Genomic DNA, 139,456 nt, shown 5'->3' on the forward strand with positions numbered 1-139,456 from the left:
ATCGTGAGATAGGAGCGCATGAACCAAAAAACGATGGGGACAGCTGTTAAAAGGTAAATGACCATCATTATTATTCTTTCTTTGTTTTTTGCGTTATGCACAACTATCATTTATTGTGTAATAATAATAATCGTAACATGTATTTGTCACATGTTTTGATGCATTTTTATGCTTTATAAAACATTTATGTCGGAATTTTGGGGGGCTTGGAACGGATTAGGGCATTTGCATGGAAAACGCGTCTCTACTTAAGTAATTTTCTATTAATTAGCCTCCTGCTAATTTTCACTTGCACTTTTTATTTTTATTTATGTTATTTTATTTTATTTTATACTGCTTATATTTTAGTTATAATTTAGTATGTCCTGTTAATGCTACGTGTGTCTGTTAGTGTAGTGAATGTCTTGTGGTATGTCCTTTGGTGTCAGTGTTTCTTTTCCTCCTGATGTTTATCCAGTATTTATTCGTTATGTAATGCCTGGGCAGTGAATATGTGCAATTTCCTCCGGGAATAATAAAGTATCTATATATCTATCTATCTATCTATCTATCTATCTATCTATCTATCTATCTATCTATCTATCTATCTATCTATCTATCTATCTATCTATCTAAAACTCCCATAGACAGTGATATTGACTGCTCGAAAAATATTTGTATATAATTTGGATTATCATTGAAAATATCTAAGAATAAATTGGTGAATTAAAACTATAATGATTGAATGTTTTATTTATTTAATTGACACAACAGAACTTCTCTGCAATTACACATCCAAACTCAAACTGCGAAATAAAAACGAATGCATCTGTGAAATTAAAACAATTGCATCCCGCTTCAAAATAGATAGGTGTCATCATGAGATCTTAACAATAAAAATTATTAGCTATTAAGAACATTCAATAATGCTGTGATGGCTGCAAGCCAGGTGGAGACACTGCTGTTACAATGCCAAGTTTTGCTTATTCCTCACAAACAGTCAACACAGGTAATTTGTGCTGAGGGGGGGAAATATTACCACTGATAACTTCTTTACTTCTCTTGAACTTTCCAAGGCACTAAAGGCCCAAAAAAACAGCCTGGTTATCCTAGTAAATAAGAGTAGACAGGAGCTTTCTCGATCTGTAGAGGAGCAATGGGTCCTGCACACTAAAGAGGTGCTGAAATGTGACAGTGCAACCCTAACAGTCTATCAATGCTAACCAAGGAAAACTATCCCCCTCAGTCACATCATCACAAAGAGTGGCTACGGATCCCGATTCCAAAGTGGGACAACAATCAGCCATCTCCTCTATATGGATGACATCAAGCTGTATTCCAGGAATGAGCGAGAAATTGAGTCACTGATTCACACCACCAGGATCTACAGCGACGACATAGGGATGTCATTCGGATTAGACAAATGTGGCCAGATGGTGTCAAGAAGAGTCAATATGATCAGAACTGAAGGGGTTGACCTACCAGGGGGCAGGATAGAAGACATCAAGGACAGATACAAATACCTTGGAATCCCACCGGCTAATGGCAACCATGAGGAGGCAGCAAGGAAGTCATCCACAGCCAAATACCTCCAGAGAGTAAGGCAAGTCCTGAGAAGCCAACTGAATTGCAAGATTAAGGTCCGAGCCATCAACATGTATACACTGCCGGTCATCAGATACCCCGCTGGGATCATAAGCTGGCCAAAGAAGGAGATAGAAGCCACAGACATCAAGACGAGAAAGCTCCTCACCATGCATGGAGGGTTTCACCCAAAGTCAGGCATCCTGAGGCTGTACACTAAGCGGAAAGAGGGAGGCCGAGGACTAGTGAGCATCAGGGCCACTGTCCAGGATGAGACATCAAAAATCCAAGAGTACATCAGGAAGATGGCCCCAACAGATGAACTGCTCAGTGAATGCCTTAGACAGCAGAAACCTGAGGAGGAAGAGGAGGAGGAGGAGACAACATGGAAGGACAAGCCCCTACACGGCATGTACCACCGTCAGATAGAGGAAGTGGCTGATATCAAGAAGACCTACCAATGGCTGAATAAAGCTGGACTGACAGACAGCACAGAGCACTGATCATGGCAGCACAAGAACAGGGCCCTAAGTACAAGAGCAATAGAGGCCAATATCTACCACAGTAGATCTGACCCAAGGTGCAGGCTATGTAAAGATGCCCCAGTCCAGCACGTGGTAGCAGGGTGCAAGATGCTTGCCAGGTCAGCATACATGGAAAGGCACAAACCAAGTAGCTGTGATAGTGTACAGGAACATCTGTACCCAGTATAGACTAAAAGTACCCAAATCCCAATGGGACATACCACCGAAGGTGGTTGAGAACGACAAGGCTAAGATCCTGTGGGACTTCAGCTTCCAGACCGACAAACAGCTTCTGGCTAACAAACCGGACATAGTGGTGATGGACAAAGAGCAGAAGAGAGCAGTGATGATAGATGTGGCGATTCCAGCTGACGCCAACATCAGGAAGAAGGAACACGAAAAGATTGAGAAGTACCAAGGGTTGAAAGAACAGCTGGAACAGATGTGGAAGGTCAATGTTAATGTGGTCCCTGTGGTAGTAGGAGCACTTGGGGCAGTGACCCCAAACTGGAAGAGTGGCTCCAGCAGATTCCTGGAACAACATCTGAAGCCTCAGTCCAGAAGAACGCAGTCCTAGGAACAGCTAAGATACTGTGCAGAACCCTCAGACTCCCAGGCCTCTGTTAGAGGACCCGAGCCTGAGGATGACACACAGATACCACCCCGCAAGGGTGAGAGGGACATTATATATACAGGTAGCCGTCGACTTACGACCGCGATTGGTCCCGACAGATCGGTCGTAATTCGACTTGCTCGTAAATCGACTCTTAAGTAAAAATTCAGTCCAGCAGTGCTGGTGCTTGGCTGTGGGTCGTCTGGATCGTCAGCTGGGGCAGCGTGTGGTTTGGTGGGAGCGGGAGACGATCTTTTCATAATCATTGTGAGCTTTGTCTGAATTGTTCGTTTCTTTTTCTCCTCATAAATTTCACGATATGGACGGAAAGCGTCGTTTGCCATCCGTTCAATCCTTGCAAATGTTTCTATGTTCTATGTCCATTTCTTTAAAGTGTGCACAGAGTTTATTTAACAGGGAAAAGCCTTCTGACAAGCCTTTGGTGGTGAACATTTTTTCTGTTTCCTCCTCTTCTTTCTCTGCTTCTCTTCTCTCTTCATCTTCCACTCTTTCTTCTTCCAGCGCGATCAGTTCTTCATACAGTGCGATCATTCGTAAGTTCTCCAAGGAGAGGTTTTTTGCCAGTTTCACTATTTCTCCCGAATCTGATCAAGTTCTTCGTCACTTTCAAATCCAGCAGAAGAGTTCACGTAACGCTTGACGGTTTTTCCATACGCCATTCATACATTTCTCCGTCACAGCCTCCTAAGCAGCCCAGCCCATCAGTAGTGGGCTGGGCTATTGATCTCACAGTGTGACTGAACAGCATGTGTGCGCTGTGGTGACTGAAGAGAGCGCGGGAGCCTCAGAGCGTGAGTACTGTGGCTGGAGGGAATGCCCGCGTTGCCCGGACATTGTGGTCGTAAAGTCGGTCGGTCGTAAGTTGCATAGGTCGTAAGTCGACGACTACCTATATATATATATATATATATATATATATATATATATATATATATATATATATATATATATATATATATATATATATATATATATATATTACAGTATATATAGCATTATGGTGGGGGAGTTTGAGTGTACAAATAATCCCAGGAGCTATATTGACAGGGGCTTTGGCATTCAGGTCCTGGGTGACGGGCCAGATGAGAGCAGTAAGGAAATCCCTATAGCGAGAAAAATACCAAGGACCATGATGACGTGGAATGTCACCTCGTTGGAAAGGAGTCAGAGCTTGTAAGGGGGGTTGAGAGGTACTGACTAGATATAGTCAAGCTCACCTCCACCCACAGCTTGGGCTCTTTAAACCAAACCTTTGAGAGGGGCTGGACTCTCCATTTTCCTGGTGTTGCCCAAGACAAGACACAGTGGGCTGAAATGGGTGGTGTTCTGTTATTGGACTTCTGTGCTAGTCACAGTGTGTCCATAATAAACACCTTGTTCAACCACACCAGGACACCCCAGGCCAGAGGTCAATGATCAACTTTGTTGTTGTATCATCAGATCTTTGATTGCATGTGCTGGACACTCAGGTGAAGAGAAGGGCAGAGCTGTCAACTGATCACCACCTGGCGGTGAGCAGGATCCGCTAGCAGAGCAAGGAGCTGGACAGACTTAGCAGGCCCAAACGTGTTTTGAGAGTCCGTCGGGAATGTCTACCCTCTGTCAGTGAGGTCTTCAACTTCCACCTCCGGGAGAGATTCTCTCAGATCCTGTAGCAGGCTGGGGACATGGAGTCAGAATGAACCTTGGTCTCCACCTCCATTTTCAAAGCGGCTGCTCGGAGCTTTGGTACATACAAATATTTACATACATACAAATATTTACTAATATATATATATATACCGTATATACATACATACATACATCCTCAACCGCTTATCCGGGGCCGGGTTGCCAGGGCCACAGTCTCAGGAGGGATGCCCATGCACTGTTGGAAAAAAGCCCGTTTTTTACTCAACAGCGGTGATGCAGCATCTAGTAGTGTGTTATTATTTTTCTGTATTTCGTTTCTCTAGCTGTGGTGTCATAATTGATGGTCATTTTTTGTTCTGTGACGTAGTTGTGTGACATAAGGTGTGGCCGGAGCTCTTCTGTGCGAGTGAAAATAAAAGGAGTAGAACTGATGCCTCTTCAGAAGTGATCGTTTTTGTCCCATTTGAGAGAAGCTATAAACGCCTCAATCCTCAAACGCTACATTTTTGGCAGTGGCGGGAGCATTAACAGTACATATACTAAAAAAATTAAAATATAAACAGTATAAAATTAAAATATAAATAAAATTAAATTAAATCCAAATCCATTTAACCGCGTGCTGACCTCGCCACCTCCCCCCTGCTCCTCCTGAGAGAGTCATTGTACCCCCTGATGGCATGGGGCACAAAGGAGGACCTCAGCCTCTCTGTGGAGGTGCTGTGTGACAGCAGTCGGTCGCTGAAGGTGCTCCTCTGCTGGGAGAAGGTGGTGTGTAGGGGGTGGCTGGTGTTGTTCATGATGGCCCTGAATTTAGACATGGTCCTGCTCCCTAGAACTGTCTCCATAGAGTCCAGGCTCAGCCCGGCCACTGAGCCCGCTCTGTGGATGAGTCTGTTAAGACGGTCCATATCTCTTTTCCTGGCCCCACCACCCCAACACACAATGGCGTATGACAGCACACTGGAGACTACGGACTGATAGAACATGAGAAGGAGCTTAGGACAGATGTCAGGCCAGCCTCCTCAAGAAGTACATCCTGCTCTGCCCCTTCTTGTACACACAGTCCGAGTTGAGTGACCAGTCCAGTCTGCTGTCTAGCTGCAGTTCCAGGTAATTATAGTTTCCTACCAGTTGCTCTTATATAACCATCAATACTTTTCAGCTTTAAGTGTTCAAGGCATGTGCTAACTAAAAATAAAGACAATTAAGATGATAGTTCATCAAACCTTTAATGAAATATGCTTGTAGCAACAAAAAATTGTTTAACTGCGTAGCATAAAGTGCAAACAGCTGAGTAAAATAAGGAAAAGGCACTTGCCTAAACAACACAAAAATAAATACTTCAGGTTTATTTTTTCTTTTTTTTCTTTCCTTAATTTGTCTTTGGCATCAAACATAGCAACAATGAGGTAGGCACCTGTAACTAAGGAATTATTACAGTTTTGGTCTCACTGACTCAAATATAACAAAAGTGCATTTTGTGCTCAGTGCTCACAACAGTATTCAACTTCACTACACTCTGACTCTATGCAATCCCAAACTGCACAAGGGTCTTGTTCATAGCCAGGAAAGTTAGCATTTCTCCAAGTCTTGGAAAAAGGCTTGCTTTCTTTGGACAGCAGATGTTCCCTGCTGCAGAGAAAATCCGCTCCGATGCTGTCCATCACCAGCATGTTCAGTATGGACTCAGTCAGGACGTTTGCTTGCTGAGGTGTGCATGTAGCTGACTTTGTAACAACGCCGTCCATTGAAGTAGAACATACTTTTTTAGCACTGAAACATAACGTTAGAAAACATTTGCGTTACCACATTTCCTATTCAAACACATCACTGCGGTAGCGTTACAGAAAACACATGAAATATGTGTGCTAAGGGCGGCTAATGAATCAAATCGTCATCGCTAATGTTAACGTCTAAAGCTATATGAGTAAGTAGTAAGTTAGCTCACTGTTTACGCTAATATTAGTTGCTAACTGCCCAGTTAGCTTACCGAGACGTTGCCACAACCTGCTTCCTTTTCAGGTGCTCGGACATTGCAGTTGTGCTGCCGTGGAAGGCAACTTCTGTCTTGCAGATATTGCATTGCACACTTTTCTCTTTTGTTTTTGTAAAATGCTCCCACACTTTTGAGGGCCGGTGCCACCGGGTAGCCATGACACCAGAGTCCCTCTGGTATAACTTCCAGTGACATCACGGCTGGCCCTGATTACCTCTACTGCGCATGTGTGTCAAGGACAGAAAGGCAGGCGCGGCCGTGGAGGTGCAGCAGCAGTTTTGACAGAAAAACAAATATTAAAAAAAACAGAATGACGCGTCGACTATTAAATTAGTTGTCAACGATTTTAATAGTCGACATCATCGTGACTAGTCGACTAATTGTGGCAGCCCTAGAAGAGAGTGAAGAGAATGGGGGAGAGCACGGTCCCCTGTGGTGCCCCCGTGCTGCTGGTCACCGTAGCAGAAAAACAGTCCCCCATACGGACATACTGGGGTCTTGGCCTGATAGGCGAACTGGAGAGGGTCCATTGCACGCTGCACCTGTGGACGCATGAGCTCCAGGACCAGTCGCTCTAGGGTTTTCATTACGTGGGAGGTAAGAGCGACCGGTCGGTGGCCGTTGAGCTCAGTAGGGCTTTTCTTGGGTACCGGGACGATGCAGGAGGTCTTCCACAGTGATGGGACCCTCCCCAGCCGTAGACTGAGGTTGAACAATCGTTGCAGGGGGTCCCCTAGTTCCGAAGCACAGGCTCGGAGGAGTCTTGGGGAGATCTTATCCGGTCCAGCCGCGTTATAGGGACGGAGCCTCCGCAGCATTGTCGTCACCAGGTCTGCAATGATGAGCTTCGCAGCTCTTGGAGTGGGCTCGGGAGAAGTGGCAGGGGCAGGGGTGGAAGGAGAGGAAGCACAGGAGGAGGGAGCATCAGTGGAGTAGTTTGCAGGGTCGGGAGTGGTGGGGGAGCTGAACTGATTGAAAAAGCTGCTTAGTTCATTCGCTTGTTCAATATTCCCCTCCATGATGATGATGTTGGAGTAAAGTGTCCACCCTCATCGAAAGCCAGTAGAAGAATGCTTTATTGTGTTTCATTGAATGAAGCAGTATGCATTTTTTTCAAAGGTACTATTTAAAAAAGGTTGTTGTTGCCTCTGCAGCAATAACTACAGCACTGCAGAACAGAAAGATGACACCTCTGAAGATGATCAGTCATCTTGTCTTAAAGGAAATGGATGGATGAAGGGATCAAAATCCTTTATTAGTCCCCCAAAGGGGAAATTGCTGTTTGTTAGTCACTCTGCAGTAGAATATTTAAACTTTATGACTCATAAAAAAAGAAACAGATGAACAAATATTCAACTGTCGAGCATGTTTATCGACATGGAGTGGTTACATTTCAGAAAATTGATGACCTTGGTCTGTACTCAAAGTGCAGCAGCAGCATTATGGGCTTGAAACATGGCTGAAAACACCTGTAGTATAGTTGCCACCAACATTGTTTTGACTCCGTCCATACTATTTGTATATGTAGGGACGGGTCACACACACATGACGTCACATGACGTTTCATTGCAAGGAGACATAACCGGACCGAAAAACCTTTGGTTACAGCATCCACATGACAACGCATATGCGGTATATTAAAAAAAACTTCACTTTCAAAAACCTCAGTTTTTGTCCTGGTTATATGTGTTGTAGTGTCGACGAAAGGCCTAACCATAGTTTAAAAGATGCCTTTTCAAAAATACCTGGCTACGTGTAGATGGGGCCTCAGACTCATGTTGAGGAGATGCTGAAGTATCCAACACAGCTGATAGGAACAACCTTTAAGCACCTGGGACTCACCCCGTTTGGACCAGCAGCCTTCACAAAATAGAAACCTTTCAGTTCTCTTCTCACCTCCTCTGCTTTGATGTTGATAGTCACTGCAGAGTGGGTAGTCCTGGCTTGAGCAGGAGGCACACAAGTACCGATTATAGGCAGGTCAGGATCAGCACGGAGTGAGAATATAACAGTGTCATTTAAGCTCATTGGCCCAGTTAGCTGAGCCTTCAACTCCTTTGTCGACACTTGATGTGTAACCTGTGATTGTCCTCATGTTGTTCCACACCTCTCGTGTTGTTTTGCTTGAGCTTCCTCTCCAGCTTCCTCCCGTACACCACCTTGGCCTCTCTGATTTTGTGTTGAGGTATGACTGGATAGTTTCCTCCCAGTTCCAGCTCTAAAAACCCCTTTTCTTATCATTAAAGATGGCTTTAATGTCCTTTGTCACCCAGGGCTTGTTGTTTGGATAACAATGAACAGTCTGGAGTTGACACAGAAGTTGATATAGTCAATGATGCATTCTTTGAGTCCATCCTCCCCATGTAGCTCACAGAGTGTCTGCCTGTCCATCACCTCAAAACAGTCCTTGAGTGTCTTGTACGCTTCATGTGTCCATCTCCTGAAGGTGGTCATGTTAGCCAGCTGTCTCTTAATATTCAGTCATTCACAAGAAAGGAAACAAAGATAGTTTCGAAAACTATAGGCCACACATTATGTTCAGCAATTAATACAAAATATTGGCACCATGGTGCTAGAAGACAAGATAAAGAGAGTGATAGGATGGGTATTGGGGGACACACAGTCCTATGGCATACCAGGAATAGCCACAGACACAATCAGCAGCATCAATGACACAATAAAGCACATGAAAAGACACAGAGGAGATATACTATAAACAGACAAACATACAAACAAACAAACACCATAGACATTTCACTGTACCCATACTTAACTAGGCCTGTTTATTTATTTATTTAATTTCTATACCTATTTATGATTTTCTATTTGTATATTCTTGATGGGTTATTTATTAATCTTTCAATTTGGTGTTGTACTACTTTCTATGTGCTGGTGCTTTCTGTGTGCTTTTTCTGTGTTTTGTGTACTTACTGTGCTATGTGTGACAGAGAAATTAATTTCCCTGACGGAACCTCCTTAAGGGGTAAATAAAGTTATACTCTACTGTATACTCTACTGTAGTTCTTGGCTTACATTTAAAATGGCATTTGAACAAGTGGATTCACAGTGCTGGAGGGATTTATCTTTGGACATATCCTTGTTGCGTGGATAAAATACATGTATGAGAAATCTATGCAAGTTTGCATTTATCAAGGTCATGGTTACTAAAAGATTAAAAATCCAAAGTTGTTTAAATCAATGCACTGGACTTTAAGAAGGTTCCTTGAAAGCGACTTCTTAACTCTATGAGGTGTGTTCAGTGCTAATTCATAATCCAACGACCTTTGTCAAACCCTCATGAAGTTGTTCGACAACCCCATTAACATTTCGACAACACTCCAGGGCACTCCCAACAACAACTGATGAGGAGCCAGATGGGTGGAGGTGTCCCATGTTAGCTTTGCAATACTCACTGTCAGAACAGCCGCTAGTGGTGTAAATTTTATAGAATGATTTTTTTTTTTAATTAATGTGATAGAACTGCCAAGAGGGAAAGCTGATTTATTTTATTAGTATTTGGATGTAACCACAGTCACAGACAGTGACAGGGTATAGAGGCTGATAGGAAGTATGAAACGGCATGAGAAGTTAGATGAAATACAAAACAGTCATGTACAAAGGGCTAGGAAGGTCAGGTAGAACAGACATTGGGCTGAGAGAGAAGATAAACTATTTTAGGGTATTAGGAGTTAATATAGGGATTGAAGACAGGGATGAACAATATGAAGGGATCATAAATATTAGGGATGAGCGAGTACACCACTATCTGTATCTGTATCTGGTCAACTGTCTAAATTATCTGTATCTGTACTAGGAATGGGCGGTGATTAGACCGGAAGTAGGTGTGGTTTGACCAGAAATGGGTGGGGCTTAAAACACTACTTTATTTTAAGCCTGAAATTTATATGGATTGATCAGAATAGAATAGAATAGAATAGAATAGAATAGAAAGCCTTTATTGTCACTATACATGGTATAATGAGATTTGGGCAACTCCTCACAGTGTAATAATATAACAGTAGAAAGAGTAAGAATAAATACAATACAAATACAAGTATATACAATCGTTACTCTGAATACCGACTATAGTCGGTATATCGCTATATTCATTGTTTATTTTAAAACTACTTACATAACAGCCTCAAAATTGAGATTCAAATCAATGTTTTTGATCACAAAAGTGGGAGAACTATTTACAGAACTAGTTTTTTTAATATAGGGATTGCAACATAACGTGCATTAAAGAATATAACGTATGCAATAGGAAATTATTAACTACAAAGTAAACATGAACAAGAATTGTCATACTCAACACAACTTTTTTTATTTTTTTATTTTTTTTATGATCACACTGTTGTTTTGTTTTAATTTTGTGTTTATTTTTAGCACCTAATATTCTTGCCATTTTTTTTCACACGAAGTTAAATAATGTTGATTGACACTAGAACTCCCAAGGCGGTCATTTTGACTGCTTTCAAAATTTGCAATGTTTTAAAAAAAACGTATCTACCAATAGAAGCTTGAATTTTTCTGAATGTTTGTATATTTTATTCTGACATTGTATGATCATTAAAATCTAAAAAACACAAAAGAGATCTGAGTAGTGACTGTGTTACACCCTTCAATGAGGGGGCGAAATAATCACAAATTTGACGAGAGATATTTCCAGTCGGTAGTGTCTTTACTGCCGTGTGGGAAAAAATGCCGCGAATCTCCGGAATACACTTCAAGACTTAAGCAATCGATCTCAGACGATCGAATCAAGACAGCACTGATGAACAACGATAACATTGATACGTCTTGACTTTTAACAATAACAAACAAAATAAACAATGAATTAATTTGACTTTTTAGCATTTTAACTTTTTAACCCTTCTCAAACATATCTGTGAGTTTTTAATGTTTTTAGCCCATTTTCAAAACACATTATATTTCATTTCTCTTAACTAAATGTTCAACTTCTTGTAAATCTTCAAATACGTCTTTTAAACTTACCATTTTATAATTATTATCATTTCTAACTTGTCACACACTCCCCTACAAAATAAATGTCGTCCCTACATTAATCAAATGAAACAATTTCTTATTCTATTCTATAATGAACTTGACACATAGATCTTATGAGTTACACTCAAGCAAAGGTCAAAGGTCACAGGACAATGACTTAACAGTTCATAAGCACAAGACAAGGGTCTTAGGACTAACTAAAGTGATTGCAAACAATCTATAAGAATTTTCAACAACTTTTCCATGGCTATGTTCCGTATGAATTATCCATGAACATAGTCCACATGAACAGTAGGTCCATACATGAATGGGAACTGGAGGTAATATGGCTGTAGAGGTGGAAGCCACGGGACCAGTCCAGATGTGGGGTAGATGGGTGGCATCTGGGGTGTTGGCTGGACATTATAGCAGGAGGGAGTGCCAAGCTGATCATAATTTATACGCTTTGGTGGGTGTCTCCCTTTTTGGCAGCTGATACGACTCTTCAGGTACAGCAGCAGCAGCAGCAGCACCTGATGGGGCAGGAGCTGGGGGTGGATGTACACTAGGCAAATTTAATTCAGGTAAGTTTACATATTCACCTCGTAGATTCTCAGCAGGTACACTGGACTCCTCCGGCTGACTTCCTCCAAGAAGTGATGCTGGTAGTGCAACAGGAGCAGATGTTTCAGTTCTCTCGGCTGGTAGGTACCTGTGTTCAAGCTGCATTTCCAGGTTATCCGTTGTCTCATGTTTCTCCGCTGACACTGTGGGGCCCTGAAGTGGCTCATAATGCAGTTCATATTCATCCTCACTATCCTCATCAGATTCCTGAGTTTGAGTCGCAGGCTGAGGCCTTCCTTTCTGTTTCCTTTGATCAATTTTAACTAACTCTGATTCTGTCCCAAAAGGTAAGTGGTCACAGGGCAGAATCAGGTTCCTGTGCAAAACTCTCAAGCGTCTCTTACCCTGTTCTGGCTTCACTTCATAAACTGGCAGTTCAGAACCCATTTGTCTCACTACAGTGTGAACTGTGTCCTCCCAATAGTTCCTGAGTTTACCTGGTCCTCCTCTGGGTGTCACGTTTTTAATCAAAACACGCTCACCAGGTTGTAACACTGAACTGCTCACTTTTGTGTCATAATACTTCTTCTTTCAGCAGCTTTTTGAGCATTTTGGTTGGCAATGGCATATGCTTCCTCCTTACCTTGTTTCCATTTCTCCACATAATCTCGCTTGTCACTTGAACCTGACTCTGTATGAAATCCAAAAAGCATATCGACTGGAAGTCTTGGTGATCTCCCATAAAGCAGATAGAATGGCGAATAACCTGTCACTTCACAACGTGTGCAGTTATAAGCATACATTAGCTTGTTCAATGACTCTTTCCAATTCAATTTCTGTGTCTCAGTTAATCTTGTAAGCATTTGCAACAAAGTTCGGTTCATTCTTTCCATCTGACCATTCCCCATCAGGTGATAAGGTGTTGTTCTGGATCCAGCCACTCCACTGAGTTTCTTTAACTGACTAAACAACTGGTTTTCAAACTCTTTCCCTTGGTGATGGTGGATGTGAGAGGGGAAACCAAAGTTCAGAGAAAAATCATTGAAGATGAGGTTTGCAGCTGTCTTGCCTGATTTTAAATTGGTGGCATATGCTTGGGCAAAACGGGTGAAATTATCAACAATGACAAGAATGTACTCGTATCCTCCCTTGCATCGGTCAAGATGGAGAAAATAGATGCTTATCAATTCAAGTGGCTGTGTCGTCACAATATTTGTCAACGGGGCTCTTGTTTCATGGCAGGGCTTTTTCTATTTTAGACACTTGCACGCTTTAGTCACATAATGTTCTGTATCTGTTTGCATATATGGCCAAAAGAAGCGATCTCGTACTAGGGAAACTGTGCGATCAGTGCCTTGGTGGCCCATGTTATTGTGCAACTCTTCCAGTACCTTTCCTTTGTATCTCTCTGGCAAGACTAGTTGTTTGCGGGTAGTGGTATTTCTGTACAGAATGTCATCATCGTCTATTGTCAATTTGTCCCACTCCCTAAACAGACATTTTGTTTTATAACTGAATTATCTCAACTCTTTGACCGTTGGCTTACAACCAGACAGTTTACATTCTATCACAGGATGGATAACTGCGTCTGATCTCTGTGCATCTTTTAACTGTTCCTTGGGTATGGGGCTCATTGATGCGGCGGCCAATTCACTGTTGACTGAGACTGACTTAGCTATAGCTGAGAATGACCATGTTGCAGGGGATTCTTTCTGTACCTCAATAGCTTGAATAGCAGCACTAATGGTGTTTGATGACAATTCCTCCGAACACTCTCTCATTAGTGACTCTGCATCCAGTGGCATCCTAGACAAAGCATCTGCATCATTGTTTTCTCTTCCAGGCTTATACTTAACTGTAAAGTGGAAATCAGCCAATTCTGCAACCCACCTAGAAGTGGTCGCATTCAATTTTGGTGTGGACAAGATGTATGTGAGTGGGTTATTATCGCTATAAACAGTAAAACTTGGAGCACAGTACAAATAGTCACGGAACTTGTCAGTGATTGCCCATTTTACAGCCAAGAATTCCAACTTTCCTGCATGAAGATGGTAGTTCTTTTCAGCTGTCGTTAGGGTGCGAGAGCCATAAGCAATGACCCTAAGTTTGCCATTTTGATTCTGGTAGAGTACTGCTCCTAATCCCTGGTGTGATGCATCAGTGTGTACAACAAATGGCTGACTGAAATCAGGGCAGCCTAGTACTGGGGGATGTAACAGACAGTCAATCAACAGTTCAAGTGCCTGTTGGTGCTGATCTTCCCACAGTATTGGTTTGTTCGACGGCACAACATGGTTCATTTTCTTTAACCTGTTCTTTGTTTTTCTGTAATTAGGGGCTTCACACAAATCTGTTTTTAAGAGATCATACAGACAACTGGCTTTCTGCGAGAAGTCTTTTACATACAGTCTGTAGTAGGTGAGTAGACCAAGCATTTTTCTGAGTTGGCCCACAGTCTGAGGTCTAATGTATTTTAGTGCTCTTACAGCTTCAAAATCAGCAGGATCTACTCTACTTCCCTCTTCTGAGACTATTCTGCCCAGATAACGGACCTCACGTTTGAAGAGATCACATTTGCTCAGTTTGAGTTTAATGCCGTATTCTCTCAAACTTTGCAGCACTTTACGTACATCATTTACATGGTTGACAAAGGTTTTACTGAAAACCAGTGTGTCATCCAGATAAGGAACACAAATATCATCCCGGAGCCTTTCCAAACATTTCTCCATACAACACTGAAAGGCTGCAGGAGCATTCATGAGGCCAAAGGGGATGCAAATCCACTCATAAAGTCCCCATGGTGTAACAAACGCCGTTAGTGGCCTGCTTTTCTCTGTCATGAAACCCTGGTGGTAAGCTTTCCCTTGATCTAAAAGAGAAAACCAGGACTTACCACCCAAACTATCTAAAATGTCTTGTACCCGAGGGATAGGCTGACGGTCAGGATGAGTTGTCCTATTCAAGTCTGTTATGACCCCATGGGTCATGTACATTGTTATGTATGTGTTTTGTTGCAGTGTCTCCTCTCTCCTTGGTTTGTGTTTGTGTGGGGGTTTTTTCAATGAGTGAATTAGGAGCAGGTGGTGTCCGCTCATTGGCTCAGCTCGCCTGACTGCTGCCGCACGATTGGTCAGGGGGCGGGCCCCTGACCTATTTGAACAGCCCGCCGACTGCACTCTGTCTCCTCTCCAGCCTTCCCACCGCCAGGAAATGCCAGCTTGCTGAAACTGTGGTTATAGTTGTAACGTAGCAATCCGTTAGTTTGTGCCCTGTGGCAATTCCATGTTAGTAAGTTTTTGTGTATGATAAAGCTGACCTTGTAAAGTTGTAAATAACTGATGGACAATTTGAGCAGTTGGTAGGAGGGAGAAGCTGTTTTCTTTCAACCCTTTTCTCCTGTTTTAAGTTAGTAGGTAGGCTAGTAACTTGTTTATTTTCCTTTTCTTTTGTTAGGAAGGTAGGGTTGATTTAGGATATTTTTGTTTGTTATGTTGGCACCTGTTCTCCATCTGAGAAAAAATAAAACTGCTCTCTTTTTGTTGAACTTGGTTTACTGTTGTCGCTGGCCTTTTCCTGTGGTGAGAAGACGGGGGGAGCGCACAAGCATGTTGTGTCCAAGGTTCCCCTAGGCCGGGGGCCTAACAAGTCTCTGTAATCTATGCACAACCTCAGGGTACCATCTTTTTTCCGAACACACACAACAGGTGAAGAATACAAAGAGTTTGACTTCCTAACCCATCCCTGTGCTATCAAGTCGTGGAGGTAACTTTTCATTTCCTGGTACAGGGGGCTTGGTACAGAAATGTATGTGCGTTTGACTGGTTCAGTGTCTTAGAGAAATCGTCATCTGCAACTGGTCAATGCAGCCAATATCATTATCTGACCTAGAGAAAGAATGACATTCTTCTCGAAGCATCTGCTTCACTACTTGTCCCTGATCTTCACTAAGGTGACTTAAATCTACAGGGGGATCCCATCTTTCACTGGTAGTACTTTCAGAGTTTGCTCTAGTGTGACTCACTGTGACTGGTCTGGCAACTTTCTCAAAGACCTGGGCTGGCAGAACCGACATTATGGTTTGCACTGTGCCAATTAAGGTGCACCCTGGTAAAACAATATCATGATCAGTTGGGTTAGAAACGTCTATTGGGATAACTGGAAATACACTTTTCCGAACTCTGACTCTTGGGATGCGAAAAGTACTTTTTGTCTTAAATACAAAACTCGCATGAGGAAACTTTGCAGGGTCTCTTTGCTGTTCTGTACTTCAGAAGCTAGCTGCTTGTAGAGCTCTGTGGCACTCCTCTCTTGGAAATGAGAAGCAGGATGCTCCTGAGCATGGGGAGCGTAAGGTGAGGTTTCCCTCCCAAGTAGCTGCATAACTGGGAGCCTGGAGAAATAGCTCTAATTACAGCATCTATAACTTCCACTTCAGGATAACCTCTGTTCAATCCATTCTCAATTTGGTGAGCAAGGCTGGAAAATGTCAATTTATCTTTCTGGCCTGGTTCGCCTATTTGTCCTGAAATTTTGAAGTCTTTGCGCCAGCATAAGCTTGGCTGCTGTGGTGGAGCACTAACTGAGGGCTGCATGTTTGTTTTAGGATTTATGGCCTGTAGGAACCAGGGCTGAGACTCATTACCGGTAGTGTTATCAGGTAAAAGCTGCTGAATTTCCAAATCTTGCCGCTGTTTTACAGTTATTGGTCCCTCCATGTTTCCCTGCGTTTCTGTGCTTTCCATATTTTTTTTCAGTTTGTGCGGCTCTGTTATCTGTGTCAGTAGCAATAATGCAGACATGCCACCATCTTCTAACTCTGTCACTCCTTCTCTTTCCAGATATTCCAGTACATGGGTCACAAGTGATATGCGGGATTTTCCTTTTACATCTGTTCTTTGTCCTCCTGATATGCCAAGAAAATCACAGACTTCGAGCAAATCATCTTTAGTTAGCTGATACAAGTTATCTGCTACTTCTTCCTGAAGTTCTTCCAAAGCCGTCATCGTGTTGGCAGGACAGGAGAAATCTTACTGTACAAAGGCTGACTCCGGACTGGACAGATTTTAATGTGCCTGATGATCTCTGATGGCCTCAGGTAGCGTACTCAATCTCCAGCCTCCAGATCCCCTTAAACAGCATTTTCCTCGCCGTCACCTGCCCGAGTTAATTAGGGGGATTTAGCCGCTCCAGACTTCAGTTGCCAGGCTGTGGATACCGGACATCTGAATAGCAATCCCAGTGGTGCCTCCAAAACATTACACCCTTCAATGAGGGGGCAAAATAATTACAAATGTGACGAGAGATATTTCCAGTCGGTAGTGTCTTTACTGCCGTGTGGGAAAAATGCCGCGAATCTCCGGAATACACATCAAGACTTAAGCAATCGATCCCAGACAATCGGATCAAGACAGCACTGATGAAGAATGATAACATTGATACGTCTTGACTTTTAACAATAACAAACAAAATAAACAATGAATTAATTTGACTTTTTAGCATTTTAACTTTTTAACCCTTCTCAAACATATCTGTGAGTTTTGAATGTTTTTAGCCCATTTTCAAAACACATTTCATTTCTCTTAACTAAATGTTCAACTTCTTGTAAATCTTCAAATAAGTCTTTTAAACTTAACATTTTATAATTATTATAATCATTTCTAACTTGTCACAACTGCTCGGATATTATTTTTATGTCAGTCAGTCATCTTCAGATTATCACAGCTATATCCGCCGCAGCGGGTCACGGGGAGCTGGAGCCTATCTCAGCGGCATAGGGCGTGAGGCAGGGGACAGTCCGAGCATGACACCAGTGCACCACGGAGCCACACACAAAGACATACAGCCATGCACACACTCATTCCTACGGGCAATTTGGAACGGCCAATCAAGCTGAAGCGCATGCTTTTGGAGGTGGGAGGAAGCCAGAGAACCCGGAGAGAACCCACGCAGACATGGTGAGAGCATGCAAACTCCGCAAAGAGCGGGACTTGAACCCGGGTCCACCATGTTGTGAGGCGGCAGCACTAACCAGTGCGCCACCGTGCCGCCCTTATTTGTATGTAATTTGGATTATCAGTAAAATATCCAAGGAAAAAATGGTAGAATAGGTAAAAACACATCTGGACACTAAATCAAAACTATAATGATTGAGTATATTATTTATTTAATCGACATAACATAGCTTCTCTGCAAATACACATCCAAATTCGAACTTTGAAATAAAAACAAATGTAACTGTGAAAGAAAAGCAATTCTATCCTGCTTCAAAATACGTTGGTGTCATCATCAGACCTTAACAATGAAAATTAATAAACTATTATATACAATCCAAAATGCTGTGGTGGCTGCCAGCCAGCTTGAGACACTGATGTTACGATGCAAAGATATTTTGCTTGTGGCTCCCAATCACTCACAGTCAACATAGGTAACCTGTACCTTCCTTGTGCAGCTCCCACTACCTTGACATTTGACACAATTATCCTTTGCTTTATTTTCTTACACATTTGCTTTATTTTTGCTACACATTCTTCTCTTGACACCGCCTTCTCCTCTCCATCTTCTGCTGCTCCAAATGGGACTCTTGCATAATCAATGGTCAGGCTTTTGCCTTCATGTGTCCTGAGCAAAGTTCATTTGCGAGTCGCATTATGAGGTTCCTCAGTGACATCATTTTATTGATGCACTTCTTGAACAGGACCGAAGCATTAATGGCAGCCAGGTTAAGAATAAGAGTGGAAACATCACCAATGGGCAAGATCATGTAGAAGCTTGCACTGAATATTTCCTCCCCATTTGATCAAGCACATCTACTCCAGCCTTGGTTCTGTTGTGGTACTGGATGTAACAGTAGATGCCCGCGTGCGTTATTGATGCACCTGCCCGCACCTGTTTGTGTTCTGTTCGACAGCATATAATAAAGGCCTGTTCTGAAATGTCTAGTTTCCACTCGTCATTCTACATGGTGTCAGAAGATACCCGGATCGGATCGTCGCTGTGAAAGTCAAACGGAGCACTATGGCTAAGTTTAATCCACCCACGAACTTTCCCTTTGATAAGCCAGCAGACTGGCCGGACTGGCAGCAGCGCTTTGAGAGCGCTTTGAGAGATACCCCATCACCACAAAACTAGACAGAGATGAGGGGACAGTACAGGTGAGCTGCCTTATCTACACTATGGGTGCTGAAGCCGAGAACATTTTCAAGTCATTCACGTTCGCCGAAGACGAAGACCGGGATGACATTAAGATTGTTCTGGCGATGTTCGATGACTACTTTTTCCCGCGGAGGAACGTAATACACGAGAGAGCGTGTTTTCATCAGCGTGTCCAGCGCCCGGGAGAGAAAGTGGAGAGTTTCATCTGAACCCTCTATGAACTGTCTGAGCACTGCGAGTTTGGAGCGGCGAGAGAGGAGCACATCCACGACAGGATAGTGGTCAGGATCCAGGATAAAGAGCTCTCACAGAGACTACAGTTAATGCCGAATCTCACGTTGGCTCTCACAACTCACAGTGAGGCAGTCGGAGGAGGTCGCAGGACAAATGAGTCTGCAAGGAGACACAGAAGCAAAAGAACTGGACTTGACCTTTGTGAGTACAATAAACATAATTATCTGGTAGTATCAGACTACTATTCACGGTTCTTGGAGATACTACTCCTGCCTTCAACCACTAGCTTTCAGGTCATTCAAAGACTGAAGGCAATGATGGCTCGTTTTGGGATCCCTAGGGACGTGGTGAGTGATGATGGACCTCAGTTTTCCTGTGCAGAATTCAGGGAGTTTGCAAAAGAAATTGACTTCAGACACATCACGTCCAGTCCTCACCATCCTCAAGGAAACGGTCACGCAGAGAGAGCGTTACACCTGTTTGTGTTCTGTTCGACAGCCAATAATAAAGGCCTGTTCTGAAATGTCTAGTTTCCACTACAAGCATGTGTGCGTGTGTGTGCATGCGCTATGTAACAGTTTAAATACTGTATCTGTAGCCAAACAGCATAGGATGGTGGTGTGTAGGATGACTCTGGTGGTGAGGAAGATGAAGAGGGCAAAGGCAGAGCAGAAGACAAAATGGTGGAAGCTGAAAAAGGAAGAGTATTGCATGACTTTTAAGAAGGAGTTAAGATAGGCTCTGGGTGGCCAGGAGGTGCTTCCAGATGACTGGACAACTAAACCTAATGTGATCAGGGAGAGAGGTAGGAGAGTACTTGGTGTGTGATCTGGAAGGAAAGTAGATAAGGAGACTTGGTGGAATGAGGAGGTACAGGAGTGTATACAGAGAAATAGGTTAGCTAAGAAGAAGTGGGACACTGAGAGGACTGAGGAGAGTAGACAGGAGTACAGGGAGATGCAGCATAAGGTGAAGGTAGAGGTAGCAAAGGCCAAACAAGGGGCTTATGATGACTTGTATGCTAGGTTGGACAGTAAGGAGGGAGAGACTGATCTATACAGGTTGGCAAGACAGAGAGACAGAGATGGGAAGGACGTGCAGCAGGTTAGGGTGATTGGTGGAAAGATGGAAAGAGTACTTTGAAGAGTTGATAAACGAGGAAAATGAGAGAGAACAAAGACTAGAACAGGTGACTGCTGTGGACCAGGAAGTAACAAAGATTAGTCAGGATGAAGTGAGGAGGGTATTGAAGAGGATGAAGAGTGGAAAGGCAGTCAGTCCTGATGATATACCTGTAGAGGTTTGGAAGTGTCTACGAGAGGTGGCAGTGGAGAAACTGACTGGGTTGTTCAACAGGATCTTAGATAGTGAGAAGATGCCCGAGGAATGGGGGAGAAGTGTGCTGGTGCCCATTTTGAAGAACAAGGGGGGATGTGCAGAGTTGTGGCAACTACAGAGGAATAAAGCTGATGAGCCATACAATGAAGTTATGGGAAAGAGAAGTGAAAGCTAGAGTAAGGGCAGAAGTGAGCATTTGTGAGCAGCAGTATGGTTTCATGCCAAAATAGAGTACCACAGATGCAGTATTTGCTTTGAGGATGTTGATAGAGAAGTACAGAGAAGGCCAGAGGGAGCTGCATTGTGTTTTTGTAGATCTGGAGAAAGCTTATGACAGGGTGCCCAGAGAGGAACTGTGGTATTATATGAGGAAGTGTGGAGTGGCAGAGAAATATGTTAGAGCGGTGCAGGACATGTATGAAGACTGTAAGACAGTGGTGAGGTGTGCTGTATGTAACCCCTCTATTCTGGCCCACTCCCAGCAGACTGATGAAAGCACAACTTATCCCTGGTTGATAGCATTTATTGCCAACTCTGTTGATCAACAACAACAACACATGAACAATTCTGTTACATGTAGGTGTGACAGAGGAGTTCAAGGTGTAGGTGGGACTGCATCAGGGATCAGCTTTGAGCCCCCTCTTGTTCGCTATGGTGATGGACAGGCTGGCAGACGAGGTTAGACGGGAATCTCCATATGATCTGCAGTGAGAGCAGGGAACAGGTCGAGCAGAAGCTAGAGAGGTGGAGTTTTTTCTTGGAAAGGAGAAGAATGAAAGTTAGCCGCAGTAAGACAGAGTACATGTGTGTGAATGAGAGGGACCCAAGTGGAAGAGTGAGGTTACAGGGAGAAGAGATTAAGAAGGTGGAAGATATTAAGTACTGAGGGTCAACAGTCCAGAGCAATGGAGAGTGTGAAAAAGATCGAAGAAGCATGTACAGGCAGGATGGAACGGGTGGAGGAAAGTGTCAGGTGTGATGTGTGATACAAGAGTTTCAGCTAAAATGATAGGTGTACAAAACTGTTCTGAGACCAGCGATGTTGTTTGGTCCGAAGAAAACCTAAGTATAGCAGCATGAGCTACAACTAAACCACGAACAGAGAGATCAGTCAATCAGTCTCTGTAGGGAGGAGTGGGCGCTATGTGTAACTGGCTAATCACTGAAGGTGACAACAGTCAGTTCTGAGGATTTTACGAGCTCGAGTTTTGAAGAGTTTTACTCGTATCATACTTGTACTAGTCAAAAATGCATTATCCGTTCCGGATACTTGTCTGAAACAAGTACTCTACTCAACCCTAATAACTAGCATACAAAAGACATTAAGATTTTCATAGAATGAGGGGACTGAAAATGAGAGGGATAACGTCAGTAATTGACCAGCAAGCTGGTACATGTACTAAACATAATTTATAAAAGAAAAAGAAGGTATTGAGAATTCATTCATTCCTTCATCTTCATACTGCTCTATCCGCTGTAGCTGGAGCCTATCCCAGCTTACTAAATACAGTCATCCCTCACTTATTCGCACTTCAAGATGCAGGGCTTCACTACATCGCGGATGTTTAGTAGGTAGTCATGTGATACCATACGCGCAACCAGAGGTGCGCTGTGTTCCGAGACTTACGGAACGCAATGCATGTGTATTAAAGAAACAGTTTTCTTTAATACAAAGGTTTTTAGAACAGAGTGGGAAAAGGTAATACAGGTATAAGGTGGTTTAATATCACTATGGGGAGGGTTCATAAATGTTTAAATTAAGGTAAATAACTACCCGCGGAATTTCATTTTTATCAGGTAGTCCTGGAACGCATTAACCACGAGTATAGAGGGATTACTGTAATGGTCAGATATTTAAAAACCAATGAGGAATACTGAAAAATATTCTTAAATAAGGTCATCAGTAGGACTACTGGTGTGGACAAAGTGGAGTGTACATGACATGAATAAAACGGATGATGAGTGATGTGTTCTTTGAAGTGGTGCAGAAAATGGAGAGAATTGTAGAAAAGTATGCAATATGAATATAAGAATGTAAAGCGTGGTTGGTTGGTTGGTTGGTTGGTTGGTTGGTAGGTAGGTAGGTAGGTAGGTAGGTAGGTAGGTAGGTAGGTAGGTAGGTAGGTAGGTAGGTAGGTAGGTAGGTAGGTACTGTATTGATCCCGGAGGAAATTGCACATATCCACTGCTCAGGCATTACATAATGAATAAATACTGGATAAACACCAGGAGAAAAAGAAACACTGACACCACAGGACATACCACAAGACATACACTACACTAACAGACACATACAGCACTAACAGGACATATACTAAACTAAAGCTAAAATATAAACAGTTGTGGTGGGGTTTGTTTTTCTTAAGGACAGGAGACAGTGTAAATTACAGGATAGTTATTTGTCAATTCAAATCATGTATAGGTTGAGTAGCAGTACAATAATATCATCAATAGGTTGAGTATGAGTCCAATAACATCACCGATGATTATGACAGACAGACAGGTTCAACAAACAGACAAGTTCAACAAATTCTTATCTAAGCATGATGAGAGCTCTGGGGACGATGAAAAATCCTCCGGTGTGTTGTTGCAGAGTACTCTGGGTACTAAAAAAACTTCAAGTAGAAACTAAAACATGGATCACATCTCTTTTTATACTCTAAAGGCGTAACTATGGGAGGTGTGAATCAGTTGTTTAACTTCATTCCCTCTGCTCTCCACTAATCTTTCCCCCAGTTTCAGTAGGTACATCATGACCTCAAGAAGTTAGCAGAGACATCTAGTCAACAGGTTCACATGGCTGATGACATAACCTAATCAGTCACACAGACATTTAGTGCAGACAAAATTATTAACAGATACTGACATTTACGCAAACACTTCTAAAAACAGATTAGATTCTTGCAGAATCTTTCATGACCTCGAGACTTCCTGGGGCCGTTTCTCCCAAGTGCTGAAAGATTTGACACACACACTCTAGATTTTTGGGTCAAGAAATGATATTATTTTATTATATTATTATATTATTTTATTGTATTATTTTATTGTATTAAAATCTTTCCACCACATACCCCCCTTCCATGGCTTTTAAGCCATGGACCAGAACTTGGAATAAAATGCAACAATCCAATTTTTAACAAAGATGGCTCAGATCTATGGCTACTGTCTCACTATTCTTCACTACAGACGGAGGCGAAAACCCCAATGATTACATTCTTGGGGAAAAATTCCTCCGTGACCCTCACTGAGCGATCGCTTTCTTAGCCTGCAGAGAAGACAATCCAAAATTAGTAGCCTCCAAAACATTTGAACATGACCCTTTCATCTATAGATGTATCATTGCTAAATTTTTAAAATAATTCATGATTAATTTTATTTCATTATTAAAAAAAGATTTTTAAAAGGTTTTAAACAACTTATCAATCATGTAAACACACTTCTAATATGAATTATGACATTCTGATTAATAAAAAAAAACAAAGATTACTGAAAAACTGAATATGTAGTAGTGAGTTTATGAATTACTACTGAAAACTTCTTGGTGACACAAAGTTATCAGTCCTTCACAGTGTTCTCGTCCCGTACTTGGCTGCATGGCAATAAGGACATTCCCCCAGAGCTCAACCCCTAATGGTGTGAGGATCTCCCTGCTTCACTGACATCGAGACGAGTGGAATCTATACATCCACCCCCCTTTGTAGTCAGACTTCCCCTCACACCGGTGGGTGAGTTCTGGCAGGAGTCCCACCGCCACTGTGGGCGTTGTAGAGGGACGCCTCACTCATCTTTTCCTCTGGGATGAGTTGTCTGGATCTTTTCCTCTGGGATGAGTTGTCTGGATCTTTTCCTCTGGGATGAGTTGTCTGGATCTTTTCCTCTCACACCAAAACAACCGACGTCCTCAACGACTCAACACACGATGTTCTCAGTTGAGGCCATTGCCTTTTTTGGTTCCTCAGCCGAGGAACTCTCTGGGGTTGCAAGAGCTGCAAACTTTGTTTCCAGATCATGGTCTGGAGTGGCACCTTCACCAGCCGGTCGAGGGAGAGCAAATCCTTGGTCAGACCTGGCTGGTCTGGTAGATGAAGTGTGGCAACACATGTCCCCCTTTCCCAGCAAACGGACTGCAGTTCCCGTTTGCTCAGTCACTTGGAGGGGACCTGTCCACCTAGGCTCAGAGCATTTTTGTTTTGTTACTTTCAGCCACACACACTTTCACACACATCCATTTCTCTGGAGACATCCGCCTGTTTTTCTGCGAAATGGGAGAAAGTGGTAGTTAGTTGTCTCAGGCCTGGTGGGCCTTCAGCACCTTTGACTGTCAATGGAGCTGTAGGAGCTAGAAAAGGTCTGTTAGTGTGAATCCAGCCTGAGGAAGAGTTCAGTGACATCCAGGACCACTCCTTATCTCCCTTCTAATTCTGCTCTGAAGATTATTAACATCATTATTGGTATCACTTCTCTTTGGGGAATTGAATAACTGGAAACTGTGCTGTATCATCATCCCCATCATAGCCAGGAGAAGAAGAAGGAGCATTCCCCCCTTCCAGGGAATCCTTCCCCTGGCCTTCATCTTTGTCACTGAGAATGTCAATGGGTGCTTTTAAGCAATGCTTTAAATGACACCACGTAGGGGATCCTTTGACCTGCACTGCAGTGGAAGTGGCTCTTACCACCTCGTACGGACCCTCCCGTCGGGGGATGTTCCACTTCCGTCTGAACACCTTTATGTACACAAAGTCTCCTGGTGTCACTGAAGGTGGAGTCTCCTCACTGTCAGCTTTTGTCTGTAATGAGATAACACGAGCCTGGGGCCATTTCTCCCAAGTGCTGAAAGATTTGACACACACACTCTAGATTTTTGGGTCAAGAAATTATATTATTATATTATTATATTATTTTATTGTATTATTTTATTGTATTAAAAACTTTCCACCACACAGTATAAAATAGAATAACATAAATAAAAGTAAAAGTGAAATTAGCAGGAGGCCCACATGGTGGGTAAGGTACACCATTCTTACATTGTAATGTGGTGGAAAGTTTTTAATACAATAAAATAATATAGTAAAACAATATCATCTAAGTGAACCAAAGATCTGGATTGTTGTGTGTGTCATATTATTCAGCTCTTGTGAAGGTGGCCCCAGGATGTCTCGAGGTCATGAAGACGCTGCATGAAAATAATTCCTGTTAGACCATATTTGGAAATGCTTGCATGACTGTGGGTATCCTTGAAGAAGTTAGACACTGACAGAAGCAGCTAGCCAGATCATTTCATACACTGTACCTGAAATTAGAATGTATGTTTCTGCACAGGGTCATCCAAAGAATGTCTGCAGCAGATCCTCACAGGGTTCGCATGACTAATTATATTATGTCATCAAATAGTTTTGTGAAACTGTCGACTTTATATTTTTGGTAACGTCTGGAGGTCATGACGTACCAACTGAGAGCCCACAAAGAACTGGTTGAAAGCAGATGGGCCGAGGTTAATACCTCCCCCTAGTCACACCTTTAGGGTATAAAAAGATATGTGATCCATTTCCTAGTTGGTATTTGAAGTTTTCATCTACCCAGAGTACTCTGCAACAACACACCGGAGGACTTTTTCATCGTCCCCAGAGCTCTCATCATGCTTAGATAAGTATTTGCTGAACTTGTCTGTTTGTTGAACCTGTCTGTCTGTCAATATCATCGATGATGTTATTGGACTCATACTCAACCTATTGATGATATTATTGTACTGCTGCTCAACCTAAACATGATTTGAATTGACAAATAAATATCTTGTATTTTACACTGTCTCCTGTCCTTAAGAAAAACGAAACCCCCACCACAGTAAGGCATGTCACTATCTACTGTCACAACATCACAACTCCTTGGCCCCACTACACTGCAGCACAGGCTGACATCCCATCTCTTTCCCTCCATTCAACTGCGTGCTGACCTCGCCGCCTCCCCCCCTCTCCTCCTGAGAGATTCATTGTACCCCCTGATGGCACGGGGCACGAAGGAGGACCTCAGCCTCTCTGTGGAGGCACTGTGTGACAGCAGTCTGCCGCTGAAGGTGCTTCTCTTCTGGGAGAAATTGGTGTGCAGGGGGTGGCTGGTGTTATTCATGATAGCCCTGACTTTGGACAGGGTCCTGCTCTCCAGAAGCATGTCTACCGAGTCCAGGCTCAGCCTGACCATTGAGTCTGCTCTGCGGATGAGTCTGTTAAGACGGTCCATGTCTCTTTTCCTGGCCCCACCACCCCAACACACAAGTACATCCTGCTCTGCTCGTTCTTGTACACACAGTCCAAGTTGAGTGACCAGTCCAGTTTGCGGTCTAACTGCAGTCCCAGGTAACTTTTAGTTTCCTACCATCTCCATCTCACTCCCCTCGATGATTACTGGCTGTGGAGTGGGGGGTGCCTACCGGGAATCCAGCACCATCTGCTTCGTCTTGGAGACATTGAGCTTAAGCTGGTTCTGTTGGCACCACTCCATGATGTCAGCTACTGATGCCATGTACTCCCCCTCATCACAGTCCTGGATACATGCCACAATCGCAGTGTCATCGGAGTCCTTCTGTGTGTGGCATGTATCCAAGTTGTGCTTAAAGTCCGATGTGTAGAGAGTGAAGAGAATGGGGGAGAGCACGGTCCTCTGTGGCGCCCCCGTGCTGCTGGTCACCATAGAAGACGAACCATCCCCCATACGGACGTACTGGGGTCTGTCTGTCAGGTAGTCCATGATCCAGCTCACAAAATATTTGATCAACAGGGTGGTCTGGAGAGCAGGGCTTGGGAAGGTAAAGGATGTGGTCTAAAAAAGGATACAAGAAAGGATAAAGGAAGGAATGCCTGTGGAGTGAGTGGGGATAATTGAGGTAGACAATGGCCAGAGATCCATTTTACAAAGCAGGTTTTGTGAAAACTTGGTATACAATAACCCTTGAAGCAAAGTCTTTTCAAAGCTTCTTTATTCTGTGGGTTCTTGTTATTGAGGTAAAGTAGGAGACTTAACCGATCATTGCAAGTTTAAAAAGTTTATTCCTGACAAGTCTTAAACAGATATCCGTGCTCTCTCTGTCTCCCTGACTGCCAGTACTACACGGGTCTCACATCAGACACAGCTGAAGAAGAGCAAATTCTATCTTGGCCCAGTCAAATTTAAACAATTCAGATTAAGAATATGCATGAGGGAATGTGGTGTCTTCTGGCCCAATCCAATCGTGACAGGTTTTCGGCTTCTTCTTGATCTATTTTCTGTTTCCGGTCTCATCCTGTAAACAAACCGGCCTACATCCTGATCACAGTGTGAAAACTTCCATAAATGGAACAGTTACCTTGGATGTGTGTGTGTGTGTGTGTGTGTGTGTGTGTGTGTGTGTGTGTGTGTGTGTGTGTGTGTGTGTGTGAGCGTGCGTGCATGTGTGCGTGTGTGTTCAAATGTGAAATAGGGGTTAGTGCAGTTCCTAAAAATTGCAACACATCTCCTACTGCTAAAGTTTGACCTGATTAACTGACTAACATGCGTCCAATCCATTGGCCCGCTCCTTGAAACAGGGGCGGTAACTTTTTAGCCATACCTTCAACATCATTGAATGAAAATGGTTTATATTCTCCCAAATTAACTTGTTGGTCGATTCTCAGGGGCATCTGTCTTACCACTGCGCTTGTACCGGGATACCTTCTTCCTCCCCTTCATCACGAGGGTGCGCTTCTGACTCAACGTGACATTCATTCTCACCTGCTGCCGCGGTGGGGATCGGAGGTCTAGCCGCATTGTCTGCATTATGTGTTTTTTCTTCGACTACTTTATCAATCAACGCCTTGTTATGGAGGACCTGTTTTGCTCTATCTTCATCGAATCTGTCCTGTAATCTATTATACTCCCTTGTCTCGAGTTCTCGAGCAGGTGTTTGCTCGGAGGTTCGGCTGATTATGTGAACCCTTGGCCGGTGGGTTCCTCATAATGTCGCGGAGTGCCTCTCTTTGTGCATCATTCCACCGTTCTGACTGGTCGATATCTGTACCAATGTTTAGTTCACCAGCTACTCTAAGCATAGGGGATTGTCCGTTCATCGGGCATTTTACATTAAAGAGGGGCAGTGCGTTGGGCGTCACTGCCGGATGAATGGTGACATATTCATATTTTTTTCTCTGGTCTGTCTTTGTCTGATTGTCTGGTTCCGTCTTTTTCTGAGTCACTGGTGTAGTCGATGTCTGAGTCAAAGCTACTGCACTCAAAATTAATTTATGCACCTCTCTTCCGTCTTCTTCCGCTTCCTTCAATTGCCTTCAACTTCCTTTTCTCTCCCGTCCTAACTGCTGAACCCTCTCCTGTAAATCTGTAACCCTTTTGTGTGCCTCTCTCCTTCTCACTTTACTTCCCACTCACATCCTTCATCACATTTACTGTTCCTTTGCTTATTTTTAACTTTGTCCACACCCTCTGAAGCTTTTGTTTTTCTTTGTCATGATTTTTCTTATCAATACCACTCAATATTGGTCTTTGAATCCTTTCAAAAATCACTCTGTCCCTGACCATTCATTCCATTCATGTCATTCATTCCACACAATCCCCATTCATCACATTCACAGTCAAATTCACCTTCCATTGCGTCAAAAACTGTAGCAAAGTCTTTTTGAAGCTTCTTTATTCCATGGGTTCTTGTTATTGAGGTAAAGTAGGAGATTTAGCCGATTGTCATAAGTTTAAAAAGTTATTCCTGACAACAAGTCTAAAATAAATGGAACTGTTACACACACACACACACACACATCCAAGGTGTGTGTGTGTGTGTGTGTGTGTGTGTGTGTGTGTGTGTGTGTGTGTGTGTGTGTGTGTGTGTGTGTGTGTGTGTGTGTGTGTGTGTGTGTGTGTGTGTGTGTGTGAGTTTTCAAATGTGTACAGACTTCAAGAGTATGGAGAGATTAGATGAGTTATGTGAGCTCTGTGTGTCCTGGGACAGGGTTCAAATGTCTGCAAGATTAAATGAGTGTGTGATTAAAGTTGACTACTGTGAAGCTAGCCAAAATAGAATTAGCAAATAGCATGTGTGTAATACCTAAGTCTCTTCACCCTGAAGTGAGGGAATCCCAGTTTCCTGGTTCACAAACCCTAGCCCATTTCATAAGCAAGGTATCTCTGAACCTTTGAGTTTGTTACTGCAGTAACAAACTGGAACAAACCAAACGTCTGTTTCTAAAATCAGATTTACCCCGGGATGTTACCCGTGAAATGAGGGAAACCCAGAGTTTCCAGTTTCAGAAAGGGAGTTAACCCAGAGTAAGAGAAGTAAATCTATCTTGTAATCTAGCTTGTTTCGCAGAGCGGGGACACTGAGCCTCCGTGTTTGTTACTGCAATAACGGACTTTCTCAAACTTACCTGGTCGGGTGCAGGTTTTACTCCATAAACTCAGGGTTTCCCTCTAACTCAACCCTCTTTCAAAGCCAATCAGGTTTCATTTCCCCAGTCTTTGGGAGGGCGAGTTTTGCCGTAGTTCTTTTTGATCATTACTCGGTCCATATTTTACAGATATTTCAGCGGCAATCATGTCTGTCTGTTTTCAAACCACTGTTGTAAATATTTGGCACAGTAAAATTTCTATAATAGATGATAAATGTATTTCTTTTTGATCACTTCTCTGCATTTAATTTCATTCATTCTTACCTGAAGACTTCTATGCAGCAGAAGCATAGAAGTCTGCATTAGCCTCAGGAGAACGTCAAGGTGCAGCCAGACATTAACTATTGGTCTTGCAATCTGTAGATGCAATTGCAATCCCCCCCCCCCCCCCACACACACACACACAGACCTGCGACAGCTTCACCTCTCTGCTGATTCATCTAAATGATTTGTTTGCACGTTTTGAGGTGGAAAACAGCATCCCGGCATGTTCACATGTCCCCACCTGTCTCTAAGCTCACACCATCATCCCAGTCCCAAAGAAGTCGCCCCCATCCTGCTTCACGACTGAACATGGGGGTCCCCCAAGAATGCTTACTGGCATCCCTCCTCTTCACTCTGCTGACCCACAACTACACACCAACTTCCAGCTCCAACGTCTTCATAAAGATTGCAGATGACACCACTGTGGTGGGTCTCATCAACAACAAGACAGCCTACAGAAATGAGGTGAGCCACCTGGCTATATGGTGCAAGAACAACAATCTCTATCTGAATGTGGAGAAGACAAAGGAGATTGTTATGGACTTCAGAAGAGCATGCCTGTTGTACTGCCTGTGTTGTACTGAATGTTGCACTGTGGGCCTGAGAGAACTGTAATTTCATTGTGCTGTATGTCGTGCATATATGGTACATTTGACAATAAAGCTAACATGACTTTTTTTGACTTTGAATAATTGACAATGTACTTCATTTAAAGGAATTTAAAGGTAATTTATTTATGTTAAATTTCTCAATGCAATATTTGCATTTGTTACTGATATATTAAAATGTAATTAATTTACAAAAATATATTGAAAAATGATTAATAAAAACGCTGAAAGATCACTTTGGCAATGTTCACATCACCAGGCTGAAGTAATTTTTCCTTAAATGTGACACAAGTCTGATTTTTGAAGTACATTCCATGATGGCGGCGCACAGGGTTGCAGTGGCTTCTGGAGCTCCCGCTGTAATGCCCATTTCTAGCGTTTTAAGAAATAATGTGAACAGCAGCTTAACAACAAATGTGTACAGCCCAGCCGAACTGTACTTCATCAGAAATAACCAAACGGCATTAATTTCACCAGCGGTGAAAGCTACTCTTGGCAGACTCGGGATACTCAGAAAGCAAGAGGAGCGGCGCGGGGGGGCCCCGAGGACGGACCGGCAAGAGGAAGCAATGTGCCCAGAGGCAGAAAAGAGGAAAGAGGGCTGGCTGGCTAACCCAGCTAAAATCCAGCAGACCATCAATCCCCTCACTCTTTCTGGCCAATGTCCGTTCTTTGGACAATAAAATGGACATGCTACGCCTCCGGCTGCGGGTCTGGGAGGAGATGAGGAGCTGCTGTGTGGCTAAACAACAGCATGCCGGACTCTGCTTTCCAGATCAATGGATTACAGCTGTTTCGAGCGGACCGGGACGATCGATCCGGGAAAACACGTGGGGGAGGACTGTGTGCATACGTGAACAGGGGTTGGTGCACAAATAGTGAGCTGGTCAAACGCTACTGCTCAGAGGCGATAGAACATGTGACTTAAATGCCGGCCGTACTTTCTGCCTTGTGAGTTCACGGCAGTGTTCGTCACCATTGTTTACATCCCGTGCTAATGCTAACGCTAACGGTAACGAAGCGTTACTTGAGCTGCACGACACCATCAGCTCACTGCAGACCAGGCCCCCGGAGGCATTTTACATGGTAGCAGAAGACTTCAACCACGTTAAACTGACGGACACACTGCCCAGTTTTAACCAGCACATCACCGTACCCACACGTTGGGACAACACGCTGGACTGTGTATACACCAATCTACGCGGCGCATACAGGTCCCTCCCCCGACCACACCTTGACCTATCAGACTACATCTCTATCCTGATGGCCCCAGCATATTGTCCCCGGGTGAAATCCCTCAAACCCACGAGGAGAACTGTCACTGTGTGGCCCCAGGACACGACCCCGTGCTCCAGGACTGCTTCCAACACACAGACTGGCAGATGTTCAGGGTGGCAGCCACACAGTGGGGAGAGGTGAACCTGGAGGAATGCACTTCCTCTGTCCTCGGGTTCATCTCCAAGTGTGCGGACGATGTGACCAACACCAAAACGATCACCGTCTACCCGAACCAGAAGCCCTGGCTGAATGCAGAAGTGAGAGCTCTGCTGAAGGCCGGGGATGCTGCTTTCAGGGCGGGGGAGACAGGGGCACTAAGGGCAGCGAGGAGGGCTCTGGATAAGAGCATAAAGGAGGCCAAATCCACTTATGCTCAAAAGGTCCATGGTCACCTGATGTCAGGGGACCCACGGAGCATGTGGAAGGGCATCAGGTGCATCACTAACTTTAACACCAGGAATGCACAGGGCCCGACAGACCCCTCCCTAGCAGATGCCCTCAATAAATTTTATGCCCGCTTTGAGGACCCCAACACCCCCCCAAACACCAAACTAACCCCCCCCCCCCCGACGACATGCCCCTCAGTGTGACCACAGAGGATGTGAGGAGGACCTTGCAAAAGAGCAATCCTCGCAAGGCTGCAGACCCCGACGGCGTCCCAGGGAGAGTACTGAAGGACTGTTCCCACCAGCTAGCAGAGGTGTTAACAGATATCTTTAACACCTCACTGCAGCTAGCATTGGTCCCCAGCTCCCTGAAGTCCGCCACCATCGTCCCGGTCCCCAAAGGCCACTCGGTGAAGGAGCTGAATGACTATCGGCCGGTGGCCCTCACCCCGATAGTCATGAAGTGCTTTGAGAAGCTGGTCATGGCACACATAAAGTACTCCATAGACATTACGGTGGACCCCACCAATATGCCTACAGGAGGAACCGCTCCACCGACGACGCCATCTCCTCTGTGGTCCACACTTCCCTCACCCACCTGGAGAGGAAGGACTCCTACATCCGCCTGCTCTTCCTGGATTTCACCTCCACGTTCAACACCATTATCCCCTAGACCCTGGTGCAGAAACTGTTAGAGCTGGGACTGTCTGCCACCACAGGGAACTGGGTCCTGGACTTCCTGGCAGACAGATCAGACTGTCAGAATCAACAACACGGTCTCCTCCCCCATCACCCTCAGCACGGGCTCCCCACAGGGTTGCGTGCTCAGCCCCCTCCTGTTCACCCTACTGACGTATGACTGTTCAGCAAAACACCTGAGCTGTCATATCATAAAGTTCGCAGACGACATAGTAGTGGTGGGACGCATCCACAACAATGATGAGTCCAAATACAGAGAGGAGGTGGAGTACCTGGTGCACTGGTGCAGACACAACAACCTCTGCATCAACGTGGGGAAGACCAAGGAGATGGTGGTGGACTTCAGGAGGAAAAGTCACTCCCCTCCCCCCCTGCACATCAGAGGAGCAGCTACAAGTACCTGTAGCTGGTCTCCAGCTACAGGTACTTGGGGGTTCAACTCACTGAGGACCTCACCTGGAGCTGTAACACCTCCTACCTGCTCAGGAAGGCCCACCAGCGGCTCTACTTCCTCAGGAAGCTGAGGCGTGCTGGACTGGGGAGTGCTGTCCTGAAGGCCTTCTACAGGGGAGCGGTGGAGAGCATCCTCACCACTAGCATCACTGTGTGGCATGGCAGCTGCTCTGCGGCAGACAGGAAAGCTCTGCAGATGGTGGTGAAGGCTGCACAGAGGACTGTAGGGGGTGGCCTACCTACCACCACAGAAATCTACACAAGTAGGTGTAGAAGGAGGGCCACCCACATCATGAGAGACCCCACCCACCCAGCACAATGTCTGTTCCAAACCCTCCCCTCAAGCAGGAGACTACGTAGCATCCGGAGCAGGACCACCAGGCTGAGGAACAGCTTCTTCCCAGAGGCTGTTAGACAGCTGAACTCCTGTGGTGCTCTGTAGTCACCCTCACAACGCCCCGTATGTCACCACAGACACACTGGGATTTGCTGCAATATGGTGCTTCATCAGGTGCAATAGATGGAGCACCCAGATACTTAAGCTGCTACACTGTAAATGGATTTTGCTGTTCAGACACTTTTCAATTTACACTTTACACTCTATCTAGTATTCTTAACTTTTCTCTGTTCTCTTATTTATCTTACATTTTAACCTATCTTTACTCATCCAATTTATCTTATTTTATCTTATTTATCTTATTTATCAACCAGGCTTACTGGGACATTCAGAGACATATTTCGTACTGTCATATGTAAATGTGTGTCAGCATGACAAATAAAGACTCTGATTCTCTGATTCTCTGATTCTGATTTTCAGGACTGTTTAAAAGCAACTAAAGAATATTGTGAGATCTAACTTGGGTATTATGATGTCTACAATTACATCTGGCATTAGACATTTATTGCAATCGATAAATTGGAAATCATAAGAAACATTTGTATATGCTCAAACTACACATGCTCTTATCAGACTATGGAGGGAATGCAAATAATTATTGTGATTAAAGAGTCAATCTCTCTGGTTTTGTAGATGTAATTGCAAGTCCATGTATGCAATGTTTTAGACAACATTGTTGTCAAGCCACCATCGGATCTCATCCTCATTTCTCTTTATCCAGTCGATGTTGTTCCTCACTCTCTCCAATGCCTGCTGCCGGGGCATCTCCCCAGCACCAGCATGTGGTTTTTGATTGAAGAAATGCTCCATCTACAAGATCAGAGTGAAGAGTTACGCTCTGTTTGACTTTGCTTCACAAAACGGCTACCTTTCCAAAGTGGTCGTTAGGTGATACATATTTTAGCTTATTGAATTAAATAATAATATTTTTTGAACAGGACCAATATTTTTCACACCCCTGTGCAAGGAAACTGCATATATAATTATTTAATAAATAAATTGTGTAAGTTGCCCAGACACTAATGCTAACCCTCCAAAGTTGGACCTCTGTGTTGTAGGTGGTAGTGATTTGGCTCAGGAGGCGACCGAGGTTCCTGTCATTGATAGTGTACCTGTTAAGAAATAAAATTATAATGAACATATAGGTTTTCTTAAACTGTATTATTTATCTTTTTTACAAATTAAACATGTGACATTTAACCTCTATGAAGACATAATGATACAGCACAATGCCAATGACAAAACAAAACAAACAAACAAAATAAAACCCAACATGCTAACATAACAGGACAAAACAAGAAGAATGATCTAATGAACAAAGAAAAAATTACTTCGTCCACGGTAGATTTCCATATATTCACCTCTTTCGTGAGAAGTGAAACAACTACAAAATTTTCTTACAAGATCAGATGACTTTATTCAACACAGAAATCCAAAACCAAACATTGACGCTGTGAAGAAAAGGTATTAATCTTGACCCTGTCAAAGGCTTACCTTAAATTTAAATTTTTGTGCGAAAGTCAGTCATTCATCTTCTTGAAAACAAGACCATCGTAGACATCTTCAGCTGCTTATCCAAACTATGGATCACGGGTTATGCTGTAGCTTATCTCACTCTACGTAAAATGTCAAAAAGCTGAGATGACTAAGCAGAAATAACCAGATTGGTACATTATAAATGATCATTTTCTAGATTCTCTTTTCCAGTTTCTCTCTCTTTTTGAGATCATCTTCTTTATTTTGCCTACATTAATAGTGCATTGCTTTACTCACCTCCCTCCATCCTCTCCTGTCTCCTCCCATCTTTTCCTCCTCCAAATGCTGTATGTTTACATTCTAAACCCTGTCAATGTTGTAGATCGTTGATTGAATTAAGTGTAATTTTCTTGTGTTTTCAAACTATAAAACTTTGTGTATCCTGAGCAATTAGTTCCTTTTAATTAACTGCGAAACTTATGTTTTTGTAACCTGTACAAATCTAGGGTTTGCGTCAGATTGCATCATTACATAGTTGCTCAAGGGGCGGAGTTTAGACCTCTGAAACCATTTGTGTAATGGCAGCCATGCCTCGCAGTTGGAGCGGATCAAGCATGGACTTTTATTTTCTTTAAAGATGGTTCTTATCAGCTCTCCAATGGCTTCAAGATCACACAACTGTGAGTACATCTAACATGTATTCAGGAGATGTGTTACGGTCACCAAAAGAACCAGTCAAGAGAGTGTCATAAAATCAGAAGCCTTTAATTAGTCCATATCAAAACCAGAAAATCATAGGAATTGCAGCACCAGAGGGATAACCAAAGCTTGCAGTGAGAAACCAGGCAGATGTCAAAACCAGAGTATCAGAATCCGGACGGTCAATCAATCAATCAATCAAGTTTTATTTATATAGTGCTTAATCATGGCAACAGACATTTCAAAGCACTTTAACAGACAGGGAAGCTCAACTGAACCCTCCAGAGCAAGCATAAGCGACAGTGGCGGGGAAAAACGCCCTCGATAAGGAAGAAACCCCGGGCAGGACCCAGACTCTTTTGGGTGGCCATCCGCCTTGACCGGTTGGGTGGGAAAAGAAATCAAAGGAAGATAAGAACAGGGTCAGAGAGAGAGACGGAGAGAGAGTGGCAGATAGGCCAGATAGAGACAGTGTCAATATGGTTAAGGTTATGTTTCCCACTGCTAAAGTCAAGGGGCAATTACAGTTGAGTGGATGACTGTATGGCGGCACGGAGGAAGAAAGGAAGCAGGACCCCAGCCGATGGATAAATAAAGGGTGGTACTGGTGGGCTTGGAGGAGAAGGTCCACAGCACATGGAGAGATGGGGGTGATACTGGTGGGCTTGGAGGTGCAGGTCCACACAGGAAGGTCCACAGCGGATGGGCGGATGAGGGGTGGAGCAGTATGATGACACGAAGGAAGAGAGGCAGCAGGACCCCAGCCGATGGTTAGGTGAGGGGTGATACTGTTGGATGGGAGGTGCAGGTACACAGCAGATGGTCCACAGCGGCTGGGTGGATGAGGGGTGGAACAGTATGGTGGAGCGGAGGAAAAAGGAATCCGGACCCCAGCCGATGATTAGGTTAGGGGTGGTACTGGTGGGTAAACAAGAGCCATGCAAAACCGTAATCCAAAAAAACAGGCTGGGTTTATACACAGGGGAAACAAGGCAAAATTGTGGTCAGAACAGGCAAGGGTCAAACTCCAGGAAAAGACAGACTAGGCAGGGCAAACTTGTGGTCGACAGGCACAGTCAAGGAAACAAGTGATGTAACGCTCCTTATCGAGGCTTCGAAGCGTGTGTTGAGTAGGGGAGAGGGCTTTCCCGCGAAGCACGTACCAAGGCTTCCTTCATCAAGGGGAGGAGCTCAAAATGATAATTTCCGAAGCCTCGCTGCCACATGATTGATTCAGGTAGTGGTTCGGTTTGTGCCGTGAGTGTTGACAGCGATATGAGGCGTGTGTTTCTAAAGCAGGGGAAATATTGTGATATTCCCTGTGTCTTGTTGTGTGTGTGTGTGTGTGTGTGTGTTCAGGTGTGTGTGTTCTGCATGTTGCGAGACTTGAAGGGGGTGAAAGGTGTGAAAGTTGAGTGTTGAGTGGGAGTTGAGTTAGTTTGGGATAGTTAATGGTTCAGACTGGACGTGTTCATTAAAAGTTTGCAAAAGAAGTCTGGAGTTGTTATCCTTGTCTGCATTCACAACACTGAGGGATTGTTATATATGTGTGTCCCTCTCACCCTTGTGGGGTGGTATCTGTGTCATCCTCAAGCTCGGGTCCTCTACCAGAGGCCTGGGAGTCTGAGGGTTCTGCTCAGTATCTTAGCTGTTCCTAGGACTGCGCTCTTCTGGACTGAGGCTTCAGATGTTGTTCTAGGAATCTGCTGGAGCCACTCTTCCAGTTTGGGGGTCACTGCCCCAAGTGCTCCTACTACCACGGGGACCACATTAACCTTGACCTTCCACATCTGTTCCAGCTGTTCTTTCAACCCTTGATACTTCTCAATCTTTTTGTGTTTCTTCTTCCTGATGTTGGCGTCAGCTGGGATCGCCACATCTATCACCACTGCTCTCTTCTGCTCTTTGTCCATCACCACTATGTCCGGTTGAGCCAGCAGGATCTTAGCCTTGTCGTTCTCAACCACCTTCGGTGGTATGTCCCATTGGGATTTGGGTACTTCTAGTCCATACTGGGTACAGATGTTCCTGTACACTATCACAGCTACTTGGTTGTGCCTTTCCATGTATGCTGAGCTGGCGAGCATCTTACACCCTGCTACTACATGCTGGACTGACTCTGGGGCTTCTTTACATAGCCTGCACCTTGGGTCAGATCTACTGTGGTAAATATTGGCCTCTATTGCTCCTGTACTTAGGGCCTGTTCTTGTGCTGCCATGATCCGTGCCTCTGTGCTTTCTGTCCGTCCATCTTTATTCAGCCATTGGTAGGTCTTCTTGATATCAGCCACTTCCTCTATCTGACGGTGGTACATGCCGTGTAGGGGCTTGTCCTTCCATGTTGTCTCCTCCTCCTCCTCTTCCTCCTCAGGTTTCTGCTGTCTAAGGCATTCACTGAGCAGTTCATCTGTTGGGGCCATCTTCCTGATGTACTCTTGGATTTTTGATGTCTCATCCTGGACAGTGGCCCTGATGCTCACTAGTCCTCGGCCTCCCTCTTTCCGCTTAGTGTACAGCCTCAGGATTTTGGACTTGGGGTGAAACCCTCCATGCATGATGAGGAGCTTTCTCGTCTTGATGTCTGTGGCTTCTATCTCCTCCTTTGGCCAGCTTATGATCCCAGCGGGATATCTGATGAAAGGCAGTGCATACATGTTGATGGCTCAGACCTTGTTCTTGCCATTCAGCTTACTTCTCAGGACTTGCCTTACTCTCTGGAGGTATTTGGCTGTGGATGACTTTCTTGCGGCCTCCTCATGGTTGCCATTAGCCTGTGGGATTCCAAGGTATTTGTATCTGTCCTTGATGTCTTCTATCCTGCCCCTGGTAGGTCAACCCCTTCAGTTCTCAACATCTTGCCTCTTCTTGATACCATCCGGCCACATTTGTCTAATCCGAAGTCATCCCTATGTCATCGCTGTAGATCCTGGTGGTGTGGATAAGTGAGTCAATTTCTCGCTCATTCCTGGCATACAGCTTGATGTCATCCATGTAGAGGAGATGGCTGATTGTTGTCCCACTTCGGAATCGGTATCCGTAGCCACTCTTTGTGATGATGTGACTGAGGGGGTTCAGGCCTATGCAGAACAGCAGTGGTGATAGGGCATCCCCTTGGTATATGCCACACTTGATGTTAACTTGGGCAATTGGCTTGGAGTTAGTCTCCAGGGTTGTCTTCCACTTCCCCATTCAGTTCTTGATGAAGGTTCTTGTGTCCTGTTGATCTTATACAGTTCCAGACATTCCAGTATCCATGTGTGTGGCATTGAGTCGTAGGCTTTCTGGTAGTCAATCCAGGCGGTGCACAAGTTTGCCTATTCTTACAGTCTCTGTGTAGTGCTCTGTCCACCAGTAGCTGGTGCTTGGCTCCCCTGGTGTTACTACCAACTCCTTTCTGTGCCCCGCTCATATATTGATCCATGTGCCTACTCATCTTAGCCGCCATGATGCCTGACAGGAGCTTCCATGTTGTACTGAGACAGCTTATTGGCCGGTAGTTGGATGGGGTAGATTCCTTCTGTGGGTCATTCATGATCAGGACTGTCCTGCCTTCAGTCAACCATTCTGGGTGTGTCCCATCCCTTTGCAGCTGGTTCATCTGTGCTGCTAGACGCTCATGGAGTGCTGTCAGCTTCTTTAGCCAGTATGTATGGATCATATCCGGGCCCGGTGCTGACCAATTCTTCATCTTTGACACTCTTTCATGGATGTCTGCCATTGAGATGGTTACTGGTTCTTGTTCTGGGAGGCAGCTGTGGTCAGTCCTCAGGTCCACTAGCCACTGGGCCTCGGTGTTGTGTGATGCTTCTCTTTTCCATATTCCCTTCCAGTATTTCTCCACCTCAGGTGGAGAAATACGGCCAGACCCACCAAGGTGGGTCTGGCCGGATGCTATTTCCCTGCTACTGAGAGTACACCTTTGCTGGTTGAGTGGAGAAGGTCTTGTTTATTCTCCTGGCCTCAATCTCCTTGGTGTATCTCTTCAGTCGGGTAGCCAGGGCCGTTAGTCTCTGTTTGGCAGTTTCGAGTGCTTCAGGTATGGAGAGCTTGCTTTATTTCCTCGGTACCCCTTTATTCACTATGTTACCCTTCTGTAGCTCGGCTAGCTGGCTGACTTCTCTCCGTATCGCCTTTATCTTGGCCTCTAACCGTCTCTTCCGTGGAGGGTATTGCTTGTTATGCCCTGTGTTGATCTTATATCCCAGCATCTCAAGGATTACTGTTGCTGTACTGTGGATCAGCTTGTTGGTCTCAGTTATGTTCCCTGTTGGGATGGTTCTTATTGCAGCATTCACATCTTCTAGCAGATCTTCTGAAGGTACCTCACAACTTAGCTTAGGTATTTGTCGGAGGCTCCAGGTTTCCATTTAGGTCACGATCTTCCTTCTCAGGTCAGCAGCTCTTGTATTGAGGCTGTGTATGTCTCTTGGGGCTTGGTACCCAATCTCGGATTGTGGGGGGGGTGCTATCCCCCCGCTGACCTGGCGTCCTGGCTGCCCCTTGCCGTAGCATTGTTGTAGTATTTCATCGATCTCTAGTTGTGACAGCAGTTTTCGGTTATGGATGTTGGAACATTGGGGTAACAGCTGTTTCTTTGGTAGCCTTGATTGTGGGTTTCGAAGCATCCATTGGTCCCACATCCGCCCCATATATGTATATTTACTGCTCACAAAAACACTTTAATTGGGCCTGGCATGAAATCAATTAAACCTGTCTGATAATTTTCTGGTTGGTTAAGCATTTGAGGGCATTGTTAATCACTTTAAGCTGTATTGGTGTTCATGGAATTAACAACAGGTGCACTGCAGTGGCAACAATTAGAAAACCCTCAAAACAGGACTGGTTTCACATGTGGAGGTCATCTCAAGTTTCTCCCTCTTGATCTTTTTTGGCTGTTTTTCCACTCGTGCTGGTTTTGGCTTGAGTAATCATCTCTACTGGCAGTATGAGGTGATTCCTTAACCCTACAGAAGTTGCACAGGTTGTCCAACTTCTCCAGGATGGCACATCCATACATGCTGCAGCAACAAGGTTTAATGTGTCTCTCAGCACAATCTCCAGAGCATGGAGGAGATTTCAGGAGACTGGTGGTTATTCTCAGAGAGCTGGACAGGGCCGTAGAAGTTCTTCAACCCACCAGCAGGACCGATACCTGCTCCTTTGTGCAAGGCGGAACAGGCTGAGCACTGCTTGTGCCCTACAGAATGACCTCCAGAGGGCCCCTGGTGTGAATGTCTCTACCCAAACAATCAGGAACAGACTTCATGAAGGTGGCCTGAGGGCCCGACGTCTAGTAGTGGGCCCTGTGCTCACTGCCCAGCACCATGGAGCTCGACTGGCATTTGCTCAAGAACACCAGAATTGGCAAGTTTGCCACTGGCACCCTGTACTTTTCACAGACGAGAGCAGGTTCACCCTGAGCACCTGTGATAGATGTGAGTCTGGAGAAGACAAGGGGAACGTTATGCTGCCTGCAATGTCGTTCAACATGACAGGTTTGGTGGTGGGTCAGTGATGGTCTGGGGAGGCATATCCATGGAGGGACGCACAGACCTCTACTGCCGAGGAAATGGTGCTCTGACGGCCATAAGGTATCGAGATGACATCCTTGAACCCATTGTCAGACCCTCCTTGTTTCCTTCTAATACAAGGCAATGCGCAGCCTAATGTGGCAAGAGTATGCAGGCAGTATTTGGACGATGAAGGAATTGAAACAATGAAATGGCCTTCACGATCCCCTCACTTAAACCCAATAGAACATCTGTGGGACATTATATTTAAGTCCATTAGGTGCCGCCAGGTTGTTCCTCGGAATGTACAACAGCTCAGGGATGCCCACAAACAGATCTGGGAAGAAATTCCACAAGACACCATCCGTCGTCTCATTAGGAGCATGCTGCAATGTTGCCAAGCATGCATACAAGCTTGTGGGGGCCACACAAGATACTGAAAAGCATTTTGAGTTGCAGAAATTAAGTTTTTGAAAAATGTACTAGCCTGCCACATCCTCATTTCACTCTGATTTTTGGGTGTCTACACAAATAGGCCCTCTGTAGGCTGAAAACCTTTATTTCCATGAAAGGACTTGGCATCCTTTTGTTCCTAAGACATTGCCCTGTCGTTATTTGTATATAAATCCAACTTCATAATGAGATCTGATGGATCTAATGTGTTTCTTTTTAGTGTTCCTTTAATATTTGTGAACAGTGTATAATATATACAGTATATATACAGTATATATATATATATTATATATATATATATATATGCTCCTCAACTTACGTTTTAATTACGTTCCTAACGGCAGAATGTAATGTGAAAATGAAGGTAAGTTGTTACTGTACGTTCCAGTAATGTGTGACCATTCATACTGTATGTACATCCATAAATTCTATTACCGTATCTCATAAAACACCCCTAAATCATTAATTATAAACATAACATTGTAAAATGATAACATTTATTTCAAATAAATTAAATTATAGCAAAAATTTCAATTAAAAATTAGACTCATTCAAATTTACTTGACTTTGGCAGTGGTGCTTGAAGTGAGATGGTGGGGAAGAGGAGGAGGAGGAGGAGAAGTCACATAAGGGCTTGCGGATCATCAACGTCACTTTCACGGTCACCGAAAGTTGAGGTTGAGGTTTGAGGGTCAGCTCTTGTAGAGGTTGAAGGTTGAGGTTCATCGTCTTTGGAGGTCAAGAGTTTAGGCCGAAAAAACGTATCCAAGGATGATTGGATGGTCTTCTTTTTTTTTCATCATAAATTATATGGTAGCATTTATTTACATCATATATTCTATTGGTGACCTTTGTGTGACGCTCAACGTTTGGGTCCTGTCTCCCAAAAAGTGCAAGGGCTTGGTCTATGAGAGAAAACCCTCCCACCAACAATTTGGAGTCAAATTACTTCATCGGAATGGGCTCGTCCTCTTCTTCTTCTTCTCCAACTCCATTAGGTCTTCTTTTGTTAACTCCTCACCATGGGAGTCAAGCAGATTTTCAAAGTACTCCTCCAACTCGAGGTTGAGCTGCTCACATATGTCGACGAGACTGGTTAGAAGGTTTCTGTCAGTTTCCTGCTGGTCAAAGCCCCAAAAACCATTGACAAATTGCGGGCAAAGATTCTTCCACATCGCATTGAGGTTGACCTTGGAAACCTCCTGCCATGCAGCATCAATGTTTTTGATGCATTTGAGGAGGTCAAATGACTTCCAGTAGTTCCTCAAAGTCATTTCAGAGTTGCTATCTACAGCCTTTAGAGCCATTGTGTAGGTCCATCGGGTGTAATATTTTTTGAAGTTGGCAATTACACCTCGGGCCATTGGTTACAAAAGTGAAGTTGTATTAGGCGGGAGGTATACGACTTGAATGTTGGGATGAAAGTCATCCAAGTGGGGCGGATATCCAGGGGCGTTACCCAAAACGAGAAGAATTTTTAAGGAAGGTTATTCTCCCTGAAATAGAACTTCACTTCTGGGATTAAATGATGATAAAACCAATCTTCGAAGATGGCCAACGTCACCCATGCCTTGACATTCCACATCCAGGTCACTGGCAGAGAACTCTTGCTAACATTTTTGAGGGCTCGAGGATTAGCTGCCTTTTTTTTCCAGAAAAGGCCAGTTTCGTCGACATTGAAAATTTGCTTCGGTGAATAACCTTCCTTCTCATTATTTCCTGAAGCAATTCTGGGAAACGTTCGGCAGCTTCCTTATCTGCAGATGCAGCTTCTCCACTTATGGCAACATGAGGCAAATTGGCCCTCTTCTTGAATTGGGCAAACCAGCCGTGACTGGCACTAAAGTTTTGTCGGCACCGCTTTCTCCTGCCTTGGCCTTAAGGTCTTGAAAAAAGGAAATTGCCTTCTCTTGAATAAGATAAGGCTCAAAGGCATACGCTTCTGACGCTGATTTTTAAGCCATATGATTAGCAGTTTCTCCATTTCTTCAATCAGCTTTCCATGTTTCTTGCTAATTGACTGCATCACCACTGAACCTTTTACAGGCGATCTTTCTGATTATAAATGGTATTGACGGTCGATGGAGGCATTTGGAAGAAACGTGCAAAGTCCACGTTTTTCACCAGTATCAATTTTCCTGATAATAGGCACCTTCATTTCAAATGAGATGGCTTGCCGCTTCTCTCGACTACTACTATCACTTGTACACTTACGCTTTTGACCAACCATATTTGCTTAAGGCTACAAATACGCAAAACAATGTATATGTAAACACAGAGATCACAGATACGACGTCTTAACACAAGGGTAACGCGATCAACTGGGAAGAGCAAAGGCTCATTTAGTCTGTCTTTTGTGCCATGTAAACAATGAATGCAGTGTCAAATGTAAGATCGTTTGAACGTCTCGTACTACGGAGTGCGTGCTAAACTCAAAAATTCACTCACAAATTTTTTTTTTTGCAAAATTATTTTACAGTCAGTTCAAACGTAAAATGGAAAAAACGTAAAACCAATGAACGTAAGTAGAGGAGCCTCTGTATAATCATAAACTTTGTCAATTAATTATTTGGTCATAGATTTTTTTTTGTAGTACATAGACATTTCCAGGAGTCAAAACAGATGTCGGAAGGGATCACACATGAAGACACAACAGCTGCCTGTAACTGTATCTAAGGCCAGCAGGTGGTTTTGTGTGCACATGAAGCATCAAGAAATGAATCATTACTTTAACCCGTTACCTGAAATCTGAAGTGGTTTGAAGCCTCATGAGGATTCATCTCACTATCAATAGTCGTACTAGAGCAAATGAAGCCTCAAGAAGCTTCGAACCTGAAGGAACCAATTGGATGAAAAGCTTCAATGCTTCATGGGGCTTCATCTGCCCATCACTAAAAACAACAATAGAAAATGTCATACACGACTCCGCACAATCGAAATCTGAATTACAATGCAACAGAGCTGAATTTAAGGCCCTTAAGTAGGCAGATCAGGGTGCTAAATTAGATTCAGGTGAAAGTAATCATCAGCACATTTTGTGGGAGTGGAACAATGGGTCATACTAAAACCACATTGTTTGAAAACTAAACGAGGTAATCTGGGAAAACAAGAACAGATGCAACAAATCCAGATGATGGTAGTAACAGAAAACCAGAAAAATGCACAAAGTGAAAATGAATAAGTAAAAGACAAAGGCCAGACTGATACAAATCATCACAAAGTGTTTATGTAATTTGTTTCTTTTTTTCCATGTCAAAAAAACTGCCCACGTAGCTTCCCAAGTGTGTGTGCGTGACTCCCTTGCAAGTTGCTTAAAAATATGACACCTGCATATTAAGTAAGAATTTGGTAGTGGCTAGAGTAGATTTTATTATTTGGAGACTAGTTTAAGAGCACGATCAAAATGGAAAAGGAAATTGACTTTATATGCTCGGTGTGTGTTAAAGGCTTGCGGATTTTTTTGTGTGCGCACACATGCTGTATTGAGTGTTTCATTAAACTGGCAGTTGATTTACTTTGTTGAAATGAGCCCTTAAAGTGCACACTGTATTTGAAGTGTAGATGGAAAATTAACTAATATAACTGTAATTACATCTAAAGTGTACAAAAGGCCTAATTAAAGTGTACACCTTAAACAGGAAAGACAGGAAGGGGGTCATGGGTGGTGAAGAAGATTTGGATGTTTGCCTGAAAATCCAATGTTTCCTGTATTCCAAAGAACAGGCACACACACCTAGTCACGTACACAACAATAAGGACAAGCAGGTTTAAAAGGGTCATGAGAGATGAGTCCAGTGACTGTTTCCTGATTGATCTGCAGTGATGATCTGAGAATCATTAAAAGAATTCCCGTTTTGGCTGTAAACCATCCTCTTTGTACTTTGGTTTTATTTTGGTATTTTGCTGGATAAAACACTCTCACCACATAACTGGTGTCACAAACAGGATTCAGGCTTTACTAGAGGATCTCTGAAGGGAAGGAGAATGGTCGGTGCGGCTCCGTGGGGCATCCCCCTGCGTGGTGTGACAGGCTAGCTAAAGGTAAGGTCATTTAAAATTCCTTCCACAAATTTTGAATTGGCAAAGTTAAAAATGCTCCAAATAGTTGTTGGATATCCTTCAGTAGACAGATAACGTGTAAGAATTGTTGCAGCAGAAGGGTTATGTCAGCTAAAACTCCAGGTGCACATGGACGGCTGCTGCAAAGAGTTTTACTTAGAGACTGTGGACTATGATTGGCATTACGACTAAAAGGGAAACACAGAAATTAAGACAGCAGCTGGGGAGGAGAAGTTTTGGGAAGCTTTGGGAAGCTTCGATGTCCAAGAGTGGACTTATTTTGTCCATGTCTTGGGAGACCTATGAGCTTTGGGAAGCTGTGATGTCCTAGTGTGGACTTATTTTTTTCTGGTCTCGGGAGACCAGAGGCCTGTACCATAAAGCTAAAATATATAATCTAAAAATATACCTAGATGCAGAAGCTGCAACCAAACCCCCTCTCTCCCTCTCACAACTCCTCCTTTCGGCCGCACAGTCGGAAGTTGGAGATTTTTTTTCTGTTTTTCTTAAAGAGCCGCTCATTAGAACACGTTATTTTAAATAACCACACTACAATCTAAGACAATGAATCCAACACCAGTAGCTCTGGTGGGAACCAAAAACCCTGACATTTTAAAAGGATATTTACAAAATTTCAGAAAAATGGGAAACAAGAACCAAGGGTTTAGAATACCCTTGGCTAAAGAGAGGTATGTTTGATGTGGCAGTGTGTGAGAGTATGAAGATCAGAATAAGCGACTACAAGCCCAAACACCAATCAAAGAAATGTTTAAAGAAGAAAGAATTGGGGTTGAAAATTTAAAGTCGTTCAAGGATGTAGGCGAATTCTACAGGGCAAAGGTGAGACAAGGACTAAGGAGACAGCAAAACTACGTAGGGAGAGAGAAGGGACAGGACGACAACCAACTTAATGCGACAGAATTTGCAGGTCTGTACCCAAATTTGGAGGGTTAGTTGCATTTCAACGGTCATGTTTATGAACCACAAACAGAAGAAATATCCCAGATCATTGCTAATCACGAGGCTAGGGATGAGATTTAAAAATACAACACCTTCGGCTACTGTACGGGTAATGAGTCCAAAATATTGTAGCACTGCTAGGATGGCTAGACACAGCAGGCCAGGCATACTGGATCACTAGGGGAGAAAAAGCGCAGGAGGAGAACAATTCTGTAGCTTCTGGCTTGATCTGCCAAATAAAGGAATAGACTTAAGAAGGGAGCTTAATTGAGCTTGATGAGAATAAATCTCTACATGTCCCTGAGTTAGTTCAATTATGATGGGGAACCAATTGGGGTAATCCTCTCACAGGCCCTGCTAGGAAAAATGGGCTAAAAGCATGGTTATAAATGTTTCACTTTGACACCATATCACAAAGGGGGTTTACATTAATGGGTGCATTGAACATGAATTGTTTAGAAAGTTTTGGCCATGTTGATAAGAGAAAGAGAAGAGCGCAAGAGAGAAGAGATCGACTGCAAAGAATGAAGAGAATGCTAATTTCCAAGAGGAGGGATTATGTTATTTCTAAGGGGTTTGCAGTTTAATGAAGAAATGACGGAAAAAGTATGTTTGATGAGAAGGAGAAACAGTCATGAAGGGGAAGCTATGGAATAGGGCTCTTTATCTGTCCTCACTGTCTTCAAATCCTGTCTGCAAAAATTTTTCTGATACCTAAGGACACTTCTTCAAGATGTCCTGTTTCTTCCAGAGTAGCATTCTGGGATACTTTCGCAAAGAAAAGGAAATGCAAGGGTGGCAACACCAGATACCTATGATGATGTTCACAAAAGACTAGATGTGAGAAGTGAGTCATGTGTTCATCCAGCAGCAAAGGCCGTAAATGCAGTCATGAGGAGACAGTGGAGAAAGGTCAGAGTATTGAAGAAAACACACCTATGAACACTTAGATAGATACAAATACACACAAAAACACCATTATGATAAACATAAAGACCCACACATGTTACGATTATGATTCTAATGACTGAGGAAGTAATGTTGTCAACAGTTCCTGATTGTTTATTAGACTACAGGTTGACTTTAGAAACACAGGATACAGCCCATGCTAATGTTTATTTAGATCAGAAGCAAATCAAGATGTTTTATCTTTTCATTCAATTACTCATGAGTCAAGGTGCCTTTTGTTGAATGGCCTAAATCACCAGAGAAAACCACATCTTGTCCTTTAAGAACCTACTGGGGGCTGGAAACCAGTGTCAGAGCTCAGAGCGGTAAAGAAGCTGTGAATCATCCAGCCCCAGCTGAACTAAAAGGTGAAAAAGATTCCAGTACACTCCTGTTGGTTAACTGGTTGATTGACTGATTAACTGATTGATTAATTATTTTATTTGATAAACGCAAACCTTGACTCACAATTCTACTTGTATTTTCTAATGATAAACATTTTACTTTATATATATGGATAAATGCCACATGGATTTTATTTTCTTTTTCTTTTGTCAAAGAGTCCTATTGTTAGTTAGAACATGGTACAGTGTGATAGCACAAACATAGTGTGATAGCACGATTGTTCAGTATGTGAATATCTTGTCAGAACTAATATTTGTCTCTGTTCCGCTCGTGAAACAATCATTTTGGTATTTTAGCCATAGACATGTATACATTTGGTCCGGACCACATACAAATGATCTTGGGTGAACAAATTAACAAACATGATGCGTTTCAGTTTTTGGATCCATGATTTTACAGAGATCTCTCAACTCCAAATGACATCACATGTGGGGAAGACATTTGACCATGATTGACTATGACTTGGACTTCTGAAGCAGACACTGCTTGAAGCAGGTTTTAAAAAGTCTACTTTTTATTTTTAATAATTGTTGACATGATTTACTTTGGGTTTTTCATGTGTTTATTTAGTGTGAATGCTGTGTTGTCTAACTGTGATAGTTGGATTTTTGTGCATTCTTGTGTAACATATGATTGTACATGTTTTTAGCAGAGGGAAATAATTTCCCTTCAAGATTATTAACATTTTTCATTCATTCACCTCTTAAAACAGCTTTTGAGAAAATACTGAAATAAAAAAACAACAACTGTATTTCCTTGAGAGTAAACCACACCCCCATGTCTTGTCGTGGCATTTTGGCTGCCGGGGGACGGGCCCTCCCGCGACAGCCGGGACCCATGAAAAAGGACAATAGTTTTACTAAAGATAGGAGAGAATATTTAATTTAAAAACTAGGGTAACAATCCATTCAGGAACATGTCAACTCAAGCAGGGACAGACAGAGAAGAGAGAGAAAGAGTGGAGCATGAGTGATTTAGAAAAGAAAGATTTTAAAAAAGATCAAAAAATACAGTTGCAATTAGCTAAAGCTCAACTTCAAAATAACAAGACTAAAACCAAGACATAAATGACTCCTTGTCTCCAAACTGGGCAAGGAGATGTGCACTTGTGTGTCTCATTTCTCCCATACAGATTTACGTGTTCGAGGCCGACATGTTCACACCTGAGGTCACACACCACAATGCTGAAGGACAGTCCAGTCTACACAGATGCTATTGGCATCCCAACTGGAGTTCCAGATGAGTATAAAATGACAAACCAAACTGCAGGTGTTTTGGAGTCAATCCTTGTTTGGATCACCTCCAATAATAACATTGACAGGATTATGTCCATTACCAAATTCAATGTCTGACAAATCTCACTAAAACGGATTTGAAGCTGTACATTCTAAATTGTCTACCACCTCATTAGTTACTTATCAAAATAGAATTGTTGTTTGTTTTCCGTGGTTGCTGTTCTCTTGCTTGCATTCAACAGTTGATCCTATGAAGCATCGATCGGACAGTGGGCAGGCTGGAAACGCCCCCGTCATATCAGAAGGCAGAGCGGGGGGCCCTATTGGCGCCTGACTCCAACGTGAGAAACGCTGCAGACTTTGCCTGTCTAGACACCATCCATCCCTCCCCTGGAGAGGAGGGCCAGCTTTAGTCAGGTTCTAATATTCACATTCACAATGTTGCTAATGGTAATACATGTTCATGCTGCTGCAGGGACAGTTTTGTTGGAAATTCTGTGCTCATTGCTCATGTGAGGGCTGTGGAGGTAAAAGGGTTTGTAAGATATTGTTTTAGCTACCACAGACCCAAATAATTAAGCTTTGCTGAGTTCCTAGGGCTCATAGGGAATGTTAGCTTCCATTTTTTTCCAGCTGAAAACACATTGCTATAGACATTTCCACATTGTTACACACACTTTCCACTGCTTGTGATGCGGGGTGTATGCTAAATCCCTTTTTTGGGGGGGGGGGGGGGGGGGGCACGTTCCCAGCAGTTGGAGTGAACATATAGGATACATATAGGATCACCCGGTTGGGCCACCTCAACAGGGGGAGTTGTTGGGAATCTCCATTTAACAATGGAAATGACCACAAAACGCATCTGCTTACACAAACATAGATAACACAACACTTAGGTTTGTCTATCACATAATTTTCTGACCACAAAAGTGGTACGAGTCACGGAGAGAAGGGCTGTACACCGTGGTGAGGGCAACCCCAACAGCAGTCCAAGTCGAGGGAAGCACCACGTGGTATCATCTGAACCACTGCACCAAAGACCAGCCAGAGACAAAGGGCAGTATAAAACTGAGAAACAATGAGGAAAATGATGTGGTTGTTGACGGGAGTACTGTACAGTCTGATGTGGCAATCAACAGCCAATCTAGGGACACCGGGGACTGTTTCGAGGAGCTTGACTCAGATTCTGGCGTAAAAGAGCAAGAGACATCTGCTGGAGTCACAGCCACTCCAGGAAGCACCGCACAGCAATGTTCAAGATAAGTATGATGCAACCACAAAATTCCTGATTCACACAGTGTTGAAACCCATGCTAGCATTCTCATCTCATGTTCATGATGACACACAACCAGTAAATCAGGAGCAAGATGACTAGAGAAGTAAGGGAGATCTTCACACTATGTGGAAGTGGACAAGAACAGGGATTATTTCCCAAGAGATTAGAGAGAAGGGGACAAAATGAGAAATAAATGTTGAATTAAATAAAACCATTTTATGTAAGATGAAATCAGGGAAAGGAGAAAAGGTTAGGAAGTACATCCCCTCTCAGAAGCTGACTAGTGACTTGATTCGTAATGTAGTCCTCCTTAAAGATACAAAGACTACAGGAAATGGAAATTTCCCATTGTGTGATTGGAGAATACATTTTGAAACTGGGGTAGACGGAAGTTGTTTGGATGAGAATAGTGAGGTTAGAGTTTATGTGGGGAAGGATGTCTGGGTCTACGAGTGTAACAGGGAAACGGTGAGGGATGAGCCGAGGAGATATGTGTTAGAATTTAATAATACCTTAAAGGGGGTAGATCAGTGAAAACAGAGAGGGCCTGGATAGATTTAATAACAGTAAATCAGAGCGAGTTTGAGGCCATACTAGGTCAGGGATTAGTTCTGGCTGCATTGTTCCCAGTGGTGACGCTTCCAGTTGTGACTCAGCCTCGACCAAAAGACCTACAATTTCTAATATGCAGATTAAGACTCCAACTAAAAGACCTACAATTTCTAGTATGCAGATTAAAACACCAACACCTATGATAGAAAACACTACAGTTGCCAGGACAACTTCCCCCATTAAAACAACAACTGCTACACAGCTAACTACAGTCAGCACAACAGCTTCCCCAACCACCATTAAGGTTATTGGAAAGGCCACACCTAGTCCCAACATTATTGACAATGTGGCAACGAAAATTCCAGATAGTACAATTAGTCCAACTAGTACTACTACTGTGAAAATAACATTAGCCCCGTTTAATACAGAAATCACAACAATACCTATTACTGGGATAGACACCAGGGATTATGATGATCGGGATAGTGTGGAGGACCTAAATACCCACACTGGGGAGACAGGTCAGGAAGTGGTGTTAAAACCTCAACAGAAAAGTGTGAAACCAGCTTTTGATGACCTTTGAGTGTGTAAAATGTTTGGAACACTTTTTTGTACATTTATCTCAAATAACACGTCACCAGATGGAACATTTTCTGTTGCTATGAGAAAACTTAAAGTTTTAAAGTTTGAAATGAATGACAATGCTGGTAGGGGTGGAAGCATTAAGTGGGATGGGCTAGAGGAAACTTTTGGAATATGGGGAGCCATTTTGGCAAAATCTGGGATAATTGTACTGATAATACTGATACTATTCTCTTTATTGACGTGTTGCATCGTGCCTATCCTGCAGAAATGGTGTGTGAGAGCAATGGACAAGAGGATGAACCTCATGAAGGACACACAGGACATGCAAATGCTAAGCATGCTAACAGCTGACAAACGTGCTCAGAATTCTTCTGACGCAGAGGAGGGAGAACATGCCAAATGTGTTAACAATCTCCAAGTATGAGGAAGAACTGTTATAAAGAATGATGGACAATGGCTGATATGAATACACACTACAACTACATACGGATATATTACCAGGATATCACTATGACATTATTCTTACTCTTCTGTGTAACCGTTGTTTATTCATCAATTTTACCATCAATTAAATCATTCTGTTTAATCATTTTATATTCACTTTTATGTCTTAACAATATTTTAGGGAAAAAGATATATGCATATTCTATATTCAATGTGGTTTTCTATAAAGGAAAAGGTAATCTAATTCATACCATTCAGAATTATTAGGAAGACTTCTGTGTTTCCAGTAAATGATTTCAGTGTGTGATGTATTTGGTCAGTCTGTTAGGATTCAGTGTGTAAGGTTGCCCAACGGGAAGGGGGCCAATGAGGGACTTTTAACCTTAAACTTACAGCCCCATCAATCCTAGTCACACACATACAGACATACAGTATGTGCTGATTCACCATACATTATTTCGACAAGTTGTTTATGATAATCTCATAAAGAGGAGGGATTATGTGGAAGCGAAATAATGCATGCTTAGGTCACACTTCAAATCAGAGGAAACACATTTTCAAGTTTGGCAGCGAACAAGTAAATTGTGCCAAAAAAAAAAAAAACAGGAACACAGGAAGCGGGTCAAGTTGACATGGGGTGGTTACCTAGGTTTGGATTGTCACCCGGAACACATGTTTTCCTGTTTCCCCATGAATAAGACATGCATACCTCTCACAAACACAAGAATGAAGGACTGTGACTACAGAAGGGTCAGGAGACATGGGCCCAGTAGCTGTTCCTGAATGATCTGTACTGATGATCTGAGTATCAATAAAATAATTCCCGTTTTGCCTGTAAAACCATCCTCTTTGTACTTTGGTTTTATTTTGGTATTTTGCTGGATAAAACCCTCTCACCACAAAAGCAGGGATATGATGGCTTTCGTTACAGATTTCTTATTGACAGAATTGGACCTGTGAAACAAGGTGGATATTAAGCTTGAAAGAGCCCACAGAGCCCTCGCACCAGAACCAAAGGATTTGTTTGCTCCACTAATATCCATTATTGTTTGTTTTCTGGACTTTAATGTGAAGTAAATGATTTTGCAACAGGCATGGAAACATGGAGACATCCAGTTCCAGGGCCAGAGAGTGTACTTTGACCATGATTACTCATGTTCAAATCTGCAAAGAAAAAGGAAGCAGGTACAAGAAGTAAAGACAAAAACATCAAAACCCAATCTCCATACCCTGCACAATTGAAAATTTTTATGGAAACGGGAGTGAGAGTCTTCTATACGCTGCTGGGCGTGCAAGCAATGCTGAAAGAACTTGGAGAAGAAGTGAAGGTGGAGGAAAGGGACATATTGGAGAGGGAGCTACTGTAGGATGGATGGATGACCCGTCGAAACCAGAAGAATCGGTTGAATTCAATGTATGTTAGAAGTATGATTCATAGAGACAACGAAGTAGCATAAACTATTTGAGGGACCATGACTAATGTTATGGAGGTGGAATATCAAGACTGCAAAGATATTATCATTTGTTGGACTTCAGAGATAAGATGCAGATAGTAGATATGGGCTAATACCACTAAAATTAGAGAGTTGATTTATAGTTTTGCAGTCTGGGCGGGGTGGGGAATAGGTATGAACACTGCACACTCTCAGACATACTATTACACGGACAACGAGTTGTCCAACCAGGGATACCCTGGTGGCTCGTTGTGGTTGCACTTTGCGTGTGTTTTCTAGAGTTATATCTCTCTGCCCAACTCAGATCGGCGGTGGACTGCATTTGGACATTTATTTGTAGACATGAATATTTTTGTTTTAAGACAGTCTACTGGATATTTGGAAGTCCATTTTTGTTTAAGGTAAAAGCCATTACACTGCTTAACTCAAACATGAACTGATACCCCCCCAACACACACACACACACACACACACACACACATACTGTGCAATTCCTCATCGGGGACATGCAATATGCCCTGCTGGGCATGGCGTTTTTCGTGATTCAATGTATACACCTGTAAATAGTCAGTATTTAGCGTAACGATTGTATATACTTGTATTTGTATTTTATTCTTACTCTCTTCTACTGTATTGCACTGCGAGGAGTTGCCCAAATCTCATTATACTATGTATAGTGACAATAAAGGCTTTCTATTTCTATATTAATAATTTATGGTTACTTATTATTTATAATATGTGTTTTTCGGCAAACTTAATGATATTAAGGGGTCTCATTTGTTTTTTTGGTTTTATATTCATACATGGCAAAACTATAAAATACAGTATAAATTAAAACATGGAAAAGTAAGCTCAAGTTGTAAAATAAAATGGGGAATGTGAATACATTAAAATTAGTTACTTACAACATAAATGGAATCAATCATCCTATAAATAAAACAAAAATGATCACACAGTTGAGAGGCTGAATTGTTCAATAGCATTACTGCAAGAGACACATTTGAATTTGTAGGAACACAAGAAGTTGAGAAAGGGGTGTGTAGAGCAGATTTTTAGTGCCTCTTGTGAAAACGGAAAAAAGAAAGAGGCGTTGCAATTTTGTGTCATAAAACTTTAGATTTAGTTTCAGAAGCAGTGTATGAAGACAAAAAGGGACACCACATCACAGTAGTAGGTACTCTTACATTAACAATTTTGAATCTTTATGCGCCAAATGAAGATGATCCTTGGATTTTTCAAAGAAATTGCAACACTTTTAGCAGAACACGCAAGGGGTGTTATTTAAATGGGAGGAGATTTCAATTGTGTGTTAAATCAAACATTGGATAAACACCCATGTGAACAGGGACCAAATACACAAAAAGCGAAAACATTACATACTATATTGGAAAAACTTGGACTCACTGACATATGGCGCTTAAAACACCCTAAGGACAAAGAGTTTACTTGTTTTTTTTAAAGGTGCATAAAACACACTCCCGCATAGACCTTTTTTGTATTTCAATGGGAGAAGCTCACAAAGTGACCGACTGTCATAACGAACCCACACCTATCTCAGATCATGGGCCGGTCATCGTGACATTTCTGATGGAAACGGAAAAATACTCAAATAGTGGAGGATGAATGTTTCTTTATTAAATAACCCATATGTTGTTAAGAGTATAAAAGAGGAATTCAAGAATTATTTACAACAAAATGATAATGGGGAGGTGTCTCTACTTTATCGGAGACATCGAAGGCAGTACTAAGAGGTATATTTATTGCATTTGCCTCTAGAATAAAAAGATAATGAGAAAAAAACAAAAACATTTAGAAGACAACGTTAAAAAATCAGAGCAGGAACAAAAACAGAAAAATAAAGACGCCATTTTGAAAATTCTTAATAAGTGTAGATGGGATTAAATGACCTATTGATGAACAACGCTGAAATACTATGAATCTGGAAACAAAGCCAGTCGATTGTTGGCCTTTCACTTCAGAACGGCGCAAGCCAGCAGAGGGATTGGAAAAATTGCTAATCCTATTTCTAAAAAAAGTTTCCCATCCCAAAGAAATATCATGGGCTTTTGTTGATTATTATAGTTAGTTATATGATGCACCGGTGACAGAGGATAAAGTAGATAAAATTAGATCATTACTTGACAATGGCAGAACCAATTAAAAACAAGAAATTCAAGATGTTATTACTAGCTATAGCTATTCCCGGAGTTTAAAACTCCGGGAATAGATGGATATCCCAGGGAATTTTATAAATGCTTTAGAAATTAGATCACACGCCTTCTCCAAAGAATTTTTAATTACGCTCTCCTGGGGAGGGACCCTCCTAAAAATGGGCAGAGGCAATTATCACTGTGATACAAAAGGAGGGTGAGGACCCAATAGAATGTACATCATACAGACCCATTAGTTTGCTTTGCACAGATTTAAAGATACTGAGTACCATAATGGCTAAAAGAATCCAGACCAGTATTAATAAAATGTTTAAACCAGATCAGACGGGTTTTATTATTTATCTGGTGAGACCAGCGATATTGTTTGGTCTAGAGACAGTGTCACTGAGGAAAAGACAGGAGGCAGAGCTGGAGGTAGCAGAGATGAAGATGCTCAGGTTCTCTTTGGGAGTGACCAGGAAGGATAGGATCAGGAATGAGTACATCAGATGGACAGCTCATGTTAGAGGTTTTGGAGATAAAGTCAGAGAGGCCAGACTGAGATGGTTTGGACATGTCCAGAGGAGAGATAGTGAATATATTGGTAGAAGAATGCTGAGTTTTGAACTGCCAGGCAGGAGGCCTAGGGGAAGACCAAAGAGGAGGTTTATGGATGAAGTGAAACACGAAGGTAGTTGGTGTGAGAGAAGAGGATGCAGAAGACAGGGTTAGATGGAGGCAACTGATTCGCTGTCGCGACCCCTGAAGGGAAAAGCCGAAAGGAAAAGAAGAAGACGGGTTTTATTCCCGGGAGGCAAGGAGTAAATAACATGGAGACTGAACCCCTTTACTTTTATCCGACCCCTCTTCTTGTGAACTACAGTCTCTTCATCCATTGATACTTTTCTCAAAATAAATAAAGCTTCTGACACATCTTCTGTTAAAAGGAAAGACCCTGATCTTTGTAGCTATTATAGGCCTATCAGTCTTATCAATACCGATATGAAGATTTTAGCTAAGTTGCTAGCTACACGCATCGAAAAGGTTCTTCCATATATCATATCTCAAGAGCAGACTGGTTTCATTAACGGTACTTTTTTTTTTTCAATATCAGAACACAGAATATCATCTACTCTAAAGACACGACTGAACCCCCTGAAGTAATAATCTCCTTGAATGCTGAAAAGGCTTTTGACAGAGTTGAGTGGGAATACCTTTTCACTGTCCTGAAAATGTTTGGCTTTGGGAACATATTACTATCTTGGATACACCTCTTATACACTTCACCCCTCGCCTCTGTCAACACCAACAATATTAGGTCTGAATATTTCAGTTTCTCTTGTGGCACTCGTTAGGGTTGCCCACTCTCCCACTTGCTTTTTGCCATTGCTATAGAACCCCTCGCTATAGCTATTAGGAATTCACCCTCATTTTTGGTGATAAGGGGTGTTGAACACAGACTTGCACTGTATGGAAATGATTTACTTTTATACATGACTGACCCTCTTTCTCAACTGTCATTATTACAAAACTTCGGTTCCTTTTCCGAATATAAACTTGTCTACAAGAGTGAATGTCTCCCTATTAGCTCAAAGGCTCTTCTGCTCTCTGTCTGATCTACCGTTTCAACTGAATACATATAGCATCAAATACCGGGGAGGAACTGTTACTCGTACTTTGCTTTATTAGATGCCAATTTCACCCCTCTACTCAGCTATATTAGGTCTGCCTCTCAGAGATGAAGTAATCTTCCCCTGTCAATCCTTGGCAAAATTAATGCAGTTAAGATTAACATTCTACCAAAATTCCTATATCTTTTTCAATGCATTCCTTTGTTTTTGCCAAAATCGTACTTTAAATCTATTGATCAAGTCATATTTTCCTTTATACGGAGTGGAAAGCCCCCTAGGATTAGGAAGTCCCTCCTACAGCACTGTTCACTTAGTGGAGGACTGTCTCTGCCAAATTTTATGTATTATTACTGGGCAGAAAATATTATTAAATTATTGTTTTGGGTACATAACCCCCAACCCCTGTGGTGCCAACTGGAGTTGAGGTCATGTGTGTCATCCTCTCTCCTGGCTGTCCTATTCTCATCACTTCCGACATCTCCCTCTCGTTACACAGACAACCAAATTGTCTGTAACTCTGTTACCAATTCAGGCGCCATTTTAAGCATTCTGTCCCTCAACGCTTATGCCAATAACCCATAATCACCTCTTTCCACCCTCTTTTCAAGATGTTGCATTCCAGTTGTGGGAGAGAAACGGTATGACTTATAGATAGGTGGAGTCTTTTGTAGTTTTACAGAAGTATCTGCTTCACATAAATTGCCTAAGACACATTTATTCAGATATTTACAAAGTAGGAACTATACAAAACGTTTCATGGCTTCCCTACCCAACCCAGTAAGCAGCCATGGGAGGACCTCTTTAATTTCCGACCCAACCGGAGGTCACTTGTCTCCCATATTTATTTTGGTCTTCTATCATTCAATCCAGAGCAGTGCTCTAAAAATGGTATCGCCTGGGAGCAGGAGTTGGGTGTGGAATTCAAGGAAGACTTCTGGGAGAGGGCCATCAACAGAATATGTAATTCTTCATCATGTGCTCGTTTGAGTTTGATGCGATTTAAAATTGTTCAAAGATTACATCTGTCATGTTCAAAGCTATCCAAAACATATCCTGACAATGAGGACATCTCAGTGTCAGGATGTGTTAGATGCAGAGGCAAACCCTGCTACTTGATCATTACTGGAATTACATCTTTAAAATCCTCTCAGAAATTTTAGGAGTCGCTCTAGAACCATGCCCATTACAGCCATATTTTGGTGTTTCACCCATACACGTCTTTAGCAATATCCAGGCAAATGCTGTGGCCTTTACCACTCTACTGGCTAGGCGTAGAATTTCACTTAATTGGAAATAATCTCAACACTTCCTCGTATGTGTTTGGTTGAAAGACATCATGGTTCTTTTTTTTTAATTAGAAAAAAATCAAATGAACCCAACATGGGGACACAAGCAGATTTTTTAAGCAGTGGTGTTCTTTTATACAATATTTTACGGATTTACAAACCCTCCCATATTCTGAATTTTCTTTTTTTATTCTATATGCTTAGCATTTACAGGACATATACCTATTTCAACTATTATTCAATGTTAACTCCTGAACTAAGGGGCCACTGGTTTCCAGATTTTGCGATATACCATCCTGTGGCTGTTATGTAACAATCCACTAATGTAATTTTCTTCTTAAATTTATTTTTTTATCTATTTTTCATTGCTGTTGTTTGTTTTTTGTTTTGTTTTTTGTTTTGGCTGTTGTTGTATGTGTATCTGTATATTTGTGTGATAAGCTCACCTCTATCTTGCATATGAGCTGTGTTATTATAATGAATTTGTGAACCTGTTATTTGAAGGGAAGGGGAAGGGGTAGTTGGGAGGGTGAGAATTTTCTTACTCTGATTTACATTATCGTACAAAGTCTTTTCATAACTTGGAAAATATATAAAAACACCGTGCGTAAAAGAGTTGCAGTTTCATATGCCTTTTCTTTTTTGCAGCCCCCGGCTATAGCTAACTGTAGTTTACCTAATGCATATCCCATAAAGACTGTCCTTCAAACCTCCACGAATGAAATACTATCAAAATATAGAAAAATGTAAATACAGTAACTCAATATGCAGTAAGTGTAAGTGCAGTAAGTTCAGACAAAATCAAGATGGGGAATTAAATGTGTTTTGTTTTTTTCTTTTTAAACATTACATCATTGTCATCCAAAGCCATTTTAGTCAGTGAACACAGCATTGATTTTTTTCGGACTAACAGAAACCGGCCACATAAGGATGACTTACTCTAAATGAAGTCTCTCAAACATGCTCTTTTAAAAATTAAAATTAAACAGGAAAAGGTGAGCTCTGTGGTTTAACTTGGTAGCCCATAAGCTAAAACAACACTAGATCGCAGAGTAACTGGTGCTCAACAAAAGCAGACATAGCTTATTATACATTATAGCCTAGAAGGATAGCTTTACTTGTAAGTTGTACTTGCTACTTTTCATTAATTGAGGACAATAAACCCTCAGTTCCTTTTCAGCACTGTAGCCAGGCTGACCAAGAAACATCTAAACATTTTAAGCTCACCATTCCTTTAAATCTGTACAGTGATGTCATTCTTAAATTCGTACAGAATAAAAAAATGACACTTAGGGATGAGACCCATTGGTCATTTCCTTTCATTAATCCAATAGCAGGGGAATCGGTTAAAACTAGCAGTTATTTTTTTGATTGCCTTCAACAAATGGAACTTTCCAGTTTAAATTCCCTAATCTCCCCTGCTAAACCAACTACCAATCTTCTGAACAAAATCAAACTACGAGTCTTAAAGAGGTATTACGATCAATAAATAAACCATATTTCAATAATTAACTTGTCTTTAAAAATATGTTATGTCCCATAATCTTTTAAAATAGCTGTGATCAAGCTCCTATTGAAGAAACCAAACCTAGATGCAAGCCTCTTCACAAATTACAGGCCAATTTCCAACCTTCCGTTTCTATCTAAGATTCTAGAGAACGTAGAGAAGCCAAACCGCTTAATTACTATTAATTGGAGAATCATTTTGTTAGAGAACTTTGTCAGGTTTAAGAACAAATCACAGTACCGACACTGCACTGCTGAGATTTCCAAGGAGTTGTCCTTAAACTCCCTTATTGTGTCTTGGACAGCTTTCTTTCATTTGTGAAACATCACTAAAATTAGAAATTTATTATCTTTAAAGATGCAAGAAAAAATCATTCATGCCTTTGTTATTTCTTGTCAATTTCTCTGACGGAATCTCCCTGAGGGATCAATAAAGCTACTACTACAACTACTTCTAGATTAGACTACTGTAATTCCATACTATCAGGCCGTTCAAGCTCCTATATTTATTATATAAGAGTAGACTAAAAACCTTCTTTCTTATAATTAGGAAGAACATACAGTAGATTCCTTTAGATAAGCTGCTCTAGGCCTAGACCAATGAGGGTATTTCTTTCTCTCCCATTGAAGGGAGTTACATAAATTACTTCAGAACCTTGTGGGGGTTTTTTTCTTTCTTTGTCTTACTCATACTGAATCTTCACTTGTTTCGAAGATGCGATAACTGGAGGAGCAGCACCCACCATCTGTAGCCTCAAACTGCGAGTAAAAATGCGCCAAGAAAATCCACTCTCATGAATTTATCATGGAATGGTCACGGGTCCAGACAGAACCATCACGCAGTCCTGATCCAGACCGCGGTCACCATTTGGTGATCCCTGCTCTATAGAGAGAGAAAGAGCGAGAGAGAAGAGGAAAAAAAAGGCGCACCACATTTTTTCCCTAGTCGCACCGGTGCTCCCAAATATATTTAATAGTTGCACTGATAAAAATTTGGGCGCATATGCGACCAAAATGCTGGCAATTTCGAGCCCTGCACTGCTGTCGCTTATGCTTGCTCTGGGGGGTTCTGTTGGGTTTCTGTTTCTGTACAACCGCTTCGAAATGCTGATGCAATTAAGTGCTGTACAAATAAAAGTTGATTAAGTTGATTGATATTGGTGAGAGGCCACAGCCAAACAAACATTACCACCTAGACATTTTAGGGTATCCAATTCATCTAAGTTTCCTATTTTGGGGGGAGGAAGCTATAGAACTTGGAGAAAACCCTAGTAGGCAAGTGTGGAATTGAACTTGGGAGCTTTTTACTGTGAGGCAAGAGTGTTAACCAATGCAACACCATGCTGCCCAGATAAGATGGGATCAAATACGCTGCACATATTGTGAGTCATTTTGCTATTTTTGATTTGAATAAATCCTGTCTTCTTGTATATACCATTTGTGTAATGGCATATACAGTTGTTTAAAAAAAAGTCTTAATTTCTAGCTGATTGTGTTGTATGACCAGAATCTGCGTAAACCGCATTATTAATTGCCACAGATTATGTTATTCGGTTAGTCAAATGTTCTATTTCCAAGAATCTTATCTGTGTATAAACTACGTATGTCTGCTGTTATAGACAGGGATAAACAGAGCGATAGAGGTAGATACAGAGATAGATAGAAAAATGTATATTTAATTAAGAAAGAAATTACAAAATTATGGCAGCTTTGCTGAACAAACCTGTTGACAAGGTAGTCCCAGTTGAGTGTGGTCCAGTCCCAGGCCATGCTTTGCCCCAGTGGATTGTAAGACACATATCGTACCACAGTGAATAAATCTTGACTCCTCACCATACTCTCATTTTTAGTAGCTTCAAGAAGCCTGTTGGACATTAAAAGTGTTATTTATTCATCAACATAATTTTACAGCTATAATGTGTGAATGATAATCTAGAAGGTTCACAACATAATGGGGATGAGATATTGCAAATACTTCTCATAGTTAACAACAAGCTCTTTTCTGTCAAGCACTGTAGCTTGACTGAGAGGTCTAAGGAGCTAAGTACTGTATTCCAAACATTACCATGAACTTATTTAATGGTGAAATCATATAAAATTAAAACACCTTTCCATAGAATATGGAATGTTCATGAATAGACCCCATCAAAAATAATAAAATGACAACATTTCTCCATGAAACTATCTCAAAAAAGGTACTTGTGAACTTGTGGGAATTTTCCAGTTTGGGATTATTAAAGCACAGTGTATATCTTATTTTAAAGATGTCAGCAACTGATCTCTCTTAACAGTGAAAAATTAAATTCCCTCTTAATCCAGAAATCATAATGTATTTCTAAACTCTGTGTGTCTGTCTGTCTGTCTGTGTGTGTGTGTGTGTGTGTGTGTGTGATTTTCTGTTTAGCTTATACGAGGATTAATGTTAGCATTTAGAGCTGATCATGGCACTAGCCACTTTTAACTCAGTCTTCTCCCTCTTCTCTACACATTTGTGTCTCAATTTATGTCACTAATTGGTCTTCCTTGTGCTTTTTGATTGGTGAAAATTATTTACTACTGTCATGGCTGGCTTACACTGATGTCGTCATCATTATCATGAGCATTTTCTTTATTCTCATCATAATTATTGTCAGTGTTGTCGCTGCATTAGGTATTAAAATACTATGAATTATTTTTCTAAATGCTCATGTTAATTTAGTTGCTCATATCTGCTTTCAGAGAGCCACACAGATTGAACTGGGATAATGGTTTCCTTATTTTAAAGTGAGTTTTTCCTCAGCATTGCTGTTCATGGGGTAGGGGTACTGTTTATTCTGTCTAATTAGTCCATCTAGACCTGATCTTCTTAGAAAGTGCCATATTCATTGTGATTTGGTGCTATGTAATATACGTAATTGTCTGTAATTTACTTAAATTATGTTGGCCATCTATTCAATCAGTAATTACAATGTTTTATTAAGTGCAGTTGATTCAATTAAAATAGCCTTTCAAATTCAGAGAACAATAAAAGTAAAAAAAATAAAATAAATGTAAGCAATTGATTGCAGCAGAAGATATCGGGTTTTTTGTAGTTGCTGTTTTATCTTACAGAAATCAAGTCGAGATAACTACTGAAATTAACAAGCAACTGTGTAGCAAAACAAAACTACATGATAAATTTATAGACATCTTGACAGTATATCACAGTATTTAAAGATACATATCTCAGATTAGCTTCTTTGTTATGGGCGGCAGTGGCTCATTTGGTAGAACAGGTCGTCCTATCATCACAGGATCGGCGTTTCGATTCCTGCCCCCGCCCCCATCCTCGTAGTGTGACCTGACAGTGGGAGGTGTCAGCTCACCTTCCAGTCACTGCCGAGGTGCCCTTGAGCAAAGGGCCGTCCCCCTTAAAAGCTGCTAACTTGGGGCGCGCCGCAAAGTCGCTGCCCATTACTCTGCCTCCCCCTGTACTGCACTAATTGCATGCTTACAGGCCGCTAGTGTGCTGTATGTTTGTTTCAAGAAACTGTACACAACATTCTACGCATGTCTAACATACAGTATATATGTAGTTTGAGAGAAAAAATTAATTTCCCTGCTGGGGATTAATAAAGTGAAGTTTGTTTCCTTCCTTGTTGCCTATGCTGCACTTATGATGGTGAATCTTAAAAATACAGAAACACAAACTTTATTCTTTAATGCAGTTGTAAGACAGTCTGACAATTTACTATTCCGTTCTTTTTTGTTTCTTCATCATCTAACATTCTTATTTTCTTATGTTTTAATTTTGTATACTTTTGTGATCCCTGAAGGTAAATTAAGAGCAAAACAAAAACATGCATATATACGTATATTACTATGTACAGGCCCGTGTAACACACGCAAACACATACAGGGGGGCCTGTAAGCATGCAGTGGGAGGTAGAGTGGTGGACAGCTCCTGCATGGTGCGCCCCTTATGAGCACTTGCTCAGTGCGCCCCTTATGAGTCTTGCTCAGGGGCACCTTAGTGGTGCTGGGGAGGTGGGCCACTGTCAGCTCACACTCCAAGTGGCTGGGTGGGAGCGGGAATCAAACCGCCAATCTTGAAAAATTGGACGACCCACTGTACCCCTCTGCCGCTTTACCGCTGAGCCACTGCCGCCCCATTCTTTACGATTTGAGATCCTGTACCTCCCTGCCCCCCTTGCAATCAGATAATTCCCTTCACCTCCTTTCTCCCCACTCACCTGCAGCCACTCTCCTAATCAGCCTCCGCTCTTCATATTCCCAGCTCAGCGCTCAGTTTTCTGCAAGATTGTTTAGTGTTCGTCCTGACTCTCTAGCCTTTGTTACCTGTCTGTGTTTTGACCTTGTACCTGATTCTGCGTGGAACCTGCATTTTGCCTGCCCCTTGTTTGATCTGTCTGCATGTCTGGATTTACTCCTGTACCTCACTCTGCCTGATTCCTGGACCCTGCCTGTTTGCCTGTCTCCTGTCTGATTTCTCTGCCTTTTCGACTGATTTATGTGGCACCTGAACCCTGCTCATGTCATTAAATTTTTGAGACTCTTGACCTGCCTCCTTGTCTGTTGGTCTTTTGGGTTTCTTCTGCCAGTCTTGTTCATGTCATGACAGCAGTTAGTGATTAGCTATTAGGGTTATGGTTCAGCACATAAAATGGGGCAGCGCATGCCTAGGTCAGTTACTTTGAAAAGGGATGGGGGCGGTTGTGGGCCTAACTTCATGAAACACTGATAGAGTAGTTTTCTTAAGCATGTCTAAGTAATCAAAATGAATACTTCAATTTATATTATTGAGTTATAGAAATGTAGTTTTTAAGTCAGAGAGATATGAGATGTCATATTTACTTTAATTACTCAGCAGCATCTCACCTTAAGTATTTCCCTCTATATGGTAAATTAGGCACCCTTTGGACGTGTGTCTATGGTAGCTTTAACTAGTCCGCCCAATTTGTGCTCTATGGTTTACATGGCAAGACGATACAGTTGTCAGACTGCAAATAGCCATATGGCAAATATCTATATCACAAATAACGCAAATATTCATTGTCGCAATAACCATTTTAGTTTTCCTTTTACATTCATTCAGTAAAGATAACCAGATTGTTTGAATGAATGGGTTTTTCTAAGACACATCTAATTTATTTCAACTCTCCACATGTGCTTCCTATGGATTATGTGTCACAAACTGTTGCCATCAAACTCGTGGCAGGTTTTGTAAGAAATTCCACTTCAATTGAAGAAGGAAGGTGTCCAACTGACAGCTGTTGGATGTTCCACTTAGTTTCTCGTTTGACCACTGACTGGGTGCTCGCTCACAAGCTAGCCAACTTACTTGCTGTTTTAAATTAGGCAAGTGCTTCTGAATGTGTTTTACCTCGGAGATAATGGCACAAGCGATAATAACATAATATCCTGTGGATTAGTAAATAGTTAATTTGTTCTCTTCTTATCTCAGGTAACTATAAAAGTCAATGAATTACTTGTAAAGGAGTGTCACGTTTTCCACAGATGCCAATCCATACAGCAGCTTGTCTTTTTCTTGAGCCAGAGTGGTTTCTTTGTACCCTTGAAACATTATTTGCCACTTTTTTTCAGTTCCAGAGTTCTTCATGCCGTACTTGTAGACCAGCAGCCTTAGGTTCACTGGCACCATGCTGTGGGTCAAAAAGCGAAGTTTAAAAATGTTATTGTCTGGAGCCAAGTTTTTATAGTGATGCTGTACTGTGGTTACATACTTACATGCCTACACCATTGCATGCTCAATATGTTATTAATGAATGGAAACACTACTAACTGCTTGGTTGGTCAATAGGTCAGAAAATGTTCAACTTCTGTCCTCTCAGTGTATAAAACCTTGTTATGAGCCTAGTTGAATTAATTTTCACCTCCTGTTTATTCTTTAGTTAGAACAGCAAAATGAACTCCAATGTGTTTATGTACACATATCATACTCTGTGCTCTTGTCATGGTACTGTAAAGAATTTATTCTTTATATACCATTAAAATATTAAATTTACAGGTCCCTCAGAGATATGATGTTTTATAACATAATTTATGTTTAGTTTCGAAATCCTGCCTTGCAATATCCTGCAAGGAAGGAAATATCAGAAATGCAAATACACTGTGATAGTTCTCCTGGTTTGTTACAAAAATATTTCATTATTTAGGTGTTTAAAAAAAATAATTTGTTGATACCTTAGATTTCCATTAATCCATTCATCAAAAATGTGAGAGGCATTCTTTAGAGCATCCTGGTCTCCCATCTGACAAGCAATGTTGAGAACAGTCTCCCTCAGTAGCCTGCCAACCATATCAAAGAATTACCAACCACTCATTTAACATTCATTGCTGATGTAGTACAGAGCTGTGTATCAATGGAAGAAACACACACTAGCCCAACTGATCCGCCCTCTGCTTCAGAAGCAGGGCTGGAGGATGGTGGGGTATAAAAATGGAAATAAAATTAATGGAATCATCAAAGAGGACAATTATGTCCTTTTCACATTTTATTAAACAATTCCCCCTTTCCATACACAAACAAGACCAAATGGAGCCATACAGGCCCAACCAACTCGTTTAACTGGGGACCAACTAGAACCCCTAAAGGACACACTGGTGGACTACTAGTTGAGAACCACTGCTTTATAACAAACTAAATCTCTGCTTTCAACAACTCAATGTTGTGGTACTGTATCCCAGTACCACAATATTTGTCTCCCCCAGACTGTTTGTCTCCCTCCACCTGTCTGTCTGTCTTTTTGTCTCCCCCCTCCAATCTGTGTGTCTCCCCCTGCCCCCCAGTCTGTGTGTCTCTGTGGCCATGTGTCCGTCGGTCTCTGTCAGTCTGTAGTACTGTAAAATTAAGTGACAAGAGGTCTCTAGGGGTGACTTTTGTTAGTTTTTCTTCGGCAAACACAATAAGCATTTGAAAATGTACTTTTTCTTGTCTGACTCTGTGTTGTCCTTTTTCACTTCTACAAACTCGAACATGTCTTTAAGATGAGGCCATGGGTTTTCTTCCTCCGCCTCATAAAACTCCGGCTCATCATGTTCATCAGATTCAACAGAGGCTTCTTCGGCAGTCGCCATTGCCACCGCGGTCTTGTTTTGAGCTGATTGGGTAGGGGATGACGTATTTCCGCTTTTATGTAAATCTCAGTTGAGAACATGTACTGTGATAGGTTTCCTTCTTTGACCAACACTGCGTGTGGCCAATTGAAATTTAGGGGTGGGGAGGGTACAAAAAAACAACAACCGGCAAACCTAAAAGTAACGAGTATTCATGAGCCTTCTCAGAAATTATCTCAAGTAAGAGTAAAAATCTTTGCCTTGGAAATGTATACGAGTAAGAGTAATAAGTATGAAAGAATTTGAGTATTTGAGTACAGTAAAAATCCTCAGAATCTGTACTTAAGTACAGTACTTAAGTAAATGTACTCCGTTACTGTCTATCCCTGGTGGTTCCTCTTTTTAAAAAGGGGGACCAGAGGGTATGTGCCAGCAACAGGGGCATGACACTCCTTCGCCTCCCTTGGAAAGTTTACTGCAAGTTGCTGGAAAGGAGGGTCTGATTGTCCAACCTCAGACTGAGGAGGAACAATGTGGATTCTGTCCTGGTCATGGAACAAAAGACCAGGTTTTTACTCTTGCAGAGATCCTAGAGGGGCCTTGGGAGTATGCCCATCCAGTCTACATGTCCCCAGGGATACACTGTGGGAGGTACTGTGGAAGAACGGGTAGAGGGGGGCATACCTCAGGGCCATCCAGTCCCTGTACACCCAAAGTAAGGGTTGTGTTTGGGTTCACTTTTTCTACCCAACCGGTCAAGGCGGATGGCTGCCATGGGGCCATGGTCCTTAGCAGGAAAACAGTAGACTGCCTTTTTTTAGTGGGGAATGAGGTCCTTCCACAAGTGAAGGAATTTTAGTATCTTGGGGTCGTGTTCAAGAGATAGATAGATCGATTCTTTAATAATCCCAAAGGAAATTGCACATATCCACTGCTCAGCCATACACCAGGAAAAAACAAAAACAAAACAGAACATACCACAAGACATACACTACACAGACACATGTAGCATTAACAGTACATATACTAAAAAAATTCAAATTAAAATATAAACAGTATAAAATTTAAATATAAACAGTACAAAATTAAATTACCCCAACACACAATGGCGTATGACAGCAAACTGGAGACTACGGGCTGATAGAACTTGAGAAGAAGCAAAGGACAGATGTTGAAGGAGGCCAGTCTCCTCAGGAAGTACATCCTGCTCTGCCCCTTATAGTACACACAGTCCGAGTTGAGTGACCAGTCCAGTCTGCTGTCTAGCTGCAGTCCCAGGTACTTTTCCTACCACCTCCACCTCACTGCCCTCGATGATCACTGGTTGTGGAGAGGGAGGTGCCCGCCGGAAATCCAGCACCATCTCCTTGGTCTTGGAGACATTGAGCTGGAGCTGGTTCTGTCAGCACCACTCCACGAAGTCAGCCACCAATGCCCTGTACTCCCCCTCATCACCCTCCCGGATACATGCCACAATCGCAGTGTCATCGGGGTACTTCTGTTGTGGTATGTATACGAGTTGTGCTTGAAGTCCGATGTGTAGAGGGTGAAGAGAATGGGGGAGAGCACAGTCCCCTGTGGCGCCCCCGTGCTGCTGGTCACCATAGAAGAAAAACAGTTCCCCATACGGACATACTGGGGTCTGTCCGTTTGGTAGTCCGTGATCCAGCTCACAAGGTAGGGGTCCACAGCCATGGAGGTCAGTTTGTCCTCTAGGAGCCTGGGCTGGATGGTGTTGAAGGCGCTCGAAAAGTCAAAGAAGAGCACCCTAACGGCACAGCCCCCAGTGTCCAGGTAGGCGCACACGGTGGAGGAGGTACAAGAGTGAGGTAATAATGAAACGTGAGATTTGACGGGGAATTGGGGCATCATGAATGGTATTGCAGTCCCTTTACCGCACTGTTGCAATGAAGAGGGAGCTAAGTCGAGAGGCAAAGCTCTCCTACTACTGTTGAATTTTTATTCCTATCCTCACCTTTGGCCATGAGCGATTAGTCTTGACTGAAAGAGCAAGATCATGGATACAAGCGGCGGAAATTGGTTTTCTCAGGGGGGTAGCTGGTGTTTCCCTTAGAGATGGGTTGATAAAAACTGATGATTGCGTGAGGCTCAGAATAGAGCCGCTACTCCTTTGCTTTGGAAAGGAGCCAGTTGAGGTGGTTTGGACATCTGGTGCGGATGCCTGCAGGGTGCCTCCCTAGGGAGGTGTTGCTGGCATGTCAAGCTGGGAGAGGACTTTGGGGCAGACCAAGGACCAGGTAGAGGGATTATAGCTTAACACTGGCTCGGGAACACCTTGTGGCCGGGGAAAGGGAAGTTTGGGGTCCCCTGTTGAAGCTGCTGCCCCTGTGACCTGACTATGGAGGAGCGGATCAGCGGATATCCTACTAAATGCATGTGAAGAAATCTAGAGAGACATTTCTTGAAAAGTATTAACCCTTTATGGTAGTATGCTTCTATAGATATGCACTGTTCCTACATTACCTCTCTGTCTGCGAGCCTTTATCGTCCCATCCAAGTTTTGTTGTTATTGAATTAACATGGTCACGAAACAATTTCTAGACAGAAGAAACAAAATATAGTTCTTTATAAATACAAGGTAAGTACACATAACTCTGTCCTAATCAAAATGTACATTGAGAGATTTGTTAAAATCATAACTTGACAACTTAGACAAATTAAGAATGGATACAGTGTCACTTAATAGATTTGCTATAGTTCTTGGAAATGCACCACAATTCCACTTTGAGGTGGAAGTGTGGAGACAGCACTCCGTTCTAGTGTCCAGTAGGAAGAAAATCCATCTTATAATTGAGAATACCAGCTACAATTAAGCGATGAGAAAGAGTAGTTGAAGCTGGACTAAGGGCAGAAGTGAGCATTTGTGAGCAGTAGTATGGTTTCTTGCCAAAAAAGAGTACTACAGTTGCAGTATTTGCTTTGAGGATGTTGATAGAAAAGTACAGAGAAGGCCAGAGGGAGCTGCATTGTTTTTTTGTAGATCTAGAGAAAGCTTATGACAGGGTGCCCAGAGAGGAACTGTGGCATTGTATGAGGAAGTCTGGAGTGGCAGAGAAGTATGTTAGAGAGGTGCAGGACATTTATGAGGGCTGTAAGACAGTGGTGAGGTGTGCTGTAGACGTGACAGAGGAGTTCAAGGTAAAGGTGGGATTGCATCAAGGATCAGCAGTCCCACCACATGACAGTGTGATTAAAGTCACCTGCAACAGTAAATATGCCTTTGGATGAGTGTTTTGAGCAGTTCTTTTAAAGCAGCTTTGTCATTATTGTGTGGACTGTTGTCACAGGGTATGTAAACTTTCTGAACAAATAAATAGGTAAACTCTTTCTTCACCACATTAATCTTAGATTAGCACAGCAGGGTCTCAGACTGTTTATGCACCAAGCCTCATATTACATGCATATGTTACAATATTTTGCCACTGATCTCAACACAGTCAACTATTCTGTCTCCCGTGGGCATTTAAATTCTAATATAATTATTGGTTACACTTCAAACATTACTTGGTCCATTATCATGACCCTCTTCAAATCACCATTTTAGTTGTTGTCAGACACTTCTTAATTTTCAATGCTCTCTTGTGGATGTGTTATTGCAAATGTGACACAGATGTATGGAAGTATACAAATATAGTAACTGATATTCATTTTCATGTGGATGAAATATTTTTTACCTGGAACTTAAGGTATAGCGCAGCATTCCCTGAAAGCATGTCCCGAACATAAGCGATAGAGGAGGCCACACGGTCCCAGACTATGTAATCAGTCTCATTATTCAGGTACTTGGTAAGGTTGAAGCCAATACCATAATCTATGACATCTGCCCTAAAGAATAAAGTAGAAAAGTTTAAATACTTTTGACATGACATGAATTCTGATTCAGCATATTATGGGAGAAAATCATACCTTGTAAGAGCAAAACCATCATCAATGTAGCTTGTTCGATCTGCTGCTTTAAACTCCTGTTAATAATGGAAAGGTCACCAAGGGATTATTATTATTATTATTATTATTATGATTCAAAATATCCCTCAAGCTTAATAACAAAATGGAATTACAGCATTCTCCAAAGCAACAGAAGAACAAAATGGCATGTTTTAAAACATTAAAAAGACACAATCCTCAATTATACAAATAGAGCAAAGTATGACAAACCCATTGTCTGTACGTGGGGCTACAGAACACCCAGTAATTTCATGTCTTTCGGCATATGATGATTATATGATGTGAAATCCACATCATATAATCCCATTTGACCATGGAGTACAAACAGGGCAGTAAGAATGTGTATTTCACATGTTTACAGGTATTTAATTTCATTTCATCATTGTGCATTGTAATTGTGGTTGTAAAAGGAAACTGCATATAAAATATGGTCAGAAAAATGCTGCATCTGTTAAATATTCAAACAATATTTTCTACAGAACTGAGAAACTTAATTCATCTTTGACAGTATCATGAACAAATACTGGCTCATGTTTCATTATTGGGTTAGGATTGGACAGTTCCTTTATTAAAGAAATCAAAGAGAAAATTGACTTGAAAGAGAATGTATAAGAATGTATGACTCTAAATTATTTTAAGACTTTACCGAATAGTTTGTTTGAAGCTGTTGACTGATGGCATCCCACATGTCGGTGTCATGGTTGACTCTATAGAATCCAATATGATCACTGTTAACCTTCAGCAGCCCATCCACTGAGAGTGAGTAGTTACGAATGACATGCTCTGAAAATAAGGTCATTTTTGAGATTATAAATTTGGATCTGAGACAACAGTACAGATATTTTAGATTTGAAAATGAGGTTTTGCTGTAAATTTTAAATCCTGCCAAATAATGCAATTTTCTCATTTTAAGCAAACCATGGCTGTTGCTACTCTACATTATATTTGGTATGCAAATGTTTATTTATGTAAATTGTATTGTTTAAGGATATTTCTCTTTAGCAGAACAACTCTGTATGCTGCATTTTGAAAGTCTGCACATTAATGTATCGCATTTATTTCCTCATCTTTATATTTTATCATATAAAGAGGATATGGTGCTGTGGTACCGCACTGTACAGGAACACACATTTTCTGACGGGAACTTTCCAATGAGTCATATCTCTCTCTCTCTCTCTCTCTCTCTCTCTCTCTCTCTCTCTCTCTCTCTCTCTATTTGAAATCTTAGTGTAGAATCAACACTTTGACTATGTCCACACAAAATAGATTATTCAGAATCATTCGGATTTTACGACATACTCAAGATGTGTCCAATCTCTTTCTATCATTGGCAGTATTGTAATGTAGTGAACAATAAACAAGCTAATGATGAATCTGTCAATATGTTTTTGGCTATTTTGAATTATTGTAACATATTACAATAACAATCAATAATAACAACAACAATAATAACAACAATAATAATAATAATAATACCTGTGCTACTTTTGTCAAAAATTGCCAACATATTCTTATCAGTTTTCACGGAATGCCATTTGACTGGAATTGTCCACTTGTACCTGAATTAAAAATACAATTGTTACATGATTAGTGCACTGGCCTTTTAATGTCTGCTTTGTTTTATCTAAGATTGTTTTCCCAAGTCTCTGTTTCAGTCTGTTGTTTGTTGATATACAGGTTCATTAATAGATTGAAACCAGGGGTGCTCACAATTTTTCAGCATGCAAGCTACTTGTAAAATCAAATAGTCAAAAGTCAAAAAGATCTACCTACTACAAAAATGCAAAACATATATATATATAAACATATTGAGAATTCTTTGCATGTGCAATTTATGTTGATGTTCCTTACATAGTCGCATGAGCCAATATTGCACAACACAACACAGTTAACTATGCACGTTTTTTCGCATATCCTTAGTTTCCTTAGTTTACTCTGTTGACTTGCATCTGAATAGAATCAGCATGGGATGAATAGTTTGGACAGTAGCTATTGAGAGCAAGCCTCACACACACTTCAACATTATCATCAAGGCTAATGAACAAAAATAAATGTGCAAGTGCTACAGGGGCCTGTACAAAAACTAACATGTATGCATGCAATTGAAGTGTTTCAATAACTAGAGTGTGCTCTTAATTTCCCTTCGGGGATCAGAAAACTATATAAAAAAAATTTTTAAAAATTAAATCCTTGTTGCACACAATTCTAAGGATCTAACAAGTTACACTGACGCGACTGACCCAATAGGTGAAGGAGGTTGGTTGGCATCAGCTTTAGGATCCAGGAGAAAACGTCTCTGGGTTAGCTTGGCATTTGCTTCTGAAACAGAGAGATCTAGCACGGGATAACCCATCTGTTTGGTCCATGTATCCATTACCTCTGCAATAGGCAACCCACTCACCTGGCATCAGAAAGGAAAAGATCGTCCTGCTAGAATAAATTCACAATATTCAAAGCAATATTTTATAAATTTGGTAAATATGCTTATTTGCTTTCCTCTTAAGAAGGAGGTGGTTGGAAGCACTGCATGTCTATATATATGTGGTTAGCCTGCCATATCATAGGGGTCTGCAGAATGAAACTCAGCAAAATTTTTTTTAAAATTGTTCTTATCTGACAAAACATCATCAACATTTAGATATAAATATGCAACTATATTGTTGGATTAATGCTGGTATGGTGCTTGTTATATCTTCTTCTTTTCTTTAGGCTTTTCCCTTCAGGGGTCGCCATAGCGAATCAGCTGCCTCCATCTAACCTTGTCTTCTGCATTCTCTTCTCACACCAACTACCTTCATGTCCTCTTTCACTACATCCATAAACCTCCTCTTTGGTCTTCCTCTAGGCCTCCTGCCTGGCAGTTCAATACTCAGCATCCTTCTACCATGTAATAATAATAATAATAATAATAATAATAATAATAATGGATTAGATTTATATAGCGCTTTCTTGCCTGGACACTCAAAGCCGCTTACATTGGATCCATTATTCATTCACACCTCATTCATACTTGGTAGTGGTAAACTATGTACGCAGCCACAGCTGCCCTGGGGCAGACTGAAGGAGACGTGGCTGCCAATCTGCGCCTACGGCCCCTCCGACCACCACCAGAACAATCACACACATTCGCACATCAGCGAGTGCCTCACTGGAGGCAAGGAGGGTAAAGTGTCTTGCCTTTACCATGACACAACGACAAATGACTCAGCGGGAACGGGAATCGATCCGCCGATCTTGAATCATTGGACGACCCGCTCTACCACTGAGCAACGGTCGCCCCAATGTATTCACTATCTCTCCTCTGGACATGTCCAAACCATCTCAGTCTGGCCTCTCTGACTTTATCTCCAAAACGTCTAACATGTGCTGTCCCTCTGATGTACTCATTCCTGATCCTATCCAACTTGGTCACTCCCAAAGAGAACCTCTGCATCTTCTACCTCTGCTACCTACAGCTCTGTCTCCTGTCTATTCCTCAGTGACCAGCGTCACTAGAGTCTCTAGACCAAACAACATCACTGGTCTCACCAGTTTTATTCACCTTTCCTTTCATTTTAGCTGAAACTCCTCTATCACACATCACACCTGACACTTTTGTCCACCCGTTCCCTCCTGTCTGCACATGCTTCTTCACCTCTTTTCCACACTCCCAATTGCTCTGGACTGTTGACCCTAAGTACTTAGAATCCTCCATCTTCTTGATCTCTTCTCCCTGTAACCTCACTCTTCCACTTTGGTCCCTCTCATTCACACACATGCACTCTGTCTTACTGCGGCTAACTTTCATTCCTCTCCTTTCCAGGAAAAAACTCCACCTCTCTAGCTTCTGCTCGACCTGTTCCCTGCTCTCACTGCAGGTCATATGGAGATTCCCGTCTAACCTCGTCTGCCAGCCTGTCCATCACCATAGCGAACAAGAGGGGGCTCAAAGCTGATCCCTGATGCAGTCCCACCTACACCTTGAACTCCTCTGTCACACCTACATGTAACAGAATTGTTCATGTGTTGTTGTTGTTGATCAACAGAGTTGGCAATAAATGCTATCAACCTGGGAGAAGTTGTGCTGTCATCAGTCTGCTGGGAGTGGGCCAGCACATACAGCACACCTCACCACTGTCTTACAGTCTTCATACATGTCCTGCACCGCTCTAACATACTTCTCTGCCACTCCACACTTCCTCATATAATACGACAGTTCCTCTCTGGGCACCCTGTCATAAGCTTTGTCCAGATCGACAAAAACACAATGAAGCTCTGTCTGGCCTTCTCTGTACTTCTCTATCAACATCCTCAAAGAATATACTGCATCTGTAGTACTCTTATTTGGCATGAAACCATACTGCTGCTCACAGATGCTCACTTCTGCCCTTAGTCTAGTAGCTTCAACTACTCTTTCCCATAACTTCATTCTATGGCTCATCAACTTTATTCCTCTGTAGTTGCCACAACTCTAGTTGCCACATCTCCCTTGTATTTAAAAATAGGCACCAGCACACTTCTCCCCCATTCCTCAGCCATCTTCTCACTACCTAAGATCCTGTTGAATAACCCAGTCAGGATCTCTACTGCAACCTCTCCTACACACTTCCATACCTCCACAGGTATATCATCAGGACCGAGTGCCTTTCCACTCTTCATCCTCTTCAATCCCTTCCTCACTTCACCTGACTAATCTTCGCTACTTCCTGGTCCACAACAGCCACCTCATCTAGCCTTTGTTCTCTCTCATTTTCCTCTCATAGGCCTCTCATCATCTCCGCTGTGTACTGGCGTCATGCCCGGAGTGTCCTCCGCCTCACGCGGACTCCAGCTCTGCTACGGCGGATACAGTGGTGGTACATGAAAATTTAAAAAAAGGCCTCTCTTCATACTACTGGCATCTGTCAATAGACTTCTGTCCCTATCCTTAATCACCCTAATTTGCTGCACACCCTTCTCTCTGTCTCGCCAACCTGTATAGATCAGTCTCTCCCTCCTTACTGTCCAACCTAGCATACAAGTCATCATAAGCCCCTTGTTTGGCCTTTGCCACCTCTACCTTTGCTTTACACTGCATCTCCCTGTACTCCTGTCTACTCTCCTCAGTCCTCTCAGTGTCCCACTTCTTCTTAGCTAACTTCTTTCTCTGTATGCACTCCTGTACCTCCTCATTCCACCACCAAGTCTCCTTATCCACTTTCCTTCCAGATGAAAAATAAGTACTCTCCTACCTGTCTCCCTGATCACATTAGCTGTAGTTGTCCAGTCATCTAGAGGCACCTCCTGACCACCCAGAGCCTGTCTTTACTCCTTCCTATAAGTCATGCAACATTCTTCCTTTTTAAGCTTCCACCATTTTGTCCTCTGCTCTGACTTTGCCCTCTTCAGCTTCCTCACCACCAGAGTCATCCTACACACCACCACCCTATGCTGTTTGGCTACACTCTCACCTACCACTACTTTGTAGTTATTGATCTCCTTCAGATTACATCGTCTACACAAGATGTAGTCTGCCTGTGTGCTACTACCTCCACTCTTATAGGTCAACCTATGTTCCTGCCTCTTCTGGAAGAAAGTATTCACCCTTTTTGCAAAGTCAACTACCATCTGTCCTGCATTCCTCTCCTGGATACCAAACCTGCCCATCACCTCTTCATCGCCTCTGCTCCCTGTAGCAACATGTCCATTGAAGTCTGCACGAATTACAACTCTCTCACTTCTAGGTTTGCTCTTCATCAAAGTCCAACCAGAATTTCTCCTTCTCCTCCCTGTGGAGCATACCCACTAACAACATTGAACATCACACCTTCTATTTCTAACTTCAGACTCATCACTCTATCTGACACTCTTTTTACCTCCAGGACATTCCTAACAAACTCCTCCTTCAAGATAACTCCTACTCCCATTTCTCTTCCTATCTACACCATGATAGAACATCTTGAAACTTGCTCTGAAACTTTTAGCCTTGCTACCTTTCCACCTGGTCTCTTGGACATACAGTATATCTACCTTCCTCCTCAGCATAATTTCAACCAACTCTCTACCTTCTCCTGTCATAGTCCCAACATTCAATTTTCCTCTTCTCAGTCCTATACTCTTGGCGTTCCTCTTCTCTCTCTTGCTGTGAACACACTGTCCTCTTCTCCTTCTTCGACCAACAGTAGTCCAATTTCCACCAGCACCCTGTAGGTGAACAGCACCGATGGCGGTCGTTTTTAACTCATTTTTAACTCGACCAATTGATTCGCATGTTTGGTTCGGCAAAAGTTTTACGTTAGATGCCCTTCCTGACACAACCCTCTGTATTTATCCGGGCTTGGGACTAGCACAATAGGAAACTGGCTTGTGCCCTCTTGCGGCTAAAGGGTAATAGACAGGGTAACAGACAGGGTAATAGACAGGGGTAACAGACAGGGGTCAACAGACAGGTAACAGACAGGGTTAACAGACAGCGGTAAAAGACAGGGTAACAGACATGGGTCAACTTCTAACCCTAACCTCTTCTCACCCCATCTAACCCTAACCCCTTCTAACCCTAACCCTTTCTAACCCTAACCTCTTCTCACCCCATCTAACCCTAACCCCTTCTAACCCTAACCCTTTCTAACCCAAACCAATTCTAACCCCTTCTAACCCTAACCCTTTCTAACCCAAACCAATTCTAACCCCTTATAACCCTAACCCCTTCTAACCCTAACCCCTTATAACCGCTTCTAACCGTAACGCCTTCTGCTAGATAGAAATGAGAAGGATGTTATTATTAGATTACCGGTTTATTGTTGGTTTATTGTTAGTTTATTTCTAAATTTATTATTAGCCTGTGGGGGGAGACAAGATTACTTTTGAACTTTAGATCACAAATAAATATAGAGACATACAATTGAATGTCTTTTTTTTTAATTAAAATTTTATTTTGCATGTTTACAATATTAAGCTATATGTTGAATACTAAGCTGAGCTTGTTCCATATTCAATGTTTGCTAAGGTCTGTATGAAAGGGATCATTGCAACAGGTATATCGCAAGGAACAAATATTTTATGTGTCCTTAACAAGAATCACTCTGCTATTTACTTTTATTTACTAAAAGTAAATAAAAATAAATCCAGATAATTACTCTGTTAGAGCAGAAAACAAAGGACGGAAACCACCAAGACAATGAGTCTTGTTAGGAGGCGTTACTATTAATAAGAGGGTCTTATTAATAGTGACAACTCACTATTAATAAGGAAGGATCACCAGAATTACCGAGGCTGAGCAGGACCTCACATGAGCTGTTTTGATGAGTTGTACCCAAATGTGAATGGTTGTTATGGTTTCTGTAATACATATTGACCTCCATCTACAGACAGAATGAAACTAGGCCTTGGACTTTAAAGAGAGCAAGGCGAGCAATCCTGTCATTCTACCAAGCCATTCATCTGACTCCAACTGTTTGATAACCATGAATAACCATTAAAAAGTGCAATAAAGAACGTGAACTGACCTACAAGGAGAGACTCCGCACCTTCAGGAGAACCTCACCGGCTCCATCTACAACCTGACAGACCATGTACAAGACGGTATGCCCCCTCTCCCTCTTTTGTTGCTCCTTTGTCGTCTCTTACTTTGTGCTGTACTTCTGATGTACTGTCTGTGTTGTACTGCCTGTTGTACTGCCTGTGTTGTCCTGCCTGTGTTGTACTGTCTGTATTGTACTGCCTGTTGTACTGCCTGTCTACCGTGGGTCAGAGAGGACTGCAATTTCATTTGTGCTGTATGTCGTGAACATATGGTACGCTTGACAATAAAGCTGACTTTGACTAAAAAACTGAGAAAAATACTCTGAATACTATAGTAAGTACATTTTTGGACATAAAAAGGGTTCTTTCAGGTCCATTTTTGCACTGTGTTGACTGTCACACATAAGGGGCCACTTCATTCGGTTGGACACAGGAGGGTTTTTGCCGAGTTCCACTGTCAATAGGCACAGTGGGTTCAGGCTAAAAGACCCCTACTGTGATGGTCTGTGTCTGTCTTGCTTTTGTATGTTGTTTTATGGGTTCAGTTCTTATACTTTTCTGTTTCTGCCACATTTAGTGATTTGTTGCACCTGGTTTGTTTTTCCTGATTGTTTTGTTTGGAGTTTAGCCAATCCGTGTTTAGTTCTCCCCATAGTTAATTAGTTCGTCATTTGTTTCACCTGAGGCCAATTTAGCACCCTGGCCTGCCTATTTAAGGCGTGTCTTTTCTGTTCAGTGCTGTCACAGCGTTTTTCAGTAATCCCTTGTAGCAGAGTATCGTGTATGCCAATTGTTTACTGTTTTACCTGACCCCCTTCTGTACGACCCCGAGTTTTGCCTTGCCTTGTCTGTTCTTGTTTCGGTTTTGACCTCTTGCCTGTTCGACGATGATTTATGGATGTCCTACTGGTATTTTATGCTCCGAGTTTTTCCTGGCATTTGAATTTGGACTGATTAAAGGATTTGGATTTTTGACTTTTGAACTCTAGCGCCTGGTTCCTTGTGCAACCGTAACACCTACATAGGAAGTCACTGTTAATGCTGTATGCTATTTGTGTTTATGGGTGGTTTATTCTTTTGTTTTATCCTTTTTGTTTACACTTTGTTCGTTCCAGCAGGTTGGGGGGAGTCTACGGGGGTCACGGGAGCAGTCCAGTCAGGAATCACCTAGATGCAGAACAGGTCTATGAGAGTGGCTACATTTAATATTAATGGGTTACCCAATCCAATTAGGAAGTGGAAAATTTTGTCCAAACTTAAACAAAAGGTTCAAGTAGCTTTCCTACAAGAAACTCATCTAGATGACTCAGAACTAAATTGGGATGCGGAGAGGAGTGGCCATCCTCGTACTGTATCTGGTGCAGTAAATTATGAACATATATTCGAATATAAAGATAAAGAAGGTAGATTTCTCATACTTGTAGGTAAAATAGAAGGTATCGTTGTGACCCTCTTTAACGTGTATGTCCCCCCTAAGAGTAACTGGTCTTTCTATAAACATGTATTTGACCTAGTTACAACTAAGAATGAAGGGATAGTGATATGTGGAGGTGACTTTAATATTCGACTTATCCCAAAACTAATTTCTTCAAATATAAGATCTGATAACAAGAGAACTAGTAAAAAATTACACATTTTGATGCAAAAAATGGGTACTGTAGCCGTGTGGAGAAAGATTAATCCAATTAGTCGTGATTATTGTCACTATTCGTCCTCCTACAATGTCTATTCTCATGTAGACTATTTAAAAAAGATCTCTTCAGACTAGAGAAGTGCGAAATAGCCCCTTGTACAATATCAGATCATAGCTCAATTTATGTGTCATGTCACCTCAACAATAAGATTAGATCAACTCACTGGAGGCTAAATCCAAACATTTTAAATAATCCAATTATTAAAGAGAAAATTAAACCAAAATTAATTTATAGTTGGAACAGAACAACAATGGAGAGGTGACACTGTCTGTCCTCTGGGATGCCATAAAGGTGGTTATTAAAGGTAAGATAATAGCAATAACCTCAACAGAAAAGAAAATCAGGCAACTAAAACTTAAAAATGTGAAAGACAAAATGAAAAAACTTCAGAGAGAGCACTCGGCAACATAAGGTGAAGGGAAAAAAATCCCTACTAAAAAGACCATTGATCAACTGAACACAAATGAAATCTTAATTAAGCTTAAATCTTAAATAACCCTAACCCTTTTTACAAAGCTATTATACTATGAAACGGGAGGGAAAGCAGCTGAACTCCTAGCATACAAGCTGAGAAAAAAATAAGCAGAACTATACATAGAATAAAAAACTCGAGAACAAATGGAATGGAGACTAGCCTGGGAAAGATAGAATGCTTTGAGAATTATTACAAAAAACTATATTCACAATCACAATTGAAAGAGGAACATCAGATTGATGCCCGTCTATCGTGATTAAACTCACCAAAGGTCACAGAGGAGCAAAATCATAGACTAACATAATAGGAGAGCTAAAGTCAGCCATTGTCACACATAAGGGGCCCCTTTGTGTGACATAAAAAAGATAATGCAACAAAAACTGGACATACTCATAGTGAGCCTAGATGCTAAGAAAGCTTTTGATTTGGCACGATGGTCAATCCTCTCTCTCCTGATAGAGCGTTTTTTTCCTTTTTTTTGTGTCTTGTCTCTCCGTGTGTTTTTCCATCTTTGTCACGTCCATCCTCGTCGTGTCCACTTGCCCCACGGCGCTCATACTCCCGTGAGTTTCTGCTCAACATGCGCAGAACGTTTTTGGACTTGGACCCAGCAGATGCAGAAGTGCTGCGCGAGTGTGGCCTGCTCTGGAGTCCTGCTCAACCACCGACCCCCACTTCTGCTCCCAGCCCGCAGTCGAAGCGCCACAAGCGGGAAATGCGAAAGCAGAAGCGGGGCAAGCGCGGAGGCATCTGGGCGAGGCTAGTGGCTAGCTCTCACCGGCCGGCTATCCCGACCATCACACTCGCCAACGTACGCTCGCTGGACAATAAACTGGACTACATCTGCCTGCTTCGATCATCAACTAAGTCTGTGGATGAGTGTTGTGTCTTTGTATTTGTGGAAACATGGCTCACTGACAGCGTCCTGGACTGTGCCGGCTAACGTGCTACCAGGCTGACAGAGCGCTGGCCGAGGGGGGGAAGACCCGCGGTGGGGGACTCTGTTGGTTGAGCTTATGATCATCAGATGCTGGGCATTCTACCTGCCCAAGGAGTTTTCTGCCATATTGCTGGTGGCAGTATACATCCCTCCCACCTCCAGCAACAACAGGAGTGAGGCACTGAATGATCTCTACCATCACATCAGTGAGCAGCAGACAGTCCACCCACATGCCTTCCTCATTCTGGCGGGGGACTTTAACCATGCAAACCCTAAGAGTGTGTTTCCAAAATTACGTAGACATATCAACTTTACCACCAGAGGAGCTAACATCCTGGACAATGTCTACAAAACACATAAAAATGCCTACAAGGCCCGCGCCCTACATCACCTTGCAGCATCAGACCACACCACTTATGCTAACGCCTGCATACAGACTGCTCGTTAGAGTCGTTAAGCCTGTGAAAAGACAGATACGGGTGTGGCCTGATGGGTCATCAGTGGCACTCCAGGACTGCTTTTCAACCACAGACTGGCGCGTATTCAGACGGAGCCACCCACAACATGGATGATGTCACGGTCACCAGAACAATCTCTGTTCAAGCAAACCAGAAGCCTTGGCTGACAGGTGAAGTCCACAGGCTCCTGAAGGCGAGGCCTTCAGAGCTGGGGACGAGGTAGGCCTAAGGACAGCTAGGGCCAACCTGTCACGAGGCATCCGAGTGGCCAAGAGACAGTACTCCAGGAGGCTCGCCACCCACTTCAGTGACAGCAGAGACACCAGGAACCTGTGGCAGGGGATTCAGTCCATTACGGACTACAAGCCCCTTCCGCAGTCCTGTGACAGCTCCACCACTCTGCTGAATCAGCTGAATGACTTCTTTGCGTGCTTTGAGGCAGACAGCGGCATCCCGGCACAGAAGGCTCCACCCCCTCCTGGTGACCAGGCGTTAACGCTTTCTCTGGACAGCGTGAGGCAAGTCCTCAGAAGGACCAATGCACAGAAAGCCCCAGGTCCTGACAACATTCCTGGTCGTGTCCTGACAGACCATGCTGATGAGCTCACAGGTGTCTTCACGGACATATTCAACATCTCCCTGAGCCAGGCTGTTGTCCCTACCTGTCACAAAGCCGCCACCATCATCCCATTCCCAAAGAAGTCGCCCCCATCTGTCTTCAATGACTACAGCCCAGTTGCACTGACTCCCATCCTCATGAAGTGCTTCGAGCAGCTAGTCATGCAGCACATCAAGTCTGCCCTCCGTTCAACCCTAGACCCTTTTCAGTTTGCTTACCGGTCCAACCGCTCGACTGATGACGCCATCTCCACTGCACTACACTCAACCCTCACCCACGTGGAGAGCAAAAAAGCATACGCCAGAATGCTGTTCATCGACTTCAGCTCAGCATTCAACACAATCATCCCCCAGCAGCTCATCTATAAACTGGACCAGCTTGGACTCAAAACCTCCATATGCAACTGGCTGCTGGTCTTTCTGACAGGGAGACCACAGGCAGTTTGAGTTCATGACAACACCTCCAGCACCATCACGCTGAACACGGGAGCCCCCCAAGGATGCATTCATGCATTCTGAGCCCCCTCCTCTTCACTCTGTTGACCCACGACTGCACACCAACTTTCAGCTCCAACCTCTTCATCAAGTTTGCAGACGACACGACTGTGGTGGGTCTCATCAACAACAACGATGAGACAGCCTACCCAAATGAGGTGGGCCTCCTGGCTATGTGGTGCAAGGACAACAATCTCCATCTGCATGTGGAGAAGACAAAGGAGATTGTTGTGACTTCAGGAGAGCACGCACCCAGCATGCTCCACTAACCATCAACGGTGCTGCAGTGGAAAGGGTCAGAAGCACCAAGTTCCTGGGTGTGCACATCTCCGAGAACCTGTCCTGGGACCACAACACTGCATCGCTGGCCAAAAAAGCCCAACGAAGCCTCTACTTCATCCACAAACGGAGGAGAGCAAGAGCCCCGACCCCCATCATGCTGACCTTCTACAGAGGCACCATCGAGAGCATCCTGACCAGCAGCATCACCATGTGGTACGGCTCTTGCACGATTTCCTGCCGCAAGACCCAACAGCGCATCGTGAGAGCAGCTGAAAAGATCACTGGTGTCTCTCTCCCTTCCCTTACAGACATTTATAACTCCCACCTCACCCGCATAGCCATCAGCATTGCAGGTGATCCCACCCAGCCCTCTCACAGCCTTTTCAGCCTGCTGCCATCAGATAGGAGACTGCAGAATCTGCGGGCCAGAACCAGCCGGCTCAAGGACAGTTTATTTCGCCAGGCGGTCAGGAGGCTCAACTCCCTCCCTGTTCTGCCCCCTGCCACAGCTCTGAACTTTACCCACACCCTACTCTACCCCCTCCCCAGCACCTGACTACCTATCTCTCCTACCCCCCGACAACTAAGGGACTGCACACAAGTCACTTCCCCTATGGGATTAGAGTGTATAGAGATGTCACCATCCCTTGTGTTTCGTCTTATACTTCGTGCTGTACTGTGATATACTGTCTGTGTTGTACTGCTTGTTGCACTGCCTGTGTTGTACTGCCTGTGTTGTACTGCCTGTGCTGTACTGCCTGTGTTGTACTGTTTGTGTTATCCCGTGTTGTACTACCTGTGTTGTACTGCCTGTTGTACTGTCTGTGTTGTACTGCCTGTTGTACTGTCTACCGTGGATAAGAGAAGACTGCAATTTCATCTGTGCTGTATGTCGTGCACATATGGTACATTTGACAATAAAGCTGACTTTGACTTCGATCCTGTATAAAGTTGTTTTTTTTATGTACTTATTTTTCTTTCCCCCCTATGTTGTTCTTGTACTTGCTAAAATTGAAAATTGAATGAAAACACAAATATGGAGAAAAAAAAGTATAATATGGTATTGATCTTAGTTAATAAAGCAAATAAGCATTATTTTCCAAAAATACTAAATATTTCTGTTGAAACGTACATTGGCAAGAGAAGTCCAGAAGTTGGTTGTCTTGGCATTCTTGAAGCAGTAATCTTTTAAATATTTCTGGAAAAAGGAGTAAATAATATTTCTTACATATACAGTAATCAAAAATGTTTACACCCATTTGGAGTCACAAAGCTACTATTGTATCTGACATACCCGACAGCCATCTCTGAACTTTTCTTTGCCCATCCAGTCCTCCAGCATCCTGAGAACAGATGCTCCCTGGATAAAATTAAATAATGTTCATGACAATTAAGACTTGTCTAATAAATTCCCTTAGATAGAAACATTATCGGTGAGGTTTATAACAATTCTACCTTGCTATATGAGATGGTATCAAAAACAGAAGTGATCTCTGCTGGGCTGGACACATTCACAATTATTGGGTGAGACGAGAGGAGGGCATCATCCACCATTACAGGAAGAACATCATTGATGATCATGATATCTCGCTGTGCAACACAAGAGGACAAAATTTTAGGCTACTTAAATCCTTAGTCATGCTGATCAATAAGGTCACATTAAAACACTATTGTCCAATGTTTGCAATCCTTGTATACATAAATGGAAGAATAATCAAAATAAATGGCACTCAGAATTATTTGCAATCTCCCTTATTTTGGACATGCAACTGCTGTGGGATTTCTACACCTGCAACCCTCAGAAGCCTGGTGAAATGCTAGGAGGTGTTTCTTAGAAGGTGTGGGGGGGGGGGGTTACTGTTATGTTTGTGTTTATCTTGCCCTGTTGAAGTTTTGCAGGAGCCTGTGGGCAGAGCTTCGTCTCCGCACATGTGCTGCATGCTTTACATACTATTGATCATGTAGTTGTCAAGCAAAGACCTTTATTTAGGGATTACCCAGCAACACTCAACAGAAATCCAATTGCTTCAGATTCAACACTCTATTCAACATAGTTTTTTAAAGATGAACTCACCATGCCCCAGTTGGGTTCAGCCTTCTCCACACCGATGTACTCAAAAAAACTGGCAAAGCCCTCATTAAGCCAGAGGTCATCCCACCAATCCATAGTCACAATGTTCCCAAACCACTAGGAAAACAAAATTTACATGAGTTTTTGGGTGTCAAAATAAAAGATTCCATTGGTAAAAGTGAGCTGAGTGGATCCCTTATAACACCATATTCTTACTCCTCGTTATTTTTTTCTCTAATTTTTGAAACTAAATTTGGGAACTCTAATGTATGACATGCTAACACATCATTGAGATGCTAAGGGGAGCTCGCAGCAAGGGTCTTGCTTTGAGATTACTCTACATTTCAGATCTTCTTCTCCTTTCGGCTTTCCTTTCAGAAGTCGCCACAGCAAATCAGTTGCCTCCATCTAACCCTGTCTTCTACTTCCTCTTCTCTCACACCAACTACCTTCATGTCTTCTTTCACTACATCCATAAATCTAATCTTTGGCTTCCTCTAAGCCTCCTGCCTGGCAGTTCAAAACTCAGTTCAAAACTCAGATATCAGTGTTTATAATTTATGTACTTTCCAGTTTAATTTGCCAAGTTGTTGATGTCTTGAAGAAATGCAATAGCGTAATAACTGGCCAATAATGTAATAGATGTCCTGAAGCGATAGCATCATAACTTTTGTTTAATAATGTAATAATTAGAGTTTGGCCTTGGGTTAGGTTTACAGTGAGGGTTAGGTAATAAATTATTACAATATTGGGTCTCGACTTTTGTTACATTATTGGTTGGTATTACATAAACAGTTGTTAAGTTATTGGCATTAACATACCTCCTTGTATATCCCAGTGTGTTTTGTCATTAGTCGTCATATTTTGTGTTTCTGATTTGTCACCGTTATTTTCAGAATCACATACAGTATACATATATATATAATCCAGCCAATGAGTGGATGAACCTTATCAAAGCTAACTTGCCTAATGCAAAGCCACCAACTTGTCCATATCATTTTAACTCCTCAATTTTTTTAAAGATGGCTCTAAAGCAGTGGTTCTTAACCTTGTTGGAGGTACCGAACCCTGCCGATTTCATACAGTCACTCACTGAACCCTTCTTTAGTAAATAAACTTTTTTTTTTTTCAAATTTAAGACGCAAGTATGTTTTACTGGTGTATTTAATGAGTTGTGCATTAATGTCGCCTTTTTCAAAGAACAAAACCAAGACAGTGCAAGAACTCATATGACACTACCTACCGTATGACTTCTGCTGTTGTCATTGAGAAACAAGTTCAGATATGCGTGGCTTCACCTTAGCAAGTGCTACTCTTATGTCATTTTCACAGCAAAGTCAGTTTGTTTTGTTTTCCATGCAGCTTAAGGAAGTGTTCCTTTATTTTTGCCAGTGCGAGACTAGAGTTGCTCAACCTGACATTGCAAATCATGCAGAACGCTGACTCACATCACGCTCCGTTACACAGTACGTGTAAATTCACATTGCACATATTCGTCCGACCACTTTCTTTTTTTGCTCAACACAGTTACTATGAGTTAAAATATTAAGAAAGCAATCAGATGATGTACCATCATTACAGGAATAAATCGACTACTGAGTGTGCAAAATCCCATGTAGCACAGGTAGGCTAATCGATGTAGTGTGATCACTTGCAACCAGTGATGGCTAAGGGGCGCGTGTCATCACGAATTGACATAATATGTGAAATGTACACAGTGATCCGTGTATGTTCGGTAAAAACACCCGACACATCATGTTGGGTGTTTTGTCTTGACCTCCATCTCCGCCAAACCCGAGACCGACTCAACAAACCCCTAGGGTTGGATCGAACCCTGGTTAAAAACCACCGATTTAAAGCCGAACCAAACATTTGGGTCAATGGCCAAGCTGAAAAGGTGGAAATTTAGACAGGGTACATTCCATTAGGTGAACAGGGAGCTGCAATGAAGGTACATGAAAGTATATATTTGTCCAAAGAGTTTCAAATGAAAAATAGCCTTCCACATGTAACGTTGTTGGTAAATCCAGGCTATGAGTCTAAACACTTGGTACCTCTGGTTCTTGAATCAAAAAGTGTAAGCTGCACATAAACAGAAAACAAGAATATTTGGATTAGCAGATAAATCCTTTCTGAAAATACTAATTTCTGCATCGGGCTAGGCTCATCCACAGGATTCCATGTCAAACAGAATGCTGTGTTCAGCATTCAGACCTGAGAGAGGAAATGATGGCTTCAGTGCAGGAATCATTCCTATACATACACGTGAAAGCCACAAGGTTTCAAACATAGTCCTCATGTCTTTAACAAAGTACTGAAAGAAGACATGGCTGATTTGGCTGGTAAAATAACCAGTACAGCTATCCAATATGTGGATGACATAATTTTGTGCGCTTCAGACTTGAAAACCTGCCATAAGGACTCCATGATCCTGTTAATTACGCTGGCTGAAAAAGGCCACAAGGCCTCACAAAAGAAATTACAGTACTGCATGGATCAGGTAGAGTACCTGGGAAGGTTGATCAAAGAAGGGATGGGATCAGTCTCTCCCTCCCAGTTGGAGGCAGTATGAAAAGCTCCCAAACCAACCATTGTCCAAGTAATAATGACATTTTTGGGAATGATTGGCTATAGTTCAGAATTGATTGATGGATATTCTGCTATTGTCCAGCTTTTGAGAAACATGATTAAAGAAAATGGAGCTTGAAATTTGCGAAGTAAATTACGTTGGACATCAGAAGGACACATTGGTTTTGAGACCATTAAAACTTTGCTGCAACAGGCGCCGGCTTTGACTCTTCCAGACTATGGGAAACCGTTCCAATTGTTTGTATCATGTTGTCAGGGACATGCAGTGGGAATGTTAGGTCAGAGAACAGATATTAATATGTTACCAAAGCCGAACATTTTCAGGACAGTGAAAAGGTACTCACACTCAACTCTGTCAAAAGCCTTTTCAGCATCCCGGGAGATTATTACTTCAGGGGGTCCAGTTGTGTCTTTGGAGTAGATTATATCCAACAGTGTTCTGATATTGAAAAAAGAATCTCTGCCTTTTATGAAACCAGTCTGCTCTTAAGATATGATACATGGAAGAACCTTTTCGATGCATGTAGCTAGCAGCTTAGCTAAAATCTTAATATCGGTATAGAGAAGACTGATAGGCCTATAAGAGCTACAACGATCAGGGTATTTCCCTTCTTTTAGCAGAAGAGATACTGAAGCTTGTCTTAGTGTGTGGGGGAGTGAACTTTGCTTCATTGATTCCTCCAATAAAGAAAGAAGCAGTAGAGCTAAATGAATATAAAATTTCTTAGAAAATTCAGGGGGAAAACCATCTGGATCAGGGGTTTTGCCTGATTGCATAGACATGATAGTGTAACAGGTCAGAGGTAGGACCCAAGTACAGCACAGACCGAAACCAGATCAGGAATAGTCCAACAGTTTATCCTGAGGTTCGCACGGAATGGCAGCAATATTCCAGAAAAACAGTCTCAGTAAACAGGAATCCCAGGTGACAGGTAGCAGACAGGGAACGAGCAGGCAGAGTAGTCAAGGACAGAAGGCTGGTCAGTTTACCGGGGCAGAGACGAGGAAGACTGGTTGAAGACAGGCAGGGTCGAAACCGAGGAAGCAGTCCGGAGATCAACGCGAGAGAGCTTTGGATGATACGAAGACAATCTGGCAGAGACTGAGAGGAATGGGAGGGTATATGTACAGAACAGACAGGTGATAATCAGGTGAGGAAACACAGGTGAAGGCAGTTGCACTGATGAGGTGGGGGTGGAAGGCAGGTAGAGCTGGGCAGATGAGAGGAAAACCAGGAGCGGATTGTGACAGATGGAGCTTACAACCTCATCCAATTTTATAGGTGCCTCAAGTTGGACAGAGAATGGGATCTACATTGGGGACATCCGAATTATCAAGAAACTGGATCATATTATCAGAGTTGGATGGGAACTCAGAGGAATAAAGTGAAGAGAAGTACGATTTAAAAATATTGTTTATCTCAATAGGATCAACGTAGCCACAAGAGGACACAAGCCAGTGTCTTATTGTGCCGGTCCCAAGCCCGGATAAATACAGAGGGTTGCGTCAGGAAGGGCGTCCGACGTAAAACTTTTGCAAAACCAAACATGCAAATCTAAACTACGACTTCCATACCGGATCGGTCGAGGCCCGGGTTAACAACGACCGCCATCGTTGCTGTTGACCGACAGGTTGCCGGTGGAGAGACAGAGAGACAGAGATGGGAAGGATGTGCAGCAGGTTAGGGTGATTAAGGATAAGGATGGAAGTCTATTGACAGGGGCCAGTAGTGTGATGGGAAGATGGAAAGAGTACTTTGAAGAGTTGACGAACGAGGAAAATGAGAGACAGCAAAGACTAGAAGAGGTGACTGCTGTGGACCAGGAAGTAACAAAGATTAGTCAGGATGAAGTGAGGAGGGCATTGAAGAGGATGAAGAGTGGAAAGGCAGTCAGTCCTGATGATATACCTGTAGAGTTTTGGAAGTGTCTAGGAGAGGTGGCAGTACAGTTTCTGACTGGGTTGTTCAACAGGATATTAGATAGCGAGAAGATGCCTCAGGAATAAGGGAGAAGTGTGCTAGTGCCCATTTTTAAGAACAAGGGAGATATGCAGTTGTGGCAACTACAGAGGAATAAAGCTGATGAGCCATACAATGAAGTTACGGGAAAGAGTAGTTGAAGCTAGACTAAAGGCAGAAGTGAGCATTTGTGAGCAGCAGTAACGTTTCCTGCCAAAAAAGAGTACTACAGATGCAGTATTTGCTTTGAGGATGTTGATAGAGAAGTACAGGGAAGGCCAGACAGAGCTGCATTGTGTTTTTGTAGATCTGGAGAAAGCTTATGACAGGGTGTCCAGAGAGGAACCTTGGTATTGTATGAGGAAGTCTGGAGTGGCAGATAAGTATGTTAGAGCAGTGCACGACATGTATGGGAACTGTAAGACAGTGGGGAGGTGTGCTGTAGGTTTGACAGAGGAGCTCAAGACGGAGGTTGGACTGCATCAGGGATCAGCTCTGAGCCCCTTTTTGTTTGCTATCGTGATGGACAGGCTGACAGATGAGGTTAGACAAGAATCCCCATGGACTATGATGTTGCAGATGACATTGTGATCTTCAGTGAGAGCAGGGAACAGGTCGAGGAGAAGCTAGAGAGGCGGAGGTTTGTCCTGGAAAGGAGAGGAACGAAGGTTAGCCACATGTGTGTGAATGAGAGGGACCCAATTGTAAGAGTGAGGTTACAGGGAGAAGAGATCAAGAAGGTGGAGGATTTTAAGTATTTAGGGTCAACAGTACAGAGCAATGGAGAGTGTGGAAAAGAGGTGAAGAAGTGTGTACAGGCAGGATGGAACTTGTAGAGAAAAGTGTAAGGTGTGTGATAGAAGAGTTTCAGCTAAAATGAAAGCAAAGGTGTACAAAACTGGTGAGACCAGCGATGTTGTTTGGTCTAGAGACAGTGTCACTGAGGAAAAGACGGGACACAGAGCTGGAGGTAGAAGAGATGAAGATCCTGAGGTTCTCTCTTGGAGTGACCAGGAAGGATAGGATCAGGAATGAGTACATCAGAGGGACAGCACATGTTAGAGGTTTTGGAGATAAAGTCAGAGAGGCCAGACTGAGATGGTTTGGACATGTCCAGAGGAGAGATAGTGAATATATTGGTAAGAGGATGCTGAGTTTTGAACTGCCAGGCAGGAGGCCAAGAGGAAGACCAAAGAGGAGGTTTATGGATGTAGTGAAAGAGGACATGAAGGTAGTTGGTTTGAGAGAAGAGGACGCAAAAGACAGGGTTAGATGGAGGCAAAGGATTCGCTGTGGAAACCCCTGAAGGGAAAAGTCTAAAGGAAAAGAAAAAGAAGATCTCAACAGGATCAGTTGTTACTGTACTGGATGTTCTTTTTATTAGTGGAACAGTGCACCCAGCTGCATGACCCTTCAGTTGATGAGCTAGAAGACGACTGGCTTTTATCACCATATTCATAGTAAGAACCACAAGATTTTAGCAATAACTTTTCTTCTGCCTCTGTCCCATTGTCATTTTAAAAGACAATGGGACAGACCTGACCCCCCTATCACTATCAACGACCAGCCATTGGCCAGCAACCAGGGGCTGGCCATCTCAACCCCATCCCCTCCCCCACTGTCTCATCTAGTCCTTCACAGCCCCACACCTGTCCTTATCAAAGAAAGAGAGGTGAGGAATTTCTTCCAACGAATCAAAGCTGCAGGCCCAGGCTCCATCTCTCCCTCCACCTTGAGGCGTTGCGCCACGGTGGAGGGAGAAGATGTGTTCGCTCACATCTTCAACACCTCACTGGAGACCTGCCACATACCAGCCTGCTTCAATGCTTCAGCCATTGTCCCAGTCCCCAAGAAGACAAGGATCACAGGACTTAATGACTACAGACCCGTCGCTCTGGCAACTGTGGTCATGAAGTCCTTTGAGCGCCTTGTCTTGACCCACCTCAAGGACATTACTGGCAACCTCCTGGACCCTCTACAGTTTGCCTACAGAGCCAAAATATCTGTAGACAATGCTGTAATCATGGTGCTACACTTTTTCCTCCAGCATCTGGACTCCCCAGGATCCTACGCCAGGATTCTGTTCTTGGACTTCAGCTCTGCTTTCAATACAATCGTCCCAGCTTTGCTCCATGACAAGCTCTCTCAGCTGAACGTGCCTGACTCCCTGTGCAGGTGGATTACGGACTTCCTGACAGACAGATTACAGTTTGTGAGGCTGGGTAAGCATGTCTCCGACACCCGGATTATCAGCACTGGATCCCCTCGAGGCTGCGTTCTTTCCCCTCTGCTCTTCTCCCTGTATATCAACTGCTGCACATCTAGTCACCAGTCTGTCAAACTCCTGAAGTTTGCCAACGACACCCTCATCGGCCTCATGTCTGATGGGGATGAGTCGGCCTACAGAATTGAGTTGTACTGGCTGGTATCATGGTTCAGCAGGAACAACCTGGAGCTCAACACTCTCAAAACAGTGGAGATGATAGTGGACTTCAGGAAAGACCCTCCTGCCCTACCCCCCGTCATCATCTGTGACACTCTGGTGACCCCTGTAGAGGTAAGGACTCCACTTCCTGGGCACCACCATCTCCCGGAAGCTCAAATGGGAGCAGATCATCAGGTCCCTCACCAAGAAGGCACAGCAGAGGATGTATTTCTTGCAGCAGCTGAAGAAGTTTCACCTCCCTGTGAAGATGCTTGTGAACTTCCACATTGCCACCATTCAATCAATCCTCGCATCCTCCATGCAAAGACAGTTTACTCTTTGGACTTCTTTTCTTCGCCTGTAAACACCAACCATATACATCTCACCGTAATGTAAATTGTAATTAGTTGGGGGGGGTTTTGTTTTGTTTGTCTTGGTTTTTATTCTGTATTCCTTATTGTTCCATATTGCTTCTCTTCCACCTTTTAATGCACCAACACCGCGTCAAGTTCCTCGTGTGGTAAACTTTACTGCACCTGGCAATAAACTTTTTTCTGATTCTGATGTCAGGAGTTGGAGTTTTTTTTATTTTGATAAAAGTATCAATGGATGAAGAAACTAGTTCACAGAACGAGGGGTTGAATAAAAGTAAGGAGTTGAGTCTCCATGGAGGTTGGTCTGCACGATGGGAATTCAAATTAATATTGAGGACCAAGGTGGCATGATCAGAAATTACAATAGGTAGGTAATTTGTGTTTGAAAATGTTGGGAGTAGAGAGCCATCAACAAAGAAGTAGTCTATACGAGAAAAGGTGTGGTGAACGTTGGGAAAAAAAGGAATATTCCATTGCTGAGGGTTGTTACTTCTCCAAGGATCAATATATTTTAAGCTGCAACATGAATTTACAAAACGTCTTTGACATAGCTGAGGGAACTATGCTTTGAGAGCTGGATCAGTCCAGCACAATGTTGACAACACAGTTCAGGTCTCCACCAAATATTAATAATTGAGTGTCCAAGTTTGGAATCTGTATTAAAAGACTCTTAGCAAATTCCACAATATCATAATTAGGGGCATATTCACCAAAATAATTGGCGTATGGTTAATAAAGCATACAACAATTAAATATCTGCCATTCTTATCAGCTATAACCTTAATATGAGAAAAAGTGCACATTTTTGTTGATTAAGATGGCAACTCCTCTGGCCCTGGAATCAAAATTAGGTTGAAAATAAATTTGAGCCCAAGGGGGTTTTACTCTAAGTTGGTCCTCAGGTGAGTCTCCTGAAGAAAAATTACATCGACCTTCAGCTGTTTTATGTTAGAGAACACTAGCTCGTTTCACAGGACTATTCATTCCTTTCACATTCCAGCTCAAGAATCTCAAGGATAAATCATCTTTAACATAATCACCCATACCATACATCAAGAAGAGTAAGGAAGAACCATTGTAATGATAATATATGCAATGCAATATATGCTTACATCAAAAAAAAACTAAAGGGCCACAGCTAACCGTGATAATCTTTGAGCAACCACCATGTAATCAGATAACTTAAACATTAACCAATTTAAATCAAAACCGATAAATAGGAAAATAAACAACAAGTATCCACGCCTCCCTCCCCTCTGCCAGTCCCTGAACATCCCTCCCCAATTGGTCGAAATTGCGGGAAAAGTCATCTTCTGAGCTCTGGTGTAAGAAACAAAAAAAAAATAGTAGTAAGAAGCTGCCAGATGAAAATTACATGTGATCCAGTGTTTTTAACTAAGTGTTCTAATCAAACAAAACATGCTTGCCATAGGTCAGCAATGCATTAGCCAAACATAAAACTTAGACAACAGCGCTCAGTCACCACTGTAACCCTTATTCTCACTAAACACAGTCGTTGGCAGCCAGCAAAATGTACCACATGTATTAAAAAAACAAAAAACAAAAAAACAAAACACAACTGACCAAACCAGGGATCACACACCATGGTTAAGTGAATATCAAAAATTGTAGTCCCATAGAAAATCAAATACATGTGGAGGTCATTTAGTTCTAGAAACTAGTTTTCAGGCTAACAAAAAAATAAATGGACCTGTAAAAGGGCTTGTTGCTGAAGAGTTCTAATGTGTTAGCACCATAAACACCATCAATGGTAATTAGCATAAGTAGACTGATGGTAATGGAACCAAACGAAGAAAAACCTCGGCTTTAGCCCTTCGGCATTGAGATTAGATGGTTTAGGGCCAATACGATGAGCAATGTCCAGAAGTGGTGGCGACCGGAATACATCTGTCCCAAGAACATCCACGAAAACGTTGGTCATATATGCTACTGGATCAGCTCCTTCTGCCCCCTCAGGTATGCCAATAATTCAGAGATTACAGCAGCGGGAGCGGGCTTCGAAATCTTCCATTTATCCATAAGTTGTTCGTTGGCCACAGAAAGATGCTCCAACTCAAGTTCTTATTCATAGCAGGCATAGCAGGTTATAAGTCATTGCCAAAGTTGTTTCTCCATTCAAATAGCAACAAAAAAGCAATGCAAGTTTGAAAATAACAATATGAGTTTGCAACAGCATGGATAAAAAGAGTAAAAAATGAAATTTTTTGCAACACCTGGGAGCTCTCTACACCTGCGTCCTGCAGTGCCACATGCTCACTTCTGCCCCACCGCATGAAGCTTTAATCGGCCGGTCAATGCCCTCTCCTGTTTATAAAACTGCTAAGGGACATCCTCCAACCATATACTGTCTATCTCATCTCACCGTAATGTAAATTGTAAATACTTTTTTTTATTTTTATTCCTTATTCCTTATTATTCCTTATTGCTTCTCGTCAACCTTTTAATGCACAGACAGAGCGTCAAGTTTCTCGTATGGTAAACTAGACTGTACTTGGCAATAAAAAAATTTCTGATTCTCTTGATATCTTGACAAACGACATGAAGTCGTATGTCAGACAAATTACTAACAATCTCAACAGCATCTCTGCTCGTGTTATCTCATTGCAGGCAAAAGCTGAACAAGAAGAGGAACCACCTTCAGTGACACTGGTAGACTTGATGTACATAAAGGTGTTCAAAAGAAAGTGAAACATTCCCTGACGTGAGGGTCCATATGAGGTAGTAAAAGCCACTTCCACCATAGTGCAGGTCAAAGGATCCCCTATTTGATATCATTTAAAACATTGCGTATAAGCCCCAATTGACATTCTTAGTGAAGAGGATGATGGCCAGGGGACGGGTTCCCTGAAAGGGGAATTCTCCTCCTACTCCTCCTGGCTATGATGATACAGCAGAGTTTTCAGTCATCCAATTCCAGTTATAATGTTGATAATTCAGAGAGTAAATCTAGAGCAGGGGTGTCAAAGTCAAATACATGGAGGGTCAAAAAAACAAATTTGCTACAAGTCGAGGGCCGGACTGGTTCAATGTTTATTAAAACATATTGAAATGAACATAGCTTATTGAACCAAGCGCCAACACAGTGTATATTATTTAATTATTAAATAAATAAAATAAAATAAAATAAATTGATTGGGTGGTGCAGTGGGTAGCCCTTGTCTTTAAGTCCTGCACTGTGCGGGGTTTGCATGCTCTCCCTGTATCTCTGTGAGTTCCCTCTGGGTTCTCTGGCTTCCTCCCACCTCCAAAAGCATACACTTCAGGTTAATTGACCAGTCCAAAATTGCCCATAGGAGTGAGTGTGTGTGTGCCTGGTTGTCTGTCTTCGTGTGTGGCTCCGTGGCACACTGGCGTCATGCCTGGAGTTTCCCCCGCCTCACGCCCTATGCCAGCTGGGATAGGCTCCACGTCCCCGTGACCCACTGCGGCGGATACAGCGGGAGATAATGAATGAAAAATTAAATCAAAGCAATATTTTTTATGGACCTGTCTGTAACTTTAAGGGGAAACCTTTTCAACAGGCAAACAGCAAAATAGTAAATGTCCTTCTAAAACAAAATATGTACATCAATATCACGCTAAATGTATAAAGTGAAAATACATTATTGTGCATGCATTATTGCATGCACAATAATAATATTGTGCTTACACATGAATTATGCATTATCGTGCATAAAAAATTTTTTTTTTAAATGGGTTGCTCTAAAATTCTACCAATGAGTGTTTTCAAATCATAAAATTTAAAAATATCAAATAAGGTTTATTCTTTCTTGTGGCTATCTGCAATTTTCCCTGAGTCCATTCAACTGAAGTAAATATGAAGAAATAAAAGAAAATACATTGCATTTATATACATTGTATAAAATTGAATTGTGTCGGGGATGAAAGGTGCAAACTCAGCAGAAGACACACAGGTTAACCTTTTACCTCTTTGAACATGTACTCTGACTTCTACCTGGATTGAAACCCCTTGCTATCAGCGTGCACCATCTTTTTAGCCGTTTTTGAGGAGGGGAGTAGCTAAATCCAAACTCTGCTCTGACTGCTGATAAACATCCATCCATTGTCATGACCACTTCATCCGCTGTCGCGGGTCACTGGAACCTGGAGTCTATCTCACTTAGCTCAGGGCGTGAGGCGGTGGAAACTCCGGGCCAGTGCACCGCGGAGCCACACAGAGACACAGACAACCACATACACACTCATTCCTACGGTCAGTTTGGGACCGCTCAATTAACCCGAAGCGAATGTTTTTGGACGTGGGAGCAAGCCGGATAACCCAGAGAGAACCCATTCAGGCACAGAAGAAACATTCAAACCCCGCACGGAGAGGGACACAAACCCAGAACTGCCTTGCTGGGCAGCGACAGCACTACCCACTGTGCCACCATGCTGCAATGCCAGCATACTGATAAACATTGAAACCCAAAGCCCGATTGGTGCGCTGCAATGACATCCGCTACCGTTGCATTTTCAGGAATGTAGTTTTGGTGGGTGCAATATACCAGCGGGTCGATGTGGCCTGCCGGCCGGTTCTACTGTTGATTAAGAGTCATCCGGCAGGCCATAAATAATTTGCCACGGGCCAGATCTTGCCCACAGGCCTTGACTTTGACATATGTGATCTAGAGGGAAGATGAGGATTGCTCCTGGATGGCCTGTAGAAGATGATTGGATTGCAACGGTTGATGATTGGCATTTTGATAAGGCGTGGTCTGTAGAAATCTCAAAGATACCATGGACATATACAACAACCAAGGTTGATCTATATGTATTCATAATCTCCAAGGAACACGCTGAAGAAGCTAGGAAAGCTGGTTCTTGCTGGTCTTATGAGGCGGAAAGTATTTAAACAAGCGGCTTGTGTGGGATAGCATGGTATAGTGGGGGGTTTAGTAGACTATCCGTAGACATCTGGGGACAACGTAGGTGTGCAATAAAAGTAAGAGAGACTAATGAGATATGGCAAGTTCATGTGGGATTTCAATTGCCATATGGTAAAACTGACGAGGAGTATTTTCTTGCCTGGAGTATAACCCATGATGAAGAAAGGAAGGAGTGCTTGGAGATGCAGGGAATGTAACTTTACAACCTCACATAGAAGTAACTTTAAAACCTCCCATAATGAAACCAACCGCAATACTAACGTCCACCACAGCTACAAACACTAAATTCACAACTACCACAAAAGCTACAACAAATACAACACCTGTTTCAATGAAAATCCCGACCACCACTACGACTTTAACTACAACAAGTACTCCAGCTCCGACTTGGAAGATGAGATAGGCAGAGAAGAGGCAGATAGAATACTGCCAGATACAGAGGGCAGGTGTAAGTGAGATTAATGTTTCGCAGCCAATGTGGAAGAATTTGATTTGTCAGATGAAGAAGAGTCAGAGATTGTAGTTGGACCAGAAAAGAATGGCTGGTATAAGTGGGTTCAGTTTGCAGGTTATATCTGTACTGTGTTTGCGATGAATACCATTTAAAGCTGGCAGAAATGTGTTGGTGAAGTTCATGGATACCAAGGGCCCACCCGAATATGGTGTAAGGCAGAGTGTTTGCTGTTCCTGGGGTCAGATGAGTATTGGCATTATATTATGCACCTAACTAGTGATAGGACTAATGTAGCTGCAAGAGGGCACAAGCCAGTGTCTTATTGTGCCAGATAAATACAGAGGGTTGTGTCAGGAACGGCATCCGATGTAAAACTTTTGCAAAATCAAACATGCGAATCAAATCTGTGACCTCCGGATCGGTCGAGGCCTGGGTTAACAACGATCGCATCGGTGCTGTTCACCTACGGGGTACCGGTGGAAATTGGACTATTTCTGGTCGTAGGAGAGGAGGAAAGTGTGTTTGTAGGAAGAGAGAGAAGAGGACCACCAAGAGTATGGGACTGAGAGAAGGGATGTTGAATGTTGGAACTATGGGAGGAAAAGGTAGAGAGTTGGCTTACATGATGTAGAGAAGAAAGGTAGACATACTGTGTGTCCAGGAGACCAAGTGGAAAGATAGCAAGGCTAGAAGTTTAGGAGCAGGGTTCAAGTAGTTATATCATGCTAGATAGGAGGAGAAATGGAGTAGGAGTTATGTTGAAGGAGGAGTTTGTTAGGAATGTCCTGGAGGTAAAAAGAGTGGGAGATAGAGTGATGAAGCTAGAAATAGAAGGTTTAATGTTCAATGTTGTTAGTGGGTATGCTCCACAGGTAGGATGTGAGCTGGAGGAGAAGGAGAAATTCTAGTCGGACTTTGATGAGGTGATGCAGACCATGCCCAGAAACGACCAAGTTGTCATTGGTGCAGACTTCAATGGACATGTTGGTGCAGGAAACAGGTGATGAGGAAGTGATAGGCAGGTTTGGTATCCAGGAGACGAACGCAGAAGGACAGATGGTAGTTGACTTTGCACAAAGGATTGAAATGGCTATAGTGAATACTTTCTTCCAGAAGAGGCAGGAACATAAGGTGACCTATAAGAGTGGAGCTAAGAGCACACAGGTAGCACATTTTGTGTAGACGGTGTAATCTGAAGGAGATCAGTTACTGCAAAGTAGTGGTAGACAGGAGTGTAGCCAAACAGCATAGGATGGTGGTGTTTAGGGTGACTCTGGTGGTGAGGAAGATAAAGTGGGCAAAGACAGAGCAGAGGATGAAATGCTGGAAGCTGAAAAAGGAAATGATGCATGACTTTTAGGAAGGAGTTAAGACAGGCTCTAGGTGGTGAGGAGATGCTTCCAGATGACTGGACAACTACAGCTAACGCGATCAGGGAGACAGGTAGGAGAGTACTCGGTGTGTCATCTGGAAGGAAAGTAGATAAGGAGACTTGGTGGTGGAATGAGGAGGTACAGGAGTGTATACAGAGAGAGAAGAAGTGGGACACTGAGAGGACTGAGGAGAGTAGACATGAGTACAGGGAGATACAGTGTAAGGTAAATAGAGGTAGCAAAAGCCGAACAAGGGGGTAATGATGACTTGTATGCTAAGTTGTACAGTAAGGACGGGGGGACTGATCTATTTAGGTTGGCAAGACAGAGAGACAGAGATTGGAAGGACATGCAGCAGTTTAGGGTGATTTATGGATGGCAGTCTGTTGAAAGGGGCCAGTAGTGTGATGGGAAGATGGAAAGAGTACACTGAAGAGTTGATGAACAAGGGAAATGAGAGAGAACAAAGACTAGAAGAGGTGGCTGTTGTGGACCAGGAAGTAGCAAAGATTAGTCAGGCTGAAATGAGGAGGGTATCGAAGAGTATGAAGAGCGGAAAGGCACTTGGTCCTGATGATATACCCATGGAGGTATGAAAGTGTCTCGAAGAGGTGGCAGTAGAGCTTCTGACTGGGTTGTTCAACAGGATCTTAGATAGTGAGAAGATGTCTGAGGAATGGAGGACAAGTGTGCTGGTGCCCATTTTTAAGAACAAGGGAGATGTGCAGAGTTGTGGCAACTACAGAGGAATAAAGCTAATGAGCCATACAATGAAGTTATGGGAAAGATTAGTCGAAGCTAGATTAATGGCAGAAGTGAGCATTTGTGAGCAGCAGAATGGTTTCATGCCAAAAAAAAGCACTACAGATGCAGTATTTGCTTTGAGGATGTTGAGAAGTACAGAGAAGGACAGATGGAGCTGCATTGTGTTTTTGTAGTTCTGGAGAAAGCTTATGACAGGGTGCTCAGAGAGGAACTGTGGTATTGTATTAGGAAGTCTGGAGTGGCAGAGAAGTACGTTAGAGCGGTGCAGGACATGTATGAGGACTGTAAGACAGTGGTGAGGTGTGCCGTAGGTGTGACAGAGGAGTTCAAGGTGGAGGTAGGACTGCATCAGGGATCAGCGCTGAGCCCCTTCTTGCTCGCTATGGTGGTGGACAGGCTGACAGACGAGGTTAGACAGTAATCTCCATGGACTATGATGTTTGCAGATGACATTGTGATCTGCAGTGAGAGCAGGCAACAGGTGGACAAGAAGCTAGAGAGGTGGAGGTGTGTCCTGGAAAGGAGAGGAATGAACGTTAGCCGCAGTAAGACATGTGTGTGAATGAGAGGGATTCAAGTGAAAGAGTGAGGTTACAGGGAGAAGAGATCAAGAAGGTGGAGAATTTTAAGTACTGAGGGTCAACAGTCCAGAGCAATGGAGATTGTGGAAAAGAGGTGAAGAAGCATGTACAGGCAGGATGGTGCGGGTGGAGAAAAGTGTCAGGTGTGTAGAAGAGTTTCAGCTAAAATGAAAGGAAAGGTGTACAAAACTGTGGTGAGACCAGCGATGCTGTTTGGTCTACAGACAGCGTCACTGAGCAAAAGACAGGAGACAGAGCTGGAGGTAGCAGAGATGAAGATGCTGAGGTTCTCTCTCGGAGTGACCAGGAAGGATAGGATCAGGAATGAGTACATCAGAGGGACAGCACATGTTAGAGGTTTGGGAGATAAAGTCAGAGAGGCCAGACTGAGATGGTTTGGACATGTTCAGAGGAGAGATAGTAAATATATTGGTAAAACTCAGCATGCAGTTTTTCACTGCATGCTGAGTTTTGAACTGCCAGGCAGGAGACCTAGGGGAACACCAAAGAGGAGATTTATGGATGTAGTGAAAGAGAACATAAAGGTAGTTGGTGTGAGAGAAGAGGATGCAGAAGACAAGGTTAGATGAAGGCAACTGATTCGCTGTGGCGACCACTGAAGGAAAAGCCAAAAGGAAAAGAAGAACATGTAGCAAGAGCATGGGCTGCATGGGCTGACTATCCACAGGCTTAGCCATTGGAGTGAAAAACTTTTCAGGCAGGACCTACCCATTATAAACTTTTGGTAAAAGGATTTTTTATTTTTATTTTTTATTGATAGAGACCAAACATGAACTGGTACAACACATTGCTGTCTCACTGTAAAAAAAAAAAAACTCACAAAAGAATTCAGACTTTCAATATTTACTAAGATTATGTTTTGATCTAGTTAAATACAATACTGTAATTATATAGTAATTGAATATATACAAACTCATCATTTATGTTACCTTCCTAACTGCTTTCTATTGGGAAGTAGTTGTTTCAATCTAAATTGCGATCCCTGAAAATAATACAAAATTTTTTTCTTTTTTTTCCAGTGGTATATTTTCAAATACAGTGTGCCCTCATTCTGTGCGGTTAATGCATTCCAGGAACCACATGCGATAAAGGAATCTGCGATCGAGCGACAAACTACTAATCTTTCGTTTAAAATAAACCAAACATATTGTATACAGTGCGCCCTCGTGCATCAACGCTCGCGACCTCACCTCATTTTTGGTAGGCAGTCACGTGATACCGTACGTGCATTCTATTGGCTGTTGACATCCGGAAGTGTGCTCGGTTCCGTCAGTCTCGGACTTACGTGAGACACAAAAGTCCTTTCAACAGTCTATCAGAGTGTGGGAAAAGGTAATACAGATAGAAGGTGGTTTAATATCAGTATGGGGAGGCTCATAAACATTTAAAATAACAAGAATAATAAGATAGTTGTTCACTCTATTGCGAAATTCATTGAGTGTTGTTCTCCACAAAGACCGAGGGCGCACTGCATATATGCAACTACTAACCAGTGTATGTGGAGAGTGGACTATTATTTGTACTTGACATTATTCAGCTAAGTTGGGAGAAAACAAGCAGGATTGACAAAAGAATATAAAAGAATGGAACAGAGAGGGTGAGAGAATACAGAATAAAAATTGATTGCTTGAGATGCCTCATCTGGGTCTGTCCTACTCTCTCTTTTTGTTGCCCCCAACATCCATAACAAGGAGACATGTGTCTGCAAAGTGCATGACAATGCCCAAACGAAGGCAGACAGGCTTAAGCAGCTAGACGTCATCGACTCACAGGGCATGAGAAAAGTCACAGAGGAGTTGTGTTGTGTTGTGACACACTAGCTAAAGCTTGCACGTACAGGGAATGTGTCTCATTTAAGAGCAAATCATTCACACACACCAGTACATCGGGGAACCAGAGTCACATGGTGGTACCAGTGGCACACAGCAAGTCCACTTTGGAGCATCCTACAAACAGACAACACTGCACAGCACCATTGTTTTACACCACTGATGGCGCACTGACATTATGTGCCCTGTTGCCTTCCATGAAGCTGATCCGCTGCCATTTGGACTCAGCTTTAACCAGTTATTCAAATAAGCCCCAGAGTATTCACCGCAATAATTGGAAAAAATACATGATTGGTCTAAGAGTGTTCAGCATGTGTTCAGTATGTGGTTGGTTAGGTTATTATTTCAGTACTTGAGTAACTTAATTATTAATTTTCTATATTTTTGTTCTTTAATGCACTTCCAAGCACAAAACACGTTAGATTTTCTCATGTCATGGTGCAGTAGATGTGCTGCTATGTCGAAGCAATGTCAAATAGACAATGACCTCCTTTTATTGATTGTAAACGTTTGTGTTTGTAAAATTAACATTGTAGGGCAGGTTATATGTTAATATTAAATAATATGGTGAAGGGGATACAGTATAACCTTTTAAACCTAATAATGTGGTCATGACCAAGCAGTGTAGTCACTACTGTGACAGTGCTGTCACTACTGCAACACTGAACGTTTTGTGAAATAAGAACTGAGTCATTAAATAATATTCTATGATAACTATTACTTTCATGTGAATTCAATGTAATAAGTAATTAACTCTGAGATCTTTAATATCACTTTAATTCATTTAAAAAAAATATTGCATTTAAATGTGGATGAGTCTTGTAAAATAAACTTTGGAATATGTTTAAAAATTATTTTAGTGATTTAATTGTAAAATCCTTCATAAGAAATTTCTAAAAATATTCTTTAGAGGGTGTATGAACACAGAATATTAACAGGTTAATATACTGTGATAGTTTTTTTTAGCAGTGTGTTGTTGTGTTACGGTAGTGACACATTTCAGGAGTGGAAAAACATTTCAAGAATAGGCAGGCATTAATATATGAAATTTGACTGTGCCTTCATTGGATATGTACTGTAAAAACATGGTACAATTAATGTATGGACAAGGTTTTTGGAGAAAAACTTTTCAAAATGTGTCTCAAACTGAACAAATTAGGTAGAATGTCCATAATATAACATTATACATGGGGTCACCTTTACAAATATTTTGGCAAAAAGCAAAATATATATGCAGGTCATTTCTTCCAACAGATGTCACACTTTGCAACAAAAACGTATCTTGGTAATCTGTGTAATACCTGTTTTCTAGCATTTGCATAAAAACTCCTATTGTAAATAGTTTTTAAGTTGAAACTTTCATACCATTTGTTTTGTACTAAGCAATGCCTCAATTGCACCATAATTGTATCCATAATATACAAAAACAAATAAAAACAACAATAACAGCAGCGCGGCAGTTGTTGAAATACAGTACTGACTACAAAGTGTTAGACTTGTGTATAATGATGCACCACTAGCTCAGAATAGCCACAAGTGCTATACTCTCTGGGGAGTGTCTTGGAAAGGATTCCATTATGTTCATGGTTTATGTGACTAGCATGGGAGAAACAAGGAGGGTGAAATGGGACTAGGAGGAAGGTGTATCTGAACTGAGCCTGAGTAGCACTACCAGGCTAACAATTTATTGGCTTAATGTCATAGAGTTAAGATAAGATATACTTTATTGATCCCAAACTGGGAAGTTTACATGTTGCACCACCATTCAGACAAACAGAAGCAGGGAGAATATGCATTGAAGAAAGTTAAGATATAAGGGAAAAGGGAATAATCATCTGTGGTATCTTGCAATACACTCCCCATCCAGCTGTGGCACTGCACTACCGTACTGAAGGTGATAAATGCATGAAGAAGAAGAAGTAAACACGTTGAGAAAGTTACGGATTGTGTCTGTCCTGCTATCTACTTCCCTCGATCTACATACACAACATATTGGCGACGAGAATGGCTTGTATCGGAATCTCACAACCTCCTGCTTTGCTTGAAACCCCGGGTGAGCCTACAATGCTGTATACGACATGGATACAGATGTTCAAAAATTACCTGCTAGCACTGACTAATAATGACATGCTGGACAAACGAAAGTGCGCACTGCTGCTTCACTGTTTAGGCACGGAAGGTCAGCGGATTTTTCTTTCCCTCCCCAACACTGGCACTTCTTACAAATCCGCCTGTGATGCGCTTAAAACTTTCTTTGTGCCGAAGGTGAATGTCGTAGCTGTGAGGAGCAAGTTCCGTCAGCGTGCACAGAGACCTGGCGAAACGACAGTACAGTACATTGCTGCATTGAGGGATTTAGTTGTTAACTGTGACTTTGGTACGTTTGCTGATGATATGATTAGGGATCAATTCATTGAGAAGACGTCCTGTACGAGGATCAGAGAATGCTTGCTGTTGGAAACGGACTTAATGCTGGAGAAGGCGATAGCTATTGCTACACAAATCGAATCAGCGATGGCTGAAGCTAAGGCTATCGCCCCTGTGCACGTTCGCGACGCTCCTGTGAAACTCGTGCAGCCGAGAGGTGACGGTGCACACAAAAAGCATCGGGGCAAAGGCAAGTCTCAGTCCACAGTTCAGAACAAAACCTGCTACCGTTGTGGATCCAACTCTCACCTAGCAAACAACCCCGAATGCCCTGCTAAAAAGGCAAAATGTAATCACTGTGGGAAAATGGGACATTTTAGTAAAGTGTGCCGCAGTGTAGTCCCTACGCAATCAGTGCGTGAAGTTGCTGTTCCAGACCTTACCGTGTTGCATGTAGCCCCTACAGCTGCAGCCTCAAAGCACCTTACCTGTACAGTTGCTCTTCATGTTAAGGATGAACAGTCTTTTAATACTGAGCTGCTTGTGGACACTGGTTCAGCTGTCTCCATTCTTCCAGAGAGCACCTACAGACAGTCTTTCATGCATGTGCCTCTCTCAAAGCCTACTGTACGCCTGGTGACCTACACTGGTTTCATACACAAAGTTAAGGTACGTGCAGATGTGCCTCCAGTCCAGCAGAAGCTACGCAGGCTCCCATATGCTGTGCGTGACAAGGTGTCGGAGGAGTTGCAGAGACTCGAAACCGATGGCATCATTGAGAGAGTGGACTCATCTGCCTGGGTGTCGCCTCTGGTGGTTGTGAGCAAGAAGACAGGTGACTTTCATGTTTGTGTGGACTTACGTGAACCTAACAGGGTTGTGGTGATCAACAGTCACCCGCTGCCACACATTGAGGAAGTTTTCACTGAGCTCCGTGGCGCTACAATGTTCTCCACGATTGACCTACAAAATGCATACCACCAAGTGCAGTTACATCCAAGCAGCAGAGACCTTACCACTTTTATAACACAAGAGGGACTTTTTCGTTTCACGCGGGTGCCTTACGGCCTGGCCTCAGCACCCAGTGCCTTCCAACGCATGATGTCTCAGATCCTGGCTGGTCAAAAAGGTGTACAGTGCTATCTGGACGACATCATCATCAGTGGGGAGACGCCTGAAATACATGACACCAGACTGAACGCCGTTCTTCCCTGCTTACAGGAGAGTGGGCTGAAGCTCAATGCAAAAAATGCCACTTCAGAAAGACTGAGCTGTCCTTCCTTGGGCATCTCATCTCTGCTTCTGCCCTTCATCCAGACCCTAGCCACGTACTGGCTGTGGTTGAAGCTCCCCCTCCACACGATGCTCAATCTCTGCGGTCTTTCCTAGGCCTGACTGCGTGGTATTCGAAGTTCAGTCCCAACTATGCCATGCTTGTGGAACCTCTCCGTGCTCTACTCAGACAGTCTGCTACTTTCCACTGGTCTGAGGAGGCGCAAGTGAACTTCTGCAAAGTAAAAGAAATCATCACCACCAGCTCTGCGTTTGTCTTGTTCGACCCTTCCCTGCAAACTGTCGTGACAACAGATGCGTCAGACTATGGCATCGGTGCTGTGCTGACACAAATGAAAGGCAACACTGAACAGACCATTGCATTCGCTTCCAGAACACTTACTGCATGTGAGCACAACTACTCAACAGTTGAAAAAGAGGCTTTGGCATGCGTCTGGGCGACTGAAAAGTGGCGTACTTACCTCTGGGGCCGTCACTTCACTTTACGGACTGATCATAGCCCTTTGACCACTCTACTTACAACCAAAGGCCTTGGACGCGCAGGCATGAGAATAGCTCGCTGGTCTGCTCGCCTGCTGTGTTTTAACTACACCATCGAATATAAACCGGGCCATGAGAATGTTACTGCAGATTGATTGTCGCGCTTGCCTCTTCCCATCACAGATGACCACGAGGAGATGGAGCTGGAAATGGTGGCTGCTGTGTCCCCTGACTTCGCTGCAGTCACAGTTGATGAGCTCTCCAGTGCCTGTGATACATGCCCTGTGCTACAGCAAGTGCAACACTACATGCAAAAGGGATGGCCTCGTACTGCAAAAGGCCTTGACCCCCTCATCGTGCCATACTTCCGTGTGCAGAACGAGCTGGCTGTGCAGAACAGTGTCATTGTGCGTGGCACTCACCGTGTTGTCGTACCGCAACAGTTACAGGAAAAGATGATCCAGCTTGCTCATGCTACACACCAAGGGATCGTTCGAACCAAACATCGACTGAGAGACTTGTACTGGTGGCCTGGAATGGATGTTCAGGTTGAGTCCGCCATCAAATCATGCGGCACCTGCCTGCAGCATGATAAAACTGCAACCACCCGTACTGCCCCCTTACAGCCAGTTCCTACCCCAACTGCAGCCTGGGAAAAGGTTGCTGTGGACATTGTCGGTCCCATTCACACTGCGCCTGCTGACTGCTGCTTTGCCATCACTCTCATTGACTATTACAGTCGATGACCCGAGATTGCCTTCTGCTCAAATGTGACTTCTGCCTCTGTCATGACTTTCCTTGCCACTGTGTTCAGCAGAGAGGGTAATCCACAGGAAATTGTCACTGACAATGGCCCTCAGTTCGTGTCAGCTGAGTTTGAAGCCTTCCTTAGTGACAGGAACATCCGGCACTGTCGCAGCTCTGTGTACTACCCACAGGCCAACGGTGAAATCGAGCGTTTCAACAGAGTCTTCAAGGACGGCCTGCAAACCACCAACATCGAAGGTAAATCACTGAAAGCCTTCTTTACTGAGTTTTTACACACATACAGAGCCACACCACATGCTGTTACTTCAGTGTCCCCAGCTGAACTGTTGCATGGTAGACCACTGAATACCAAGCTTCACATCACAGGTCTGCACTCCATGCGCCCCTGCTCTGAGAAAGCCAACATGCTACAAAACATCCAAAACAGACAACAGAAGTCGAAACAATACACGGACAAACGTCGTGGTGCAAAATCACCAAGCTTCCAGATTGGCTCTGCTGTCTGCATCCGCAAACCTGGAGTCATTGCCAAAGAACACTCAAAGTTTACCCAACCACTGACAGTGGTAGCCCAAAAGGGTCCTGCCACTTACTTGCTGTCCGATGGAAAAGTGTGGAATGCCTTCCACCTTGCCCCCTCTTCTTCCACCTGTGCTGCTGCTCCAGCATCACTGTCTGCAGATGCTTGTCTCCTGCCAAATGACCAAGGTGCTGAGCCACCTGAACCCGAAACTGCGCCCTCACCGCATCAGTCTCCAAGTGTACCGAGAGTACGACATGCTCCCGCATGGTTTAAGGATTATGTGACTTAAAAAAAAAAAGAGAGAGAAATGATGTGGAAATGTCCTTGAAATGTCCTTGAAATGTCCTTATACTGTTTGTTTATGACTTGTGATCTTCATACAGTATGCTTACGTTCACAATGTTTACAATAGGCCTATGGTTTATCTTTGATAAATACCTGCAATTTGGTAATGAATATGACACTAATGTTTTCTATTTGTTGATACTTACCTCAGGGTTACTGCTTATTTTAAAGATTAATGGTAATCTACTTGTTATTTCTACTTGCTAATGGAGTAGATTCTTATGTTACTGTTCGAGGGTTTACTCTAACAAAAGAGGAATATGTGGTATCGTGCAATACACTCCCCATCCAGCTGTGGCACTGCACTACCGTGTTGAAGGTGATAAATGCATGAAGAAGAAGTAAACACGTTGAGAAAGTTACGGATTGTGTCTGTCCTGCTATCTACTTCCCTCGATCCCCTCGATCTACATACACAACATCATCACATTAATTAAAATTGATAATAATAATAATAATAATATAATAATCTATAATAACAAATATAAAGTTATTCATAAATGTAGATCTCTGAATACACAGGATTTTATGATAAGCCGTATCTAAACATCAGACTGTGATGGAACTCTGATATGTTAGAGCTGTTGTACAGAGCAATGGTTTAATGGCAGGAATGACTTCCTGTATCCGTCTGAAACATTTACAGACCTATATTGCTTACTGTAAAACCACTTATATTGAGAAGAAATTTTCCCAGAGTGTTCATCATAAAAAAACTCCTACATCTTCTGTGTAAAGTAGTAATATTTACAACATTGAATCCTTGAACTCTCAAGGTTCTTACGTTTTAACAATAGTTTCTTGTGTGATTAATTAAGTCATTACTTTGTAGAAAAATAAAACCTCAAATATCAGTATATACACATGTATACTGTGTTTTACTCAACACTGTGAATTTAAGGTTCTTACACAGCACATCTGAGAAAATAAGAGTTTATAAAAATTCTCACAACACATTTCTACCCAACATACTGCATGTACCACCATACTGAGAATGAACAACTGATTCCTCACTCCTATAACCTTGAATGGTTCATAAAACTTAATTGTCTGCCTAGTTCCGACAATAATAAAACAGCTGATAGCCAGGAAAATATTTGACAAGGTTCAACAAATCCTGTGTAACAGCTTTACACTTTCTGAATCTATTTAATCTGAATAAAGTGAATATCTGTTCTTAATTTGATGTATAAAATTCTTTCCTTCTTATAGCCTATGATGAGCCGTCTTTTTCATGCACAGAAATTTTGAGTTTTTGCTCTTTGCTGGAGGAAGTGTGCATATTACAGGACCACGGTCTTCTATGGAAGCCTATACCATTAACAACCCACACTCCTGTGTCTTGCCAAGAGCAGAGGTGGTATAACGGAACGGGAGGACAGACCAGTAAAGGAACCAGTACCGTCAATCTCCTGCAATAGTCTTTCGTCACTCTTTAACAAGACACACCAAGAACTCCTCCACTCGGTGCAACAACTCATCCCTGACCTGGAGAGAGAAATTCACTCTTTTCTGACTGAGAATCATGGCCACAAATAGAGCTGTATGCACAATGGTGGTGATAAACATGAGAAGACAATAGAATAGCAAGGAAAAAAGAAAATTCTTGAACCACAGTGCATGGTGATAGATTGACTTGTAGAAATAGAAATGTGTAACTCAGGGAAAATATAAAAGATAGAAGCTGAAGCTAATTTTATTGTGTTCCAATGAATGCTATTAAAGGGACAGTAAAGTTAATTTTAAGTGACATATATATTATTCATCATTATGAAAAATAGAAGAAAAAATAAATTTTATACGTGTAGCATCATTAGGTCAAAAAAAGCTTAAAATCTGCGCCGCAGCAGCTTCCGCATTCAGTGGTCACGTGGGCGTCATACGTGACTGGGGCCAAACATTGTTTAGCAGCCATAAGAAACAATGTAATTCTAGACGCGATTAACACCAAAAATATCATGGTTACCTGTGCGGTGAACGGTTGTGTCAACAGAACAGCAAAAAGACGCGACTTCCAAATAAATTCACTGTGGAATTAATAACTACAGTTGTTAATTCCACACAGTCCAATGGTAATAAATGGCGGTTAGCTCAATGCTAACATAATATGGACAATCCCATTGGCATGCGCGTTAGCATTTTTAGCGCGATACCTCCCCAGAAGGTATTCTAAAGAACGACAGGTCCTTGTCTTTTTGCTGTTCTGTTGACACAACCGTTCACAGCGCAGGTAACCATGATACTTTTGGTGTTAATCGCGTCTAGAATTGTACTGTTTCTTATGGCTGCTAAGCTATGTTTGACCCCAGTGACGTATGACGCCCATGTGATCACTGAATGTGGAAGTTGCTGCTGCGCAGGTTTTAAGCTTTTTTGACCAAACGCATGATGCTACACACATAAAATGTATTTTTTCATCTATTTTCCATTATGATGAATAACATATGTCACTTAAAATTAACTTTACTGTCCCTTTAAGGATATTTAGAAGATGGAGTATTGGTACTGTAATTTTTTGATTGAGTCACCACACTTCATACCTGGTGAACCAGCTCATGGGCAATAACACTGGCCACTCGCTGCTTGTTGTAGGCGGATGACTGGCTGTCATCATATAGCAGGTTTGTCTCCCGGTAGGTGATGAGGCCCCAGTTCTCCATAGCCCCGGTACCAAAGTCAGGGATGGCTATCTGATCTGGATCAAAATGCAAATATAACCATTCAACCTAGAGAATACTGTAGTTTATTTATTCTACAGCATAAAGTGCATCCATCTATGTATTTTCTTGCAAACCAGAAAATAAATATCTCATCTACAGCTGCTTTCCCACCTAGTAGGTCACATGTTTTCTGTGCCTATCCCAAGTTGTTGGGATACCCAGAGAGAACCCACGTAGACAACACACAAACTCGGCACAGAAAGGAATCAACCCTAGAACCTTGCTGTAAGGCAACATCGCTACCCACTGCACTATTGTGCCACCTGCTTACAGTACACTGAAGTACAATGTTCACACGAATGCTAACATAATGTTTGTTTTTGATCTTTCTGAGGTCAGTGTTTGGAATGACTGATTTTTTTTTATCTTAGCAATTCCTAAATAAAATTAAATAAAATGTGAAAACTTTAAATCAGAAAGGCATCATGGCAAATGAGACCCAATAAAACCCATTCAACTAGCATGCAAGATATCACCTTCTGATCAGGAGCACTGACCATTCACATAGTACAGAGGGTTCAGTATCTTGGTCATGGACATTTTGAAGTGTAGCAGTGACATAAGGATCAAACCAATAACAGTTGATAGGTGGACAACCACTCTACCTCCAAATCCACACTCCAGAAATGGTTCTCTGTTTCTGAGTTTAAATGAGACTGCTATGAATATTAAGAGTTAATTTACACATACCCAGTTTTGAGATGGAATATGACATACTGAAATATTCCTCAAAGTAATCAAAGATGACCTTAGTTGTGTCGGCTGCATATTTTGCAGTTCTTAACTGACTTGGCTGGGCGTAGATTCTCAACTACAGAGAGAGAGGAAAACAAAGCACACAGCGGTGACTATATATGTTAATGTGTATCTGTATATGTCATGCCAAATATTTTCTTAAATTTAAAAGTTACTGTTAATAGATTGAGGTTGACGCATAACTATAAACTCACAGGGATTCCACTAGCAGATGTTTTTTCCACATATTCAAACTGGTGCACAGCAAAACAGACTAGATAGGTACTCATTATAACAGACTTCTGGAAAATGGTCTTCACTCTATTGCCAGGCAGTCTGTGGATGCTCTGGAGGTGCAAAGAACAGATTAATGGGTTGATGTGGACGTCATTCAGATAATCCATAACTCCCAAAACAGAGTTACAAGGTTGAATTCAGCAGGTATATTGCAGTTGTTAGGGTTACGGATTGTAATCTATTGTGGGGTTATGAAAGGAAAGTAGTATCTTTGCAATGGAAGTGCTGATTCTATGTGTTCGTGATTCAAATCATACCTCTGGAGGCATGTTGGACAAAGCTCCATAGTTAGCAGCATGAGTGATAGAGATGTTGTAAGAGGCCTTCTTGTTGGGTTCATCAAAGCAGGGAAAGGATTTACGGGCGTCTGTTGGCTCATGATCAGTTGCAGCAATCTTTCTGATGAGGAAATGAAGAAATATGTTGCTTTATATGCTAACTTATATGGTCTGATCCAAATTGTTTTGCATTTACAATGTACAGCAACATAACGTCCTGCGTATGAATTTTGTCATCATGTAAATTTATTTTGTTTGTTGCTCTTGGCCCTATTGTTTTTGTTCTGTCATGATAGGATTTATTACATGATATGTTGTCTAAAAGGTAACAAATCATTATTGAAAAATTCAACTATTTGGCTACATGGCTTGTTTCTGCAACCTGCTTCTACGACTGGAAAGTATAAATCAAAATGTATAACATTTCAGTATGTCTTTATAAGAAACTAACAATCTACAATCAGTTATTTCGTCTTTCCTTTTTTTTCTTTGTCAATAATTGTGGTGTGTTTTCTGCATGTTAAAATGTAATAAAGAAACTCACTTGCTGACCCCGTTCTCGTTGTAGATTACCCTGTAGAATCCCACAACAGAACCATTGAGCCAACCTTGAAAGTCCAGGCTGATAACATACACCTCTCCTGGGCCAGTGATAGGTAGGTCTTCTGTGGCCTCCACTACTACATACTGCTGAGGCTGGTACTCAAAACAGGACTTTACTGACAGTTCCTTCTGCCCTTCCTGACTGTTCAGCATCATCAGTCTTGGCATGGTGCTGACAAATGTCTCCCTAATATGGAGCCACAGGTAACGGGTATGTTTGCTGACTTCCACATGGATATCCACAGTTCCAACATAGGTGTCATCATCCAGGTTTGGCTCCAGATGGAGATTGTAGTGGACCGGGTTCACATAGCTTGGCAGACGAAAATTCCTCCATTCCCCACTGGAGTCCATGGAGGGTGTGCAGGGCCCCCTTGTATCCGGTGGCAGCTGAGTAGGTTCTATTGTTGGAGATGGTGTGGGAGTGGTGGAGGTGGGTGTACTGGAAAGGCCAACACCAAGGCCTACTGCCACAGAGCAAACCACTACCATTCCACAGATGAAGACCACATGTTTAGTGCGGATGCAGTAAAGCTTCTGTTGTGTCTCCAAATCCATGTTGTCAACCATGACTTTGAAAAAGAATCTTTGGCCTAAGATACAAGTTGCTCCAGGTAAACGGATGTATAGCTGACCTAAATTCACAGCTTCAAGCTGTGGAGTTTTTCTGATTCACTGTGTGAGTGACTGGAAGGTTCGCCTCTGTGATGTCAAGTGATAGACAACAGGATTCCCTCTGTCATTAGTGCTGTTAACGCACCTCTTCTGTTAATGATTTACAAAATGCTTTTAATCCATCATCTAAAGTTCATCTTGTATGAGTGTTTCAGAAATGCTCCATGGTGTCCATGTGCAAATGCACAATAATGGAAATCACGACTCAGGGAATCATTTAAGAATATAGATAGATAGATAGATAGATAGATAGAGTCTAGTCTTTCTGTGGAGATACAGGATCATGCACTCAAAAACACCCAGTGACCTGAGACCTCACGGAATGAAGGATGTGAGGAAACTCCATTAAACAGCATGGAGCTTCTCCCGATCAAATGTAAGAGAGAAAATGAGGAAATATTAGAGAATGGAACTTGTGAAACACAGCTGTTGAACTTTTACACATAATGATGCCATTCATCTGAAGAATGCAGTTTATTGTTTTTATGTGACTGGCCTGAGCAAACATTTCATATCTATTGTTACTCCCCTGCACCTGCAGGGCCAAGGATAGTATCCAGCTCCAACCCTAACCCAGCTGAGTCACAATATACAATACATAATTCATTTGTAGTCTGATAATATTTCTGGTACTTGACTCTTCACAACTTGTTTTATACTGTAGAAATCCCATAGGCGTTGAATGTTATCTGTAGATTTAGATTTCAATAGGTTTCTCATCTCTTATTGCACGTATTTACAACTTATGGTACCAGCCTTGACCCCACGCTTCTTCCTTATAAGTTATCTTTATTGTCTCCAGAAGTTTCACAAAGATAAGGTACTCATAAATTTTGTACCTTCTTATCCTTGACCCTCTTAAGCATTTGTGAGAGAGGGAGAAAAATACCTCCCACACGTTAGAATATATAACCCAAGAAGTAAAATTTTAAATTATAAAAACATTACTTTCTACATCCAAGTATTGATCTAAATATTTTCTTATAACATAGCATCTCACACAAATTTCCCACTGGGGGACAATAAAGGTTTATTACTATTATTCTTATTATTATCTCCTCTGACAAACTTGAAGGGGTCCTATTATGAAAAACACATTTTTCAGGTCTCTACATATACACCCCCCCTCTCTTGGGTCTGGCCTTGGCGTGGTGATGGGGCTTGTGCGTTCCAGTGACCCGGGAGAGTGATACCGTCACCCATGGCTGGCTGGTCTCCAGGGTAGGTTCCAGACAAACAAAGACCCTAATGTGTCGGCACGCTGTGAGGTGGCAGCCCCACAAGCCGACTATCCTGCGGAGGGCTGACAACCCACCCAGGAGAAACCCTTTGTTACGAAACTGACCAGAAAAAGAAGCAGGATTGACCAATACGATAACGGACCCCAGCCTGCCCCCGACCAATGAATACGGATCAACCTTCGTCGTAGGACCCGTGTCGCCACGTGGAATGTCCGGTAACTCCTTCACCCCGGAGCTGCCACTCTGCTGTCCCGAGAGCTCAGCCGCTATAACATCACCTTGGCGGTTTCTGTGAAGTACGATGGCAAGGCAATGGCGAAACAACAGCAGGCGACCACTGCTACATCTGGAGCAGCCCCAAGAGATGGACAACCCTCTAATGGCGTGGCACTTGCCTTCCCAAAGGCCCTCCGTATGCCTCATCAGCTAGACCCCTCTGAGCGACAGACTGTTGTCGGCCCCCTTTCTCAACCACCATGGCAAGATGACAGTCATTGTTGCCTATGCTCCCACCGATGTTGCTGCTTGGGATGTGAAGGATGCCTTGGTCAAACCAACTTTTGGTCAAGCCTCACCACATGACATCACCATTATTTTCGCTGACGCCAATGCCAACAGTGATCGTCCACAGGCAAATCTGTCGGCACAACTTTTGCTGACAGGCTTACAATCGACAACGGTCATCGCCTTCTCCTTCCCTGCCAATACAACAACCTTTGCGTCGCTGACACCTGGTTTCCGCGGAAACGAATCCAACACTGGACATGGTACAGCCCAGATGGCAGAACCAGGAAAGCTTTGGACCACATCCTCAACGCCCACATCCTCAAAAGTGCAAACATGTTCAACAATGCTATTTTCCACTCAAAGCGACAGATAAATGAAATATATGTTCATTTCAGACTGAAACCAGTCAAGTCGTAAAATTGCAAGTCGTAAAATGCTATTATCACTCCAAATGAAACAAAAATTACTTGTAACACAGGTTTCCACAGCATATGTTCAAGTGAGTCCTTTGCCAGATTCAGTCCTTTTAGATGCATTTAGGACTGACAGAGCTGAAGAGAGCCAAAATGTCTATTTCAGACTGAAAAGTGCAAACATGTTCAATCATGCTATTTTCCACTCAAAGCGACAAATAAATGAAGTATTACACAGGTTTCATATTATACATGTAAAAAAAAAAGTCAGACGATAACTGCAAAAGTCGTTTTAGAAGCAATTCTGACTCAAATAACTGAAAGGAAGACAAAATGTTCATTTCAGACTGAAACCAGTGGAAACAAGTCGTAAAATGCTATTATCACTCCAAATGACACAAAAATTACTTGTTTTCACATATATGCTGTGGAAACCTGTGTTACAAGTGAGTCCTTTGCCAGATTCAGTCCTTTGAGATGCATTTAGGACTGACAAAGCTGAAGAGAGCCAAAATGTCTATTTCAGACTGAAAAGTGCAAACATGTTCAATCATGCTATTTTCCACTCAAAGCGACAAATAAATGAAGTATTACACAGGTTTCATATTATACATGTAAAAAAAAAAGTCAGACGATAACTGCAAAAGTCGTTTTAGAAGCAATTCTGACTCAAATAACTGAAAGGAAGACAAAGTGTTCATTTCAGACTAAAACCAGTGGAAACAAGTCGTAAAATGCTATTATCACTCCAAATGACACAAAAATTACTTGTTTTCACATATATGCTGTGGAAACCTGTGTTACAAGTGAGTCCTTTGCCAGATTCAGTCCTTTTAGATGCATTTAGGACTGACAAAGCTGAAGAGAGCCAAAATGTCTATTTCAGACTGAAAAGTGCAAACATGTTCAATCATGCTATTTTCCACTCAAAGCGACAAATAAATGCAATATAACACAGGTTTCATAGAATACATCTTAAAAAAAGTCAGACGATAACTGCAAAAGTCGTTTTAGAAGCAATTCTGACTCAAATAACTGAAAGGAAGACAAAATGTTCATTTCAGACTGAAACCAGTGGAAACAAGTCGTAAAATGCTATTATCACTCCAAATGACACAAAAGTTACTAGTAACACAGGTTTCCACAGCATATCCACAGCATATATGTGAAAACAAGTGAGTCCTTTGCCAGATTCAGTCCTTTTAGATGCATTTAGGACTGACAAAGCTGAAGAGAGCCCAAATGTCTATTTCAGACTGAAAAGTGCAAACATGTTCAATCATGCTATTTTCCACTCAAAGCGACAAATAAATGAAGTATTACACAGGTTTCATATTATACATGTAAAAAAAAAAGTCAGACGATAACTGCAAAAGTCGTTTTAGAAGCAATTCTGACTCAAATAACTGAAAGGAAGACAAAATGTTCATTTCAGACTGAAACCAGTGGAAACAAGTCGTAAAATGCTATTATCACTCCAAATGACACAAAAATTACTTGTTTTCACATATATGCTGTGGAAACCTGTGTTACAAGTGAGTCCTTTGCCAGATTCAGTCCTTTTAGATGCATTTAGGACTGACAAAGCTGAAGAGAGCCAAAATGTCTATTTCAGACTGAAAAGTGCAAACATGTTCAATCATGCTATTTTCCACTCAAAGCGACAAATAAATGAAGTATTACACAGGTTTCATATTATACATGTAAAAAAAAAAGTCAGACGATAACTGCAAAAGTCGTTTTAGAAGCAATTCTGACTCAAATAACTGAAAGGAAGACAAAATGTTCATTTCAGACTGAAACCAGTGGAAACAAGTCGTAAAATGCTATTATCACTCCAAATGACACAAAAATTACTTGTTTTCACATATATGCTGTGGAAACCTGTGTTACAAGTGAGTCCTTTGCCAGATTCAGTCCTTTTAGATGCATTTAGGACTGACAAAGCTGAAGAGAGCCCAAATGTCTATTTCAAACTGAAAAGTGCAAACATGTTCAATCATGCTTATTTTCCACTCAAAGCGACAAATAAATGCAATATAACACAGGTTTCATAGAATACATCTAAAAAAAAGTCAGACGATAACTGCAAAAGTCGTTTTAGAAGCAATTCTGACTCAAATAACTGAAAGGAAGACAAAGTGTTCATTTCAGACTAAAACCAGTGGAAACAAGTCGTAAAATGCTATTATCACTCCAAATGACACAAAAATTACTTGTAACACAGGTTTCCACAGCATATATGTGAAAACGAGTGAGTCCTTTGCCAGATTCAGTCCTTTTAGATGCATTTAGGACTGACAAAGCTGAAGAGAGCCCAAATGTCTATTTCAGACTGAAAAGTGCAAACATGTTCAATCATGCTATTTTCCACTCAAAGCGACAAATAAATGAAGTATTACACAGGTTTCATATTATACATGTAAAAAAAAAAGTCAGACGATAACTGCAAAAGTCGTTTTAGAAGCAATTCTGACTCAAATAACTGAAAGGAAGACAAAATGTTCATTTCAGACTGAAACCAGTGGAAACAAGTCGTAAAATGCTATTATCACTCCAAATGACACAAAAATTACTTGTTTTCACATATATGCTGTGGAAACCTGTGTTACAAGTGAGTCCTTTGCCAGATTCAGTCCTTTTAGATGCATTTAGGACTGACAAAGCTGAAGAGAGCCAAAATGTCTATTTCAGACTGAAAAGTGCAAACATGTTCAATCATGCTATTTTCCACTCAAAGCGACAAATAAATGAAGTATTACACAGGTTTCATATTATACATGTAAAAAAAAAAGTCAGACGATAACTGCAAAAGTCGTTTTAGAAGCAATTCTGACTCAAATAACTGAAAGGAAGACAAAATGTTCATTTCAGACTGAAACCAGTGGAAACAAGTCGTAAAATGCTATTATCACTCCAAATGACACAAAAATTACTTGTTTTCACATATATGCTGTGGAAACCTGTGTTACAAGTGAGTCCTTTGCCAGATTCAGTCCTTTTAGATGCATTTAGGACTGACAAAGCTGAAGAGAGCCCAAATGTCTATTTCAAACTGAAAAGTGCAAACATGTTCAATCATGCTTATTTTCCACTCAAAGCGACAAATAAATGCAATATAACACAGGTTTCATAGAATACATCTAAAAAAAAAGTCAGACGATAACTGCAAAAGTCGTTTTAGAAGCAATTCTGACTCAAATAACTGAAAGGAAGACAAAGTGTTCATTTCAGACTAAAACCAGTGGAAACAAGTCGTAAAATGCTATTATCACTCCAAATGACACAAAAATTACTTGTAACACAGGTTTCCACAGCATATATGTGAAAACGAGTGAGTCCTTTGCCAGATTCAGTCCTTTTAGATGCATTTAGGATTGACAAAGCTGAAGAGAGCCCAAATGTCTATTTCAGACTGAAAAGTGCAAACATGTTCAATCATGCTTATTTTCCACTCAAAGCGACAAATGAATGCAATATAACACAGGTTTCATAGAATACATCTAAAAAAAAGTCAGACGATAACTGCAAAAGTCGTTTTAGAAGCAATTCTGACTCAAATAACTGAAAGGAAGACAAAATGTTCATTTCAGACTGAAACCAGTGGAAACAAGTCGTAAAATGCTATTATCACTCCAAATGACACAAAAATTACTTGTTTTCACATATATGCTGTGGAAACCTGTGTTACAAGTGAGTCCTTTGCCAGATTCAGTCCTTTTAGATGCATTTAGGACTGACAAAGCTGAAGAGAGCCCAAATGTCTATTTCAGACTGAAAAGTGCAAACATGTTCAATCATGCTATTTTCCACTCAAAGCGACAAATAAATGAAGTATTACACAGGTTTCATATTATACATGTAAAAAAAAAGTCAGACGATAACTGCAAAAGTCGTTTTAGAAGCAATTCTGACTCAAATAACTGAAAGGAAGACAAAATGTTCATTTCAGACTGAAACCAGTGGAAACAAGTCGTAAAATGCTATTATCACTCCAAATGACACAAAAATTACTTGTTTTCACATATATGCTGTGGAAACCTGTGTTACAAGTGAGTCCTTTGCCAGATTCAGTCCTTTTAGATGCATTTAGGACTGACAAAGCTGAAGAGAGCCCAAATGTCTATTTCAAACTGAAAAGTGCAAACATGTTCAATCATGCTTATTTTCCACTCAAAGCGACAAATAAATGCAATATAACACAGGATTCATAGAATACATCCAAAAAAAAGTCAGACGATAACTGCAAAAGTCGTTTTAGAAGCAATTCTGACTCAAATAACTGAAAGGAAGACAAAGTGTTCATTTCAGACTAAAACCAGTGGAAACAAGTCGTAAAATGCTATTATCACTCCAAATGACACAAAAATTACTTGTTTTCACATATATGCTGTGGAAACCTGTGTTACAAGTGAGTCCTTTGCCAGATTCAGTCCTTTTAGATGCATTTAGGACTGACAAAGCTGAAGAGAGCCAAAATGTCTATTTCAGACTGAAAAGTGCAAACATGTTCAATCATGCTATTTTCCACTCAAAGCGACAAATAAATGAAGTATTACACAGGTTTCATATTATACATGTAAAAAAAAAAGTCAGACGATAACTGCAAAAGTCGTTTTAGAAGCAATTCTGACTCAAATAACTGAAAGGAAGACAAAATGTTCATTTCAGACTGAAACCAGTGGAAACAAGTCGTAAAATGCTATTATCACTCCAAATGACACAAAAATTATTTGTTTTCACATATATGCTGTGGAAACCTGTGTTACAAGTGAGTCCTTTGCCAGATTCAGTCCTTTTAGATGCATTTAGGACTGACAAAGCTGAAGAGAGCCCAAATGTCTATTTCAAACTGAAAAGTGCAAACATGTTCAATCATGCTTATTTTCCACTCAAAGCGACAAATAAATGCAATATAACACAGGTTTCATAGAATACATCTAAAAAAAAAGTCAGACGATAACTGCAAAAGTCGTTTTAGAAGCAATTCTGACTCAAATAACTGAAAGGAAGACAAAGTGTTCATTTCAGACTAAAACCAGTGGAAACAAGTCGTAAAATGCTATTATCACTCCAAATGACACAAAAATTACTTGTAACACAGGTTTCCACAGCATATATGTGAAAACGAGTGAGTCCTTTGCCAGATTCAGTCCTTTTAGATGCATTTAGGATTGACAAAGCTGAAGAGAGCCCAAATGTCTATTTCAGACTGAAAAGTGCAAACATGTTCAATCATGCTTATTTTCCACTCAAAGCGACAAATGAATGCAATATAACACAGGTTTCATAGAATACATCTAAAAAAAAGTCAGACGATAACTGCAAAAGTCGTTTTAGAAGCAATTCTGACTCAAATAACTGAAAGGAAGACAAAATGTTCATTTCAGACTGAAACCAGTGGAAACAAGTCGTAAAATGCTATTATCACTCCAAATGACACAAAAATTACTTGTTTTCACATATATGCTGTGGAAACCTGTGTTACAAGTGAGTCCTTTGCCAGATTCAGTCCTTTTAGATGCATTTAGGACTGACAAAGCTGAAGAGAGCCCAAATGTCTATTTCAGACTGAAAAGTGCAAACATGTTCAATCATGCTATTTTCCACTCAAAGCGACAAATAAATGAAGTATTACACAGGTTTCATATTATACATGTAAAAAAAAAGTCAGACGATAACTGCAAAAGTCGTTTTAGAAGCAATTCTGACTCAAATAACTGAAAGGAAGACAAAATGTTCATTTCAGACTGAAACCAGTGGAAACAAGTCGTAAAATGCTATTATCACTCCAAATGACACAAAAATTACTTGTTTTCACATATATGCTGTGGAAACCTGTGTTACAAGTGAGTCCTTTGCCAGATTCAGTCCTTTTAGATGCATTTAGGACTGACAAAGCTGAAGAGAGCCCAAATGTCTATTTCAAACTGAAAAGTGCAAACATGTTCAATCATGCTTATTTTCCACTCAAAGCGACAAATAAATGCAATATAACACAGGATTCATAGAATACATCTAAAAAAAAGTCAGACGATAACTGCAAAAGTCGTTTTAGAAGCAATTCTGACTCAAATAACTGAAAGGAAGACAAAGTGTTCATTTCAGACTAAAACCAGTGGAAACAAGTCGTAAAATGCTATTATCACTCCAAATGACACAAAAATTACTTGTAACACAGGTTTCCACAGCATATATGTGAAAACGAGTGAGTCCTTTGCCAGATTCAGTCCTTTTAGATGCATTTAGGACTGACAAAGCTGAAGAGAGCCCAAATGTCTATTTCAGACTGAAAAGTGCAAACATGTTCAATCATGCTATTTTCCACTCAAAGCGACAAATAAATGAAGTATTACACAGGTTTCATATTATACATGTAAAAAAAAAAGTCAGACGATAACTGCAAAAGTCGTTTTAGAAGCAATTCTGACTCAAATAACTGAAAGGAAGACAAAATGTTCATTTCAGACTGAAACCAGTGGAAACAAGTCGTAAAATGCTATTATCACTCCAAATGACACAAAAATTACTTGTTTTCACATATATGCTGTGGAAACCTGTGTTACAAGTGAGTCCTTTGCCAGATTCAGTCCTTTTAGATGCATTTAGGACTGACAAAGCTGGAGAGCCCAAATGTCTATTTCAGACTGAAAAGTGCAAACATGTTCAATCATGCTATTTTCCACTCAAAGCGACAAATAAATGAAGTATTACACAGGTTTCATATTATACATGTAAAAAAAAAAGTCAGACGATAACTGCAAAAGTCGTTTTAGAAGCAATTCTGACTCAAATAACTGAAAGGAAGACAAAATGTTCATTTCAGACTGAAACCAGTGGAAACAAGTCGTAAAATGCTATTATCACTCCAAATGACACAAAAATTACTTGTTTTCACATATATGCTGTGGAAACCTGTGTTACAAGTGAGTCCTTTGCCAGATTCAGTCCTTTTAGATGCATTTAGGACTGACAAAGCTGAAGAGAGCCCAAATGTCTATTTCAAACTGAAAAGTGCAAACATGTTCAATCATGCTTATTTTCCACTCAAAGCGACAAATAAATGCAATATAACACAGGTTTCATAGAATACATCTAAAAAAAAGTCAGACGATAACTGCAAAAGTCGTTTTAGAAGCAATTCTGACTCAAATAACTGAAAGGAAGACAAAGTGTTCATTTCAGACTAAAACCAGTGGAAACAAGTCGTAAAATGCTATTATCACTCCAAATGACACAAAAATTACTTGTAACACAGGTTTCCACAGCATATATGTGAAAACGAGTGAGTCCTTTGCCAGATTCAGTCCTTTTAGATGCATTTAGGACTGACAAAGCTGAAGAGAGCCCAAATGTCTATTTCAGACTGAAAAGTGCAAACATGTTCAATCATGCTTATTTTCCACTCAAAGCGACAAATGAATGCAATATAACACAGGTTTCATAGAATACATCTAAAAAAAAGTCAGACGATAACTGCAAAAGTCGTTTTAGAAGCAATTCTGACTCAAATAACTGAAAGGAAGACAAAGTGTTCATTTCAGACTGAAACCAGTGGAAACAAGTCGTAAAATGCTATTATCACTCCAAATGACACAAAAATTACTTGTTTTCACATATATGCTGTGGAAACCTGTGTTACAAGTGAGTCCTTTGCCAGATTCAGTCCTTTTAGATGCATTTAGGACTGACAAAGCTGAAGAGAGCCCAAATGTCTATTTCAAACTGAAAAGTGCAAACATGTTCAATCATGCTTATTTTCCACTCAAAGCGACAAATAAATGCAATATAACACAGGTTTCATAGAATACATCTAAAAAAAAAGTCAGACGATAACTGCAAAAGTCGTTTTAGAAGCAATTCTGACTCAAATAACTGAAAGGAAGACAAAATGTTCATTTCAGACTGAAACCAGTGGAAACAAGTCGTAAAATGCTATTATCACTCCAAATGACACAAAAATTACTTGTTTTCACATATATGCTGTGGAAACCTGTGTTACAAGTGAGTCCTTTGCCAGATTCAGTCCTTTTAGATGCATTTAGGACTGACAAAGCTGAAGAGAGCCCAAATGTCTATTTCAAACTGAAAAGTGCAAACATGTTCAATCATGCTTATTTTCCACTCAAAGCGACAAATAAATGCAATATAACACAGGTTTCATAGAATACATCTAAAAAAAAAGTCAGACGATAACTGCAAAAGTCGTTTTAGAAGCAATTCTGACTCAAATAACTGAAAGGAAGACAAAGTGTTCATTTCAGACTAAAACCAGTGGAAACAAGTCGTAAAATGCTATTATCACTCCAAATGACACAAAAATTACTTGTAACACAGGTTTCCACAGCATATATGTGAAAACGAGTGAGTCCTTTGCCAGATTCAGTCCTTTTAGATGCATTTAGGATTGACAAAGCTGAAGAGAGCCCAAATGTCTATTTCAGACTGAAAAGTGCAAACATGTTCAATCATGCTTATTTTCCACTCAAAGCGACAAATGAATGCAATATAACACAGGTTTCATAGAATACATCTAAAAAAAAGTCAGACGATAACTGCAAAAGTCGTTTTAGAAGCAATTCTGACTCAAATAACTGAAAGGAAGACAAAATGTTCATTTCAGACTGAAACCAGTGGAAACAAGTCGTAAAATGCTATTATCACTCCAAATGACACAAAAATTACTTGTTTTCACATATATGCTGTGGAAACCTGTGTTACAAGTGAGTCCTTTGCCAGATTCAGTCCTTTTAGATGCATTTAGGACTGACAAAGCTGAAGAGAGCCCAAATGTCTATTTCAGACTGAAAAGTGCAAACATGTTCAATCATGCTATTTTCCACTCAAAGCGACAAATAAATGAAGTATTACACAGGTTTCATATTATACATGTAAAAAAAAAGTCAGACGATAACTGCAAAAGTCGTTTTAGAAGCAATTCTGACTCAAATAACTGAAAGGAAGACAAAATGTTCATTTCAGACTGAAACCAGTGGAAACAAGTCGTAAAATGCTATTATCACTCCAAATGACACAAAAATTACTTGTTTTCACATATATGCTGTGGAAACCTGTGTTACAAGTGAGTCCTTTGCCAGATTCAGTCCTTTTAGATGCATTTAGGACTGACAAAGCTGAAGAGAGCCCAAATGTCTATTTCAAACTGAAAAGTGCAAACATGTTCAATCATGCTTATTTTCCACTCAAAGCGACAAATAAATGCAATATAACACAGGATTCATAGAATACATCTAAAAAAAAGTCAGACGATAACTGCAAAAGTCGTTTTAGAAGCAATTCTGACTCAAATAACTGAAAGGAAGACAAAGTGTTCATTTCAGACTAAAACCAGTGGAAACAAGTCGTAAAATGCTATTATCACTCCAAATGACACAAAAATTACTTGTAACACAGGTTTCCACAGCATATATGTGAAAACGAGTGAGTCCTTTGCCAGATTCAGTCCTTTTAGATGCATTTAGGACTGACAAAGCTGAAGAGAGCCCAAATGTCTATTTCAGACTGAAAAGTGCAAACATGTTCAATCATGCTATTTTCCACTCAAAGCGACAAATAAATGAAGTATTACACAGGTTTCATATTATACATGTAAAAAAAAAGTCAGACGATAACTGCAAAAGTCGTTTTAAAAGCAATTCTGACTCAAATAACTGAAAGGAAGACAAAATGTTCATTTCAGACTGAAACCAGTGGAAACAAGTCGTAAAATGCTATTATCACTCCAAATGACACAAAAATTACTTGTTTTCACATATATGCTGTGGAAACCTGTGTTACAAGTGAGTCCTTTGCCAGATTCAGTCCTTTTAGATGCATTTAGGACTGACAAAGCTGAAGAGAGCCCAAATGTCTATTTCAAACTGAAAAGTGCAAACATGTTCAATCATGCTTATTTTCCACTCAAAGCGACAAATAAATGCAATATAACACAGGATTCATAGAATACATCCAAAAAAAAGTCAGACGATAACTGCAAAAGTCGTTTTAGAAGCAATTCTGACTCAAATAACTGAAAGGAAGACAAAGTGTTCATTTCAGACTAAAACCAGTGGAAACAAGTCGTAAAATGCTATTATCACTCCAAATGACACAAAAATTACTTGTAACACAGGTTTCCACAGCATATATGTGAAAACGAGTGAGTCCTTTGCCAGATTTAGTCCTTTTAGATGCATTTAGGACTGACAAAGCTGAAGAGAGCCCAAATGTCTATTTCAGACTGAAAAGTGCAAACATGTTCAATCATGCTATTTTCCACTCAAAGCGACAATAAATGAAGTATTACACAGGTTTCATATTATACATGTAAAAAAAAAAGTCAGACGATAACTGCAAAAGTCGTTTTAGAAGCAATTCTGACTCAAATAACTGAAAGGAAGACAAAATGTTCATTTCAGACTGAAACCAGTGGAAACAAGTCGTAAAATGCTATTATCACTCCAAATGACACAAAAATTACTTGTTTTCACATATATGCTGTGGAAACCTGTGTTACAAGTGAGTCCTTTGCCAGATTCAGTCCTTTTAGATGCATTTAGGACTGACAAAGCTGAAGAGAGCCAAAATGTCTATTTCAGACTGAAAAGTGCAAACATGTTCAATCATGCTATTTTCCACTCAAAGCGACAAATAAATGAAGTATTACACAGGTTTCATATTATACATGTAAAAAAAAAAAGTCAGACGATAACTGCAAAAGTCGTTTTAGAAGCAATTCTGACTCAAATAACTGAAAGGAAGACAAAATGTTCATTTCAGACTGAAACCAGTGAAACAAGTCGTAAAATGCTATATCACTCCAAATGACACAAAAATTACTTGTTTTCACATATATGCCTGTGGAAACCTGTGTTACAAGTGAGTCCTTTGCCAGATTCAGTCCTTTTAGATGCATTTAGGACTGACAAAGCTGAAGAAGCCCAAATGTCTATTTCAAACTGAAAAGTGCAAACATGTTCAATCATGCTTATTTTCCACTCAAAGCGACAAATAAATGCAATATAACACAGGTTTCATAGAATACATCTAAAAAAAAGTCAGACGATAACTGCAAAAGTCGTTTTAGAAGCAATTCTGACTCAAATAACTGAAAGGAAGACAAAGTGTTCATTTCAGACTAAAACCAGTGGAAACAAGTCGTAAAATGCTATTATCACTCCAAATGACACAAAAATTACTTGTAACACAGGTTTCCACAGCATATATGTGAAAACGAGTGAGTCCTTTGCCAGATTCAGTCCTTTTAGATGCATTTAGGATTGACAAAGCTGAAGAGAGCCCAAATGTCTATTTCAGACTGAAAAGTGCAAACATGTTCAATCATGCTTATTTTCCACTCAAAGCGACAAATGAATGCAATATAACACAGGTTTCATAGAATACATCTAAAAAAAAGTCAGACGATAACTGCAAAAGTCGTTTTAGAAGCAATTCTGACTCAAATAACTGAAAGGAAGACAAAATGTTCATTTCAGACTGAAACCAGTGGAAACAAGTCGTAAAATGCTATTATCACTCCAAATGACACAAAAATTACTTGTTTTTCACATATATGCTGTGGAAACCTGTGTTACAAGTGAGTCCTTTGCCAGATTCAGTCCTTTTAGATGCATTTAGGACTGACAAAGCTGAAGAGAGCCCAAATGTCTATTTCAGACTGAAAAGTGCAAACATGTTCAATCATGCTATTTTCCACTCAAAGCGACAAATAAATGAAGTATTACACAGGTTTCATATTATACATGTAAAAAAAAAAGTCAGACGATAACTGCAAAAGTCGTTTTAGAAGCAATTCTGACTCAAATAACTGAAAGGAAGACAAAATGTTCATTTCAGACTGAAACCAGTGAAACAAGTCGTAAAATGCTATTATCACTCCAAATGACACAAAAATTACTTGTTTTCACATATATGCTGTGGAAACCTGTGTTACAAGTGAGTCCTTTGCCAGATTCAGTCCTTTTAGATGCATTTAGGACTGACAAAGCTGAAGAGAGCCCAAATGTCTATTTCAAACTGAAAAGTGCAAACATGTTCAATCATGCTTATTTTCCACTCAAAGCGACAAATAAATGCAATATAACACAGGATTCATAGAATACATCTAAAAAAAAGTCAGACGATAACTGCAAAAGTCGTTTTAGAAGCAATTCTGACTCAAATAACTGAAAGGAAGACAAAGTGTTCATTTCAGACTAAAACCAGTGGAAACAAGTCGTAAAATGCTATTATCACTCCAAATGACACAAAAATTACTTGTAACACAGGTTTCCACAGCATATATGTGAAAACGAGTGAGTCCTTTGCCAGATTCAGTCCTTTTAGATGCATTTAGGATTGACAAAGCTGAAGAGAGCCCAAATGTCTATTTCAGACTGAAAAGTGCAAACATGTTCAATCATGCTATTTTCCACTCAAAGCGACAAATAAATGAAGTATTACACAGGTTTCATATTATACATGTAAAAAAAAAAGTCAGACGATAACTGCAAAAGTCGTTTTAGAAGCAATTCTGACTCAAATAACTGAAAGGAAGACAAAATGTTCATTTCAGACTGAAACCAGTGGAAACAAGTCGTAAATGCTATTATCACTCCAAATGACACAAAAGATTACTTGTTTTCACATATATGCTGTGGAAACCTGTGTTACAAGTGAGTCCTTTGCCAGATTCAGTCCTTTTAGATGCATTTAGGACTGACAAAGCTGGAGAGCCCAAATGTCTATTTCAGACTGAAAAGTGCAAACATGTTCAATCATGCTATTTTCCACTCAAAGCGACAAATAAATGAAGTATTACACAGGTTTCATATTATACATGTAAAAAAAAAAGTCAGACGATAACTGCAAAAGTCGTTTTAGAAGCAATTCTGACTCAAATAACTGAAAGGAAGACAAAATGTTCATTTCAGACTGAAACCAGTGGAAACAAGTCGTAAAATGCTATTATCACTCAAATGACACAAAAATTACTTGTTTTCACATATATGCTGTGGAAACCTGTGTTACAAGTGAGTCCTTTGCCAGATTCAGTCCTTTTAGATGCATTTAGGACTGACAAAGCTGGAGAGCCCAAATGTCTATTTCAGACTGAAAAGTGCAAACATGTTCAATCATGCTATTTTCCACTCAAAGCGACAAATAAATGAAGTATTACACAGGTTTCATATTATACATGTAAAAAAAAAAGTCAGACGATAACTGCAAAAGTCGTTTTAGAAGCAATTCTGACTCAAATAACTGAAAGGAAGACAAAATGTTCATTTCAGACTGAAACCAGTGGAAACAAGTCGTAAAAATGCTATTATCACTCCAAATGACACAAAAATTACTTGTAACACAGGTTTCCACAGCATATATGTGAAAACGAGTGAGTCCTTTGCCAGATTCAGTCCTTTTAGATGCATTTAGGACTGACAAAGCTGAAGAGAGCCCAAATGTCTATTTCAGACTGAAAAGTGCAAACATGTTCAATCATGCTTATTTTCCACTCAAAGCGACAAATGAATGCAATATAACACAGGTTTCATAGAATACATCTAAAAAAAAGTCAGACGATAACTGCAAAAGTCGTTTAGAAGCAATTCTGACTCAAATAACTGAAGGAAGACAAAATGTTCATTTCAGACTGAAACCAGTGGAAAAAAGTCGTAAAATGCTATTATCACTCCAAATGACACAAAAATTACTTGTTTTCACATATATGCTGTGGAAACCTGTGTTACAAGTGAGTCCTTTGCCAGATTCAGTCCTTTTAGATGCATTTAGGACTGACAAAGCTGAAGAGAGCCCAAATGTCTATTTCAAACTGAAAAGTGCAAACATGTTCAATCATGCTTATTTTCCACTCAAAGCGACAAATAAATGCAATATAACACAGGATTCATAGAATACATCTAAAAAAAAGTCAGACGATAACTGCAAAAGTCGTTTTAGAAGCAATTCTGACTCAAATAACTGAAAGGAAGACAAAGTGTTCATTTCAGACTAAAACCAGTGGAAACAAGTCGTAAAATGCTATTATCACTCCAAATGACACAAAAATTACTTGTAACACAGGTTTCCAACAGCATATATGTGAAAACGAGTGAGTCCTTTGCCAGATTCAGTCCTTTTAGAATGCATTTAGGATTGACAAAGCTGAAGAGAGCCCAAATGTCTATTTCAGACTGAAAAGTGCAAACATGTTCAATCATGCTATTTTCCACTCAAAGCGACAAATAAATGAAGTATTACACAGGTTTCATATTATACATGTAAAAAAAAAAGTCAGACGATAACTGCAAAAGTCGTTTTAGAAGCAATTCTGACTCAAAATAACTGAAAGGAAGACAAAATGTTCATTCAGACTGAAACCAGTGAAACAAGTCGTAAAATGCTATTATCACTCCAAATGACACAAAAATTACTTGTTTTCACATATATGCTGTGGAAACCTGTGTTACAAGTGAGTCCTTTGCCAGATTCAGTCCTTTTAGATTGCATTTAGGACTGACAAAGCTGGAGAGCCCAAATGTCTATTCAGACTGAAAAGTGCAAACATGTTCAATCATGCTATTTTCCACTCAAAGCGACAAATAAATGAAGTATTACACAGGTTTCATATTATACATGTAAAAAAAAAAGTCAGACGATAACTGCAAAAGTCGTTTTAGAAGCAATTCTGACTCAAATAACTGAAAGGAAGACAAAATGTTCATTTCAGACTGAAACCAGTGGAAACAAGTCGTAAAATGCTATTATCACTCCAAATGACACAAAATTACTTGTTTTCACATATATGCTGTGGAAACCTGTGTTACAAGTGAGTCCTTTGCCAGATTCAGTCCTTTTAGATGCATTTAGGACTGACAAAGCTGGAGAGCCCAAATGTCTATTTCAGACTGAAAAGTGCAAACATGTTCAATCATGCTATTTTCCACTCAAAGCGACAAATAAATGAAGTATTACACAGGTTTCATATTATACATGTAAAAAAAAAAGTCAGACGATAACTGCAAAAGTCGTTTTAGAAGCAATTCTGACTCAAATAACTGAAAGGAAGACAAAATGTTCATTCAGACTGAACCAGTGGAAACAAGTCGTAAAATGCTATTATCACTCCAAATGACACAAAAATTACTTGTAACACAGGTTTCCACAGCATATATGTGAAAACGAGTGAGTCCTTTGCCAGATTCAGTCCTTTTAGATGCATTTAGGACTGACAAAGCTGAAGAGAGCCCAAATGTCTATTTCAGACTGAAAAGTGCAAACATGTTCAATCATGCTTATTTTCCACTCAAGCGACAAATGAATGCAATATAACACAGGTTTCATAGAATACATCTAAAAAAAAGTCAGACGATAACTGCAAAAGTCGTTTAGAAGCAATTCTGACTCAAATAACTGAAAGGAAGACAAAATGTTCATTTCAGACTGAAACCAGTGGAAAAAAGTCGTAAAATGCTATTATCACTCCAAATGACACAAAAATTACTTGTTTTCACATATATGCTGTGGAAACCTGTGTTACAAGTGAGTCCTTTGCCAGATTCAGTCCTTTTAGATGCATTTAGGACTGACAAAGCTGAAGAGAGCCCAAATGTCTATTTCAGACTGAAAAGTGCAAACATGTTCAATCATGCTATTTCCACTCAAAGCGACAAATAAATGAAGTATTACACAGGTTTCATATTATACATGTAAAAAAAAAGTCAGACGATAACTGCAAAAGTCGTTTTAGAAGCAATTCTGACTCAAATAACTGAAAGGAAGACAAAATGTTCATTTCAGACTGAAACCAGTGGAAACAAGTCGTAAAATGCTATTATCACTCCAAATGACACAAAAATTACTTGTTTTCACATATATGCTGTGGAAACCTGTGTTACAAGTGAGTCCTTTGCCAGATTCAGTCCTTTTAGATGCATTTAGGACTGACAAAGCTGAAGAGAGCCCAAATGTCTATTTCAAACTGAAAAGTGCAAACATGTTCAATCATGCTTATTTTCCACTCAAAAGCGACAAATAAATGCAATATAACACAGGATTCATAGAATACATCTAAAAAAAAAGTCAGACGATAACTGCAAAAGTCGTTTTAGAAGCAATTCTGACTCAAATAACTGAAAGGAAGACAAAGTGTTCATTCAGACTAAAACCAGTGGAAACAAGTCGTAAAATGCTATTATCACTCCAAATGACACAAAAATTTACTTGTAACACAGGTTTCCACAGCATATATGTGAAAACGAGTGAGTCCTTTGCCAGATTCAGTCCTTTTAGATGCATTTAGGACTGACAAAGCTGAAGAGAGCCCAAATGTCTATTTCAGACTGAAAAGTGCAAACATGTTCAATCATGCTATTTTCCACTCAAAGCGACAAATAAATGAAGTATTACACAGGTTTCATATTATACATGTAAAAAAAAAGTCAGACGATAACTGCAAAAAGTCGTTTTAGAAGCAATTCTGACTCAAATAACTGAAAGGAAGACAAAATGTTCATTTCAGACTGAAACCAGTGGAAACAAGTCGTAAAATGCTATTATCACTCCAAATGACACAAAAATTACTTGTTTTCACATATATGCTGTGGAAACCTGTGTTACAAGTGAGTCCTTTGCCAGATTCAGTCCTTTTAGATGCATTTAGGACTGACAAAGCTGAAGAGAGCCCAAATGTCTATTTCAAACTGAAAAGTGCAAACATGTTCAATCATGCTTATTTTCCACTCAAAGCGACAAATAAATGCAATATAACACAGGATTCATAGAATACATCCAAAAAAAAGTCAGACGTATAACTGCAAAAGTCGTTTTAGAAGCAATTCTGACTCAAATAACTGAAAGGAAGACAAAGTGTTCATTTCAGACTAAAACCAGTGGAAACAAGTCGTAAAATGCTATTATCACTCCAAATGACACAAAAATTACTTGTAACACAGGTTTCCACAGCATATATGTGAAAACGAGTGAGTCCTTTGCCAGATTTAGTCCTTTTAGATGCATTTAGACTGACAAAGCTGAAGAGAGCCCAAATGTCTATTTCAGACTGAAAAGTGCAAACATGTTCAATCATGCTATTTTCCACTCAAAGCGACAAATAAATGAAGTATTACACAGGTTTCATATTATACATGTAAAAAAAAAAGTCAGACGATAACTGCAAAAGTCGTTTTAGAAGCAATTCTGACTCAAATAACTGAAAGGAAGACAAAATGTTCATTTCAGACTGAAACCAGTGGAAACAAGTCGTAAAATGCTATTATCACTCCAAATGACACAAAAATACTTGTTTTCACATATATGCTGTGGAAACCTGTGTTACAAGTGAGTCCTTTGCCAGATTCAGTCCTTTTAGATGCATTTAGGACTGACAAAGCTGAAGAGAGCCAAAATGTCTATTTCAGACTGAAAAGTGCAAACATGTCAATCATGCTATTTTCCACTCAAAGCGACAATAAATGAAGTATTACACAGGTTTCATATTATACATGTAAAAAAAAAGTCAGACGATAACTGCAAAAGTCGTTTTAGAAGCAATTCTGACTCAAATAACTGAAAGGAAGACAAAATGTTCATTTCAGACTGAAACCAGTGGAAACAAGTCGTAAAATGCTATTATCACTCCAAATGACACAAAAATTACTTGTTTTCACATATATGCTGTGGAAACCTGTGTTACAAGTGAGTCCTTTGCCAGATTCAGTCCTTTTAGATGCATTTAGGACTGACAAAGCTGAAGAGAGCCCAAATGTCTATTCAAACTGAAAAGTGCAAACATGTTCAATCATGCTTATTTTCCACTCAAAGCGACAAATAAATGCAATATAACACAGGTTTCATAGAATACATCTAAAAAAAAGTCAGACGATAACTGCAAAAGTCGTTTTAGAAGCAATTCTGACTCAAATAACTGAAAGGAAGACAAAGTGTTCATTTCAGACTAAAACCAGTGAAACAAGTCGTAAAATGCTATTATCACTCCAAATGACACAAAAATTACTTGTAACACAGGTTTCCACAGCATATATGTGAAAACGAGTGAGTCCTTTGCCAGATTCAGTCCTTTTAGATGCATTTAGGACTGACAAAGCTGAAGAGAGCCCAAATGTCTATTTCAGACTGAAAAGTGCAAACATGTTCAATCATGCTATTTTCCACTCAAAGCGACAAATAAATGAAGTATTACACAGGTTTCATATTATACATGTAAAAAAAAAAGTCAGACGATAACTGCAAAAGTCGTTTTAGAAGCAATTCTGACTCAAATAACTGAAAGGAAGACAAAATGTTCATTTCAGACTGAAACCAGTGGAAACAAGTCGTAAAATGCTATTATCACTCCAAATGACACAAAAATTACTTGTTTTCACATATATGCTGTGGAAACCTGTGTTACAAGTGAGTCCTTTGCCAGATCAGTCCTTTTAGATGCATTTAGGACTGACAAAGCTGAAGAGAGCCAAAATGTCTATTTCAGACTGAAAAGTGCAAACATGTTCAATCATGCTATTTTCCACTCAAAGCGACAAATAAATGAAGTATTACACAGGTTTCATATTATACATGTAAAAAAAAAAGTCAGACGATAACTGCAAAAGTCGTTTTAGAAGCAATTCTGACTCAAATAACTGAAAGGAAGACAAAATGTTCATTTCAGACTGAAACCAGTGGAAACAAGTCGTAAAATGCTATTATCACTCCAAATGACACAAAAATTACTTGTTTTCACATATATGCTGTGGAAACCTGTGTTACAAGTGAGTCCTTTGCCAGATTCAGTCCTTTTAGATGCATTAGGACTGACAAAGCTGAAGAGAGCCCAAATGTCTATTTCAAACTGAAAAGTGCAAACATGTTCAATCATGCTTATTTTCCACTCAAAGCGACAAATAAATGCAATATAACACAGGTTTCATAGAATACATCTAAAAAAAAAGTCAGACGATAACTGCAAAAGTCGTTTTAGAAGCAATTCTGACTCAAATAACTGAAAGGAAGACAAAGTGTTCATTTCAGACTAAAACCAGTGAAACAAGTCGTAAAATGCTATTATCACTCCAAATGACACAAAAATTACTTGTAACACAGGTTTCCACAGCATATATGTGAAAACGAGTGAGTCCTTTGCCAGATTCAGTCCTTTTAGATGCATTTAGGATTGACAAAGCTGAAGAGAGCCCAAATGTCTATTTCAGACTGGAAAAGTGCAAACATGTTCAATCATGCTTATTTTCCACTCAAAGCGACAAATGAATGCAATATAACACAGGTTTCATAGAATACATCTAAAAAAAAGTCAGACGATAACTGCAAAAGTCGTTTTAGAAGCAATTCTGACTCAAATAACTGAAAGGAAGACAAAATGTTCATTTCAGACTGAAACCAGTGGAAACAAGTCGTAAATGCTATTATCACTCCAAATGACACAAAAATTACTTGTTTTCACATATATGCTGTGGAAACCTGTGTTACAAGTGAGTCCTTTGCCAGATTCAGTCCTTTTAGATGCATTTAGGACTGACAAAGCTGAAGAGAGCCCAAATGTCTATTTCAGACTGAAAAGTGCAAACATGTTCAATCATGCTATTTTCCACTCAAAGCGACAAATAAATGAAGTATTACACAGGTTTCATATTATACATGTAAAAAAAAAGTCAGACGATAACTGCAAAAGTCGTTTTAGAAGCAATTCTGACTCAAATAACTGAAAGGAAGACAAAATGTTCATTTCAGACTGAAACCAGTGGGAAACAAGTCGTAAAATGCTATTATCACTCCAAATGACACAAAAATTACTTGTTTTCACATATATGCTGTGGAAACCTGTGTTACAAGTGAGTCCTTTGCCAGATTCAGTCCTTTTAGATGCATTTAGGACTGCCAAAGCTGAAGAGAGCCCAAATGTCTATTTCAACTGAAAAGTGCAAACATGTTCAATCATGCTTATTTTCCACTCAAAGCGACAAATAAATGCAATATAACACAGGATTCATAGAATACATCTAAAAAAAAGTCAGACGATAACTGCAAAAGTCGTTTAGAAGCAATTCTGACTCAAATAACTGAAAGGAAGACAAAGTGTTCATTTCAGACTAAAACCAGTGGAAACAAGTCGTAAAATGCTATTATCACTCAAATGACACAAAAATTACTTGTAACACAGGTTTCCACAGCATATATGTGAAAACGAGTGAGTCCTTTGCCAGATTCAGTCCTTTTAGATGCATTTAGGACTGACAAAGCTGAAGAGAGCCCAAATGTCTATTTCAGACTGAAAAGTGCAAACATGTTCAATCATGCTATTTTCCACTCAAAAGCGACAAATAAATGAAGTATTACACAGGTTTCATATTATACATGTAAAAAAAAAAGTCAGACGATAACTGCAAAAGTCGTTTTAGAAGCAATTCTGACTCAAATAACTGAAAGGAAGACAAAATGTTCATTTCAGACTGAAACCAGTGGAACAAGTCGTAAAATGCTATTATCACTCCAAATGACACAAAATTACTTGTTTTCACATATATGCTGTGGAAACCTGTGTTACAAGTGAGTCCTTTGCCAGATTCAGTCCTTTAGATGCATTTAGGACTGACAAAGCTGGAGAGCCCAAATGTCTATTTCAGACTGAAAAGTGCAAACATGTTCAATCATGCTATTTTCCACTCAAAGCGACAATAAATGAAGTATTACACAGGTTTCATATTATACATGTAAAAAAAAAAGTCAGACGATAACTGCAAAAGTCGTTTTAGAAGCAATTCTGACTCAAATAACTGAAAGGAAGACAAAATGTTCATTTCAGACTGAAACCAGTGGAAACAAGTCGTAAAATGCTATTATCACTCCAAATGACACAAAAATTACTTGTTTTCACATATATGCCTGTGGAAACCTGTGTTACAAGTGAGTCCTTTGCCAGATTCAGTCCTTTTAGATGCATTTAGGACTGACAAAGCTGAAGAGAGCCAAATGTCTATTTCAAACTGAAAAGTGCAAACATGTTCAATCATGCTTATTTTCCACTCAAAGCGACAAATAAATGCAATATAACACAGGTTTCATAGAATACATCTAAAAAAAAGTCAGACGATAACTGCAAAAGTCGTTTTAGAAGCAATTCTGACTCAAATAACTGAAAGGAAGACAAAGTGTTCATTTCAGACTAAAACCAGTGGAAACAAGTCGTAAAATGCTATTATCACTCCAAATGACACAAAAATTACTTGTAACACAGGTTTCCACAGCATATGTGAAAACGAGTGAGTCCTTTGCCAGATTCAGTCCTTTTAGATGCATTTAGGACTGACAAGCTGAAGAGAGCCCAAATGTCTATTTCAGACTGAAAAGTGCAAACATGTTCAATCAGCTTATTTTCCACTCAAGCGACAAATGAATGCAATATAACACAGGTTTCATAGAATACATCTAAAAAAAGTCAGACGATAACTGCAAAAGTCGTTTTAGAAGCAATTCTGACTCAATAACTGAAAGGAAGGACAAAGTGTTCATTTCAGACTGAAACCAGTGAACAAGTCGTAAAATGCTATTATCACTCCAAATGACACAAAAATTACTTGTTTCACATATATGCTGTGAAACCTGTGTTACAAGTGAGTCCTTTGCAGATTCAGTCCTTTAGATGCATTTAGGACTGACAAAGCTGAGAGAGCCCAAATGTCTATTTCAAACTGAAAAGTGCAAACATGTTCAATCATGCTTATTTTCCACTCAAAGCGACAAATAATGCAATATAACACAGGTTTCATAGAATACATCTAAAAAAAAAGTCAGACGATAACTGCAAAAGTCGTTTTAGAAGCAATTCTGACTCAAATAACTGAAAGGAAGACAAAATGTTCATTTCAGACTGAAACCAGTGGAAACAAGTCGTAAAATGCTATTATCACTCCAAATGACACAAAAATTACTTGTTTTCACATATATGCTGTGGAAACCTGTGTTACAAGTGAGTCCTTTGCCAGATTCAGTCCTTTTAGATGCATTTAGGACTGACAAAGCTGAAGAGAGCCCAAATGTCTATTCAAACTGAAAAGTGCAAACATGTTCAATCATGCTTATTTTCCACTCAAAGCGACAAATAAATGCAATATAACACAGGTTTCATAGAATACATCTAAAAAAAAAGTCAGACGATAACTGCAAAAGTCGTTTTAGAAGCAATTCTGACTCAAATAACTGAAAGGAAGACAAAGTGTTCATTTCAGACTAAAACCAGTGGAAACAAGTCGTAAAATGCTATTATCACTCCAAATGACACAAAAATTACTTGTAACACAGGTTTCCACAGCATATATGTGAAAACGAGTGAGTCCTTTGCCAGATTCAGTCCTTTTAGATGCATTTAGGATCTGACAAAGCTGAAGAGAGCCCAAATGTCTATTTCAGACTGAAAAGTGCAAACATGTTCAATCATGCTTATTTTCCACTCAAAGCGACAAATGAATGCAATATAACACAGGTTTCATAGAATACATCTAAAAAAAAGTCAGACGATAACTGCAAAAGTCGTTTTAGAAGCAATTCTGACTCAAATAACTGAAAGGAAGACAAAATGTTCATTCAGACTGAAACCAGTGGAAACAAGTCGTAAAATGCTATTATCACTCCAAATGGACACAAAAATT

General features: G+C 41.3%; 1 protein-coding gene across 1 annotated transcript; it reads right to left on the minus strand.

Moving 5' to 3' along the window:
• Positions 1-34,599: 34,599 nt before the first annotated feature.
• enpep (glutamyl aminopeptidase) lies at positions 34,600-114,532 on the minus strand. The gene is made up of 20 exons (XM_068339716.1): positions 113,904-114,532; positions 113,339-113,480; positions 113,000-113,131; positions 112,740-112,860; positions 111,870-112,024; positions 86,279-86,392; positions 85,660-85,794; positions 85,499-85,564; positions 85,337-85,402; positions 74,004-74,164; positions 73,240-73,322; positions 72,410-72,546; positions 71,725-71,780; positions 71,493-71,643; positions 70,282-70,355; positions 66,925-67,029; positions 66,210-66,383; positions 62,465-62,605; positions 35,143-35,224; positions 34,600-34,922 (listed from the first exon to the last, which is right to left on the minus strand). Exons 1-20 carry the CDS (start codon positions 114,530-114,532, stop codon positions 34,776-34,778), a joined length of 2,871 nt encoding a protein of 956 aa, XP_068195817.1. The 3' UTR covers positions 34,600-34,775.
• Between the last annotated feature and the right edge of the window lie 24,924 nt (positions 114,533-139,456).

This window comes from Antennarius striatus, chromosome 17 (genome assembly GCF_040054535.1).
Source record: "Antennarius striatus isolate MH-2024 chromosome 17, ASM4005453v1, whole genome shotgun sequence".
Classification (NCBI taxonomy): domain Eukaryota; kingdom Metazoa; phylum Chordata; class Actinopteri; order Lophiiformes; family Antennariidae; genus Antennarius; species Antennarius striatus.

What these genes read in the sequence shown, in the direction of transcription:
- enpep (XM_068339716.1), bottom strand. Translation starts at nt 114,532, where the DNA reads ATGGTTGACAACATGGATTTGGAGACACAACAGAAGCTTTACTGCATC. An exon ending in CTGAACCCAACTGGGGCATG is followed by an intron (nt 85,795 to 86,278) that starts GTGAGTTCATCT and finishes TGTGTTGCACAG; the next exon opens with CGAGATATCATGATCATCAA. An exon ending in CAGAGGTCCAACTTTGGAGG is followed by an intron (nt 34,923 to 35,142) that starts GTTAGCATTAGT and finishes CTGATCTTGTAG; the next exon opens with ATGGAGCATTTCTTCAATCA.